This window comes from Pseudonaja textilis, chromosome 7 (assembly GCF_049901715.1).
Source record: "Pseudonaja textilis isolate UNSWEBS1 chromosome 7, rPseTex1.2, whole genome shotgun sequence".
In the NCBI taxonomy this organism is placed as follows: Eukaryota; Metazoa; Chordata; class Lepidosauria; order Squamata; family Elapidae; genus Pseudonaja; species Pseudonaja textilis.
The window spans coordinates 1,860,057-2,001,627 of record NC_141996.1 but is presented as its reverse complement, the minus strand read 5'-3'; the positions used below and the strand labels follow the sequence as shown (position 1 = coordinate 2,001,627).

Genomic DNA, 141,571 nt, shown 5'->3' with positions numbered 1-141,571 from the left:
AGACAGGGTCCCTTTTTGCTCCCTACTCTCTGGCAAGGCAGCCTCTGGGCCAGTGCAGAGTGCCCCGCAAGCCACGGGCCAATGCAGAGCACCCCGGGCCTCATTTTTTTATTCCTACCCCGCGGCAGCAGGACAACCTCTGGGCGCGTGCAGAGCGGTTCGCCGCCTCCCTCTCCCTGCAACGCAACCTCTGAGCGAGTGCAGAGCGCAGCGCGGACCTTTTTCACCGCCTCCCGTCCCTGCAACGCGGCCTCTGAGCGTGCAGAGCGCGCGACCCCTTCGCCGTCTCCCCTCCAGCAACACAACCTCTGGGCCAATGCAGAGCTCCCCTTTCCCAACGCCTTCCCCACCCGCAGCAACGCGGCCTCTGAGCGTATGCAGAGCGCAGCGCACCATCGCCGTTTCCCCCTCCAGCAACGCAACCTCTGGGCCGGTGCAGAGCGCAGCGCGGACCTTCTTCCATTCCTCCCCTCCCCTCTCCCTCCCCTCCAACTTGGCAAGGCAGCCTCTGGGCGTGTGCAGAGCGGCCCCTTTTCCCACCGCCTTCTCCCCCCCAGCAACGCAGCCTCTGAGCGCGTGCAGAGCGCAGCGCGGACCTTCTTCCATTCCTCCCCCTCCCCTCTCTCTCCCTCCCTCCAACTTGGCAAGGCAGCCTCTGGGCGTGTGCAGAGCAGCCCCTTTCCCACCGCCTCCCCCAGCAACGCAGCCTCTGAGCGCGTGCAGAGCGCAGCGCGGACCTTCTTCCATTCCTCCCCCTCCCCTCTCTCTCCTCCCTCCAACTTGGCAAGGCAGCCTCTGGGCGTGTGCAGAGCGCCCCCTTCGCCGTTTCCCCCTCCAGCAACGCAACCTCTGGGCCGGTGCAGAGCGCAGCGGACCTTCTTCCATCCCTCCCCCCCCCTCTCCCTCCCTCCAACTTGGCAAGGCAGCCTCTGGGCGTGTGCAGAACGCCCCTTCGCCGTCTCCCCTCCAGCAACGCAACCTCTGGGCCGGTGCAGAGCGCAGCGCGGACCTTCTTCCATTCCTCCCCCTCCCTCTCCCTCCCTCCAACTTGGCAAGGCAGCCTCTGGGCGTGTGCAGAACGCCCCCTTCGCCGTCTCCCCTCCAGCAACGCAACCTCTGGGCCGGTGCAGAGCGCAGCGCGGACCTTCTTCCATTCCTCCCCCGCTCCCCTCTCTCCCTCCTTCCAACTTGGCAAGGCAGCCTCTGGGCGTGTGCAGAGCGCCCCCCCTTCCTCCTCGCCCCCCCGCGCGCGCCACTCACAGGCTTGCACGAGATCCAAGAAGCGCGCCTTCTGCGCCCGGTCGCGCTGCTGCAGCTGCCGGACGACGTGGCGCTTCCAGGGACGGTGGCAGCACAACGAGCCTCCTTCGGCCATGGCCGGCCCTTGGCGCTGCCCGGAGGTCCGAGCGGGCCCGGGGCGGGGAAGAGGAGGAGGAGGAGGAGGAGGAGGAGGAGGTGGGGGGAGGAGAGAAGTCCCCGTGGCGTCATCGGGAGGGGCGGGGCCAGAACGGGGGAATCCCGGTGCTCCCCGTCGCCAACCTGGAGGGGGAGGAAGAAGGGAAGAAGGGAGGGAAAGGGAGAGGGAGGGAGAGAACGAGGGAGGGGAGGGGGAGAAGAGAGGGAGGGGGTGGGGGAGGGGGAGAAGGGAGGGGAGGGAAAGGGAGAGGGAGGGAGGAGAGAGAAGAGAGGAGGGAGAGAGCGAGAGAGGAGGAAGAGGGGGGATGAAGAGAGGGAGGGGGAGGAGGAAAGAGGGGGTGGGAAGAAGGGAGGGAAAGGGAGAGGGAGGGAGGAGAGAGAGAAGAGGGGAGGGAGAGAGGGAGAGGAGGAAGAGGGAGGGAGAGGAGGAAAGAGGGGAGGGAAGAAGAGAGGGAAAGGGAGAGGGAGGGAGGAGAGAGAAGAGGGAGGGAGAGGGAGAGGGAGAGGAGGGAGAGAGCGAGAGGAGGGAGGGGAGGGGGCAGGAGAGAAGAGAGTGGGGAGGGAAAAAGAGGGGGAAGGAAGGAGGGAGGGAGAATGAGGAGAAGGGAAGGAGGGAGAGGGAGAGGGAGGGAGGAGAGAGAGAAGAGGGAGAGGGAGAGAGGGGAGGGAGCGGGTGAAAGAGAGGAGGGAGAAGGGAGGGAGAGAAGAGGGGGGCGCACCTCTTTCCCGGCCTCTGCAGCTCGTGGCATGCTGGGGGGGGGCTGTAGGGGGCCTGTAGTAGCTACTCCACCCAACCGCGCTCAGCCCAGCCGGCCCACGAAGTGGGGGCAACGTTTGGGGAGAAGAGGGGTGGGGGGTGGGGGTGGGAAAGGCTGGGCGCTCTTTGGCCCCGCATCCCTGCACCTGCGGGCGAGCAGGGAGCCCCCGGTACCCGTTGGGTGTCTCTGCCCCGAGAGATTTCATGCCGCGCTGGTTGGCCCCAACGGATTCGGCGCCTTCTGATTTGCAAACTGTAGGGAAGGCCTCGATAGGAGGGCATCTCTCGAGCTCCGGGTTGAAACGGTGGGGTCCTTGGGGGGTCTCTCTCTCTCTCTCTGAGCTGGGTGGGTTTGTTGGAGGCGTTTCATGGCCCAGCTAGGGAATATCGTCAGTGCTAGAAGAGAATGGAGTTTGCAAGGGGAGGAGAAGGAGGAGGAGTTGGAGTACTATGGGCCTTTGGTGTGCTGTGGGTTTGGTGGTTTTCTTGCAGACATTGGATGACCCAACAAAATAACAAGTTATCTGTAGTAAAAGGGAGTGAGGTTTGCAGGGAGGAGGAGGGAGGAGGAAGAGAAGAAGGGAGGAGGGGAAGGGAGGAGGAGAAGAAGGGGGAGGAGGAGGAAAGAGGAGGAAGAGAAGAAGGGAAGAGGGGGAAGAAGGAGAAGAGGAGGAGGAGAAAGGGAGGAGGAGGAGAAGAAGAAGGGAGGAGGAGGAAAGAGGAGGAAGAGAAGAAGGGAGGAGGAGGGAGGAGGAAGAAGAGAAGGGAGGAGGAAGAGAAGAAGGGAGGAAGAGAAGGGGAGGAGAAGAAGGGGGAGGAGGAAGGAGGAGGAAGAGAAGAAGGAAGGAGGAGGGAGGAGGAAGAAGAGAAGGGAGGAGGAAGAGAAGAAGGGAGGAGGAGAAGGGAGGAGAAGAAGGGGAGGAGGAAGGGAGGAGAAGAGGAGGAGAAAGGGAGGAGGGAAGAAGAAGAAAGGGGAGGAGGAGGAAAGAGGAGGAAGAGAAGAAGGGAAGAGGGGGAAGAAGGAGAAGAGGAGGAGGAGAAAGGGAGGAGGAGGAGAAGAAGAAGGGGGAGGAGGAGGAAAGAGGAGGAAGAGAAGAAGGGAAGAGGGGGAAGAAGGAGGAGAAGAGGAGGAGAAAGGGAGGAGGAGGAAGAAGAAGAAGGGAGGAGGAGGAAAGGAGGAAGAGAAGAAGGGAAGAGGGGAAGAAGGAGGAGAAAGGGAGGAGAAAGGGAGGAGGAGGAGAAGAAGAAGGGAGGAGGAGGAAAGGAGGAAGAGAAGAAGGGAAGAGGGGGAAGAAGGAGGAGAAAGGGAGGAGAAAGGGAGGAGGAGGAGGAGAAGAAGGAGGAGGAGGAAGAGGAGGAAGAGAAGAAGGGAAGAGGGGGAAGAAGGAGAAGAGGAGGAGGAGAAAGGGAGGAGGAGGAGAAGAAGAAGGGGGAGGAGGAGGAAAGAGGAGGAAGAGAAGAAGGAAGAGGGGGAAGAAGGAGGAGAAGAGGAGGAGAAAGGGAGGAGGAGGAGAAGAAGAAGGGAGGAGGAGGAAAGGAGGAAGAGAAGAAGGGAAGAGGGGAAGAAGGAGGAGAAAGGGAGGAGAAAGGGAGGAGGAGGAGAAGAAGAAGGGAGGAGGAGGAAAGGAGGAAGAGAAGAAGGGAAGAGGGGGAAGAAGGAGGAGAAAGGGAGGAGAAAGGGAGGAGGAGGAGGAGAAGAAGGGGGAGGAGGAGGAAAGAGGAGGAAGAGAAGAAAGGAGGAAGGAGAAGAGGAGGAGAGGAGGAAGGAGAGGACAAGAAGAGGAGGAAGAAGAGTTGAGGAGGAGTAGAAGAAGAGGAAGAGGGAGAAAAGGAGGAGGAGGAGAAGAGAAGGAGGAAGAAGTGACCTCAGTAGTGATCTCTGAGCTTGGTTGTTTTCTTGGTTATTTCATGACCCAACTAGGTAGGTAATATCATCAGATAACAGGAGGTTTTATGGAGAGAAGTAAGAGGTGGAGGTAGAGGTGAACTATGGCATCCTTAGTGCTCTCTGAACTACGCTCTCTGTTTTTGCAGGTGTTTCATGACCCAACAAGGTAACATCATCAGTACTAGAAGATGGGGTGTGTGTGTGTGTGTGTAGAGGAGGAGGAGGAGGAGGAGCATTGTAGGACTCTGCTACTCTGTGAGCTGAGTGGTTTCCTTCCTTCGGGGGGGTGAGAAGGAGGACGAAGGATCTCACAAGACGGAGAAGAAACAAACTCCCTGGGGGCCTGAACGAAGGGACCCCCACTGTAGATGTGGCAGCCAAGACCCAAAACCAGGTTTGGGTCATTCCTGCTGGCGGTTTCCCTCCCTCCCTCCCCGGAACCGTTTGCAATCTGAACTCCACCTCCGGTCAGTCGGGATGGGGAAATGGTTTTAGCCAGTTCAGAAAATCAAAATAAAGCGGTCTTGTCAACAAAACGAGCAGGCCGTGGGAAGAGAGACACACATAAGTGCAACGCATGCCTGCTGTCCTGGTCTTAACGTTCCCTTTTATTCGTATCTATTTCACGTATTAATAATCCTGTTTAAGACGGCATCTGGGCAGAGGTGGAAATTTGATTCCGGGGGGAAAGAAAAAAGGAAAATTAATCGAGGCTTGCAGAAAAGAACTGAATGGAGACAGGAAGGAGATCGAAACGCGTTTTAAGCTGATGAATATAATACAGCAATGTTAGTTTGCCAGATGTTGTGAAACAGCAGCCCCCAAAATCTTAAACGATTAAACTACTAACTCTTATTTACCAATTGTTAGCTTGTCTTCTCTGAACTATATTAATAACAAAATAGCTAACAGAGAAAATTATATTATTATAGGAATCAACATCATTCTTGTATTATATGAATCAGCATTATTATAATATATTAATCAGCAATGTTATATTAATCAGCATTCAACTAGGAAGGATGTTATGTGTGTATATATGTGTGTGTGTGTGTGTGTGTGTGTGTGTTAAGATTTTTTCTCTTTCTTTAAAAGATACTATTGAATGTTTTTCTTTACTGTGGGTTTTTTTTAAAATTATTCTTTTGTCCTTTTTAAAAACACTTCGGTATTTGGTCTTTTAACCTTCTTTGGATAAACTCAATAATTCTGGGGGGAAAAAGAATTTTAAGCTCCTGCCTGCTAATCGTGCGGTGTTTTAAAGTAAACTGGGTAGGAACTGCCGGCTGCAGGAAATGAAAAGAAAAAGGCCAAAGGAAGGCCAAAGAGGTTGCAGGTATTCCTCAACTTACGACGACAACCGAGCCCAAAATTTATGTTGCTAAGTGAGGCATTTTAATGCTGTGATGATGCTACTTCGTTGGGTCATGGAACATCTGCTAAAAAGTGAGTTGGAAGTTGCCTTTTTTCTTTCCTTTCCGTCTTTTATATCATAGTTTTTCCCCCACACCTTTTTTCCTCCTGGATTTCTATCACTTTTTTTGAAATTGCCTTTTTTTATAATGTGGATAAAGTCATTTTAAAAAGCTTGAAACAAAACCAAAAAGAGACATTGGTGTAGCTTTGAGACCGAACGATGGAACGGCACGCCGTGAGCTGCTCGGTGAAATGCGAACACAAATGTCTCAGTGTAAGTAAGGTGGGTGGAAAACACCTCTGGTGTAAACTGAGGCCCCATCAGGTGAGTCACCTATTAGGACAGGCAGCCTCTTGTTGTGGCAGGTTCAAGGCCAGGAACACAAAAGAGGCAAAAGTGAAAGCTGTAATTTCGGTACGAAGTTCAAAAAAAACCGATGTTTGCTTTGGAGTCGGGTGTTTTCTTAATAAAAAAGCAAACCGGGCCAAAGATTGCAGAGAGAAGCACAGAATAAAGGTCTCTTGTGGAAGGGAATCTTAGCAAATCTTCTCGTGACCGCAGGCGACGGTCCTGGGTTTACGACCAGGGGTGCGATTCAAAATCCCAACAACCTGTTCTTTGCCCAGTTGCTGGGTGGGCGTGGCCATGTTGGGTGTGGCCTCACCAGAACTTCTGGGAGGGCTGTTTTTTGCCTCCCCCAGAGTCCGGAGGCTTCCCTCGGGCCTCTGGGAGGGCAAAAACAGCCTCTCCCAGGCTCCGGAAGCCGGAAACAGGCCCATTTCTGGACTCCTGGAACTTCCAAGAGGGCCGTTTTTGCCTTCCCCTGAGTCCAGAGTCTTCCCTCAGGTCTGTGGGAGGATGAAAACAGCCTCCTGGATTCCAGAGGCCCTCCGAAGCTGGAAACCGGCCCTTTCCAGACTTCCGGGAGGGTCGTTTTCGCCTCCCCAGATTCGGAGGCTTCCCTCGGGCCTCTGGGAGAGCGAAAGCAGCCTCTCCCAGGCTCCGGAAACCGGAAACAGGCCCATTTCTGGACTACTGGAACTTCCAAGAGGGCCGTTTTTGCCTCCCCGGAGTCCGGAGGCTTCCCTCGGGCTTCTGGGAGGGCAAAAACAGCCTCTCCCAGGCTCCGAAGCCGGAAACAGGCCCATTTCTGGACTCCTGGAACTTCCAGGAGGGCCGTTTTTGCCTTCCCCAGAGTCCAGAGGCTTCCTCAGGTCTCTGGGAGGTGAAAACAGCCTCCCCTGGATTCCGGAGACCCTCCGAAGCTGGAAACAGGCCCTTTTCCAGACTTCCGGAACTTCCGGGAGGGCCGTTTCACCTCCCCAGATTCGGAGGCTTCCTCGGGCCTCTGGGAGAGCGAAAGCAGCCTCTCCCAGGCTCCGAAAGCCGGAAACAGGCCCATTTCTGGACTACTGGAACTTCCAAGAGGGCCGCTTTTTGCCTCCCCCAGAGTCCGGAGGCTTCCCTCGGGCTTCTGGGAGGGCAAAAACAGCCTCTCCCAGGCTCCGGAAACCGGAAACAGGCCCATTTCTGGACTACTGGAACTTCCAAGAGGGCGGCTTTTTTGCCTCCCCCAGAGTCCGGAGGCTTCCCTCGGGCTTTGTTAGTGTTTGGGGATAAACCCCCTAGCAGAGTGTGCAGCAGCAGTCAAGCCAGGCAGCCAAATGAGAGTGAGGCTGGGCCCTAGAGTATACACACACTTGAGACAAAAACACTGTTTGTGGTTTAAATAGGTATTTAATTCATACAGAGATTAAGAATAGTCATTCAGTCCATATGTAAGTATCCAGTTTATCAATCCAGTTATCAAGTCTCTTTAAACAGTTAATACAATGTCTTTATCTGCTTGTATATCTTCTTCTTAAGATACCTTTCTCTCAAGTACTAACGCTGAATCCACAGCTCACCAGTAAACAGTCCTTGTATTCAGTTGAAATGGTATCTGGCACAGTAGCCTCCAAGGTAAGCAGATAGACGTTCCAACAACAGTAGACCTGGAACAGTAACCAGGTGCAGGCAGAAGCCAGTGACTCAAACAGTTGCATCCAGAAGCCGGGGCTATTACGTTTCCCCTCCTACCTATATGGCTGCCTGCAACCGCACCCACAATGACATTGCAGTTTCTTGTGCTTAAAGCTACATAGCACTTTAACCTAGGTTTACATATTTATTCAACCCAAACCAGTTGGAGTATCCATATACCCAACATTCTCCCCTTTTGGGTGACATAAATATGTAATGCCTTTACATTCTAAACCCATATTTTTTACAATTTTCTAGATGCTTAATAGCACCTTGGGCTTTAGTAAAATGATCAGCTACATTGTCCTCCGACATGCAGTATTCCAGCTGTATCAATTTACTCTGTACAGATTCTCTTACATTAAGATACCTCAAATCTGTATGTTTACTTCTCGTTTTAACTGCAATATTATTGGCCATTTTAATTGCTGCCTGATTATCTTCATGTACAACTACAGGGTAATTTACAGTTATACCCATATCTTTCAACATTTGTTTGTACATAATCAACTCAGTACAGAAAAATGATAAACAGGAGAATTCTGCCTCCATTGTAGACAAACTTATATGCTGTTGCCTTATAGACTTCCAACCTATTAATGTCTTACCCAGCATTATGGCTGTTCCTGAAGTCGACTTTCTTGTGTCTCTTTCTGATGCAAAACTAGCATCTGCATAAGCACTCAATATGAGATCACCTTCTGGTTCTAGATACAGTGCATGGTGTAATGTTCCTTTAAGATATCTTAAGATTCTTTTCAATGCTATCCAGTGACATTGAAGCGGGTCATTATTGTGTCGAGCCAGCTGATTAATACTAAAAGCAATATCTGGTCTTGACCAATTGCTAATATATGATAAGCTACCAATCAAGGATTGATACAGTTCCTTATCACATTTGGGACTTTGTGTATCCATTTTGCAAATATCCTGACTCATTGGAGTCTTTGCAGGCTTACAAAGTTCCATTTTATAATCCATTAGCAATTTAGATATCTTATCTTCCTGAGATATCTTAAACCCTTTCTGTGTTCTCACTATATTCAATCCTAGATATCTCTTTATGTCCCCTAATTGCTTGATTTTTACTTTCTTGGCTAATGATGATATTATTTCATTTGCTTCATCATTAGTCTTAGTTATCAGAGCAATATCATCAGTAAACAACAATAATAATGATATTTTCCCATTCTTTTCTCTCTTAAATAGACATGGGTCAGCTAAACCAGCTTTAAATCCTATATTGGTCAGTTCCTTCACAATATACTGGTTCCATTCATAGCCCGATTGTTTAAGACCATAAAGGCTCTTCTTTAATAACCAACAATCATTATCATTATTACTGTTTCCTTTAAATCCACTAGGCTTTTTCATATATACAGTATGTCTTAGTGGAGCATGCAAGTAAGCAGTTTCCACATCTAAATGGTTAACTATATAATGCTTGCTTGCTGCCCACACTAATGCTGCCCTTAAAGTTGCTGCTTTAAGACTAGGTGCAAATACTTCATCATAGTCTTTTACACTTTGTCTAAAGCCTTGGGCTACTAACCTTGCCTTATGGATTGCGTTTCCATCCTTATCTGTTTTTATTTTAAAAATCCACTTGCAGCCAATGGGTTTTTCATTACTAGGTAATCTCACGTTTTCATACACTTGCATATCCTTCAGAGACTTCAATTCTTTATTAATTGCTGCATACCACTTTTCTTTCTCTTTAGAAGGATACCTTTTAATCTCATCCACAGTAGATGGCACTCTATTTACCTGGCACACTGTGTTAGCCTGGTATCTATCAGGTGGTCTAGAAATACGTGTAGTCCTTCTGGGTATTACTGGGCTTCTTTGAGTAACAACCTGTTGCTCATCTTGTTGAGCTATTTCTTCCTTTAGGGGCTCTACTTCTTCCTGTACTTCTCTCTTTACTTCTTTCTTAAAGTTACAGGGATACTTGATGGGGTTTCTGTATGATTCAATAACCACTTCGTTATTGCTATCCTGCTCTAACTTATCCCATCCTATGTGCTCTTGAAATTGGGCATTGGCACTACATAACACTCTAGATGTGCCTTTCTCCCAAAATCTATATGCCCTATGGTTGGCTTGGTAACCAACGAAGAAAAATTGTTTAGCTCTATGTTGCCCTTTACGCCTGAGTTGTGTAGGGATATGCACCCATGCTGGTGCACCAAATGTGTGCAGGTAACTCAGATCAGGCTTCCTGCCATGCCACATGGTGAATGGTATTTCACCAGTGGTTGAGTTAACCACATTATTTAATAAATGATTAGCACACATTGTGGCCTCCCCCCACAAAGAATCAGGTAACCCAGAATCAGTTAACATAGTACGGGTCATCGCCTGCAATGTTTGGCCTCGCCTTTCAACATATGCATTGTGCTGTGGTCTGTATGGTGCAGATGTCTTATGAGCTATTCCAGCTGCCTTTAACCTAATCTGGAATTTGCTATTAACAAACTCCGTGCCATTATCTGTCACCAAGGTTATCAGTTGCCGTTTGCTTTTCTTTTCAGCAAACTTTAACCAGTTGAAGAAATGTTGATATGTTTCAGTTTTGCTTTTCATTAGGTAGCAAAACCCATATCTAGAGTAATGATCCATAATGTTCAGTATATATCGAGCACCCCCCATACTGGGTTTCTTTGGACCTATAATGTCTGCAAATACTACCTCTAAAGGTTCTTTAGTTTTAAAACCATTTAGCCTATTTGCAGGCAATATTTTACTCTTATCTTCACAACAGACATTACAACGCAAATACTTATCACAGGGTTTTAACCTTATACCTTCAGATAACTCTACTGTACGTTTTAGCTTTTTAAAATTTACATGCCCCAAACGCCTATGCAATAAATGGATACATTCATCATGAGGCTTGATATTATTAAATACAGTTTGTGCCTCCCCTTTCTTACTATCATGTAAGATATACAATGCTCCATTTAAAGCTGCAGTTACCTTTTTGTTATCCCTTTTCAGTGTGCACTTATTATTCTTAATATCACAATTGCCAAACATGGCCAGTTCTGAGGATTTCTTTGGCTTCTTTAAATTCTGACGTTTTCCTTTCCTGCAGAATCTTGCCAAATGTCCTCTGCCTCCACAATTAAAACACTTTTTAACTGTGTATGCCGTTGAAGATAACTTTTCTTCTTCCGGGTGCTTTCCTTTACACAGCTGGTATCTCTCAGGCTTTGAAGATAATTTCTCTTCCTTATGTTTATCTTCCCTCAGCTGTTCACGGTCACTCCTTCTCCTGGCTTCCTCTAATAGCCGGCCAGTTATCTCAGTTACTGATAAACTGTCTTTAGGCAATACCTCTAAGGCAGTCACAAAATCATCATAGCTTCGATCCAGAGAAGACAGTATAATGTATACTTGTTGCAACTCATTAAATATAAGCTCTTTTTCTTGCAGTTGTTGAAAAATGCTTTTCATACAGTTTAAATGAGTCAACATATCTCCATTTATCTCAAGATGTGTTCTAAACAGCTTCCGTGTAAGATTGATATGAGCTCCTACACTGTCTCGAATATAAATCCTTCTAAGATTCTGCCAGCATTCTGAAGCATTTTCCACTCCTCGGATATGAATGAGTTGCTGGTCAGACAGGGTGAGACCTATGATGCACAAAACCTGCTCATTCTTTCTTTCATAATCCTGTATCAGTTTATAATCCTCTTCATCATTAGGATTTAAGTTAGATACATCTGGTGGGTTTGTAATTATGTCCCACAAACCTTCTCTTCGTAGCAGTAAACTACACTTCATAGACCATGAAACATAGTTTGTTCCATCTAGTCTGGCTATCATGGACAGACTTGGCAAATTTACTTGTGCCATTGCTCTGCAGAAAAATAACTATTTAACAAACAGTTTGTCTTTACAGCAATGTGTAACTCTTGACCAAAACTCTCACTGGTATATCCTGGTTAGCTAGACTGTGCACACTGCTGGGCCCATAACCAATGTTAGTGTTTGGGGATAAACCCCCTAGCAGAGTGTGCAGCAGCAGTCAAGCCAGGCAGCCAAATGAGAGTGAGGCTGGGCCCTAGAGTATACACACACTTGAGACAAAAACACTGTTTGTGGTTTAAATAGGTATTTAATTCATACAGAGATTAAGAATAGTCATTCAGTCCATATGTAAGTATCCAGTTTATCAATCCAGTTATCAAGTCTCTTTAAACAGTTAATACAATGTCTTTATCTGCTTGTATATCTTCTTCTTAAGATACCTTTCTCTCAAGTACTAACGCTGAATCCACAGCTCACCAGTAAACAGTCCTTGTGTTCAGTTGAAATGGTATCTGGCACAGTAGCCTCCAAGGTAAGCAGATAGACGTTCCAACAACAGTAGACCTGGAACAGTAACCAGGTGCAGGCAGAAGCCAGTGACTCAAACAGTTGCATCCAGAAGCCGGGGCTATTACGTTTCCCCTCCTACCTATATTGCTGCCTGCAACCGCACCCACAATGACATTGCAGTTTCTTGTGCTTAAAGCTACATAGCACTTTAACCTAGGTTTACATATTTATTCAACCCAAACCAGTTGGAGTATCCATATACCCAACAGGCTTCTGGGAGGGCAAAAACAGCCTCTCCCAGGCTCCGGAAGCCGGAAACAGGCCCATTTCTGGACTCCTGGAACTTCCAGGAGGGCCGTTTTTTGCCTTCCCCAGAGTCCAGAGGCTTCCCTCAGGTCTCTGGGAGGGTGAAAACAGCCTCCCCTGGATTCCGGAGACCCTCCGAAGCTGGAAACAGGCCCTTTTCCAGACTTCCGGAACTTCCGGGAGGGCCGTTTTTTGCCTCCCCCAGAGTCCGGAGGCTTCCCTCGGGCCTCTGGGAGAGCGAAAGCAGCCTCTCCCAGGCTCCGGAAACCGGAAAACAGGCCCATTTCTGGACTACTGGAACTTCCAAGAGGGCCGTTTTTTGCCTCCCCCGGAGTCCGGAGGCTTCCCTCAGGCTTCTGGGAGGGCAAAAACAGCCTCTCCCAGGCTCTGGAAGCCGGAAACAGGCCCATTTCTGGACTCCTGGAACTTCCAGGAGGGCCGTTTTTGCCTTCCCCAGAGTCCAGAGGCTTCCCTCAGGTCTCTGGGAGGGTGAAACAGCCTCCCTGGATTCCGGAGACCCTCCGAAGCTGGAAACAGGCCCTTTTCCAGACTTCCGGAACTTCCGGGTGGGCCGTTTCGCCTCCCCAGATTCCGGAGGCTTCCCTCGGCCTCTGGGAGAGCGAAAGCAGCCTCTCCCAGGCTCCGGAAGCCGAAACAGGCCCATTTCTGGACTACTGGAACTTCCAAGAGGGCCGTTTTTGCCTTCCCCTGAGTCCAGAGGCTTCCTCAGGTCTCTGGTAGGGTGAAAACAGCCTCCCCTGGATTCCGGAGGCCCTCCGAAGCTGGAAACAGGCCCCTTTCCAGACTTCCGGAACTTCTGGGAGGGCTGTTTTTCACTTCCCTCACATTCCGGAGGCTTCCCTTGGGCCTCTGGGAGGGAAAAAATGGCCTCCCCTGGGCTCCAGAAGCCGGAAACAAGCCTGTTTCCAGACTTCCGGAATTTCTGGGAGGGCCATTTTTCACCTTCCCCAGAGTCCAGAGGCTTCCCTCAGGCCCAAGTGCAGGATCTGCGTGGAGGCTCTGGGAGGGCAAAACAGCCTCCCCCGGGCTCCAGAAGCTGGAAACAGGCCCATTTCTGGACTCCTGGAACTTCCAGGAGGGCCGTTTTGCCTTCCCCAGAGTCCAGAGGCTTCCTCAGGTCTCTGGGAGGGTGAAACAGCCTCCCTGGATTCCGGAGGCCCTCCGAAGCTGGAAACAGGCCCTTTCCAGACTTCCGGAACTTCTGGGAGGGCTGTTTTTCACTTCCCTCAGATTCGGAGGCTTCCCTTGGGCCTCTGGGAGGGCAAAAATGGCCTCCCCTGGGCTCCAGAAGCCGAAACAAGCCTGTTTCCAGACTTCCGGAATTTCCGGGAGGGCCATTTTCACCTTCCCCAGAGTCCGGAGGCTTCCCTCAGGCCCAAGTGCAGGATCTGCATGGAAGCTCTGGGAGGGCAAAAACAGCATTCCCCGGGCTCCAGAAGGCAGAAACAGGCCCATTTCTGGACTCCCGGAACTTCCAGGAGGGCCGTTTTTTGCCTTCCCCAGAGTCCAGAGGCTTCCCTCAGGTCTCTGGTAGGGTGAAAACAGCCTCCCTGGATTCCCGAGGCCCTCCGAAGCTGGAAACAGGCCCTTTCCAGACTTCCAGGAGGGCCGTTTTTCGCCTCCCCCAGATTCCGGAGGCTTCCTCGGGCCTCTGGGAGAGCAAAGCAGCCTCTCCCAGGCTCCGGAGCCGGAAACAGGCCCATTTCTGGACTACTGGAACTTCCAAGAGGGCCATTTTTTGCCTCCCCGGAGTCCGGAGGCTTCCCTCAGGTCTCTGGGAGGGTGAAAACAGCCTCCCTGGATTCCGGAGGCCCTCCGAAGCTGGAAACAGGCCCTTTTCCAGACTTCCGGAACTTCCGGGAGGGCCGTTTTCGCCTCCCCCAGATTCCGGAGGCTTCCCTCGGGCCTCTGGGAGGGCAAAAATGGCTTCCCCAGGCTCCAGAAACCGGAAACAGGCCTGTTTCCAGACTTCCGGAATTTCCGGGAGGGCCATTTTTCGCCTCCCTCAGATTCCGGAGGCTTCCCTTGGGCCTCTGGGAGGGCAAAAATGGCCTCCCCTGGGCTCCAGAAGCCGGAAACAAGCCTGTTTCCCGACTTCCAGAATTTCCGGGAGGGCCGTTTTTCGCCTTCCCCAGAGTCCAGAGGCTTCCCTCAGGCCCAAGTGCAGGGTCCACGCGGAGGCTCTGGAAGGGCAAAAACAGCCTCCCCCGGGCTCCGGAAGCCGGAAACAGGCCCATTTCTGGACTCCTGGAACTTTTGAGAGGGCTGTTTTTCACCCTCCTGGAGCCTCCGTGGGGACCCTGCACTTACTTGCATCCAAAATGGGCTACGTGGAGACTCCGGGGAGGGGTGGGGTAGGGTGGGAGATGCCAGCCGGTCAGTTCAACTACGGGTTCGGCAAATCAGATGTAATTTAATAACCAGTTCGCGCGAACCAGGCCAAACCGGCTGAATTATGACTGTTTATGACTGTTCATTTGGTGACTTTGCCTCTTCCACTGAGAAAAAGTGACTTATTAGGAAGCGGCTACAGGTAGTCCAGTTCCTTTAATGAACATTCTCAATTTAACAACGGCACAATGGGAAAAAGTAACTTACGGTTGTTTTTTGCACGTACGACGGCTGCAGCATCCGCAGGGCCGTGTGATTTAACATGTGGATGCTTGACAACAGACTCACATTGATGACGGTCGCCGTGTCCCAGAGTCACATGATTTGCGACCTTCTCACAGACCAAGGCAATGGGGAAAGCCAGACTCAGTTAACGACCGTGTTCCTCACTTAACAACGGCAGTGATTCATTTAAACATGTTTGCAAAGGAAGATCGTCAAATGGGGCAGTTCACTTAGCGGCTGCTTCACTTAGCAACAGAAATGTTGGGTTCAGTGGCGGTCATATGTCGAGGACTACCTAACTGAAATGTACGTTTAACCTGTATTGTTTTTCAGGGGTGGCAAACTCACAACCACAGAATGCTGGGAAAGCCATAAACTTTTATACCTGAATTACTTTCTAAAATTGATTTAACTGGGATGAACAGATCTGACTTGTGTTGTTAGAATAAATGAGTTGGAAGGGACCTTGTGGGTCATCTAGTCCAACCCCCTGCCCAAGCAGGAGACCCAACAGATAACAGTCCAGTCTCTTCTTGAAAGCTTCCAGGAGTGAAATTCCCATAACTTCTGTTCCATGGTTGATTGTTCTCACTGTTAGAAAAATTCTTCTTATTTCCAGGTTGAATCTCTCCTTGGTCAGTTCCCATCCATTGTTCCTTGTCTGGCCTTCAGATGCTTTTTAGAAGATAGCTTGACCCCATTCCTCCTCTCTGGGGCAGCCCCTCAAATATTGGAAGATGCTCTCCTGTCTCCCCTGGTCCTTCTCTTCCCTAGACTAGCCAGGCCCAGTTCCTGCAACTGTTCATCGTATGTTTTAGCCTCTGGTTGCTCTTCTATGCACTCTTCCCAGAGTCTCAACATCTTTTTTACATCATGGTGACCAAAACTGGATGCAGGATTCCAGGTGTGGCCTTATTAAGGCCTTGTAAAGTGGTATTAACACTGATCCTTGATTCTATCTCTCTGTTTATGTAGCCTCGAATTGCATTGGCCTTTTGGGCTGCTGCAGCGCACGGCCGGCTCCTATGGAAAGGATTATCCACTCGGACTCAAGCACAGGGCCCATTGGTTCTCTTAGCGCAACGCAGTCAATGCAGCCGGATGTTTCGCACTGGTGTTTTCTAGTTGTGCATATTTACAGCAAGACGGGAGGGGGAGAAATTCCCCCCCCCCGCTCAAATTAGCATACAATAATTACATGCCCAATAATTACAATCTGCATTCATGGTAAATGAGTTTGAAGCAGGCTTTTGTGATTTATGCTGCTAAATTTCCAATTAAGGTTCAGCTTGACATATGGATCCATCGCCCACGATAGAATGCGAAACAGAAGATAAGCGCCCAAAGACCCATTAAAAACTGTGATCCAAATGCAGCATATACAAGTTTTTGGCTCCTTTAGCTTCTGTTAATAAGAAAATAAATCTTGTGCAATGAAGAACCTGGGTACGGAAGAGGAACCGATCATAATATAATTTATCCTCAGACTACCTAGCATTTAAAACTTAAATTAAAAGTAAAACCAGGGCCTCGATCTAAGCTTGGAAACGGACTTAAAAAATAAAACACTGAAAAGTGTTTTCCTTATCCCAGCTAGTCAGAATAAAAATCCTTTTTCCAAAGTGTATTTTCAGGTTGCTTTGGACGGCAGTTTCAGATACCGTCCATACACAGGTAGTCCTTGATTTAGAATCATTCATTTAACGACTGTTCAAAGTTACGACGACACTGAAAAAAGTGGCTTACAACCGGTCGGTCCTCGCACTTGCAACCGTCGTAACATCCCTACGTTCACGTGATCGAAGTCCAGGTGCTTGGCAACAATGGTATGTACCGCCCTCGACTTATGATCACAAGTGACCCCCCAAAGTTGATGTTGTTAAGTGGGTTTTGCTCCATTTTACGAATTTTCCTTTCCACCACTGTTAAGTGAGTCACACGGTTGTTAAATGAATCCGGTTTTCCTCCTTGATTTTGCCTGTCGGAAGGGCAAAAGGGGACAGGATGCTGCAACCATCATAAATGTGAGTCATTGTGAAGAAATAACACACACTGCTCAAAACAATAAAGGGAACACGACAATAAGACCTCCTGGATCCGAATGAATGAAATATTCTTATTAAATACTTTGTTCATTACGTAGCTGAATGTGCTGGCAACAAAATCACACAAAAATTATCGATGGAAATCAAAGTCCACTTTTTTTCAGTGCCGTTGTTAACTTCAAACGGCCGCTAAATGAACCCTTGTCACTCGAGGACTCCCTGTATTTACAACGGTTGCAGCGTCATATGATCACCTTGTACGACCTTCCCAGCCGGTTTCTGATAAGCACAGCTGATGAGGGAGGAGAGAAAAGAAGGGAGTGGGAGGAAGGAAAGAAGGAAGGAAGGAGAACAGGGAAGGAAGGAAAGAAGGAAGGAGAGAAAAGAATGGAGGGATGAGAGAAAGGGGAGGAAGGGAGTCAGGGAGGGAGGAAAGAAGGAAGGAGAGAAAAGAATGGAGGGAGGGGAGAAAAGAGGGAGGGAGTCGGAGGGAGGGACAGAGGAAAGAAGGAAGGGGAAGGAAGGAAGAAGGGGAAGGAAGGAAAGAAGGAAGGAGAGAAAAGGGAGGGAGGGAGTGGGAGGAAGGAAAGAAGGAATGAAGGATGAAGGAAGGAGAACAGGGAAGGAAGGAAAGAAGGAGAGAAAAGAATGGAGGGATGAGAGAAAGGGGAGGAAGGGAGTCAGGGAGGGAGGAAAGAAGGAAGGAGAGAAAAGAATGGAGGGATGAGAGAAAAGGGAGGAAGGGAGTCAGGGAGGGAGGAAAGAAGGAAGGAGAGAAAAGAATGGAGGGAGGGGAGAAAAGAGGGAGGGAGTCGGAGGGAGGGACAGAGGAAAGAAGGAAGGGGAAGGAAGGAAGAAGGGGAAGGAAGGAAAGAAGGAAGGAGAGAAAAGGGAGGGAGGGAGTGGGAGGAAGGAAAGAAGGAATGAAGGATGAAGGAAGGAGAACAGGGAAGGAAGGAAAGAAGGAGAGAAAATGGAGGAGAGAAAGGGGAGGGAGGGAGTCAGGGAGGGAGGAAGGAAAGAAGGAAGGAGAGAAAAGAATGGAGGGGAGAAAAGAGGGAGGGAGTCAGGGAGGGACGGAGGAAAGAAGGAAGGAAGAACAGGGAAGGAAGGAAAGAAGGAGAGAAAAGAATGGAGGGAGGAGAGAAAGGGGAGGGAGGGAGTCGGAGGGAGGAAGGAAAGGAAGAAAGGGGGAAGGAAGGAGAGAAAAGAATGGAGGGAGGAGAGAAAAGGAGGGAGGGAGCAGGAGGAAGGAAGGAAAGGAAGGGAGAGAATAACCATTCCTAGGAGGCCTGTCAGGGACTTGCATAAGTCCACCATTGTGCCTACTGTCCGTGTCCTATTGTCCCCATTTATTTGTGCCTATTTCCTGTATTCCTACCCGTGTTTATACTTATACCTATTATCTTGTAAGCGATTGACGAATCAAATCAATCAATAAATAAATGGGGGAGAGAGAAATCTTTAAAACACGAGGATGCGATCTTGAGGAACACGTCCTGCAGAGGGCACACCAAGACAGCAAGTCGCTGCTTTATGACCAGGGTGAAATTCTCATTTTAACTCCTTGCTGGAAGAAAACTTGAACGAGGCCAAGTGGAAAAGCTAAAAGAGACCACGTTTTCCTCAAGAGTTCTGGGAGATGATTTCTGCTGGGCCAGGCGGACGTGCGACGAAATGAAATGCAAATAACGCTAAAAAAAGGGCCACTTTATTTGAAGACTGGAAGTGTCCAAGCCCAAAAAAACAGGAATATTTTACGCAAACGGCAGAAGAAATACTGCTAGGATTTTGTACTGTCGAGAAAGCGATGGCGAGATGTATCAACGTATTTTTCTTTTATAGATATATTGGTATGTATTTGAATGTGTTAATGTTCCATAAAGGTTTTTCTTTTTAATTAAAAAAAAAAAAGAACATGCCAAAGGAAAAAGAAGGGGTCGGATAGGACTCAACGGGCCTAGGTGGCAAAAGTGACGTCTAATCTGGATTTTCCGGCTCTGGAGGTGGACAGGGCACTTTTCAATTCCGTGCTTTTCACGTACGGGGTGCTTCTCTGATTTCCCGCCGCAACGGCAGTTCTGGATTTTTTGAGCCTCCCGGAAGAAGTGCTCCTCAAGCCGCTACGCGACCGCCTTACACCGGTCTTGGAGGATTTGCCCCTGAGGCCTCCCTAGAAGAAAAATAGAATCACTTTAAGCTAGAGGTGGGCAACTAGGGCAACTTGATGGCCCGTGGACTTCCACTCCCAGAATTCCTGAGCCAACTATGGCTCCTTTACAACCTATGGACTTCAACTCCCAGAATTCCTGAACCAAATATGGCCCTTTACAACCTATGAACTTCAACTCCCAGAATTCCTGAGCCAAATATGGCCTCTTTATGACCCGTGGACTTCAACTCCCAGAATTCCTGAGCCAAATATGGCCCCTTTATGACCCATGGACTTCCACTCCCAGAATTCTTGGGCCAAATATGGCCCCTTTATGACCCATGGACTTCCACTCCCAGAATTCTTGGGCCAAATATGGCCCGTTTACAACCTATGGACTTCCACTCCCAGAATTCCTGAGCCAACTATGGCTCCTTTACAACCTATGGACTTCCACTCCCAGAATTCTTGGGCCAAATATGGCACTTTTACAAACTATGGACTTCCACTCCCAGAATTCCTGAGCCAACTATGGCTCCTTTACAACCTATGGACTTCAACTCCCAGAATTCCTGAGACAAATATGGCCCCTTTATGACCCGTGGACTTCCACTCCCAGAATTCCTGAGCCAACTATGGCTCCTTTACAACCCATTGGACTTCTACTCCCAGAATTCCTGAGCCAACTATGGCTCCTTTATGATCCATGGACTTCCACTCCCAGAATTCCTGAGCCAAATATGGCCCCTTTATGACCCGTGGACTTCCACTCCCAGAATTCCTCAGCCAAATATGGCCCCTTTACAACCTATGGACTTCAACTCCCAGAATTCCTGAGCCAAATATGGCTGCTTTACAACCTATGGACTTCAACTTCCAGAATTCCTGAGCCAAATATGGCCCCTTTATGACCCATGGACTTCCACTCCCAGAATTCCTGAACCAAATATGGCCCCTTTATGACCCGTGGACTTCCACTCCCAGAATTCTTGGGCCAAATATGGCCCCTGTCAGGATTCTGGCAGTTACCCCAATTAAATCCTGAGTCTCGAGCCAAACTTTCATCGTCACCCTTGACCCTGGTTTCCCCCCATCTCTGGGTGTATCATAATTCATATTCTCCAATGGGACACCTCCATAGTCAAGACTCATCAATCATGCTCCCAGTTAGATATTTGCACAGCAGAAACTTCAGTCACCTAGCAACTATCTTTGAAAACATTTATGGAATGCAGTTTCGGTTTTCGAGCTGGTGCACTGCCCTTTCAAACCCGTTTCCCCCCCTCCCTTTCGGCTGGCGACTCTAAAATGACCATGGAAATAATTTATGAGTTGACAGCCCCTTTTACGGCCCTGTGGACTTCCACTCCCAGAATTCCTGAGCCAGCATTTCTACCGCCTTTTTAATTGAGATGAAATGCTAATATATATTGCAAGTCCATCTATGATATGCGGGAGGCAGCATAAGTAAATAAGTATTATTTCTGGGATGGTGGCAGGAGCCTCAATTGTGGCTATTATAAGTGAAGGACTATCTTGTGAGAATGTACAGGAAATCTTCCTTGTGACCACAAGGGAGCCCAGCATTTCTGGGAGACGCCGGTTAAGTGAGTTTCGCTCCATTTTACAACTGTTCTTGGCACAATCGTTGAGTGAATCGCTGCAGTTGTTAAATGAGCAACATGGTCGTTAAGTGAATCTGGATGTCCCCACTGACTCCGCTCGTCAGGCGGTCGCCAAAGGGGGAGCACGCACGTTGACCCCCCTGGGTATGCCGCGACCGTCGCAAATACGACTCCGTTGCCGAGCTTCTGAACTTTGATCACGCGACCAACCACAGGGAGGCCGCAACAGGCGTAAGCGTGAAAAACAATGGTGTCCCCCTTTTGTTCCAGTGCTGATATAACGGTCACTAAACGAACTGCTGTAATTCAAGAACTGCCTGCACAAGAGTTCTCCAGCGTTTGCCTTCAGAAAGGCTGGGCAACGGGTGTGTTTTGTGTGCGTGTGTGAATTAGGCGGTGAGCCCCCTCCTCCACAATAAGACGTTCGCACCCAGCTAATGCCAACATGGCCGCTCTTAATAAATCAATTTTTTTTTCACTCTTGAGAGATGCCGCTAGAGATTTATGATTTGAAAGGGGTGGATTGGTTGGACAGCCAGCTGACACTAAAATACGTCATTCATTAGCCCCCATGACCCTGGTCTTCCCCCCACTCCTGGATGTATATTCTCCAATGGGACACATCCCTAGCCAAGAGTCACCAATCATGCTCTCCAGTAATAATCTTGCGCACCAACAGCTTCGTCTGCCTAGCAGTTATCTGCAGCATTTAAGGAATGCACTGCTTTCCTCACTCCCTTTTCTGCTGGCAACTAAAAAGAGCAAAGGAGTATTATTTTAGTTTAGACACTTACTTTACTGGCCGATTTTTGGGGGCGTCGTTTGGGAATTGCCGCAATCCACTTAAAGCTGGAAAGGAAAGAGACGGTGTGAAGCTTTGGTGGATTCCAAGCAGGCGAGATGTGAAGGGACTGGAGGTTTTGTATTCAGCTGGTTCGAAGTGGTTCTGGCACACCGGTAGCAGACATTTTGACTGGTTCGGAGAACCCGGCAAATACCACCTCTGGCTGGCCCCTCCCCTTCCAGGAGTCCCGACGCACCCCGTTTTGGCTCCCAGGGGCCTGCAGGGAGGTTTACTAGCCGGACTCACTCACAACTTGCACGCCTGGGATTCGAACGCGGCCACCTCCAGCCACCACCTCCTCCTCCTCTATCCCTGCACTTTACTCACAAGGCGTCCACGTGACGTGCGATGAAAACTCCCCCTGCCAAGACGACCAGACCGGTCAGGGTGAAGAGACCTACAATGACGATGGTGGGCACTGGGGAATGAGAGAGAAAAGGACCCTGAACAGGGCTTGTGGCAGACAGACCATCCCGGGTTATTTGTTCAAAACCGTGGTTTGGGGCAGCCAACGGTTGGGGAAGTCTTCAGAGTGCGGGAAAGCAAACTGGGCAGCCCCTGCTGAGACCCTGCCCATGGAATCAGAATGGAATGGAGCTGGAAGGGACCTTGGAGGTCTTCTAGACCAACCCCAGGCTCAAGAAGGATACCATTTTAGATAAGTGACTGTCTTAAAAACATCTGGGATGACACCAGGAGATGGGGAGTTCTAGTCCCGCCTTAGGCATGAAAGTCAGTTGGGGGACTTTGGGCCAATCACCAGGAGATGGGGAGTTCAAGTCCTGCCTTAGGAATGAAAGCTGATTGGGTGACTTTGGGCCAATCACCAGGAGACGGTGAGTTCTAGTCCTGCCTTAGGCATGAAAGCTGATTGGGTGACTTTGGGCCAATCACCAGGAGACGGGAGTGAATCCTGCCTTAATGAAACCTTGGGTGACTTTGGGCCAATCACCAGGAGCGGTGAGTTCTAGTCCTGGGGCAATGAGACGGAGCTAGTCCGCCTCTTCAGCCAATCACCAGGAGACGGTGAGTTCTAGTCCTGCCTTAGGCATGAAAGCTGATTGGGTGACTGTGGGCCAATCACCAGGAGACGGTGAGTTCTAGTCCTGCCTTAGGCATGAAAGCTGATTGGGTGACTGTGGGCCAATCACCAGGAGACGGTGAGTTCTAGTCCCGCCTAGCCAGGCGGCTGGGTGATCTTCAGCCAATCCCCAGGAGACGGTGAGTTCTAATCCTGCCTTAGGCATGAAACCCAACCGATTTGAATGGGATGGGGGACAAAGAAAGAGACACTGCTTACACTGATAGGGTGGTGGGGGCCCACTGTCGATGCTCCCCCCAAACCCTGGTTCGGTGCACAAGGGAGGGGCCCATCCGTAAGAGCAATGGCAATTCCGGTTGCTGTTGCAGACCTGAAAATGGAACAAGGAGACGGCCAGGATTGGCGGGCGTCCAACGGTCACCTGGACAGACCCAGAAGGAAAAGCTTTGCGGTCCCATTTTCCACCCTTTGCCAGAACATGTCTGCTGGTTCAGGCTTGTGTGAGACACAATTGTTGTTTACATGAGAAAGGAAGGCAGTTGCTAAGACTTTGGTTTGGAGTGAGGGCGGTGTGAGGCTGGGCTGAAACTGCCCTGCTTAAAGATGGATGCAGGATGGAGACAAGCTAGGAATATCATTTAAAAGTCTGTGTCCTTGGCAACTTTTAAGACTTGTGGACTTCAACTCCCAGAATCCCGCAGCCAGCTATGTGCCCGAGGGGACGCTCGACCAGAGGAACCTCTGAGATAGGCTGGAGAAGGTCCCAGAAATTAGCGATGGCAGCCACACAATCACACAATCTCCTCCATCCTTTGATCCCCACGCTCTTGTGGCCGCCATTGTCAGGGGATTTTTGGGGGGGGAGGGGTGGAGGAGGAGGAGGAGACCCTTGGATATGGATGATACTCCAGTCTGCCACTTACTCCTCGGTGTCTACACATGGATGGATCGCAGTCGAAATCCAGCACCGCCACATCCACGCACGATCTGTTTAAGCACATCTAGAGAAGGAGAAACACTTTTTTTTTTTTTTTGCACCCAAAATCCAAATTCTTAAAACTTGCAAAATGTCTGTCGGGATTCCAGGCTGTTTTAGCTCCCAATCCCCTACCTCCCCTTTTTGCCTCCTGGGCCTCAGGGAAGCCTCCTGGGCAAAGCAGTAAGACAGGGAGGGGGATCCTGGAACAGCTGATCGTCGGAACCAGTAAGACAGGGAGGGGATCGTGGAACAGCCGGAACCAGTAGTCAGAACCAGTAAGAAAGGGAGGGGGATCCTGGAACAGCTGGTCGTCAGAACCAGTAAGACAGGGAGGGGGATCCTGGAACAGCTGATCATTGGAACCAGTAAGACAGGGATGGGGATCCTGGAACAGCCGATCGTCGGAACCAGTAAGACAGGGAGGGGGATCCTGGAACAGCTGATCGTCAGAACCAGTAAGACGGGGGGGATCCTGGAACAGCTGATCATCAGAACAGCTGATCGTCCGGAGGAGGGAAAAAAAGAAATATCTTAAGGAGTGACTGGGCAGGGGACAGTGCAGTCTGGGATGTCGGGCATATGTGTGCGATGTCGCGCATGCCTGATAAGGACTGATTGGGTGGAGAGGGGAAGGGGGCCAGCCAGGGGGCACGATTTTCTGGTTGTCCGAAATGCGCAGAATCATCACAACCCATCCTATAGAACTGGCTGGAAATGGTAGAATTCCCCCCTGCCCCGCCCAGCATCTCCAGTCCAATCAGCACCCAGCCCAGTTGCTAGGCGACCCTCAGTCTCCACCTTTTGGACACCTGCACCAACGTCCTTGGTTCCCAGAGGGAAAGAATTTTATTTTGGCTACGGCACCCTAGGCGGGGCGGGGCGGGGGCTTTTAAAAATTTTAGCAACCGGGTTCTCTTCCTGGTTGCTGGGTGGGCGTGGCCATGGTGGGCGTGGCCTAGTCGGCCTCCTGCATCATGGGGGGGCGTTTTCACCCTCCCTGGGCTCCGGTGGCTTTTTTGGGGCCTCCAGGAGGGTGAAAATGGCCTCCCCGGGCTCTGGAGGCCCTCTGATCCATTTCTGGCCTTCCGAAGCCTCTGGGAGACCCATATTTTGGCTTCCCTGACCCTCCAAACATGCCCTGTACTTACTTGGGATCCAGAATGGCCGCATGGAGACTTCTGGGAGGGGCAGGTGGGCAGGTGGGCAGGGCCACCCAAGGGTGGGATTTGCCAGTTCATCGAACTGTGCAGCTCCAGTGGCCTAGAGGTGGAGCTCTCACCTCACAATCAAGAGGGTGTGAGTTCGATCCTAGGCAGAGGCTTATCTTTCGAATAGGCTCTCCTGCATGGGCAGGGGTTGGACTAGATGGCCTCCAAGGTCCCTTCCAACTCTGTTATTCTATGAGTTTATGAAGCGATCATAAAATTAGCTACTGGTTCGCTAACAGTTCGCTTGAACCCGTAGCAGCCCAGCCCTGACCCCAGCTATCTCTACACCCCTCCTCTCCTTGGCTCCTTCACTCCAGGCTGTGTCAGCCCTGAAGGAATGAGAGAAGAAAGGAAGGAAGGAAGGAAGGAAGAAGAGAAACTTCCCATTAGAAAACTACAAAAGGGAAAACAGCCACAACGCAGCCAACTTCAGGGTTGACCCAAGAAATTTTGGAGATTTTTGATGACTCAGGACCAGGAAGGTGGTTTGGGCTCACCTTGTCGGGTCCGCAGGTGGTTCCATCTCGCGCGTCTCCCAGGTCATAGACATCCTCCCCCAGGTCAAATTCGGTCCCCCAACACACGATGTCCTCCACCGGAGTCTGGAGTACCTCTTGCCCCGTCGTGATGCTCGAGATTTTCCCCACGTTAATGCACTGCACTCGCCCACAGAGGACATCCCTAGTCGTAGAGTAAGACAGAAGAACCGAGTACTGTGTAGATCTTAAATCTGATTTTTTTTAAAAAAAATAGGTATAATATCGGGGAAAAAAATAAAATGAACAAAATCTATATTTAATATTGCATATTATCAGGATTCCAGCAGTTCCTCCCATTGAAATCCTCAGTCTCTAGCCAAACTTCCAAAACTTGAAAAGGATTTATTGGGAGTAAACATGCCAGCACTACCTGGGTGTAGCCGACTCTGAGACACACCATTCACTGTCACCCTTGACCCTGTTTTTTCCCCCACCCCCCCCACCCCTCCTGGGTCTATCATAATTCCTATTCTCCAATGGGACACATCCATAGCCCAGAATCATCTATCATGATCTCCAGTTAGAATTCTGCACAGCAGAAACTTCGATCACCTAGTTACTATCTTAGAAAACATTTATGGAATGCACTTTTGGTTTCCTAACTGCTGCACTGCTCCCTCCTCCCTGTCTGTTGGCAACTCTTAAAAAAAAAAAAAGACATATTTTATGCGTTGATACGTATATTAACAGCAGCAAGGATCGTATTTGCTCAGCATTGGGAAAAAAAAATGAAGAAATACTACTCGATGAAGATATAATTAAGCAGATATTGGACTGTGCAGAAATGGACAGACTTACATTGAAGATTAAACAGAAAGGAGGCGCAGAATACGACCAAAGATGGTATTTATTTTATCAATGGCTGGGAAGAATGGGTAAAGATTAGGAATATAATTTGTACTGTCAAGCAAACAAAAATAGCCCGGACAACACGGTGTTAATTAAGCACTAAATAAATGTAATAGTAGAAAATTAATAAAACTTTATTTTTTAAAAAAAAGAAACAAAAAGAACCGAAAACTGTGTAACTGGCCACTGTAATTTCACATTTTGCTGTACGGTTAGTCCTCGACTTACGACCACAATCGAGCTCTAAAGTTGATGGCGCTTAGTCGAAAACCTTGGTTAAATGAATTTTGCCCCGTTTTACCACACGTCTTGCCATGGTTGTTAAGTGGATCGCTGCCCTTGTTAAATTGGTAAGACAGTTGTTCACTTCTGTTCACGAAAAGATCGCAAAAGGGGATGTGATGACCCAAAGGGGCGTGGCACAAAGGCAACACAGTCAGATAATCACTAGGAGTCCCTTTCTTAGCTCCAACTTGGCCCCCAATGTCCTGGTTACCTTCTGGGCTGGAGAAAAACTCTCCCAGGAACAGCCTTGGGCTGCAGGGAATCAAGTCCAAAACGTGGTCAACACAAACTGTAACTTAAAGTCCAATCAAGGCAAAACGAGGTCATTAGTCCGGCAGGGCAGGAGCAAGAATTCCAGATGTGAAGGCACGGCAGTAACTCAACACAGTTAGGAGGATGCCAGGAACGCAGATAAGCAAAGTCAACACAAGATAAAATCACGTTTGCTCCCAGAAGATGCTGCACTCAGCTTGCATCTCTTTTAAAACTCTCATTCTCAGGTGTGGCTAATGAAGGGAATCAGGGCCCTTTCCTCCCCCGTAAGCCATGCAACCCTCGTTGGTCCCTTCTCCGTTCCTCCCTGCATGCCCAGGGATGAAGAGGCGGTGAGCCTGGGTCTTCCTCTGAATTCCCTCTCCCTTGTTCTACCTCTTCTCTGCTCTGCCCAACTGGACTTTGCCCTTCCCCAGTTCCCTCCGCAGCCAACGGAACCACACTCCTTCTCCCTGTCAGCTGCTCAGCCTCCCCCTCTGAGTCAGATTCTGACAGGGGCATGACAGGGGATCACGTGACCCTGGTGATGTGGCAATGGTCATTGGTCGCTTTTGTCCAGTGCCGTTGTAACTTGGAATGGTCCCTAAATGAAGTGTTGTAAGTTGAGGACTACCTGTTGCTTTCTAAGGCTGTGTCTTTAACTTGTTTTGCTAGAGTGAATAATAAAGCCAAAACTTATTTTATTCCCTCGAGTGGCCACTGTTTCTGAATCAGGGGTGGGATTCAAAATATCCCAGCCCACGATTCGCTGCCCAGTCGCTGGGTGGGTACGGCCATGGTGGGTGTGGCTGACTGGGACTTCCTGTTTCCCGTTTCCAGCGGGCCTCCAGAGCCCAAGGAAGGCTGTTTTTGCCCTCCCAAGGGTCCCGAGGCTTCCCTGGGCCTCTGGGAGGGCAAAACAGCCTCCCCGGCTCTGGAGGCCCACCGGAAGCTGGAAACAGGCCCATTTCTGGATTTCTAGAACTTCTGGGCGGGCGTTTTCCCCCTCCCAGAGCCTCTGTGCAGACCCTGCACTTACCTGCATTGCGTAGAGGCTCCTGGGAGGGGAGGGGCAAGGTGTCAACTAAAAAACAATACTCCTTTAGTCTTTTAGTTGCCAGCAGGAAGAGAAAGCAGTACATTCCTTAAATGCTTCGGATAATCGCTAGGTGGCCGAAGCTGTTGGCGCACAAGATTATTACTGGAGAGCAGGACGGATGACTTTTGGCTATGGATGTGTCCCATTGGAGAATATACATCCAGGGGGTGGGAGGGGGGGAAGACCAGGGTCCAGGGGGAAAGGAATGGTGTGTTTTAGTGTCGGCTGCACCCAGCTAACGCCGACATGGCCACTCCTAATAAATCAATGTTTTTCTACTCTGAGAGATGCGGCTAGAGACTTAGGATTGGAATGGGGGGGGGGGTGGATTTGTCGGAGCCCCGACACAGGATGGGCGGGGCCAGCAGGTTGGTTCAAATACCTGGTTCCGCAAGCTAGATGTAACTTGAACACCCGGTTCGTTCGAACCAGTCCAAACCGGTGATAATCCCACCCCTGCTCTAGATCCCAAATGACCCTCCGTTTTCGCCTGGCCCTTTGGCAAAACGGATTTGGTGGCGGTCGCAAACAGGGTTGCGCTCTGCTCTGTTTCAAACCACGGTGTGATGTTGGTCTCAGCACCGCTTGCGGGTTCACACACGTTCTCTGCCAGGCCCGAGCAAACCCCCGATGGGCAAGGAAGAAGCCGACATCCCAGAGAGCCCGCTTACTTCTCCAGGCACTTCTGAAAACCCGAGCCGTCCTTGCCACAGTTGCCAAAGCGGTCGCCGCGCATGTTCATCTCCTTGAAGCAGCTCAGAGGGGCTTCTTGGGCGTCTGGAAGGGGAAGCAGGCGCTTAAGGGAGGCACTGATGATGGTCGCTAGCTGGGTGGCAAAACGTCTGCAAGAAAAGCGCCAGGGACCTCCAAGTCCTCCTCCTCCTCCTCCTCCTCTCTTGCAAACCTTCCTCCCTTCTAGCACTGATGATGTTCCCTAGTTGGGTCAAAAAACGTCTGCGAGAAAACCACCCAGCTGAAAGAGCAGGAAGGACCCCAAAGTCCTACTCCTCCCCCTCCCCTCCCCCTCCTCCTCACAAATCCCACTCCTCTTTACCACTGATGATATTGCCTAGTTGGGTCATGAAATGTCTGCAAGGAAACCACCAAGCTCTGGGAGCATCAAGGACATGCAGTCCATCTCTTCCTCCTCCTCTTCCTCCTCCTCCTCCTCCTCCTCCTCCTCCTCCTCCTCCTCCTCCTCCTCCTCCTCATACCCCTCTCTCCCACTCCCTTCTAGCACTGATGATGTTCCCTAGTTGGGTCATGAAACATCTTCAAGAAAACAACGAAGCTCAGAGAGCACCAAGGACCCCAGTTTTTCCTCCTCCTCCTCCTCCTCCTCCTCCTCCTCCTTCCTTCCCCTCCTCCCTACAAACCCCACTCCTTTCTAGCACTGATGATGTTGCCTAGTTGGGTTATGAAACATCTTTAAGAAAACAACTAACATCATAGAGCACCAAGGATCCCATCCTCCTCCTCCTCCTCCTCCTCCTCCTCCTCCTCCTCCTCCTCCTCCTCCTCCTCCTCCTCCTCCTCCTCCTCCTCCTCCCTAAAAACCCCACTCCCTGATGTTGTTCCCTAGTTGGCTCATGAAATGTCTGCAAGGAAACCACCAAGTTCAGAGGACACCTAAGGATCCCACCGCCCTCCTCTTCCTCCTCCTCCTCCTCCACTCTGAAAACCCTGCTCCCTTCTAGCACGGAGGATGTCACTTGGTTGGGTCATGAAGCATATTAAAGGAAGCCACCCAGGACCCCATAGTCCTCCTCCTCCTCCTCTCCACAAACCCCACTCCCTTCCAGCACTGATGATGTTCCCTAGTCGGGTCATGAAACGTCTGCCAGGAAACCGCCAAGCTCAGAGAGCACCAAGGATGCCACATCTGAACCCTGAGCTCCAGATATTCTCTTCATCCCTGCTCCACCTGCCCAGAGCCCAAGGACAGGTGGGCCTTACCTGGCCCAAAGAGAGCTTTGCAGTGGGCCTGGAGATCCAGGCAAAGCCCCCGGAAGCAGTGGTTGTGGTGGCCGCAGGGCGTCCCGTCTTGCTTGTAGACGTCCGTCGGACAGTCGTAGGAAGTGCCGTTGCAGAACTCGGGGAGGTCGCACTCCGAAATGGCTTCCCGGCATTGGGTTCCGGTTTCGGAAAACTAGCAGAGCCAAGGATTCAGGCTTATTCCGGTTTGGACGGTGCTCAGAAGTTGGCAGCTCCACCAGAAGTGACACCCCACCCCGGGGCTGAAAACGTCCTGCTGTTCTTTGACTTTTCCAAAAGGATGGAAGGAAAAGAGGAGGGAGGGATGAAGGGATGAAGGGAGAAAGGGAGGGGGAGGAGAGAAGGGGAGGAAGAATTTGGGGGAAGGAAGGAAGGAAAGAAAATGGAAGGAGGAAAGAGATAATGAGAAAAGGAAGGAAGGAAAAAGAGGAGGGAGGGATGAAGGAAGAAAGGGAGAAAGGGAGGGGGAGGAGAGAAGGAGAGGAAGAATTTGGGAGGGAGGGAAGGAAGGAAGGAAGGAAGGAAAGAAGGAAGGAAGGAAGGAAGGAAGGAAGGAAGGAAGGAAGCAAGGAAAGAAAATGGAAGGAGGAAAGAGATAATGAAAAAGGAAGGAAGGAAGAGAGGAGGGAGGGAGGTTGGAAGTAAAGAGAGAAGGGGGATGGGGAGGAGGAAAGGAGAGGAAGAATTTGGGAAGGAAGGAGAAATGGAAGGAGGAAGGAGATAATGAGAAAAGGAAGGAAGGAAAAGAGGAGGGAGGGAGGATGGAAGGAAGGAGAATGGGAGGGAGGGGAGAAGGAAAGGAGAGGAAGGATTTGGGAAGGAAGGAAGGAGAGATGGAAGGAGGAAGGAGGTAATGAGAAAAAGAAGGAAGGAAAAGACAAGGGATGGAGGAAGGCAGGAGAAAGGGAGGGGGGAGGAGGGAAGGAGGAAGAATTTGGGAAGGAAGGAGGAGAGATGGAAGGAGGAAGGAGATAATGAAAACAAGAAAAGAAAGGAAAAAGGGAGGGATGAAGGAAGGCAGGAGAAAGGGAGGGGAGGAGGGAAGGAGAGGAAGAAGGGAAGGGAGGAAAAGAGGAGGGAGGGAGGAGAAAGGGAGGGGGAGGAGGGGAGGAGAGGAAGAATTTGGGAAGGAAGGAAAGAAATGGAAAGAGGAAGGAGATAATGAGACAAAGAAGGAAAGAAGGAAGGAGAAATGGAAGGAGGAAGGGGATAAGGAAGGAAGGAAGGAAGGAAGGAAGGAAGGAAGGAAGTGTTGCTTGGCTCTTACCTGACACTTCTCACAGCAGAGCCCGTAGAGGCAGTCGATGCCTTCTTTGAATTTGCACTCCTGGCAACACTCGTTCTTCCTGCACTCCTGCCACGAGAGAGGGAGGGCCGCCTGGTTCACCCCCATCCGTGCCCGAGGCCACCCCGAAAATCCCAGCCCCATCGACCCCCCCCGACATTAAAGGAATGGAAAACGTACAGCGGGTCCCTTGAGTTTCGGATATTTCTCATTCATGAGTACGATTTTGATGGCCGAGGAGCCCTCTTCCTGTTCAAAAAGAGAGAGAGAGAGAGAGAGAGCAGCGAGGGGCCCACTGCTTAAATATCCCCGTCACAGAGATGCAGCAGGCAGCCCTCGATTTACGACCACAAGGGAGCTCAAAGATTCTTCTGGCTGGGTGGGACATTTATTAAGGGAGTTTTGCCCCGTTTTATACCTTTTACTACCCAGGTGCTTCGCTATGAAACTCTGTGGTTGGGCTTAGTTTTTGGAGGGGAAAAAAAAGGAGGGAAAATTCTGCCTCTGCCTACCAGCATCCATCGGTATTCATCTGGCAAGCGTCCTGTCAGTGTGTGAGAGAGTTGAGGGCTGTTTGGAAACTGAAAGAGTATTTGCTGTGTGAGCAAGAAGGAGACAGCAAGGAGCCTGGGTGTGGCTTAGCTCAACTGTTCTGGACTAAAGCCGCTTGGGGCTCTGAAACAGAAACTGAACCTCTTCTCCTCTGCTTGTGTTTTGCCTTTGGAAGAGATTTCTTTTTTTTCAGGTGGGGAGAGGGAGTAGAACTCCTGAGCATCAGAGCGTGTTGATAGTAATAATAATATAGGAAATATTCTCAATGCTCTGAGGGTCATTTGGAAAAATCCTTTCTTAGTGAGCCCTGAGAAGCCAAGAGGAAGATATGAGGCAAATTTTAAGTTTGTAGGCTTTACGGTTCTGGAGATTTTGTGATGATGCGTGAGGGGCCTTTCGCAGATAGATAGATAGATAGATAGATAGATAGATAGATAGATAGATAGATAGATAGATAGATATAGGTAGGTATAGATATAGATAGATAGATAGATAGATAGATAGATAGATAGATAGATAGATAGATAGATGATAGATAGATAGATATAGAGAGAAAGAGGGATAGAGATAAATAGATAGATAGATAGATAGATAGATGATAGATAGATAGATGATAGATAGATAGGGATATATATATATATATATATATATATATATATAGAGAGAGAGAGAGAGAGAGAGAGAGAGAGAGAGAGAGAGAGAGAGAGAAGAGAGAGATAGGATAGATAGATAGATAGATAGATAGACAGAGAGAGGTAGGGATAGAGATAGATAGATAGATAGATAGATAGATAGATAGATAGATAGATAGATGATGGATAGATAGATAGATAGATAGATAGATAGATAGATACAGATAGAGATAGTGATAGAGATATAGACATAGACAGAAGTTAGATTGCCAGAGTTGTTGAGTGAATCACCGCCGGTATTAAGTCAGTAACCCGGTCATTAAGCAAATCCAGCTTCCCCCATTCAACTTGGCTGGTCAGAAGGTCGCCAAAGGGGATCATGTGATCCAGGGACGTTGTGACCGTCCTAATACGAGTCAGTTGCCAAGCCTCTGAATGTTGATCCCGTGACCCTGGGGAACGCTGCAACGGTCGCAAGTGTGCAAAACAGTCACAAGTCCCTTTTTCCAGGGCGGTTGTAACTTTGAACAGTCACTACATGAACGGTCGGTCGTAAGTTAATAAACTACCCGCGGAGCTCAGTTAGCAGCAAACTCGGAGAGTTTCGAGTCTCCTTCTGCTATGCCAAGAGCAACCAGGATTAAATCAACTTCAATAACCCCGGAAGTTACGAATGCTCGAACCCTGGAAGTTTTTATGGAGAGATTGGACAACCATTTGTCTGACGTGGTGGAGGGCAGGGGTGGGATTCGGACTGGTTCGGGCGAACAGGTTTCCTGCCTAAGCGGGGGGGCGGGGGTTGGACTAGAAGACCTCTAAGGTCCCTTCCAACTCTGTGATTCTGTGTTCTAAGAGCTGCGAATCTTAGGGAGGCCTTGTGAAATGATAAATCTTTAACAAACCAAGTAAAAAACACCCAGAGCGACATCTTTTGCATCAAGAAGCTATCTCATTTTCACAATATTGATGGACCAATAACTTACAGTGATGGTTTTAGGCTGCAGGTGGTTAGGAAATGAAAAACGATCACGAAATTTAGGCATCCGCTGTTTAGAAAAGAGAGAGAGAATTATGAAGATTTTGATGAATAGTTTATTATTATTATATTAGCATCATCTCTCACTCCTCTCTCTTTCTCTTTCTCTCTCTTTCTCTTTCTCTCTCTTTCTTTCCCTCCTCTTTCTCTTTCTGTCTCTCTCTCTTTCTCTCTCCTCTCTTTCCCTCTCTTCTCTCTCTCTTTCTGTCTCTCTTTCTGTCTCCTCTCTTTCTCCCTCTCTCTTTCTCTCTCTCTCTCTCTCTTTCTTTCCCTCCTCTCTCTTTCTCTCTCTTTCTCTCTCTTTTTTCCCTCCTCTTTCTCTTTCTGTCTCTCTTTCTGTCTCCCTCTCTTTCTCCCTCTCTTTTCTCTCTCTCTCCTCTCTTTCTTTCCCTCCTCTCTCTTTCTGTCTCTTTCTCTCTCTCCCTCCTCTTTCTCTTTCTGTCTCTCTCTCTTTCTCTCTCCTCTCTTTCCCTCTCTCTCTCTCTCTTTCTGTCTCTATTTCTGTCTCCCTCTCTTTCTCCCTCTCTTTTCTCTCTCTCTCCTGTTTCTTTCCCTCTCTCCTCTCTCTCTCTCTTCCTCCTCCTCTCTCTTCTCTCTCTCTGCTCTCTTTCTTTCCCTCTCCTCTCTCTCTCTTTCTCTCTCCTCTCTCTCTCTATCTTCCTCCTCCTCCCCCTCTCTCACAGACACATCAATATATTATCTAGCTATTAAATCCTGACTAGATACCGAACAATCTGGAACTTTACAACATTGCTTAGACTTTTTATAAAAGAGCTTTGGCATTTTTGTACAATTGTACCTCAAACATTATTTTGAAGTTAATTTTTCTTCTTGCAAGTTGTTAGTTTGTCAAACACAACAGATATCGTTCACTCTTCCTACCACGTCAAGTTTTATTTGACCTGCTTACGTGAAGTTGCCGCTGTTTTCCTCCTTGTTTCAGGAAGATGGCTTGGATCCAGGTTCCTTCGATGTCCTAAGAGAGGAAGAGAAACTCACTGTTTCCTAGTGATTGGCTCAAAAAAAACCCAGTTGGCTTTCATGCCTAAGGCGGGACTAGAACTCACCGTCTCCCGGTGATCAGCCCAAAGTCACCCAGCTTGGTTGGTGACCCCTGGTCTGGGTAATCATTCAGCTGATTTTGGGGGGAAGCACCCGCTTGGCCAGGTGAACTGGATCAGGGGTCACCAACCTTTTGGACCTCAGAGACAGCCAAACTCATCATTTTAAATCCCGTGGACCAGAGACCCTGGGAAAATCCCCCCAAAAAAGTCTGCAGGGAAATCCCCCACCCCATTTTTCCTACCGATCGATTGTTCTTTATTTGGGATTGCAGGATACCATCTCTAGCTCCATTCTCAGGGGGAGAGAGAGAGGAGAGACTTTGGGCTTCATGCAAGGAAAACAGCAGAAGCTGCAGAAGTCTTTCTTTCTCTCCCCCAAACTCCGCCAGAAATGAGTCTTTGCCGGTGCAGCCTCTTGGAGCAGGGACGCCTTGCAGGGTCCCAAAGATTCATTTCTGGCAGAGTTTGAAGGAGAGAAAGAAAGACTTTGGCTGCTTTCCTTGCGTGCAGCCAAAAGCAGAAGAAGAAAGAAGCGGAAAGAAGCAGTGGCCAGGCAAGGTGTGTGGGGTGAGTGGGGCAAGTTCCCCCCCTCCGCCCTTCCCCCCCCTCACTACCCCGTGTTGTTCGCGATGCAAGAGAACAAACCTTGCGTTCCCGCGGGCCATGTGGGCGGTGCAGCCTTGTGTTCCCGCGCAGCCTGGATTAATTGCTTTGGGGAGGACATTTCTCTGCGGACCATCAAAATTTTCCCACGGACCACCAGTGGTTTCTGGCCCGCCGGTTGGCGACCATTGGTCTGGATGTCTCACCTCTTCCACTCCACAGTCGCACTCTTCATCCTCGTCATCAATGACGCCGTTCCCACACTCCTTCATGCTAAAGATCTGGGCAGGTTTGTCAAGCAAACAGGTTTTCCCAGGTTTTTGGATCAGCTTCAAATATTCCAGGGTGCTGCAGTTACTCAGTCTGGAACAGTTCCTGTAAGACAATAAGAAATGACTATCCTGTGTGCTGTCATTTTATTTGTAGCTTATTTGTTGTGGTCACTTGTACCTTGCCTTCTATCCTATGCTCTGCTCTGCTATGCTATCCTATATCCCATCCCATTCTATATTCTGTCCATATTCTATTATTCTATTTTCCATATACTACTCTGTTTATTATTCTATATTCTATTCTATTCTATTCTATTCTATTCTATTCTATTCTATTCTATTCTATTCATCTATTCTATTCTTCTATATTCTATTCTACTCTATTATCCTATTCTCTCCTATACTCTCCTATTCTATTCTCTCTTATTCCATTCTATTCTATTTTATTCTACTCTACTCTATTCTATTCTATACTCTCCTATTCTATTCTATTCTATTCTATTCTATTCTATTCTATTCTATTCTATTCTATTCTATTCCATTCCCTTCCCTTCCCTTCCCTTCCATTCTATTCCATATTTGTATTCTATTCTATTCTTTGTTCTATTCTATTCTGTTCTATTCTACTCTACTCTACTCTATTCTATTCTATTCTCTCTCTATTCTATTCTATTCTACTCTACTCTATTCTATTCTATACTTTCCTATTCTATACTATACTATTCTATTCTATTCTATTCTATTCTATTCTATTCTATTCTATTCTATTCTATTCTACTCTATTCTATTCTATACTTTCCTATTCTATTCTATTCTATTCTATTCTATTCTATTCTATTCTATTCTATTCTATTCTATTCCATTCCCTTCCCTTCCATTCTATTCTATTCCATATTTCTATTCTATTCTATTCTATTCTATTCTATTCTATTCTATTCTATTCTATTCTTTCATTCTATTGTATTCTACTCTACTCTATTCTATTCTATACTCTTCTATTCTATTCTATTCTATTCTATTCTATTCTATTCTATTCTATTCTATTCTATTCTATTCTATTCTACCCTACCCTACCCTACCCTACCCTACCCTATTCGATTCCTATTCCTATTCCTATTCCTATTCCTATTCCTATTCCTATTCCTATTCCTCTTCTCTTCTCCTCTTCTCTTCTACTCTACTCTACTCTACTCTACTCTACTCTACTCTACTCTACTCTACTCTACTCTACTCTACTCTATTCTCTCCTATTCTAATCTATTCTCTCCTCTCCTCTCCACTCCTCTCCTCTTTTCTATTCTACTCTACTCTATTCCAAATTTCCCCTACCGGTTCTCCAGAACCAGACAGAAGTGGCTGAATACCACCTCTGATAATAATAAGACTTGGTTGATACCTAGGAGGCTGGCAGCAACCCATATCAACCATCAGCGCCAGTCAATGATATTTGTGATGTCTCTAAACGAATGGCCGTAAAGGGAGAACTACCTGTTTCATTTTATTCAATTTCATTTTAATATATGCTGATTAGATTTAGAGTAACAGAACTGTACCATCATTAAGTGGAGCCAGAGGTGGGATACAGCTGGTTCTGAACGGTTCTGGAGAACCGGTAGTGGAAAATTGGAGTAGTTCAGGGAACCGGCCAATCCCACCTCTGACCGGCCCCACCAACTCCATTCTCTTCTCTCTTCTCTGCCTCCCATTGAGTCCCAGCTGATCGGCTGGGTCTCTTTTGGTTGCCCTGCACAGGAGAATGGAGCTGGAAAGCAGGTTAGTGGGGTGGGGAGGGAATGAGGATTTTGCAGTATCCTTCCTCTGCCACGCCCACCAAGCCACACCCACAGAATGCCACGCCCACCAAGCCACACCCACAACTGATCGGCTGGGTCTTCTTTGGTTGCCCTGCACAGGAAAACGGAGTTGTAAAGCAGGTCAGTGGGGTGGGAAAGGAAGGAGGATTGTCAGCTGTTCGTCTGAGATGGACGGGGTGAACGAGAAGATATCAACTCACTCCTGTAGCTTTAGTGAAGTTTTTTAATTCGTCTTCCACACCACAACAACAGGTAACAGCGATCAAATTACGTTTAAAGTCAGCTCTGGGGTTTCGTTGCAACCCAGCGCTGTCTTTATACACGCTATGCTTTGGATAACGACATAATTACTACAACCACCTTCCGCCGGGCTTCACTGCCTAACATCCGGCATCCTTAGATTAAAGAAACGTGGTAACTGCTTGATGAGCCCTCATGTATTTCTTATAATTATTACAACATCACCCCCCTGACATCCAGCCACGAATTATTTACACCGCTCCTTGTCAGCAAGCCGATGTTAGTTTATTTGACAAATATTCATTCGGGCGTCCACGTGGCCACACGACACAAGAATATGGTTGTTATCACATCCAGTGTCAGCCTTCCAGATCTTTTCTACTTTTCTATGGCTTTCTACTGCTTTGCAACTTTGAGTAAGAGGGGGAGGAAGGGTTGCATCTCCTGGGAAGATAACCAGAGGTGTCACATTCTGGTTTTGTATAAATGAGGAGTCGGGACGTGGGCGGGAGAGTATAAATTCCTGCTCTTAACTTTCTATTTCCTCGCTTGGCTTTCTTTCCTTTGGGCAGCTGCGAAGTTTTATCAAAATATGTCAAGGTCAACGGACGGAGGCCTCATCACCACCTGAAGATGCCTGCACACGATCCTATTCAGAACTTTTAATTGGAAGAGTCTTTTGGACTTTGGGCGGTGTGTGGGAACAATTCCATCCCTTTGTATATGATGATCTGCGCGCCTAATTTCTCAGATTCAGAATTCACTTTGAATTTCAGTACAAGAAAAAAATTCGCTCTCGTCATTGGAGTCTGAATATTTCTTTCTTGGATTTTGAATGGAGCCCAGACTGACATTCCGGCTGTCTCGTCTCCGGTCCGTTCTTTTTTTTGGAGTCGTGACAGGGATTTTGCAGTGCCCACCATTTTCCTGCCATGCCCACCAAGCCACGCCCACCAAGCCACGCCCACAGAACCGCTAGTAAAAAAAAAAAACCAGAATTGAATCCCAACGCAGACTGGGGAAACCCACGGAAGCCCAAGAAAGAAAGGTGAAAAAAAAAATAACCCCAACAACGTCTAAGAAGTATGAGACGCCGGGGGGACAAACTTACGCCGGGCCCGAAGTCAGCATCAAACAGCTGCCAAACACGGTGCAGTTGCAGTCGCATTTTCTGGCTAAGTTCGCGGCTGCGTCGTCGTGCGTGAAGCCCAGGGAATGACCCAGCTGGTGGGCGAGGGTTTCAGCATCGAGTCGAGGGTTTTTACGTACCTATACGCCGCGAGACAAGAGTTTGGGGAGGCGAAGGCGTCGGTAAATACAGGCAGGCCTCGACTTACGACCCCAATGGAGCCCCACATTCCTGTCGCTCAGTGGGACCGTGAGTTTTGCCCCATTTTACGACTTTTCATGCCGCGGCGGTTCAGGGAATCGCGGCGGTTGCTAAGCGGGTCACACAGTCGCTAAGCAAATCTGGCTTCCCCCCCCTTGACGCTGCCCGTCAAAAGGGTCGCCAAAGGGGAATAGCGTGACCCTGGGATGCTGCGACCGTCGTATATATGAAACTCAGTGGCCAAGCGCCTGAATTTGGATCACTGGGGAGGCTGCAACGGTCGTAAGTGTGAAAAAGTCCTTTTTTTTCAGTTTCCGTTGTAACTTTGGTCGCTCAATAAACGATTGTAAGTCAAGGACTGCCTGTATAATTTAATTTAAAGGCCTGGAGACAAAGTTTATGAAGAAGGGTTGCAGGATTTGGGTTTAGAGAAAAGAAGGATAGGTAGTCCTCAAATTACGACCAAGTTGAAGTGGAGGTTTTCTGGAATGCTGACAGAAGGAAAGAAGGAAGGAAGGAAGGAAGGAAGGAAGGAAGGAAGGAAGGAAGGAAGGAGAGGGGAAGGAGGGAAGGAAGGAAAGGAAGGAAGGAAGGAAGGAAGGAAGGAGAGGGAGGAGGGAGAGAAGGAAGGAAGGAAGGAAGGAAGGAAGAAGAGAGAGAGGGAAGGAGGGAAGGAAGGTAGGTAGGGAAGGAAGGAAGGAAGGAAGGGAAGGAGGGAGGAAGGAGGGGAGGGAGAGGAAGGAAGGAAGGAAGGAAGGAAGGAGAAGGAAAGAAGGAAGGTAGGTGTCAGCTTTGGAAGCCATATTGATACCAGGCGCTTTCACCCTGCCATATTCTTGAGCCTGGGTAAGTGGGAGGGGGGAATGTCTTGGAGCCTACGTGGTTAGACATAATAGCATTCTTCTTCTAAGTCAAGGTCATATTATCTCTGCACCCGGGTGAGGGGAAGTCTGAAGTTGGGACAGATGGCGATTGGGGCATGTGATGTGATGATGGGGTGCAGGGGGTGGATTTGTCATTTTTACTTATTGCAAGGAAGCCCTGACTTTCAGTTTCGGGATTCCCCAAATGGGCCAAATTTGCAATCCAAAATAAAAAAAAAAACTTTTGAGAAGATGCCTGTCTCGGAGTTATTGGTTGGAGAGGAAGTTTCTTGCTACACTGACAGAACTGTTGTAAGTCGAGGACTATCTGGGTTCCAGTATTTGAGAAGTTGACACAAAGAGGAGGGGGTCACCTTATTTTCCAAAGCACCAGAAGGCATAATAATATACCATTCCAGACAAGGGGCTGTCCAGTCTCTTTTTAAACCCCCCCCCCAGTGTTGGAGCATCCACAACTTCTGGTGGCAAGTAGTTCCACTGGTTAATTGTCCTCCCTGTTAGGAAGTTTCTCCTTAGTTCCTAGGTTGCTTCTCTCCTCGGTGAGTTTCCACCCGTTGCTTCTTCTCCTGCCTCTTCAGGGGCTTTGGAGAATAGCTTGACTCCCTCTCTCTCTCTTCTTTGGAGCAGCCCCTCAAACACCGGAACACTGTTGTTAAATTCACACAACCCTGGGTTCATTTGAACTGCTCTGGCACCCGCATTAATGGACTCAGGTACAAATAGGTGCAAAAGGTATCGGAGATGGAGGAACCCTCACCTGGATGACGCTCACGGAGACGTGAGAGGGGTGACAAAATCGTTCTCCCCACGAAAGTCCAGGAAGATTCCCAGTCGCCCTAAAACATCACAGAAAGCAGGTTATTTTTTTTTTTTCGCCCAGGGAAAATATGAAGAAAGAAGTCGGCGGTCGCGGTGACTCCCCCCCCCGAATGTTTCCCCAGTTATCTCTCCAAGAAGATGAACCAGTTCCGGGCACATCTGGAAAGGAGTCGATCAATGGCTCCGAGCATCTGGCTGAGAGGGATTCGCCTGAAGCTGTTCTGTTTTCGGCTTCCCCCCCCAAAAAGCACTAAGCCAACTCTGCGTCCCGGCAAAACCTCTTTTCTTAAATGAATGAGAATTTTTGTCATTTGTCAACTAAAAAAAAATACTTCTTTCATCTTTTTAGTTGCCAGCGGAAAAGGAGTAGGGAAAAGCAGTGCATTCCTTAAATGCTTCAGATAATGGCTAGGCAGCCGAAGCTGTTGGTGCGCAAGATTATTACTGGAGAGCATGATGGATGACTCTTGGCTAGGGATGTGTCCCATTGGAGAATATACATCCAGGGGGTTGAGGGAAGACCAGGGTCAAGGGGGAAATGAATGATGTGTCTTAGCGTCAGCTGCACCCAGGTAACACCGACATGGTCATTCCTAATAAATCATTTTTTTTTTACTCTGAGAGATGTGGCTAGAGACTTGTGATTTGAATGGGGGTGGTTTTCTCGGAGCCCTGACAGCATTCGCATTCAGCCCATTAATGGCCTGGCAAACAGTCTTGCAAAGGTATAATTATTAGCTCAGCCTCAGACCTTATCGATGTTGGAAAGCTGCCCGGTAAATATTTCTACACACAGTGCTGACAAGGAAGGCCTTAGCACAGAGTCTCTAGGATGCACAGAGAGATCTTCACAATGACGGAACGAACAAATGAACGCATGGTTTCCTGCAATAGCCCCCTCCCCTTTTGCCCTTCTTTTAATCCTTATGGGAGGGGCCATTCACAGTCTCCCTGTGGCTTTACTCCCACGTCGACTCTTAGTTAGTAAAATTGCTCTTTTCCTTTGGCAGCTCTGCACATGTGCAGGCTAGGAACTGGCTCCAGCTACTCCTCTGCCGCACTGCTGTCCAACTGAAGGCAGCTGATGAGTGCCAGCCTGCCCTGGCGCCATCTCTGCCTCCGATGCAGAGGCCTCGTCCGAGGCTTCCTCAGCCTCCAGGGCTGGCCCAGGTTCTTCCTCAACCTCCTCACTACTGTCTGACTCTGCTTCCAGCTCCGTCAGCTGCTGGCGGGCCACAACAGAAGCCCAGCTGCAGCAGGACAACGCTGAGGCTTCAGGTTGGGGAAAGCTCGATGAGGAGGAGGAACTGCCTGCTGCACCTGATCCAATAACAACAGTCAGATTAATAGTGCATGACATGAGCCAGCAGCCAAAAAAGCGGGAGTTGAAGCCCGTCAGACTTAAAGTCGCCAAAGCGGGAGAACTCTGCACTAAACTATAGGTGTCTCTGTGTGTGTGTACACACATGGGACAACGCAGTGGTAGACATCAGAAAATCTATCTGTGGTGCCACCTTCCCATACATGACCGGGTTTTTTCCCCCTCTACTCTTTATCTTCTTACATCAATTTTATGGATATTGGTCTACTTCTATACAAAATGAAGAATGGGTCTCGGAGCACGAGCTGAGATTTTGTTTTTTTTTAAAGTCAGGAATTGGCTGGACATTATTATTATTATTTTTTGCTATCGATTCTAGGTTAGTTTCTTTCTTTGTTGCTCTTCTTAAACATACACACTTTCCCAAACCGTAAGATATTTCTACCCTGTGGGGGGAAGGACAGACAGAGTCCTGGACAGGTGTGAAGAAATGTTGGGCTATGCCCGTTGCAACAAATTCCCATTTGTCGCAGTTGCATTGTACACTTAGTCCTAGAGTTACGACCTTAATGGAACCCGCCTGTCACTGTCATCGCTTGCGATGGCGGCATAGTAATAACAATAAAATAAAATAATAAAAAGCAAACATAATAAAATAAAAACATGTGGCCATTGCGTTAGGGTTCTGGCAAATTAAATCATGACCCTCAGCCCAAGCTTTCAAAAGAATTCAAATGATTTATTAGGAGCAACGCGACGGCTTTTATCCTAAATGAAGCCAACTCTGGAATATGTCATTTACAGTCCCCCGTGACTCTGCTTCTCCTCTGGGTGTGTCATAAATCAGATTCTCCAATGAAGCACGTTGTGATGACCCAAGGTGGGATACAAAAGCAACGAAGTCACAAAAACGAGGTGAAGTCCCTTTAATTCCTTCAACTTGGCTTCAAAGGCCCAATTATCATTGACTGGAGAGAAAAAACTCCCCCGCAAACAGTTGCGAAAAGGAGGAAATGCCGTCCAAACTCAAAATACATATAAATTATAAATAGAAAAAAAAACAACGCAAACTACACTGAAGCAATTAAGGAGACCAGGCAGGATAAGGGCTTGAAGACGTCCACAGATTTTGAAATACACACACTGGGAAGGATGCAAGAACTTAGAAAAGAACGTATAAACTAGAATTATTTTACGCTTTGCTTCCAGCACTGGGCCATGTGCAGTTTGTCCTTTTAACAAGTCTTCCCAGCTGCAGCCCATGAAGGGGATCAGGGCTCCTTCCTTCCCCGCAGACCACACCATTCACGTTTTCCCCTTATCCTCTCCTCCCTGCGTGCCCTAGGATGAAGAGGGGATGGGCCTGGGTCTTCCTCTGAATGCCCAGCCGGACTGTGCCCTTCCCCAGCCTCCTCCACAACCTCTGGAACCACACTCCCACTCCCTGTTGGCTGTTCCACCTCTCCCTCGAGGTCAGATTCTAAGAGGGCCATGACACGTGTTCATGGGCTGGGTGTCATCAATCACACTCTCCAATGAAGGATTTTCCCAGGCAGAAGATCCGGTAGCCTAGGCTACAACCTTTGTAAGATAAGCGTGGAATGTACGTCTGGTTTTAACTGCCATACTGCTCCTTCAGATTTTCCCTACCACATTGTTTATGGCAACTTGAAAACAGGCAGAGGAATGTTTGACGAGCTGACACATTGCTAATCCTCAAATCCCCTCCTCCCCACCAGGTAACGCTCATTCAAGCCCACCTGGTCATTCCCCCACCCCCCAAGGGGAGAGAGGGGATGCTTACGTCATTAAACCCGCGTGGTCAAAATGCTCGCGGTGCCGAAGACTGTACCGGACGTACTTATAAAACACGTTCAAGTTTACAGACAGGTCGTAAGGATGGATGGTGATGTAATTTTTGTCCATCCAGATCTCCATACCGACCAGATAAACATGGAGGCCCAGCGGGAGGAAGATCTGAGGATAGGAAAAGAGATAACTGGGGGGGTGAGGGGGGGAAACCCGCATTATAAAGCTTTAGTAAGGCCACACCTGTCATGCTGCCTCCGGATTTGGTCACCACAAATTATAAAAAAAAATATTGACACTTTGGAAGAAGAGCTATGTTTTCCCAAAAATAAGACCCTGTCTTACACACACACACACACACACACACACACACACACACACACACATATATGGATCTTTGGTTATTCGGGTTTTCTCCCACGTAAGATTCAAAGTATCTAGGCAACGTTTCGATGAAGTCTCATCCATCATCTTCAGGCTTCTTTCTTCAGCTCTGTGCTTCTCAGAATAAACGAGATGACACTTCCCGCCTTCCAGCCATTTGGAAACCCGCCCTCATGAACAGACGAGTACCTAACATGAAGAATGACACCAGACTCACACCCATGACAGCCACAGAAGATGCCACCACCACATTTCCATGTAGAAAACAGACCCACACCCACTCAGAAGATGAGACACGACCACGGACCAGAAGCCGCACTGCAGCTGCATCACTACCCACTTCAAACCCTCCGAGCCATACATGAAGCAAACCGACACCCACTATGAAGATGCAGCACGACCACGAACTCAAGCCAAACAGCAAGATCACAGCTCACCAACTCAAATCCCCAGCAACTAAGACCAACCTGAGCACAACCAAGCCCCCACCTGAACAGAACATGCCTCCAGCCAATCAGAACACGGCCAACCCCCAACCAATCAGAACACAGCCAAACCCCTACCAATGAGAACACACCCCACCCCATCAGAACACAGCCAAGCCCCCACCCAATCAAGTCCCACCCCACTAGCAGTTAAAAGGAAGAAGCAGCTGCAATCTCACATCACTCTGAGAAGCACAGAGCCGAAGACACAAGCCTGAAGATGATGAATGAGACTTCATCGAAACGTTGCCTAGATACTTCGAATCTTACGCGGGAGAAAACCCGAACAACCAAAGATCCACACACACACACACACACACACACACACACATATATATATATATCCTCCAAAAAAGACACTAGGTCTTATTTTCGGAGGATGTCCTCCACTGACTCCACTGACCTGCACACGTTGTCCCTGGCCTCCTTTTCGCTGTCTGAGGCCTTCTGTGGCCAACAAGGCTTTCCTGAAGGCCTCTGTGGCTGATAAGAGACCTCAGGATCGATCCAGAGCTTTGTTCTCAGCTCCAGAGGCCTTCAGGAAAGCCTTGACAGCTGCAGAAGAAATGGGCCGGCAAGGCAGGTGTCGGGATGTGTGAGGCCTGGTTACACCTGCCCAAAGGTAAGGAGTAGGGCAGCTCCACCCACCCCCCATCCCCACCCTAGCTTAATTTTTACCCATCCATTCTGGAGTGGGGAGGGGATCTTAATTAGGGCTTATTTTGGGGGTACGGCTTATATTAGCAGCACGTGTAAAAATCAAGTAGGTCGTATTTTCAGGGAAACAGGGTAGGAGGCTTAAAGGCCTGGGGACAAAACCATACGAAGAACGGTCGCAGGAATTGAGAGTGGCCGGTCGCTTAACAACCGTGTAACTAACTTATCAACTGCAGGAATTCCCGTAACAACGGCTAGCAAGAAAAGTAATAAAATAGGGCAAAACTCACTGAACTACTGTCTCGCTGACCAAGAGAATTTCGGGGCTCCCTTGGGGTCATAACTTGAGGACTGCCTGTACTGATAGCGATAGGCAGCTTGGGTACTATCCCGAAACATCTGGAGCATCCCTTGAGCACCGTCGGCATTGACAAACTCCCCACCGGTCAATTGCAAAAGGGGAACCCCGGCGGGTGGCTTCGATTCTAAGGGCCGCCAAGCAACTACTCACTGTGTAAACATGGAGCATCATGTGAAAAACGACCGACACCAGAGTGGTTTCGTTGCCACGATAGAGGAGAAACTAGGAAGAACGAGAAGGAAAAGAACAGCCAGCTTTATGCCGAATATTTACATGGCGTCTTCGTGCTCTTCCCCGCAGGCCTAACTGCGTCAAAGAGTTAGTGAGAGGCGTGTGGTTAAAGCAGCTTTTAATAAAAAAAGAGATGATTACATCTCGGAGGGTGATGAGCGGCATTGGGAGAGGGTGGCTGTTTTAATCTTGTGCAGTGCCGACAGCCGCTTTTCTCAGTCTTCGCGGCTGGAAGATGGGTGGACTTCCATTCTCAGAATTCCCCAGCCAGCCTTGGGAAGGGAAGTCCACCCATCTTCAAGTTGCCATGGTTGGGAAATTCTAGCCTAACATTTTATTTTAATCTATCCTGATTAGTGTACGTTCATTTCAAAGTGAAAATAAAGTTATTCTTTCTTTTTTTCTTTCTTTTCTTCCCTCCTCCTTTCTTTCTTTCTATCTATCATCTATGTATCTATCTATTTCTATCCATCCATCTCATCTCTCTCTCTCTCTCTCTCTCTCTCATCTCTCTCTCATCTATCTATCATCTATCTATCTGTCTGTCTATCTATCTATCTATCTATCTATCTATCTATCTATCTATCTATCTATCTATCTCATATTTATCTCTCATATCTATATAAAATAATTATTCTTTCTTTTTTTCTTTCTATTATCTATCTATCTATCTATCTATCTATCTATCTATCTATCTATCCCTACCTGATATCCTATCTATCTATCTATCTATCTATCTATCTATCTATCTATCTATCTATCTATCTATCTATCTATCTATCTATCTATCTGTCTATCCCTACATATCTATCTATCTATCTATCTATCTATCTATCTATCTATCTATCTATCTATCTATCTATCTATCTATCTATCTAACTATCCCTACATATCTATCTATCTATCTATCTATCTATCTATCTATCTATCTATCTATATCCCTACTTCTCTCTTTCTATCTCTCTCTATCCCTACTTCTCTCTCTCTCTCTCTATCTCATATTTATCTCTCCTATCTATCTATATAAAATAATTATTCTTTCTTTTTTTCTATCTATCTATCTATCTATCTATCTATCTATCTATCTATCTATCTATCTATCTATCTATCTATCTATCTATCTATCTCTATCCATCAATTTCCTTTTGTTAGATATGGCCCAGTGTTCTAGTCGGTCAAGATCCATCTGGATCTTGAGCCGATCTTCTTGGGTGTTGGCTATTCCTGCCAGCTTAGTCTCATCTGCAAATTTGGTAGGTTCCCCTTCTCTTCCCTCATCATGTGATTCTGTAATTTCCAGTTCTATAAATTGCAATGATCAGTGACAAACTTACCATGCTTTTGTCAACAACGGCGTAATATTCTAGGTATCGGTTGCCCTTCCGGTTCAGGTCACCTTGCTGGAATCAAGCCAGTGGAAGTTGTTTAGGCAGGACTAATGGTTGTACTGGTAAGTATTGGGGTTTCCAAAATGACCCATAAATATGGGAGAGACGCCAAGGGTCACTGGGGGAGGAGCAGCCATTGGGACTTCATATCTGGATCGGATTTGGGGCGGATTTGTCATAACTACGAATGGTCGCTAAGTGACCGGTCCTAAGTTGGAGACAACTGGCAACCTAGAAGTGCTAAAGCAGTCGTTTTGGCTTTGCTAGCAGCAGTGGCTCTTCCGTCTCAAGGACCGGCCCATAGATTTCCACTGCTCTCCTCTCCTCTGCCTTCTGCGCATCAGGCACTGGGCCCGGCTGTTCCTCCTCTTCCTCATCAGCCTCCTCCAGACCTGGGGGTTGTTGACTCTCCATCTGAGGGCTGACGGATAGTTCAGGTGCTCTCCCTCCCTCCCTCCCTCCCTCTCTCTCCCTCTCTCAATCTCTCGTTTCATTCCCACTCGAAGCTCTCGTCCTGAGGACTGGCCCATAGATTTCCACTGCTCTCCTCTCCTCTGCCTTCTGCGCATCAGGCACTGGACCCGGATGTTCCTCCTCTTCCTCAACAGCCACCTCCGGCTGTTGACTCTCCATCTGAGAGCTGGCGGATGTCCCAGGCTCCACCTCTCTTTCTCTCTCTGCCAGCTCCATTCTCTCCTCCCCCTTGGAGTTCCCAGGTTGCCCTGATGCTGACCTTGACTCCCACGCCTCCTCCTCCTCCTCCTCCTCTGATTTGGCTGCTGGAGGGGCTGGTGGCTGACAGGCCACAACACCTTAGCAACTTGAAGAAGCTGGCTGGGGATGTCAGTTACCCCCATTTAAATCCTGAGTCTCGAGCCAAACTTCCAAAACTTCAAAAGGATTTATTGGGAGTTAACATGTCCGGCACTGCCTGGGTGCAGACAACTCTGAGACGCATCATTCACTGTCACCCTTGACCCTGGTTTTCCCTTCACCCCTCTGAGTGTATCGTAATTCATATCCTCCAATGGGACACCTCCATAGCCCAGAGTCATCCATCATGCTCTCCGGTTAGAATTTTGCATGCAGAAACTTCGGTCACCTAGAAACTATCTATGAAAACATTTATGGAATGCAAACTTTCGGTTTGCAAGCTGCTGAGTTGCTCCCCGTTCCCTTTCTGTTGGCAACTCTGAAAGACCAGAGAAATATTTTATGAGTTGACAGGGGAATTCTGGGAGTTGAAATCCACACACCTCTTCAAGTTGTCCAAGTTGAGCAACAATGCTACAAAGGGTGCATTATTTAAGCTTGGAAGGGCTGTCAGCAGTGACATTCTTAGAGTGAAAAACTTTGCATTCTACTCAACAAATCTCAGTTTTCCTCATGGGATTCGGAGGCAGAAAGGCCCACTTACCTGTCTGGTGGAAAGATCTGGATCTTCCTCAGTCCTCACCATTCTCGTTTCTCTACCTGGTCCATCGGCGCCATCTTGGGAGGTTTCTATGCAGGGTTTTCGGGCCTGTGGATCCCGTCGGTAAATCAAGTGTTGAAATGTGGAGGAATTTTCTACTGGCTGAATTTCGTAAGTTAATGTGCCACATTGTATATGTCCCCTGAAAGGAAGATTTAAGGACAATGATGGTCAACCCCACCAATCTCGGTCGTGGTGGGTTAAAGTTGAGGAAAACGATTACCAAAGTCCGCTGCAGGTAGACAGGATGACTTGAGAACCTGGGACTCCCTCCACGTGGCCACTGTAATAGCAATTGTCCTGGAAAGGCAAAAAACAACCACGTGTTCGGAAGAAGAAATTCAAATAGAAAGAATTGGCGGAGCCGAGAATATTTCCAAGACGAGATTCTTGCGTCTTTCTATTTGGAAGAATCAAATTTGTCCTATGCAATGGCGAGAGAAAATAGCTTCGGACTTTGGTCACATCTGACTCAGAGGTGGTATTCAGCCGGTTCAGACTGGTTCTGGAGAAGTGGTAGCAGAAATTTGGAGTAGTTCGGAGAAGCGGCCCACTTCTGACTGGCCCCGCCAACCCCATCTCTTCTCTGCCTCCCATCGAGTCCCAGCTGATCGGCTGGGTCTCCTTGGGTTGCCCTGCACGGGAGAACGGAGCTGGAAAGCAGGTTCGTGGAATGGGGAGGGATGGGGTTTTTGCAGAATCCTTCCCTGCCACGCCCACCAAGCCACGCCCACCAAGCCGTGCCATGCCACACCTGCCGTAACACCACACTACACCCACAGAACACCACGTCCACCAAGCCAAGGAGAACAGAGCTGGAAAGCAGGTTAGTGGGGTGGGGAGGGAAGGGGGATTTTGCAGTATCCTTCCCCTGCCATGCCCACCAAGCCACGTCCACCAAGCTACTCCATGCCACGCCCACCAAGCCACCAAGCCACGCCCACAGAACACCACACCCATCAAGCCGCACCCACAGCTGATCGGCTGGGTCTCCTTTGGTTGCCCTGCCCAGGAGAACGGAGCTGGAAAGCAGGTTAGCGGGGTGGGGAGCGATGGGGGATTTTGTAGAATCCTTCCCTGCCATGCCCACCAAGCCACGCCCACCAAGCCAAGCCACACCCACAGAACTGGTAGTAATAAAGTTTTGAATCCCGTCGCTGATCTGACTTATATAACCCGCAAACATCTGATTTGGGTTTGGCTAATCTAAAGAAAAGAAGGACCGGGGTGACATGATAGCAGCCTTCCGATATTTGAGGGGCTCCCACCAAGAAGAGGGGGTGGTTCAAGCTCTTCTCCAAAGGATGAAAACTCATCAAGGAGAGAAGCAACTCAGGAGAAAGTTTCCGCGTTGTGGTTCGCCAGCAGCCGGTGCAGACAGCAGCGGAATCGGAGAGCGGCGAGGAACGTGGACCAGTCCGGGAGTCTGAAAAGGACTCAGGTGAGGGTCCTGCATCCGATGCAGAGATGAGGCCAGGACTATCTGGGAGTTGCGTGCTGACTCGGGAGCCTCTGGAGTCTGGCAGCGCTGAGGCAGAGGACCCAGGGGACCCTGTTCCCAGTGTGTGTGTATGCGTGTGCGCGTGTGTGTGCATGTGTGCGCGCACAGCTGCTAGAAGGCAAGAGCATCTGAGACAAAAATGGAGACTCGGGAGTAAGGCTGGGAGGTGATTTCCCCTCCCATAAGGGATAAAAGTCAGGCCAAGGTGATGAAACCTTTGCAGGAAGCAAAGTCCTGTTCGGATTAAATCTTGAAGCTCTGTGTACTTCGGTTGGGTTTTTGTTTTTTTTTTTCTAGTTCATTGGACATTTCTGTTCTTGGCAGCACTTCACAGGACAGAAAAGTGGGTGCTTATCTCGAGGGACTGTTTGAGAATTCATTTACCGGCTGGGAATGAAAACAATTCCCATCGTTGCAATAAAACAAGACTTGTTTTTAAAATACGCATGTGCATAATTACGGTCTAGGAAGCCTTGGTCAGAACATCCCAGCAGAGAGAACAATTAACCAGTGTAACAGCTTGCCACCAGAAATTGTGGGTGCTCCATCGCTGGAGGTTTTTAAGAAGAGACTGGACAGCCATTTTGTCTGAAATGGTATAGGCTCTCTTGCTTGAGCAAGGGGCTGGACTAGAAGACCTCCAAAGTCCCTTCCAGCTGTATTCTGATTCTAGATTCTAGACTTGGACTTTGGAGATTAAAAAGACAAGAGTTGCTTTTTGGCTATGAGAAATACTATGGAATGATATGTTAATACCTGGTGTGTGTGTGTGTGTGTGTGTGTGTGTGTGTTTGTGTTCAGGATTCTGGTTGTGAAAGTCAAGGAAAAAGAAAACTAACGTTTTGATTGGAGCACGGAAATGTGCAAGAAGACTTACAACAGTTTGCTTGGGGACCATTCAAAGTTACAACGCCATCGAAAACAGTGACTTATTTTCACGCTTTACGACCGTTTCACGCAACATCCTCATGGTCACGTCATCGAAATTCAGAGGTTTGGTAATTTACCCATATTTATGACGGTGGCTGTGCCCCTGGGATCACGGGATCCCTTTACTTCTGAAAAGTAAAGTCCACGGGGAAAACCAAATTCACTTAAGAACCGTGTGACTAATTTTATCAGCTGCAGGATGCGCTTAACGGACATAGCAAGAAAAGTCGTAAAATGGGGCAAGATCACTGAATGAATTTCCCAGTTAGCAACATAAATTTGGGGCTCTGTTGTGGTTGTAAGCTGAGAACTGCTTGCACTGGACTTAGGGACCATAAAAGACCCCAATAGAATTATTATGTATTGTCATGCACAAAATTTACCTGGATATATGGATATTCTGCAACCAGCTCTCCCTTCCCATTGTAGGTATAAATCGGCATATTTTCCATGGCAAAGAATCTGAAAATGTTAAAAAAAGGAATTGAGCAGGTGATGGATCCCTTTATATGCAGCATATTACTGTTCTGACCCAGGCTTCATCCATCGTAATTCATCGCAAACTTATTTTAAAAGCAAAACCTATTTTATTGCAACGCTGGGAATTATTTTCATTCCCAGCCAGAACTAACGTTAAACAGTTCCCCAAGATAAGCACACACCTTTCAGCTCTGTGGAATGCAGCCAGAAACAGAAGTGTCCAATTAACTATAAAAGAAGCCAACCGAAGTACACAGAGCTTCAAGGAGGACTCGGAACTGACTGAACTACTTTGCTTCCTGCAAAGGTTTCATCTTCTTGGCCTGACTTTTATCCCTTATGGGAGGGGCAATCACCTCCCAGTCTTACTCCCGAGTCGCCCTTTTTGTCTCAGCTGCTCTTGCCTTCCAGCAGCTCTGTGCACACGCGCACTAGGAACAGGCTCCCCTGGGTCCTCTTCCTCGCTGCTGCCAGACTCCAAAGGTAGCACCCCACTCCCAGATGGTCCTGGCCTCATCTCTGCATCGGACGCAAGACCCTCGTTCGAGTCCTCCCCAGACTCCCGGACTGGTCCCCTTTCTTCCCCACTGTACGATTCCACTGCCATCTGTACCGGCTGCCGGCAAACCACAACAATTACATAACAAAGCAAGCTAAGTTGCAAGGAATATTGTTTTGGATGAGGGATGATTAAAAAAAAAATAATCCAAAATATTTAAAGGGAAACAAAGAGTAATCGCAGATGTGCAAAGTCTATTATACAAATATTTTAAGTAGCAATTACCAGTTGGAAAATGAAAAGATCTGGCTATCTCCACAGATATTTGTCATCTGGAAGTTGATAGATTGGTTGCATCACTTACTGTGAATTGGGGATGATTGGGGTTTTTTTTTAGGGTCGTTTGATTTAATTTTATTATTTTTCTGGTAACTGTTCTATGCTGCCTGGTGTCAGCGAATGAGACAGGCAGCCATCTTTTAAATAAATACAAGTAAATAAAATAAATTGCAAATGTGGTTGAAGAACCTGCTGGCTGTGTAGAATGTTCTTCTAAGAGCTTCTGGGTTTTCATACTCTGGGCTTCCTCGTGAGAGGATCTCTCTGGTAACAAAAGTCATAATGGATGGAAACCAACCAAGAAGAGAAGCAAGTTGGAATTAAGGAGGAATTCCCTAACAGTGAGGACAGTTAACCAGTAGAACTGCTTGACACCAGAAGTTGTGGCTGCTCCATCACTGGAGGTTCTCAAGAAGAGAGCGGACAATCCTTTGTCTGAAATGGTAGAGCATCTCCTGCCCAGAACAAGGGGGTTGGAATCAGCGGTGGGATCCGACAGGGTTAACTACCGGTTCGATGATTTACGAGGTTGGGTGATTTACGATGCGCTTCCCTGCACGCTGCGTGGGCGCGCCTGTAAATCGTCATCAGCGTGCTGCGTGCAGAGAAGCAGCCTTTGAAAAAGGACTTTTTAAACTGCAGCTGTGCCTCGCATGGCAGCTGAAGTGGAACAATCAGGAAATAAAAGGTCAGGTAAGAGCCCGGGCGGGCAGGCGGGCTAAAACAGCAGCAGACACAGAACCGGTTCTACATCTGCTGCTCTTCAGAGCTACCGGTTCTACAGAGGTGGACAGAACCAATAGAAACCCACCCCTGGTTGGAATAGAAGACCTATTCTAGGTATTGTCTTCATTACATTTTCATTTTCCACTCATGATTATTGGTGAGATTCTTTTTAAATGTTTGTTTTTATGTTTTTATGTCATAAACCACTGGGAGTTGCTCTTGTTAAATCTGGGAGGAGATCCACACAATCATTCAGTCAATCCACAAGATCCCTTAAAAGGTAGTGGCCACTTACTGTTGCTTCAGATGCACAATTCTGTATTGTCCTTCCATTTTAATCAGGTAACTCAAGTGCGCCTGAAGTTAGATGGAGAAAGTGCAGAATGGTTCATTAATGTTATAATTTGCATACTTGAAATACTGCCTTTTGATTGCTCCATCAATATTGCCTTTTGATCGGTCCGTCAATACTGCCTTTTGATTGATCCGTCTTATACATTTGAATACTTGTAATGCTGCCTTTTGATTGGTCTGTCTGACGGCGGGAAATTCAAGGAGCCGTCATTGGCCGCGAGCCACGAGCAGCCGCTATAAAAGAGGCTGCGGCGGCTCCACGGTTGTTCAGTTTTTGAAGAGACTAAATAAAGAACTGAAGTCACACTGGTCTCGAGTCGATCTTTCCCGCGACTTAACAATTAATATTTTGATCCTCCAGTTCTTTTTCGTGCCACTGCGAATATCGATTCAGGTTGATTCACATGTACCTCAGTGGTGGTATTCAGCCGGTTCACACTGGGTCGGCCGAACTGGTAGCAAGGATTTGGCGTGGGTTGCTGAACCGGTAGTAAGTTCTGGCTGGCCACGCCCCCAACCTGGTCGCTGGCTCGCTCACCCCACCTGCCTGATGCTGGCACCTTAGGGTATTTCTTTTTCCACCTCCCCTGCCGACAATCAGCTGTTCATAGGATCAACTGCGTTGGGATTCCACATTTTTTGCCTTCCTGAGCTCCAGGGGAGGCTTCGGAGAGTAAAAACGCCCATGTAGAGGCTCCAGAAGGCCCCAAAAATGGGTGGGGGGGTGGCTGCAAAAAAAAAAAGCCATGCCCTCCCAGGCACCTGGCCATGCCCACCTAACCATGCCCACCAAGCCGTGCCCACAGAACAGGTAGTAAAAAATTTTTTTGAATCCCACCACTGATATACATGTATACATACAGTGTGCAGTAGAATACAAGTTATAACTAAACAAGGGGAGCAAGTTCTCCAGAACTTACACGCACACACACACACACACATTCTAAAGTTGTACAGCATTGGCCACCCACTCACCTTGTGACAAGATAGGGAGCAAACTAACTAACTAACTAACTGACTGGCTGAACAACCAACCGAATGAATGAATGAATGAATGAATTAATTAATTAATTAATGCACAAATAAATAAATAAATAAATAAATAAATAAATAAATAAATAAATAAATAAATATAACCCATGGAATTTTAGACTAAAGAAATTTCCACGTTAAACGTTTGCACGGTCTCCATAGTGCCATTTTGGGCTCTAGTACAGCATTGGTTTTTTTATCCTTTTTATTATTTCCAACTTTTATTGGTTCTTCAGTATCGAGCAGGGTCTCCTGCTTGAGCAGGGGGTTGGACTAGAAGACCTCCAAGGTCCCAATTCTGTTATTCTATTCTATTCTATTCTATTCTATTCTATTCTATTCTATTCTATTCTATTCTTATTCTATTCCTAATTCTTATTTCTATTCTATTTCTGTTCTATTCTATTCTATTCTATTCTATTCTTATTCTATTCCTAATTCTTATTCTATTCTATTCTATTCTATTCTATTCTATTCTATTCTATTCTATTCTATTCTTATTCTATTCTATTCTTATTCTATTCCTAATTCTTATTCTATTCTATTCTATTCTATTCTATTCTATTCTATTCTATTCTATTCTACTCTATTCTATTCTATTCTATTCTTATTCTATTCTTATTCTATTCCTAATTCTTATTCTATTCTATTCTATTCTATTCTATTCTATTCTATTCTATTCTATTCTATTCTATTCTATTCTATTCTATTCTATTCTATTCTATTCCATTCCATTCCATTCCCTTCCATTCCACCCCACCCCATTCCATTCCATCCCATCCCATCCTATTCTATATAAAATAAAACAAAACAAAATCTTAATGACGACCTACACACGAATTTTCACTTAGATGTGCTCCAAAAGTTCTCAATCGCCCATTTTACTGCAAGTTTTGGATTTTGAGAAGTGGGGCCCTGCTCTGAAGAAACCAAATCCTGTCTATCCATCTTCTGACAGGAACGAAAGAGGATTGCTTTGCATCTTAGAGCAAAGCACAAACCATGGCTTATAAATCTTGGCGATAGCTATAAGGTCTTCCAAGAGCAATTAGAACAAAGAATGGCCCGCGAAGCTGGTTATCTTTGCAAACCTTCAGGGCGATTCATTTCTTGTTTTGGCTGAACATTGTGGCTTGACAACTAAGGATAACGGTTTATGTCCAATTCAGGGCAGAGAGGGGCGGCAAAGGATTTGAATCAAAACGAAACATACTTTGCTGTTGTAAAGAGAACTCGTTTCCAGCTGCAGGGGCTCTATGACTTCTGAGTAAAGATACGTTAAAGATGCGCGGACGAAATCTAGAAAGAAATTTAGAGTAAAGAGAATTAATATTTGCAGGATTTGCAATTGTGCATGGTTTTGATGGGGCTCTGAGGAGCAACTCACGGCTTGAGGCGTGGATGGGGTAAGAAAACCTTATCCCCATCCCATCCATCCATCCCTTAGTTCCGGTTTCAGTATAGTTTTTAAAACCTTAACCTGTGTAGTTCTAACGTTCGGATTAATTTTCTACTTAACAGAAGCCTTGTAGAATAACAGAGTTGGAAGGGACCTTGGAGATCTTCTAGTCCAACCCCCTCCTCGAATGGGAGACCTTACTCCATTCCGGACAAATGGTTGTACGGTCTCTATTTGAAAACCTTCCCTGATAGAACACCCAGAACTTCTTTGAGGTGGCCATTTCTGACCACCGCTCCTACCGCCTTCGGGAAAAGGGAGTTTGACCAGCTGAGGAGGAGAGATGCGGCTCTCCTCGACCCTGTTGGTGATCTCCCCCCTCTTCACCACCTCTACGGGGTGGCTTAGGCCCGAAGCCAGCTGGCTCGGGGCGCTCCAACGGCGAGCCCAGGCAGAAACCGTGCACGATCGCGGATTCCTGCCTGCCGCCGAAGCCCTGCAAACCGGAAGCCAACCAGAACACTTTCTGTACCACCCATGATCTGTTATCGTATTATCTATTATTGTTCCAGTCATTATCCCTGACAAGGATTCTCACGGTTGGAAATTCCTCCTTAATTCCAAGTTGCTTCTCTCCTTGATTAGTTTCCATCCGTTGCTTCTTCTCCTGCCCTTCAGGGGGCTTTGGAGAATAAGTTGACCCCTCCTCTTCTTTGGGGCAGCCCCTCAAACATTGGAAGACTCCTATCACGTCATTCCTAACGAGGCGCTAACTCATCTTAGAAACTCTACCTGTTCTACAAACCTTTCAAGCAGGGGTGGGGTTTCTACCGGTTCTGTCCACCTCTGTAGAACCGCTATATCTCTGAAGAACAGCAGACATAGAACCGGTTCTATGCCTGCTGACGTTTTTGCCCACCTACCCACCTGGGCTCTTACCTGACCTTTATTTCCTGATTTTTTTTCCCCAACTTCAGCTGCCATGGGAGGCACAGCTGCAGTTATAAAAGCAGGAAAAAGAAAGTCCTTTTTCAAAGGCTGCTTCCCTGCACGCAGCATGCCGATGACGATTTACAGGCGCGCTCACGCAGCGTGCAGGGAAGCACATCATAAATCCCAAACCTCATAAATCACCGAACTGATAGTTAACCTTTGTCGGATCCCACCCCTGCTTTCAAGGACTTATTCAACATAGAATCATAGGGTTGGAAAGATCTTAGAGGTCATCTAGTGTAGAGTTGTAATTGCAGGAATGTCTTTATCTTGGATGGCAAACCTCAGAGAAAAGAATCTTTCCAAGCAAATACAACTCAGGCAAACAAAGTTAGTCATCTAAAAGGAGGATTAGAAAGAGGAAGTAAACATATGTTGGACTTTGACTAGAGATCATTAATTGTGTTAGTTACTATGCTGAACAATAACGAAAGTCAAGCAGAAACCAAAGTTAACCAATGTTGGAGGATAACTAAAAAGGTGTATAAATGCAAGACTAGATTCCAATAAAGTCCATCATGAATCAGTTGATCATGATCAAACACCTCGACTGCCTCGTCATTACAACAATCTAGTCCACCCCCCTGCTCAAGCAGGAGGCCTCATACCATTCCAGACAAATGGCTGTCCAGTCTCTTCTTAAAAGCCTTCAGTGTTGGAGCACCCCCAACGTCTGGTGGCAAGTAGTTCCACTGGTTAATTGTCCTCACTGTTAGGGAATTCCTCTTTTAATTCCAGGTTGCTTCTCTCTTTGGTTCATTTCCATCCATTGCTACTTGTCCTGCCTTCTTTGGTGCTTTGGAGAATAGCTTGACCCCCTCCTCTTTGAGCCGGCCCCTCAAATATTGGAAGACTGCTAGGGTGTCAGTGAGGATTTACAGAAAGATGATATCACGCATGGACAAGTTAAAAATGTGATTATTAAAGAATGCATCCAAAGAATTGTAGAATAGAAGACGGCTATCCAGACACCCCTCATCCTTGCTTTAAATTACACCAGTCATGCCCAATGCCTGTTTTATAGGTAGCCCTCAACTTACAATCCTTTTTTTAGTGACCAAAGCTACAACGGCACCGGGAAAAGTGACTTAGGACCGTTTTTCACACTTAATGACCGTTGCGGCATCCTCATGATTACATGATCAAAAGTCGGACGCTTGGCAATGGACTCGCATTTAGGATGGTCCCGGGGTCACACGATCCCCTTTGACGACCTTCTGACAAGCCAAGTCCATGGGGGAAGCCGGATCCCCTTAACAACTGGGTTAATGACCGGGTCATTTCAACGACTCGCTTAACAACGGTGGCCAGAAAGGTCGTACAAAGGAGGCAAAACTCACTCGACAGCCTAAACGGTGGATGCCATCGGGGTTGTGAGGACTACAAGTACAATGGATTGGAGCATTTACACATATATCATCGACACGCGTCTGATTTGCACACACATGTGCAGCCTCCCCACCCCCGGGGAGTGTAAACTGGTATGGGAGGGGGTTCGTTTCTCCCACTCTTTGCACCCACCAGGACTGAGGAAGAGGAGGAGCAGCACCAAGACCTCGAAACGTGGAGCCCCCATTCTCCACCGGGAAAAGAGGTGTTCCCCCTCCGCCATTTTGCTGAGGCCCCTCCCTCCTCACGGTTCCAACTGTCACCTGTCCTGAAGCCCCGCCCCCTCAGCAGCCCAGGCACGAAGCCCCGCCTCCTCAGATTCCAAGTTTCAACGGCCACTCAGGACCAAACCTCTCCCCTTCTGGATCCGCCCTGCCGCTCTCCCATTGGCTACTTAACGTGGCTGCCTCTCAATGGAGGCCCCGCCTTTCTTTACGTTTTTGAGAAGCAGTCTCTGCCCCCACGGCCCGCATCCTTCATGCTCCACCCCTTCAGCTGCCACTCAAGTCCAAGCCCCACCTCTTCCCAGACTTCCAATGAAATCCGCATGTTATCTCCCAGTAGACAGGAAAGCAGGCAGAGCTGCAGAGCCTTCTGGGTAATTTTAGTTCACAGGTCCTGCCCTTCCTACCTCACAGGGTTGTTGTGAGGACAAAATTAGGAAAAATAGCCAGGGAGATGCCTTGAGCTCTGAAAGAGATATAACATTATAATAATAGCTCTTATAATATCTATCTATCTATCTGTCTGTCTGTCTGTCTATCTATCTATCTATCTATCTATCTATCTAATCTATTGATCTATATCTATCCCTACCCACCTTATCTACCTACCTACTTTATCTCTCTCTCTATCTATCTATCTATCTATCTGTCTGTCTGTCTGTCTGTCTGTCTGTCTGTCTGTCTATCTATCTATCTATCTATCTATCTATCTATCTATCTATCTAATCTATTGATCTATCTATCCCTACCCACCTTATCTACCTACCTACGTTATCTCTCTCTCTATCTATCTATCTATCTATCTATCTATCTATCTATCTATCTATCTATCTATCTATCTATCTATCTATCTTCTCTATCTCAGTTATCTATCCACTCTACCTCTTCATCACTATCATCCTCTCTTTCTGCTATACATCCAGTCTACCTCTTTATCTCTATTGTCCCCTCTCTCATCTATCTATCTATCTATCTATCTATCTATCTATCTATCTATCTATCTATCTATCTATCTATCTATCTATCTATCTATCTATTCATCTATCTGTCCATCCATCCATCTCCATCTCTATCCTTCTATCCCTCCCTCCCTGCCTCCATCTATCTATCTACTCTCTCTCTCTATACTCTCTCTTTCTCCTCTCTGTCTGTCTGTCTCTCTCTCTCATCTATCAATATAAATATGTTATAATAATAGGATAATTGGCATGGTGGGTATTATTATTATTATTATTTAAAACTCTGGCCATTAAAATGCATAGTGCAATTTCAAAAGCGTGCTAAGGAAGGTTGTATTTTTCAGAGAAATCAGCCAATGCTTTGATTCTTTGATACAGTTTTGCTGAAATTATATTTTCTATTTCTATTGCACGTTGTTGCAGAGTCGGTTCAGAATTAGGCAGTGCCTAAACTGAATAAACTACCTTAATTATAATTTAGCCCTAATTCCTAGGCATGGTTTGCGGATAAAACCGGAGAAGGGTTTTACTTACTTACTTATTCTATTTGCACAATGGCAAAATTTATTTGCTTACTTAATCAATTTGCATATTGCCCAAATTACTTGCTCGCTTATACCATTTGCATATTGCCAATTTATTTGCTTACCTCTTTTATTTGCATATTTCCAAATTTACTTACTCACTTATTTCATTTGCATATTGCCAGATCAATTGATCAGAAAAAGCCAGAACATAAATTTCACCAACATTAAATAAACTCAGGGAGTCATTAACTAGAGCAGCACACAAGTAATATACTACTAATAAATAAAAAAATGACAAAGAGCAAAATAGTTAATAGTATCTCTGGAAAGAAAGGTCAAAGGGCACGCCGAATCTTTGCTGATTGGCAGAAAACACACAGTCAGAAAATAAATAAATAAGCATTCTAGTAAAATTAATTAAAATCTCCACAGCAGGAATGTTTAAAATCAAAATTGTAAACAGAATACTAATAATAGATAACTCAACCAAAATACCAGTTGTGTAATAGTACTAGTGCAGTAGTAGTAATGCAATAGTATTATAATACTAAGACAATTGATAATAATATGGAAAGAAGGTAACAACTTAGAAAACTTTAACCTTAAGACTGTCTACTATTGACCTCACCTCTTTCCTAAGAGGTCTGTGGGGGCCTGCATAAGCGCACCAAGGTGCCTACCGTCCCTGTCCTGTTGTTTCTTTTATTTTTCTTGTATGTACCCATTTCATGTATTCATAACTATGTATATACTTATACCTATTATCTTGTAAGCAATTGACAAAAACAAACAAACAAACAATTAAAAGTAGTAGTAATAATAATGATGATATGGGAAAAAATAGATAACACACACAAATTGCAGGGCAACAATGGAACAGCGTGCTGTAATTAAACTGATTTTAAAAGCAACAATTTATTATAGTGTTTAATTGCCTATTCTAGGATAGTCGTTCTCACAAGAGGCATAAATTTCAACTCCCGAAATTCCCCAGCCAACATGCTGTCTGGGGAATTCTGGGAGTCGAAATCCACCCATCTTAAAGTATCTGGCTGAGGAATTCTGGGAGTTGAAGTCCACCTATACTATCTGGGGAATTCTGGGAATTGGAGTCCACCTATGCTGTCTGGGGAATTCTGGGAGTTGGAGTCCACCTATGCTATCTGGGGAATTCTGGGAGTTGAAGTTCACCTATGCTATCTGGGGAATTCTGGGAGTTGAGTCCACCCATGCTATCTGGGGAATTCTGGGAGTTGGAGTCCACCCATGCTGCCTGGGGAATTCTGGGAGTTGGAGTCCACCCATGCTGTCTGGGGAATTCTGGGAGTTGGAGTCTGCTGGGAAAAGGACTAAGGGCTCCCACCTACTCCAGGTGGAAGCTCCACCCCCTCTGCTGTAGCTCTGCCCATCGTGGTCCTTTGCCTGGCCTTCCTCTGCCTGTGGGCCGTTGCCCGGGGCAACCAAGCAGCAGCCAGAGGGATGAAGGCAACTGCCAGGCCACTGGCAGGAGCATCAGGGCCTCTGTGACCCCTCGATTAAGTGGGTTCAGAGCCCTCTGGGGCACCAGCCCTCCCCAAGACCCCCTGGGGTCTCTGGAGCAGCAGCTACTTCCCCCTCCAGGTGAACTCCCCCTCCCCAAAGGGCCTGCTGAGCCATTTCCTCAGGGTATACACACACACACACACATATATATATATATTTAGGACCTGCATAGCTTGGTCTTTTCAAGGACAGCATTTATTTTGTCTGTATTTTATTTTATCTGACTTGCTTTTGGAAAGCTGCCCATTAGATTTATTTCATTTCAGGATTGATTTCCTCGCTTCGGCTCTTGAATTTTCCTCTGTGAAAGCAAAGTTATAAACATAAAGAATGACAGCTTTATTATTTCTTTCAGGTTTTCCAACCCCTTTTTTTTTTTTTTTTTGAGGCCTAGCCTTTATTTTCTGGCAAGAAAACACTGCAGATGTAACGATGTAAACTCTGGGCCTTCTTTGACTTTTTTTTTTTTACACCCCTGTGAACAATCCACTAAGAGTGTCTCTGACCATGTGCAGAGTGCCTCCCCTTGTCAAAAAGCTGGCTCCACAAAGGCATCCTCATGCGATGGGGTATCTCTTGACATCCCCTCGCTTCATGAGGTTCCGCAAAGATGGTCTCCAAGGTGCCCTTTGTCTTTGCCCTTGCCTGGGGCTTTCTTTCTTTCTTTCTTTCTTTCTTTCTTTCTTTCTTTCTTTCTTTCTTTCTTTCTTTCTTTCTTTCTTTCTTTTTCTTTCTTTCTTCCTTCCTTCCTTCCTTTCTTTTTCCTTCCTTCCTTTCTTTTTCCTTCCTCCCTTCCTCTCCATTTTTCTTTCTTACTTTCTTTTTTCTCTCTTTTTCCTTCTTTCCTTCCTTCCTTCTTTTTGCTTCCTTCCTTCCTTCCTTTCTCTTCTTCCTCTTTCTTTCTTTCTTTCTTTCTTTCTTTCTTTCTTTCTTTCTTTCTTTCTTTCTTTCTTTTCTTTCTTTCTTTCTTTCTTTCTTTCTTTCTTTCTTTCTTGTTTTATTTAATTCAAATCCTGCCTTTATCCTTCCTTCCTTTCCTCTTCCTTTCTATCTTCCTTCCTTTCTTTTCCTTTGTGTTTTTCTCTCCTCTTCCTCCCCCCTTCCCTCCCTCCCTCCCTCCCTCTCTTGTTTTTATTTAATTTGAATCCTGCCTTTATTATTTTTCCAAGTCGCTCAAGGAGGTGAACTTTCCTCCTCGTATTTTCCCCAGAACAACAACAACGAGAGGTGCGCTGGGCTGAGCGAGAATGACAGGCCCAAAACCACCCAGCTAATGTGAATTTATTTACTCCTTCAGCTTGGCTTTCTCAAAACAGCGTTTGTCGATTCGCCCTCAACTCATTTTTTAAGTCTACAGAGGCCTTATATTTTATATACAGGTAGCCGCCCTCGACTTACGACCCCAACGGACCCCAAATTTCCATTGTTCAGCAAGATGGTTGTTAAGGGAATTTTGCCCCATTTTTTTGCCACAGTTATTAAGCAAATCATGCAGTTGTTAAGTTAGTCACATGGTCATTAAGCGAATCTGGCTTTCCCCACTGACTTTGCTTGTCAGACGGTCGCAAAAGGGAATCACTTGACCCCGGGACACTGCGACCGTTGTAAATACGAACCAGTTGCCAAGTGTCTGAATTTTGATCATGGGGATGTTGCAACGGGGGGACCATGGGGATGTTGCAACGGTTGTAAGTGTGAAAAATCCATCCTAAGTCACTTTTTTTCCACTGCCGTTGTAACGCTGGCCACTAAACGAACCGTTGTAAGTTGAGGACCCTCTTTGCAACTTCTTTATTCCTAGCGAACTTTTATAAATGTTGAGAAAATTGTATTTATGGTTTTGATTGTGATTATGGGTTTTCCCCCTTGTGTTTTCTTTTTCAAGGCCACTCTTGATCTTTCTTTCTCCTCTGAAGGAAGTGAAGACCCTGAATGGGAAAATCCAGACTTTTCCTGAGATTCCCTGGTTAATAGGGACTCGTTCTGCCCTGCAAGAAAAGAAAATAATTTCCTCACATCTCTTGAGCGGACCTCTTCCGTTCATCGGTGGTCTGGAGAAGTTGAAAATTATAAGACTGAGATGAGAGCAATGCTTGAAGTCCGGGGAAAAAAAGCCAGATGTATGCTTGTTAGTTGGAAGTGCCTCACTACCTAAACCCCAGATGTGAGTAGGGACAACGTTAAAAGCTACACAGAGCTCCTGATAGGTGAGTAACCTTCATTTTTTTTTCAGTCATTAGAAACAGTGAATGGCAATAAAGGAGAATATTTCGTCACTCGGGGTGGAAATGAGGGTTTTGTTTTCAGCTTGGTGGTTTTCTTGAGGACGTCTCAGGAGCCAAGTAGGGGACGTCATCAGTGTAAGAAGAGGGAGGAAAAAAGAGGGAGGAAAATGGAGGAAGGAGAAGGAAGAAAAGGAGATTGTGGGGTCGGTGTTCTCTCAGCTTGTGTTCTCGGAGACATTTCATGACTCAACTAGGGAATATCATCAGTGCTAGACGAGAAGGAGGAAGGAAAAAAAGAGGAAGGAGAAGGAAAAGAAGGAGGTGGAGAAGGAAGAGAAGGAAAAGGAGAGGATTGTGGGGTTAATAATAATAATAATAATAATAATAATAATAATAATAATAATAATAATACAGCAGCTGAGGGCGAAGGTTCATTCTCCAAGCTTGTGGTTTGCTTTCTGTTTTGTGACCAGGCTAGGCAACATGTTCAGCGGAATTTAAGGAATGTCTGCATCTATGGTCCATTGGTCTTGTGATGGATCAGGTGTGGGTCACATCAGGTGATCATGACTCTTGTGATGGGGAGGTTTATGTCAGGTGAGGGTCACTGAGGGACGGAGGGCTGGTTGGGAGGGGCATGTGTGGGTTGGTTGTGGGTCAATTGCCATCGCTGGTTGGCTGTGGGGTTGGTTTGGATTCCGAGGGGTTCGTAGGCTGGATGTAGGTTCGATGTGTCTCACAAACTTTCGGGCACCAGGGACCAGTTCCGTGGAGAGAGGTTTTTCCAGGGGGAAAAGTTGGAGGGTTGTGTGCTGCCTGCATCTCAGGGATGGGACTTGGTTTGTTTGTGCGGCCCAGTTTCTGGCATGCTGCAGACTGGGGCCAGCCCATGGATGGGGGTTTGGGGATCTCTGATATAATAAGCATATCAGCAACAAAATATAGACATTCAAAACTATTAAAACATCAAAGTCAGATTAATATATATTGGGATGACCCAAAGGGGGTGTGGCACAAAAACAACCCAGTCAGATAATCAGTAGGAGTCCCTTTATTAGCTCCAAATTTGCCCCCACTGTCCTGGTTACCTTCCGGGCTGGAGAAAAACTCTCCCAGGAACAGCCTTGGGCTGAAGGGAATCAAGTCCAAAACATGGTCAACAAAAACTGTAACTATAAATCCAAACAAGGCAAATGAGGTAATTAGTCCGGCAGGGCAGGAGCAACAATTCCAGATGTGAAGACAAGACAATAACATGGTTGGGAGGACGCCAGGAACACAGATATCCAAAGTCAACACAAGATAAAGTCACGTTTGCTCCCAGCAGCTGCCACTCTCAGCTTGCATCTCTTTTAAACTCCCTTCCCAGCTGTGCCTAATGAAGGGAATCAGGGCCCTTTCCTCCCCCGAAAGGCATGGAACCCACGTTGCTCCCTTCTCCGTTCCTCCCTGCATGCCCTAGGATGAAGAGAGGGTGGGCCTGGCTCTTCCTCTGAACTCCCTCTCCCTTGTTCTATCTCTCCCCTGCTCTGCCCAGCCAGACTTTGCCCTTCCCCAGTTGCCACACTCCCTTCTCCCTGTCAGCTGTTCGTCTTCCTCCTTGGATTCAGACTCCGACAGGGGCATGACATGTATAATCAATTCTTCCAAGAACACAATAACTTTAGGAAGGTGCAAAAATACGTTTTAATGAAGAATTCTTCTCGGTGCTTCTCCAATAATGAAAGGCTCGGTCCATTTCTTTCCTAAACCCAAGAATTCCAGTAAGTCCAACATATTATTCTTGGCTGACTATTTTGATTGTCACAAAGGTGCCGTCTATCAGGAACCAAACTAAAATGGCCATCTCCATAGCAAATAGTAATTAACTATTTTTGTCTCTCGAGTCAGTCTGTCCAGTTCAGCTTGTATTCAGTTAATAATTCAAGCCGTGCATTGAATCACGAGTCCAGTCCAGGAATTGATGCTTCTGAGGGTATTTCCACCCTTAAATGTTGTCTTTAGTTCTCATTTAGTTCTCTGGAGGCTAAACCACATGACGAACAGTTGCAGGAATTGTCTGCTTTAATGAAGAGAAGGACCAAGCCAGGGGACTGACATGATAGCAGTCTTCCAATATTTGAGGGGCTGCCACAAAGAAGAGGAGTGGATTAATGTATTCTCCAAAGCACCTGAAGGCTGGAGAAGAAGCAACGGATGGAAACCAACCAAGAAGAGAAGGAACCTAGAAATAAGGAGAAGTCTTCTGATAGCAAGAACAATTGGAATGATTTCCCTCCAGAAGTTGTCGGTGCTTCAACCCTGCAGGTTTTCAAGAAGAGATTAGACAACCATTGATGTCAACTGGTATAGGGTCTCTTGTTTGAGCAAGGGGTTGGACTAGAAGACCTCCAAGGTCCCTATGATTCTTTGGATGCATTCTTTATTAATCACTTTTTAAAATTTGTCCGTGCTTGACTTTTTTCTAACTGCAATGCCCAGATTCTTACAGGATTTTTATCCTGACGGCTCTGTCTTCAATTTTAGGCTTATTATCAAATATAAAACAATTCTTTTCGATTCACAAATAATATCTGGCTGAAATTATGATTCCCTATCAGGCAAATACAGCACCGCAGGCACAAAAAACAGCAACGAAGTCCTGGAGTGAATGTAATTTGGTCTGCAGAAATAGAATTTAAATTAAAGGGCTCCACTAATAGAAAACCCACATTAATTAAAATATCTCCTTGGACCTCACTTGGTCTAAACGGAGTCTCTCTTTTTGCATGGAGAAGACCTTTGAGGATGCCAGCTGTCTCACTGCCCTCTTGATGTCCCTGTTCCTCAGGGTGTCAATGAGAGGGTTGACCACAGGAGTTAAAATGGCAAAGGTCATGTCGCTCAGAATGTGGATTTCGTTGAGCATCTTGATGCGGTAGGCGAGAAAGGCCAGAGCAATGGAGAAATAGTACGTGATGACCGCCACCAGATGGGAAAAGCAAGTGGAGAAGGTCCTCCTGTGGCCTTCCTTGGACTTGATCTGCAAGACCGAGACCGTGATGCAGGCGTAGGAGATGACCACAAGCAGCAGCGGACTGAAGGCGACGGTCATAGAAATGGTAAAACCCAGAAAAGTCTGGAACATGGTGTAGGTGTTTTGGCAAGCAGCCTGGACCGCCACCAAGTGGTCGCAGAAGCAGCGGTTGACCTTGGGTGTCTTGCCGAAGGTCAGCTGAGATGACTGGACGACCGGTTGGATGGGGACCAGCAGTGCAGAGAACCAAGCTCCCGCAACCAGCCGTAGCTTCTTCTGCTTGGTCCTTCGGGCGGCATAGTGCAAGGGGTGGCAGACATCACCACCAGGAGAGAAGTCTCTGTCACTACCAGCCCGTGAAAGAAATACATCCGCAAGAAGCATCCCTTAGAGCAGGGGTCCCCAACCACCGGTCCCCGGACCGATACTGGTCCGTGGATTTTTTTTTTTACCGGGCCGCAAAGCTTGGGCGCCGCCATCTTGTTTCGACGGCGCTTCCGGGTTTTCGGTTGCTTCCGGATTTTCGGTTGGAAAGCGGCGTTTGGGTGCTCGTGCCTTAGTTTTGTCGAAGAGGGGGTGGCAGCTTCGAACGAAGAGCCGTCCCAACGGTGGTGGAGTCTCGTGTTACTCAGGTACCGGTCCGTGGAAGAATAAATAATCGTGAAACCGGTCCCTGGTTCAAAAAAAGGGTTGGGGGCCACTGCCTTAGAGGAGACTGACTTGGCCTTGATCAAGAACAGGGCCAGCATTCGGGGGATAGGGATGGTGGTCAGCAGGATGCCCAGGATGGAAAGATTGGTCAGGAAGAAGGACGTGGGCTTGTGGAGTTTGGGGTCGGTGGCCACGGCCACGATGACGGTGACATTGCTAGAAAGGATGATAGAAGATAGAAGATGAGGAGGATGAAAAAGAGGGAGAACTGGTGGTCCTGAAGGCTGGGGAAGGCGACAAGCCAGAAGGATGCGACTGAACCACCCGTGAAGTTGCAAGTCTCCATTTTGTGAAAGGCTGAAGAGGGGCGGGCGGTTTCTAGTAAATGAAAAAGGAGACGTGATGACCCCAAGGGTCGCGGCACAAAGGCAACACAGTCACATAAGTAAGAAAAGTCCCTTTAATACCTCCAACTTTGCCCCCAATGCCCAGTTCCCTTCGGCTGGAGAAATTTTTTTCTCTCCCAGGAACAGCCTTTGAGTGGAGAAAATTCAGTCCGAAAACAAAGCGCATATGAACTGTAAATAAAAATCCGCACAAACCACGCTGTGGCAATTAACTGGACAGGGCAGGAGAAGGAGAAGGAATTGCAGGCTTCAAAGGCCGACAAAACACACGCTGTTGGGAAGAGGCCAGGAACCCAGATAAGCCTCGACAAAACAAGATAATACATGATTGGCTCCCAGCAAGCTGCTGCGTGCAAACTCCCTTTTTATACACTTGTGTTCCCAGCTGCAGCCAATGAAGGGAATCAGGGCCCTTTCCTCCCCCGTAAGCCAGGCAACCCACATTGCTCCCTTCTTCGTTCCTCCCTGTGTGCCCTAGGACGAAGAGGGGTGGGCTCGGATCGTCCTCTGAACTCCCTCTCCCTGGTTCTCCCTCTCCCCTGCTCAGCCCAGCCAGACTTTGCCCTTCCCCAGTTTCCTCCACAGCCAAAGGAGCCACACTCCCTCTCCCTGTCAGCTGCTCGGCCTCCCCCTCCGACTCAGATTCCAACAGGGGCATCCCAGGAGAGGAGTGTGTCAGCTTTGCCCGTGATAAATACACCTGCAAAGTCCTTCTCGTCATTGGGCTGCTTGAGTTTATTCTCATTTGTCATCATCTTAATGATCACACTCTTCTCCAGAATCTTGAGGCAGCTTGCAACAGCCACAGGACACCTTTTTGGGGGGCATCTCTCAAATGACTTGGCTACGCTAGATGTCCTGGGACGCACGTGCGTTCCTGTCTATTTTTTAAAACAGAATAACAGAGTCGCAAGGGACCTTGGAGGTCTTCTAGTCCAACCCGCTGGTCAAGCAGGAAACCCAAGACCATTCCAGACCGATGGGTGTCCATCCAGCCTCTTCTGAAAAACCTCCAGGGGGAAGGAAGAAAGGAAGGAGGGAAGGAAGGAAGGAAGGAAGGAGGGAGGGAGGGAGGGAGGGAGGGAGGGAGGAAGGAAGGAAGGAAGGAAGGAAGGAAGGAGGGAGGGAGAGGGAGGGAGGAAGGAAGGAAGGAAGGAAGGAAGGAGGGAGGGAGGGAGGGAGGGAGGGAGGGAGGAAGGAAGGAAGGAAGGAAGGAGGAGGGAGGGAGGGAGGGAGGGGAGGAAGGAAGGAAGGAAGGAAAGAAGGAAGGAAGGAGGGAGGGAGGGAGGGAGGGAGGAAGGAAGGAAGGAAGGAAGGAGGGAGGGAGGGAGGGAGGAAGGAAGGAAGGAGGAGGGAGGAGGGAGGGAGGAGGGAGGGAGGGAGGGAGGGAGGGAGGAAGGAAGGAGGGAGGGAGGGAGGGAGGGAGGGAGGAAGGAAGGAAGGAGGGAGGGAGGGAGGGAGGGAGGAAGGAAGGAAGGAAGGAGGGAGGGAGGGAGGGAGGGAGGGAGGAGGAAGGAAGGGAGGGAGGGAGGGAGGGAGGGAGGGAGGGAGGAAGGAAGGAAGGAAGGAAGGAAGGAAGGAAGAATAACAGAGTTGGAAGGGCCCTTGGAGGTCATCTAGATCAATCCCCTTCTCGAGCAGGAAGCCTTCTACCATTTCAGACCGATAGCTCTCCAAATGTCCTCTTGAAAACTTCCAGGGATGGAACGCCCACAATTTCTGGAGGCACACCGTCCCGCTGATCAATCGTTTCCACTGTCATGAAATGTCTCTTTACTTCTAGCTCGATTCTCTCCTTTGATCCATTGCTTCTTTTTAAATGTTTATTTATTAAGAACCTTTATAGGGCCGCCCAACTCCCTCACGATGAGCACACAAATAAAGCGCCACCACCAAACTCAATGAACTCCCGATCTCCTGGTGACGACAATCCAACCAACCATTGGATGGGCTCTGTGTGTCCCCATGGGGTCTCCAGGCCCATTGGCCACCTCTTCAGGGCCTTGAGAAAGCATGTCAAAGTGAGGCCCGCTCTCTGCTGGGAGGTTGTTCCATCAGGAGGGAGCCATCCTGAAGAAGGCCCTTCTTCTGGATCCCACCAGATGGACCTCTTTAAGAGAGGGAAGCCCTAACATCCCCTGGCTCTCTGCTCTGGTGGGTTTAGGTGGATGTAACTGGGTGGGGGTGGTGGAAACTGGTCCTTCAGGTAACCTGGTCTTAAGCCGAGCACTAGTAAAACACGCAGGTTGTTGGTGCAGCAGTATAGACATAAATGCACTGAGTGTCAACTTGTAAAGCGTTCTCAGCCTACTCTCGAGTCGCCATATAAGCAGAATGGGAAACTGATGGAGCAGCCTGGCAGCTACCTAACCAGAAGCACATTCCACACATAACTTCCCCCAGGTTGTATCCCAGGCTACCGGGGACCAACCGGAGAGGTGTCATTTCTACAGCCTGGGAAAGGGCTCCGTTGGAGAATGTGATTTATGACGCGTCCTGGGTTTGTGTGTGGAAACAGGGTCATAGGTGGGCTGTAAATTATGTCAGGCAGCGCTGACTTCATTTGGGTGCCCGCTGACATGTTGCTCCTAATAAATAACTGGATTTCTTTGGAAACTTGGCTCGAGGCTCATGGTTTAATTATTAGAGCATCCATCGGAACCCTGACGCTGAGTTTGAGCAAAAAGTTCCATTGGGGGAAAGATAGATTTTTTTTTTTCTGACAGGTTTATTTATGCATTAATATCTATTGAAATCAAATAAAGGCTGCCCTTCGTACTTATGGATAGGAGACTCAAATGTAGAAAGCATAAAAATGAAATACAGGAGAATTATTATAAGAATTATTATATATTTTGTTATTATGTAGTACTTATATATGTATTCTCTCTCTCTCTCTCTCTCTCTCTCTCTCTCCCTCCCTCCCTCCCTCCCTCCTTTCTTTCTCTTTCTTTCCTTCCTTCCTTCCTTCCTTCCTTCCTTCCTTCCTTCCTTCCTTCCTTCTTTCTTTCTTTCTTTCTTTCTTTCTTTCTTTCTTTCTTTCTTTCTTTCTTTCTTTCTTTCTTTCTCTCTCTCTCTTTTAATTAACATAAATCAACAATTTTAATTGCTTTTATATTCACCTGCTTATAAGCTGTCCAGAGTTGCCTTATTGGCCAGATGTGTGGCATATAAAAATCTAATAAATAAATAAATAAGTACACATCTCTATTTTAGGTTTATGTTTCGGGGCAAGATATTCCAAGAATTATGGTCACGGGAGCGGTGGATTCTTGTTCATTTTAAATTAGTTAACCTTGGGCATGCACGTGTAGAAAAATAGTTACACAAGCATGCAAATAATAAAATAATAAATAAAATAAAAAAGTGTGCGTCCAATCACACTTGGCTAATAAAGTATTCTGTTCTGTCCTGTTCTATTTTCTATTCTGCATTTATTTATATAGCTTCGTAGCCAAGTGACTCTAATATGAATGCATGGGGGAAAATGGTCACTATTCCTGATCTCCTGATAGTTTATTTCCCTCAAGCTTCTTCCTGCAAGTCATTTTGTTCCAGCGTTGCACAGGAAAAGGAGAGAGAGAGCGAGAGAGAATGTAAATTGTTATGCAGGGGCCATCAGCTGAAACGAAGACAGGCTAAAATACTATTTGTGCAGTTTGGCTGCAACCGAACCAACTCCCACGAGACTGAGCCTCCACGCAGGGGGGGATATATTTGAAGATATGGATGGGTTTTATTTTAACAAGGTTTTTGAGCAAGGAAAACAAAACAAAACTAAACTAAAAAAAACTCTGCTTCCTCTCATCTAGAGAACTGAGGGAAAAATAATTTTCCCCAGAGCCATGGGCAGCGTATGAATCAAATGTTCAGGTAATTCCTTGGTTACTTTAGCTCAGATAACAGAGTTGGAAGGGACCTTGTAGGTCATCTAGTCCAATCCCCCACCCAAACAGGAGACCCTACACCATTTCTGACAGATGGGAGTCCAGTCTCTTCTTGAAAGCCTCCAGGGATGAAGGTCCCACAACTTCTGAAGGCAACTTCTGTTCCATGGGTTGATTGTTCTCCCTGTCAGAAAGTTTCTCCTTATTTCCAGGCTGAATCTCTGCTTGTTCAATTCCCATCCATTATTCCTTGTCTGGCTTACAGGCCCTTTAGAAAATAGCTTGACCCCCCTCCTCCTCCTCCTCCTCTCTGGGGCAGCCCCTCCCTCAAATATTGGAAGGCTGCTCTCCTGTCTCCCCTGGTCCTTCTCTTCACCGGATTAGCCAGGCCCAGTTCCTGTAACAATGGCATGCGGTTGCAAATCGTTTTCCCCTGTACATGTTCTCCATATCAAATTAACCTTGGGGCAGGGGGAACGTACTGCCAAGGCTATATTACATCCCTCCTTTCCTTTCCTCCAACTTTGCCCCCAATGCCCCGTTACCTTCGGCTGGAGAAAAAAAATTTCTCCCAAGAACAGTCTTTAAGTGGAGGAAATTCAGTCTGAAAACAAGGTACATACAAACTGTAAATAAAAATCCACACAAACCACGCTGCAGCAATTAACTGGACAGGGCAGGAGAAGAAATTGCAGGCTTCAAAGGCCAACAAAACACACGCTGTTGGGAAGACGCCAGGAACCCAGATAAGCCTCGACAATAAAAGATAATTCACGATTTGCTCCCAGCAAGTTGCTATGCACAGCCTCCCTTTTTTAACACTGTGTTCCCAGCTGCAGCCAAAGAAGGGAATCAAGGCCCTTTCCTCCCCCGTAAGCCATGCAACCCACATTTCTCCCTTCTCCAGCCCATCCCAGCTTGGATCTTCCTCTGAACTCACCCTCCCTTGCTCTGCCTCTCCCCTGCTTTGCCCAGCCCTTCCCCAGTCTCTTCCACAGCCAACAGAGCCACACTCCCACTCCCTGTCAGCTGTTTGGCTTCCTACCCCGAATCAGATTCCGACGGAGGCATGACACTAGGTAACATCATCAGTGGTGGATGGGAGTGGGGTTTGTGTGGAGGGGGAGGATGGGGAGGGGGAGGAGGAGGAGGAGGAGGAGGAGGAGGAGGAGGAGGAGGAGGAAGACATGACAATCTGAACTTGATTGTTTTCTTGCAGAATTATATATTACCTAACCAAGTAATATGATCAGGAGTAGGGTTTGCTGAGATGAGGAGGAGGAGGAGGAGGAGGAGGAGGAGGAAGAAGAGGAGGAGGAGGAAGACTGTGGTACTGTGGTCTCTGGTACTGTCTGAGCTTGGTGGTTTTCTTGCAGATGTTTCATGATCCAACTAGGTAACATTATCAGCACTAGAAGGGGGTGGGTTTTGCTCTGATATGATATGATATACTAGTGGCTTGCCCTGTCAGTGTTGTGGTTTTCTCCTTGGTAATTGTTAGGAATATGAGTCACCTAACAGCTATTTGGGTTAGAAGTATGTAAACCAGGTAAACATTTTAAAACTGGAACTTTAAGAAAACGCAAAACTGTAATTAGGTGTAGTTTCTCAAACGGCCATAAGATGGAGCCAGAAACCTGGGTTGTCTTAGTCTTAGTCTCAGAAGAGAGTGTGTCTGAGTGAGTATCTCTGTTTCCTTCTGTTGGAAAGTATTGCCGTTGCTCCATTTCTTCTAATTGACTGATATTACTGGATTTAATCTAAGTCTGTTACTGAACTGTTTTTTGACACTGGAATTTGATATGTGGATTATACCTGGATCGAAAACTGACTGATTTAACTTGTGAATGACTTTGGACTGCTTATTTTGGACTTTGCTTAAACCTTTCTGGAAGTAAAAACCTACATTTACTGTACAGTGTATCTGTGTGCTCTGTGTGTGTATTATTCAAACACTTCTCTCAAATACGTCTCCCTGTATGCTCTCATTCTCCTAATGGGGAATTACCTCAACAATAATGCTTTGCTTAGGGTATTGCTTTCTGCTTGGTTGTGTGCCTGACACCACAAGAAGAGAATATTTATAGCTCAGGGTTGAATTGTGCAGTTATTGCTGCTCTCTGAGCTGGGTCATTTCTTGCAGATGTTTCATGACCCAGCTAGGTAGTATCAGCAGTGCTAGAAGCAAATGGGGTTTGTTTAGAGGAGGAGGAGGAGGAGGAGGAGGAGGAGGAAGTAGAAGAGTAGAACTGTGGGGTCCTTGGTGCTCTCTGAGCTTGGTGGTTTTCTTGCAGACCTTTCATGACCCAACTAGGTAACATTATCAGCGCTAGAAAGGAGGCGGATTTATGGAGGATGGAGGAGGAAGAAAAGGAGAAGGAGGAGAACACTGGAGTCCTTGGTGCTCTCTAAGCTTGGTTGTTTTCTTGCAGATATTTCATGACAAAACTAGGTAACAGCATCAGTGCTAGAAGGAAGTGGGAGAGGAGGAGGAGGAGGAGGAGGAGGAGAATGACTGTGGCGTTCTTGGTGTTCTCTGAGCTTCTTTTCTTGCAGACCTTTGCATGACCCAACTAAGTAGCATCATCAGTGCTGTGGATGGAGTTAAATTCTGTTCCCAGAAGGTTCTGCTTTGAATTCAATCTTCCTGGGGGCGGGGGGAATACCTTCTTTTTGGGTGGCTTTGCAGTACGCTAATCTCTTCCCGTTAACCCGTTATGTCTGTTGGGCAAACAGGCCCATGGATCATCCTTGACCAATTTTTTTTGGTGCACTTTGCAATTGAGTCCCCGCCTCAACCCTTGCTGGGGAGAAAAAATTCCACCCTCTTGACCAACCAAGGCTCAAGCTTCCTTCGCATTGCTGGAAAGTTTGACCTCCCCATAATTAACTTTGCTAACCTCGCTGTCTTCTTGGCTCCAATGGGATTTCTCAACTCCTCCACGTAGAAAGTCAGAATCACGCTCCCCTGTTTCCAACCACTTACAGCAAATAAACAGTAACCTGTTGATCCCTGGGGATTAATTAGGGCTGCAACGTTGTGGGGCAAAACCCAGGGACCCCTTGCAAATTGCCTCCCCAATTTTGCCTCCCAAGGCGGCCAGCCAAACTCACCGAAGCAAATGAGCTTCGGAAATAAATTGCAATTATGCAATGTTTTGAAAAAAAAAAGAAGAAATGATTGCTTTCTTAAGGCAGACGCAGATAGCACCGTCTCTCTCTCTAGGGGGTCAAAGTTATCCCAAGGAACAGAAAAGAAAATGCTTCGTGGTTTGTTTGTTTTTTTCCTTATTTTAAATATTCATAGCCAATTTTTCCCCTTCTTTTGTTTTTATTTATTTATTCATTTTGTCAAGCATGTATTAGATACCATGTGTAAGTATAAACATGACTATGAATACATGAAATGGATAGGAATAAAAATTAGGACAGGAACGGTAGGCACGCTGGTGTGCCTATGCACACCCCCTACAGACCTCTTAGGAAAGGGGTGAGGTCAACAGTGTAAGGTTAAAGTTTTTGGGGTTTGGGGAAGAAACCACAGAGTCAGGTAGTGTCATGGCCCTGTTAGAATCTGACCTCGAGGGAGAGGTGGAACAGCCGACAGGGAGTGGGAGTGTGGCTCCGGAGGTTGTGGAGGAAATTGGGGAAGGGCACAGGCCGGCTGGGCATTCAGAGGAAGACCCAGGCCCATCCCCTCTTCATCCTAGGGCATGCAGGGAGGAGTGGATAAGGGAGAAACATGAATGGCATGGTCTATGGGGGAGGAAAGGGCCCTGATCCCCTTCATGGGCTGCAGCTGGGAGGACTGTTTAAAAGGACAAACTGCGCATGGCCCAGTGCTGGAAGCAAAGCGTGAAATAATTCTAGTTCTGTCAGTTCTTATCTGAGTTCTGGCGTCCTTCCCAGTGTGTGTGTATTTCGATATCTGTGGACGTCTTCAAGCCCTTATCCTGCCTGGTCTCCTTAATTGCTTTAGTGTGGTTTGTGTTGTTTTTTCTATTTATAATTTATAGGTATTTTGAGTTTGGATGGGATTTCTTCCTTTTCGCAACTGTTTGTGGGAGTGTTTTTTTTTCAGTCAATGATAATTGGAGCTTTGAAGTCAAGCTGAAGAAATTAAAAGGACTTCACCTGTTTTTGCGACTTTGTTGATTTTGTATCCCACCCTGGGTCATCACAGGTAGAGTATTCCAGGCATTGACCACTCTGTTGCTGAAGTCGTATTTCCTGCAATCAAGTTTGGTGCGGTTTACTCTGAGTTTGTATCTACCGTGTGCTCCTGTAATGTTGTGGTTGAAGCTGAAGTAGTCATTGATGGGTAGGACATTGCAATGGATAATTTTATGTACTACACTTAGGTCGGACCGCAGGCGGTGTAGTTCTAGGTTGTCTAGCCTAAAATTTCAAGTCTGGTGGCATAAGGTCTTCTGCAACGAGTAGAGGAGTGGAGGACTCCTTTTGTGAAATATTTCCGGACTTTCTCAACTGCATTAATATCCAATATTTAGTGCGGGTTCCAAACAGATGAGCTGTATTCTTAACGGATATCCCCAAAATATTTTTAGGAGATCTTGTTCCAAACCTTTGGAACGTAGTTAGGAAGATGTGAAATGGGAGAAGAAGCACCATAGGGGGTCTCCAAACATGGTCACTTAAAAATATGTGGATGTCAACTCCCAGAATTCCTCAGCCAGCCATGCCGGGGAATTCTGGGAGTTGAAGTCCACAACTCGTAAAATGGCCCCATTTGAAGACCCCTCTGCTCTAATCGACACTATTCTGCTCATAAGTAGTTGCTATGGAAGCCTACTTACAAATCTAGTGCTACAGTGATTAAATTAGTAGACCAGCAAAATACTGTGGACATAATATATTTAGATTTCAGCAAGGCATTCGATAAAGTAGACCACAACCTACTTCTTAGTAAGCTAGAAAAAGGAGGAATAGATAGCACCACCACCAGATGGACTGGCAACTGGCTGGCAAACCGTACTCAACGAGTAGTCCATAAGGGGTGTAAGTCTACATGGAGGGAAGTAAGCAGTGGGGTGCCACATGGTTCCATCTTAGGCCCAGCACTCGTCAATATCTTCATTCACGACTTAGATGAGGGAATAGAAGGGGAACTTACCAAATTTGCAGATGATACTAAGCTGGCAGGAATAGCCAACACCCAAGAAGACAGGCTCAAGATCCAGATGGATCTCGACAGACTACAACACTGGGCCATATGTAACAAAAGGAAATTCAATGTAGAGAAAAGTAAAGTCCTACACTTAGGCAAGAAAAACCAAAAGGACCCATATAGACTGGGTGAAACCAGGCTCAATAGCAGGAACTGGGAGGGGGATCTCGGAGTCTTGGTGGACAACCAGCTAAAAAGGAGCCAGCCGTGTGCAGCAGCAGCCAAAAAAGCCAATGCAATCCTAGGTTGCATTAACAGAGGGATGCAATCAAGATCAAGGGAAGTACTAATACCACTCTGTAAAGCCTTAGTAAGGCCTCACCTAGAGTACTGCATCCAGTTTTGGTCACCATATTATTATAAAAAAGATGTTGAGACTCTAGAAAAAGTGCAGAGAAGAGCAACCAGGACGATTAGGGGACTGGAGGCGAAAACATGCGATGGACGGTTACAGGAACTGGGACTGGCTAGTCTAGGGAGGAGAAGGGACTAGGGGAGACAGGATAGCAGCCTTCCAATATTTGAGGGGCTGCCCCAGGGAGGAGGAAGGGGGTCAAACTATTTTCTAAAGCTCCTGTAGGCCAGAGAAGGAATAATGGATAGAAACTGACCAAGGAGAAATTCAACCTGGAAACAAGGAGAAACTTTCTGACAGGGAGAACAATCAACCCATGGAACAGAAGTTGCCTTCAGAAGTTGTGGGAGTGCCATCAGTTGAGACTTTCAAGGAGAGACTGGACTGCCCTCTGTCAGAAACGGTGTAGGATATCGCGCTTGGGCGGGGGGTTGGACTAGATGACCTACAAGGTCCGTTCCAACTCTGATTATCTGTATCTGTACATAAAACCCTGCATGGCATAGGGCCTTCTTACTTGGGGTGGGGGGGAACTGTCTGTCTCCCATAGATTCTATGGCATGGCACCATTGGCACAGTCCTTTTCTTTCAATTAAACTGTTGTGGGGTCCTTGGTGGTCTCTGAGCTTGGCTGTTTCCTTGCAGACATTTCACACCCCAACTAGGTAACATAATCAGTGACGGGAGTGGGGTTTGCAGACAGGAGGGGGAGGAGGATTGTGGGGTCCTTGGGGCTCTCCTCCTCCTCCTCTTCCTCCTCCCCCCCACCACAAACCCCATTGTCAGGGCTCCAACATATCCCCCTCATCCAAAGCGAAAGCCTCTTGCTGCATCTCAGAGAAAGTAAATTGGTTTATTAGAAGCTGCCATGTTGGTGCGTGGCTGGGTGCAGCCGATACTAAATCCCATCCTCCATTTCCCCCTTGACCCTGGTCTTCCCCCCACCCGCTGGATGTGACTCCTCCAATGGGACACCTCCGTCTCCAAGAGTCGCCATCCATCATGCTCTCCAATAACCTTTCTTATGCTCCGACAACTTTGGGCTGCTGAGGTGATTATCTAGGCATTTCAAGAATGCCTTGTTTTCTCCCCCGCTCCCTTTTTCTGGCAGCTACAAAGACCAAAGGAGTATCTTTTTAGTTGACACCCATCCCCTTCTAGTACTGATCATGTAACCTAGTTGGGTCATGAAACGTCTGCAAGAAAGCCACCAAGCTGAGAGATCACCAAGGACCCCTCAGTCGTCGTCCTCCTCCTCCTCCTCCTCCTCCTCCTCCTCCTCCTCCTCCTCCTCCTCCTCCTCCTCTCTGCAAACCCCATTCCCTTCTACCATTGATATGTAACCTAGCTGGAGAGCACCAAGGATGCAATGTCTCCTCCAAAAACAACCCCATTCCTTTTTTTTTATATTGATCCTTTAACCTAGCTGGGCATGGCCCACAGCCAGAGAGCACCAAAGACCCCACAGTCCTCCTCCACCGCCTCTTCCTCTCTGCAAATCCCCCTCCCTTCCAGCACTGATGATACTACCTAGTTGGGTCCTGAAACATCTGCCAGGAAACCACCAAGCTCAGAGAGCCCCAAGGACCCCACAGTTCCACCCTGAGCTACAAATATTCTACTATTTGTAGCTATTATATTTTGAGAGCTGCTAGGAAGGGGTTGCCTTGATTCTCTTCCTCCCAACCAAATTAGCTGTCTTTTGGTCCTCTGCCCCTCCCACTTGTGTGCATCCAAGCTAAGTTCCATCCCCGGTTTAAAAAAAAGAATGCCTTTATCCTGGGAAAATAAAGTCATCTTTCCAAAATTTTAGAAGGCGCAGCCGTATCTCAGTGGTGGGATTCTACCAGTTCGCACCTATTCGCTAGAACCAGTTGTTAACCTTCTAAGCAGTTCGGAGAACCGGTTGTTAGAAGAAATTACAGGGCTAATCCTGTAAGGAAGGCAGAAAGGAAACATTCTGGTGTTGCTGACAGAAACTGCCTCTCTGTTAACCCTTATTACAGTCTTGGAAGGACTAGACTTCCTGTCTCAGGAACCTCTCTGGAGTTCTTTTCCCCTCCTTTGCTGGTACTTTGCTTGTGTGGAGTGACCCTTCAAAGTTACAATGGCCCTGAAAAAAGTGACATGACCATTTTTCACACTTACGACTGTTGCAGCATCCCCACAGTCACGAGAAGCCAGGCGAGGAGATGCGTGCCTCAATATGTGAGTGATGTTGAGTTGGCCACGCCCAGCCAGTCACATGACCACCAAGCCACGCCCACCAACTAAGCCCCGCCCACAGAACCGGTTGTTAAAAAAATTGGATCCCACCCATGCCGTATCTTCCAATTTCGGCTGAGCCTTTTTTTTTCACGGTTTCCTGGAAACGTTTTTTCTAAACCAGACGAGAGATGCCTGATGCAGAAGCAAGCAGTCGAATATGTTGCCTGAATTATACACGTACAACTTTCCACCTGGAGTTCATAAAAATTACACCGGACACCTTAATGGCCCAAATAGATCTCTATTCTCAGCAGGCCGTCAAAATTAATTCAGAGAGAGGCAGGTGGAGGCTCCCTGCAAGAGATTTAGGGCTTGAAAGTCAGGAACAGGCAGAAGTAACCACTAACGTGACGAGGAACTGCGGCTTCATCTCCGGAGTTTAGCAGGAACCATCCTGGGAGCTAATTTTCCATGCAAGGCTCCATCCTAAAACATGCAGGGATTAGTTTGGCAGTTGGGTCTCCAGAGAGTTGGACTCCGGCTCTTGGGGTTTGCTTTGAGAGCGGGAGGGCAGCGAGATAAACGGCTCCACGGGGCACTTCATCAGAAGGAGAGAGAGAGAACTGTGGGATAATAAACAACAAATAACAAGGGTTATTAGTAGTCATGCTAATTGTTCATACTGCTGGCAAAATAACTTTTCTGAGAGATTGTTAACTGCTGGGGACGCTGGTCTTAAACTTTCATATGCAAGAGAATACAAGTATCTGAGACAGATAGAAGATGGATGGATGGATGGATGGATGGATGATAGATAGATAGATAGATAGATAGATAGATAGATAGATAGATAGATAGATAGATAGATAGATAGATAGATAGATAGAGAGATGATAGATAGATAGATAGATAGATAGATAGATAGATAGATAGATAGATAGATAGATAGATAGATAGATAGATAGATAGATAGATAGATGATAGATAGGTATAGTTAGATGATAGATTGATGATAGATGATAGATAGATAGATAGATAGATAGATAGATAGATAGATAGATAGATAGATAGACAGACAGAGATGATAGATAGATAGAGGAAGATAGATAGATAGATAGATAGATAGATAGATAGATAGATAGATAGATAGATAGATAGATAGATAGATAGATAGATAGATAGATAGATAGATAGATAGATAGATAAATGATAGACAGACAGACAGATCGATAGATAGATAGATGATAGAAAGACAGACAGAGATGATAGATAGATAGATAGATAGATAGAGGAAGATAGATAGATAGATGATAGAAGATAGATAGGTAGGTAGGTAGGTAGGTAGGTAGGTAGGTAGATAGATAGATAGATAGATGATAGAAAGACAGACAGAGATGATAGATAGATAGAGGAAGATAGATAGATAGATAGATAGATAGATAGATAGATGATAGATAGATAGGTAGGTAGGTAGGTAGATAGATTGATAGATAGACAGATACATACATAGATAGATAGATAGAGTAGATAGATAGATAGATAGATAGATAGATAGATAGAAGATAGATAGATAGATAGATAGATAGATAGATAGATAGATAGATAGATAGATAGATAGATAGATAGGTAGATAGAAGGAAATAGATGGATATAGATGGAAGGAAAGGGGAAATAGATGGAAGGAAAAGGGAGAGAGAGCGGAAGGCAGGCAGGAAGGAAAGAAGAGGGGAGAGAGGGAGAAGAGATGGGCGGGCAGGCAGGCAGGAAGAAATTGGCGATTCTTTATTGTAAAGAATGAAAGTCAGTGTATCTCATCCATAAAATGATTACCGTCAAGAAAGTTCCTCCAATAATACCCCTTGTCCTGCTTTATTTGTTAAACGGAGGAGGGGATAGAAATGTAGCTTCAAATGGGATAAAATTGGATAGAACCAGACCTGCCACTGCAGTTTTACCCAATTGTAAGAAGAAGCCAAAAGAAAATTGGTTTTCGTTGCATCGAATGAGTTAGTTTTCCAAGTAAGACAGAACTGAATGTCAGAAAATAGGACAATTAAAAACGATGATGGCAGAAGGGCCTTCCTTGTGGGTCTGAGTAATTTTCACAACTTCTGAAGGCAACTTCTGTTCCACGGGTTGATTGTTCTCCCTGTCAGAAAGTTTCTCCCTATTTCCAGGTTGAATCTCTCCTTGATCAGTTCCCATCCATTATTCCTTGTCTGGCCTTTGGCTGTCTTGGAGAATAACTTGACCCTCTCCTCTCTGGGCAGCCCCTTAAATGTTGGGAGATGCTCTCCTGTCTCCCCTGGTCCTTCTCTTCCCTAGACTAGCCAGGCCCAGTTCCTGCAACCGTCCATCGTAGGTTTTAGCCTCCAGTCCCCTCATCATCCTGGTTGCTCTTCTCTGCACTTTTTCTAGAGTCTCAACCTCTTTTTAATAGTGTGGTGACCAAAACTGGATGCAGGACTCTAGGTGAGGCCTTACTCTTAAGGCTTTATAGAGTGGTATTAGTACTTCCCTTGATCTCGATTGTATCCCTCTATTAATGCAGTTTAGGATTGCATTGGCTTTTTTGGCGGCGGCTGCATGCGGCTGGCTCCTATTTAAGTGGTCTTCCACTAAGACTCTGAGATCCCTCCAAGATCACAGCAGAGACCCAAAGATCAGCTGGCAGGTGGGATGTGTGCGCACATGCATGGCACAGCTGAGCTGGGGCGACGGCTCGTGTGCCCACAGAGAGGGCTGTCTGTGCCACTTCTGGCACATGTGCCACAGGTTCACCATCACAGATCTATGGAAATCCTCACCCATCCAGGTCGTGGTTGTCCCAAAGATGCTTCTTCAAACTCAGGGACCACTAAGTGTGCCGCAGTTCAACACTGAGTTACAAGGAAAGAATAGAATTCTTTATTGGCCAGGTGTGATTAGACACACAAGGAATTTGTCTTGGTGCAGAAGCTCTCAATGTACATAAAAGAAAAGACACATTCGTCAAGAGTCAAGAATCATCAGGTGTAACCCTTAATGATATTCATAGGGTACAACAAGAATAGAAAGAATAGAATAGAATAGAATTCTTTTATTGGCCAAGTGTGATTGGACACACAAGGAATTTGTCTTGGTGCAGAAGCTCTCAATGTACATAAAAAGAAAAGATACATTCATCAAGAGTCAAGAATCATCAGGTTCAACACTTAATGATAGTCATAGGGTACAAATAAGCAATCAAATCATACTAGGAAACAGTCCATATAAATCGTAAGGATACAAGCGACAAAATTACAGTCATACAGTCACAAGTGGGAGGGGTTGGACGATAAGGAGTGAGGAGAAGATTAATAGTAATAGTAGTGCAGACTTTGTAAAGAGTTGGACAGTGTTGAGGGAATTATTTGTTTAGCAGAGTGATGGCGTTCAGGAAAAAACTGTCCTTGTATCTAGTTATTCTGGTGTGCAGGACTCTATAGCGTCATTTTGAGGGTAGGAGTTGAAACAGTTTATGTCCGGGATGTGAGGGGTCTGTAAATATTTTCACAGCCCTCTTTTGGACTCGTGCAGGATACAGGTCCTCCATGGAAGGCAGGTGGGTAGCCATTGTTTTTTCTGCTGTCCTAATTATCCTCTGGAGTCTATGTCTTTCCTGTTGGGTTGCAGAACCAAACCAAACAGTGATAGAAGTGCAGATGACAGACTCCAACCTTCCTCTGTAGAACTGGATCAGCAACTCCTTGGGCAGTTTGACCTTCCTGAGTTGGCGCAGAAAGAACCTTCTTTGTTGTGCTTTTTTGGTGATGTTTTTTGATGTTGGGTGTCCATTTTTGGTTCTTGCGATATGATGGAACCTAGAAATTTGAAGGCCTCCACTGTTGATACGGTGTTGTCTAGTATTGTAAGCAGTGGTAGTATGGGAGGGTTTCTCCTAAAGTCTACCAGGACACTTTACAAAAGGTCTCTCCATCTCCCTTTTCCCTCGTTGGGACAGCTTGTCCCCCTGGCGAATGATGCCAACCCTAGGCAATGTCTAACGTTTTGATGGATGGATTCGGCGCCGTCAATTCATTTCCCCCTCTCAACCGCCGCCTCTCTTTTCTCTACAAATTGCTTTGCATTCGGTTCAGAGCACCGGTTTCAAGCTATTTGAAAGAGGGAGGTGGGCGGGGGGGAGATTGCCCCTCCTGCCTGGATTAATTTAACGCTGTTCAGATTTAATCGGCAGATTGACTGCCTGGCGACGCGTGCTTTGGGCCCTTTTCGTACAGTTTTCTTTGGTTCTTTTTTCTTCAGTTCTTCCCTTTGCTCCCTTTAGCAATGACTCGTTCCCATTGTATTTTCCCTCCTTTTGTTAGAGCCCCGCCTTTGACCGTCGCCGGGCAATTTTCTTTCCCCTCACAAATTGCATTCAGAGAGCGGCTGCTTCCCCGTAAAATTCCTTTTCATTCGCTTTCTTTTTCCGATGAGTTTCTGAGGTTCTGTTCTCGCAGACGTTCTTGAGCTAAGTTTAAAGCTGCGCTTAATTCCTTCTGAGGGAGGTTTAATAATCTCTTCATATTCAGGAGTCAGCCTGTTAGGAAGGAAACTTGGGGGCTGAATTAGGAAACTATCAAGGCCCCGTCCCAGTGGTGGTATACAGCCGGTTTGCACCGGTTCGCGTGAACCGGTAGCAAAGATTTGGCATGGGTCCCCAAACCGATAGTAAGTTCTGGCTGGCCATGCCCCCGACCTGGTCGCCCGCTCACCGCTGGCTCGCTTGCCCCGCCCACCTGACGTTCACCCATTAAGGTCTTTCTTTCTTAGCCATGCCCAGTTCCTGCAACCATTCTTCGTATGTTCTAGCCTCCAGTTCCCTAATCTTCTTGGTTGCTCTTCTCTGCACTCTTCCTAAAATCTCAAGGTTGTTCTGTTTATCTGCCTCTCCCCTTCTTTCATCTTTTAAAAATCCCATGCTAGACATTCAGATGAGAGCTTAGTTGGATTTAACATGAAAAATGGCCAGGATAAAAGACGCCTCTGTCCCCAAAGCAATCTTTGAAATGGCGAAGAGCTTCTTTGCAAGAAAACAAAGAAAACCTTTAAAAGAGAAGTTTGTCGCAAGAAATAGTTGGTTTTCTGCCAACGCTTTTGTCTACGCAGAAAAAGGATGAAAAAACACCAATGCGTTTCTCAATTTACGGATACTTCTGCGGAGGAAACGAAATGTGGGCCTAATTAAATTTGGGCATGTCCGGATAATTTTGCAACCATGAACTGCAAGGAGTTCAAACAAAATAGAGGATTTTAGAGGTGGAAAAACCTGTTCTGACCAAGCACGCGTATTTACCCTTGAGGGCCCACTCCCCCCAAAATAGCAGGTGATCTCAGGATAAAATCTAAATCTTACTTTGCTTTATTTCATTTAAATGAAGTTGAATAAACTTCCTCTCCGGGTACATATTGAATAATTATAAATCCCCCTTTCTGCCCTATTAAAAATTGCAATTTGGCTGCAAATCTTTCAGGGTGATGTCTATTCCCTCGATGGGCTCAGGATGAAACAAAGATATATCCCTTGGAAGAGAATCACTGGAGCTCAAGGCTGAACTGCAGGGTCTCCGGTGCTCTCTGAGCCTGGTGGTTTTCTGGCAGACATTTCATGACCTAACTAGGTTATATCATCAGCGCTAGAAGGGGATGGAGTTTGTGGAGAAGAGGAAGAGGAGGAGGAGACAGAAAACTGTGGGGTCCTTAGTGTTCTCTGAGCTTGTTGGTTTTCCTGCAGATGTTTCATGACCCAACTAGGCAATTTCATCAGTGCTAGAAGGGGATGGGGTTTGTCGGAAAGAGGAAGAGGAGGAGGAAGAGGAAGAGGAGGAGGGGGAAGAAGGAGGAGGACAACGACGATGATTGAGGTGTCCTGGATGCTCTCTGAGCTGGGTGGTTTTCTTGGAGACGTTTCATGACCCAACAAGGGAACATCAGCAGTGCTAGAAGCGGGTGGCATTTGTGGAGGATAAAATGACGAGGAGAAGGAGGAGAAAATGTAGGGTCCTTGGTCCTCTCTGAGCTTGTGGTTTTCCTACAGATATTTCATTACCCTACTAGGTAATATCATCATTGCTAGAAAGGAGTGTGGTGTGCAGAGTGGAGGAGAAGGAGGAGGAGGAGGAGGAGGAGGAGGAGGAGGAGGAGGAGGAGGAGGAGGAGGAGGAGGAGGAGGAGGAGACAGAAAAATGTGGGGTCCTTGCTGTTCTCTGGGCTTGTTGGTTTTCCTGCAGATGTTTCATGACCCAACTAGGTAATGTCATCAGTGCTGGACCAGGATGTAGTTATGGAGGATGAGATGAGGAGGAGGAGGAGGAGGAGGAGGAGGAGGAGGAGGAAGATGCAAAATTAGACAAATACTGATCGCAATGAGCTGATGCTGCAAAATGAAACCTACCAGGAATGAAACCTCCAGACCATTTTTTTTTAAAAAAAATTCCTCTTGAGACCCAACATCAGACTAAGGGAAAAAAAAAAAAACCAGTTTGCATACCGAAGCATCAATGCATAATAGAAGAGCATTTACTACACCGCATTAATATTAAATAATGTCGAGAGGAACGTCTCCCAGCGGCAGGCAGGAACGATGGTGCTCGCCGGCTAACAAATGGTTTCACTGAAAGCCTGCAATATTTCTACTGCAAACAATGCCGAACGCCTGGGCTCTCGTTCATCCAGATGTCACCCGACCCAGTTGGCCGAGCCTGCGGCAGCCCAGAGGAAAAGAGGAAGACACTGTTTGGTTGGTGGGGTGGGGTGGGGTACAGCACCTGGAGGGCTATTTGGGATCTCCCAGATCTGTCTGGCCCGGTTGGGAAAGTGTTGACTTTGGACGCATCGTCGCGGTTTGAAGGAGAGGCCTCCAAACTTAGCATGGTTAAGACTGGTGGACTTCAACTCCCAGAATCCCCCGCGCGGAAATATGCCTGTCTCGAATAGTTTTGTGGGGTCCTTGGCGCTCTCTGAGCTTGGTTGTTTCATGACCCGACTAGGTAACATCGTCAGTGCTGGGAGGGGAAGGCGTTTTGGCTCTCTGTTTATATAGAAGTGGCTTGCTTGCAAAGATTAAATGCCACACTCCCTTCTGGCACTGAGGATGTTACTTAGTTGGGTCAGGAAATGTTTGCCAGAGAACAACCAAATTCAAAAGGGCGCCAAGGACTTCACAGTCCTCCTCGTCCTTCTCCTCCCGCCTCCAGAAAACCCGCTCTTTTCTATCACTGATAATGTTCCCTGGTTGGATCCTGAAATCTCTGCATGAAAACAAACTAATCTCAGAGATCACCAAGGATCCCTCCGTTCAACCCTGAGCTGCGAATATTTTTTATTGGTTTCTAATAGTTTTGAATTGTATCTCCTAAATTTCCTAAACCTGAAAAGAGAAGCAAACAAGGGGGGTGATTTTTTTTTTTTTTTTAGTGAATCAGCAAGAGAATCTCTGGTGGGAATTCGTACAATTTGATTTGTGAAAAAAAGGATGGGGGTGGAAGGACCTTGGGAATGTTTGCAACTTCTATTTTATTTCCCTTGTTTGTGTCCTTATCTGCTGAAATCATCTCTGAAGAAGATGTGAACAGTAAGGCAATGTGTAAAATAAAATGAAATTACAACAAGCCTGTGCTTGATCGCGCCCACAGGAAAATCCATCACCCCTCTTAGTAATTGATCACACTGTTGAATTGTTTTTCCAACATTCCGTCAGCATCAGTTTTCTTGTGGCTTAAATCCATTATCTCATGTCCTTTATAATCATCTTCTCCTTCTCCTTCCTCTTCCCCTTCTTATCTATCTATCTGCCTGCCTGCCTGCCTGCCTGTCTATCTGTCTGTCTGTCTGTCTGTCTGTCTGTCTATCTATCTATCTATCTATCTATCTATCTATCTATCTATCTATCTATCTATCTATCTATCTATCTATCTATCTATCTATCTATCTGTCTATGTGTCTGTCTGTCTATCTATCTATCTACCCACCTACCTATCTACCTACCTACCCATCCATCCATCTACCTACCTACCTACCTACCTACCTACCTACTTACTTACTTACCTACCTACCTACCTATCCATCCATCCACCCACTCACCTACCTACCTATCCATCCATCCACCCACTCACCTACCTACCTATCCATCCATCCACCCACTCACCTACCTACCTATCCATCCATCCATCCATCCATCCATCAATCCATCCATCCATCCATCTACCCATCTCTCTCTCTCTCTCTCTCTCTCTCTCTCTCTCTCTCTCTCTCTCTCTCTCTCTATCTATCTATCTATCTATCTACTTCTTCTACTTATATTTTATTATTTCCTTGTGCAATTTGAACCAAACTTGGTACACAGATGACTTACCCTCTGGAAACCAATACTGTGGGGGTAAGACATTAACACCCCTCAGGGTGTGTGTGTGCCTTAAAATGGCTTCTGCCATGGTAAAGGCTTCAGAGGGTTCCCTTTTGTGGAGGAATAGAAGAATTGAGCGAGAGACAGTACAACAGCACGAGTCCCGACAACAGGATTTTCCTGTCTTAATACAGGATTGGGATAAATAAATACCCGGGCAATGCTGGGTTATCGGCTAGTGAACAATAGAAGACAAGTCTTGGCTTTCTTTTGAGTGATATAATTTCCCCTTGGACTTCTCTCTTCAAGGCATGACATTCCCAATTTCTATTTTTCAATCTCCTGATGGTTGGAAAATTCACATCAGCATATTCCCACTCAAATACCTCTATCCAGATCAGAGCAAGTTACCTAACCATTCAATACAGTTAGTAAAAATATACCTTGTTTTTTATATAATAAATGTTAGCATCCAAAACAGCTAACTGTCAAAACCAGCAAAAAAAGCCAGACAAAAACAGAGAGGGAAAGGGAGGGAGACAGAAACAGAGAGAGAGAAAAGAAGAGGAAGGAGGAGGAGGAGGAGGAAGGGAGAGAGGGAAGAAGGGAGGGAGGAAGGAAAGAAAGAGGAGAAAGAGAAGGAAAGAGAAAGGAAAATAAGAGAGAGAAAATAAGAAAGAGAAGGCAAAAAAGGACAAAATGAGAGTGGCACAGAAGGAAAAAAGAGAAAGAGCAAGAGGGGAGAGAAAGAAAGGAGAAAGAGATAGGGAGAAAGAGAGAAAGGAGAAAGTGACAAAGGAAAGAAAGAAAGAGGAAGAGAAAGAAAGAGAGAGAACAATAGGAAGAGAGAGTAGGAACGAGAGAGAAAGAGAACAAAAGAAAGAGGGGGAGAGAGAATTAGTAAGAATCCACAAGAGAGTTTAAGATTCACAATGAGTATTATCTCTGTATCAAAAGGTGCAGAAATTTCCATAACTTCTGGAAACCATCTTGTAGCTGCCGTAATTGGCATGGACAGTCCCTGGGAAATTTAATTCTGTTACTTTCAGGCCATTTATCTCTGATAACAAGCTCCTTCTTCTGGGAAATATTGTGCAGTTATTAGCTCTCCTGCTTTATTTTCATTTCTGGCTTTCCTAAGTGCTTCCTCCATTTCTGCACCCAATTTATTCCTAAGAAATGTTGAGGACTAGAGCAGGGGTCTCCAACCTTGGCAACTTTAAGACTGTGGACTTCAACTCCCAGAATTCCTCAGCCAGCTTTGCTGGTTGAGGAATTCTGGGAGTTGAAGTCCACAGGGATGAGGGGAACGCCATTTTGGCGCTCTCTCCATCAGTGAGTTTCACCGAGAATGTTTTTTGAGCCTGCTATTTATCTCGGTAATTGTTGGGCCGCCCAACGTACATTTCACACCCTCACTACTCAGATTGTGAGGCTTGTCAAAGCTTTTCTGCAATCACTACACAGACACCATATGTCTCTCATCATGCATTGAAAAAAACTCCCCTCAGCTCAACCTTTTGGACCTCAGGGACCACCAAACTCATCCTTTTAAATCCCATGGACCAGAGATCCTGGGAAAATCCCCCCCAAAAGTCTGCAGGGAAATCCCCCACCCCGTTTTCCTACCAATCGATTGTTCTTTATTTGGGATCGCGGGATACCGTCTCCAGCTCCGTTCTCAGGGGGAGAGAGAAAGACAGAGAAAGACTTTTGGCTTCATGCAAGGAAAACAGCAGAAGCCGGCGAAGTCTTTCTTTCTCTCCCCCAAACTCTGCCAGAAAGGAGTCTTTGTGAGCCTCTTGGAGCAGGAGGCCTTGCAGGGTCCCAAAGACTCATTTCTGGCGGAGTTTGGAGGAGAGAAAGAAAGACTTCTGCTGCTTTCCTTGCATGAAGCCAAAAGCAGAAGAAGAAAGAAGCGGAAAGAAGCAGCCCAGTGGCCAGGCCAGATGTGTGGAGCAAGCGGGGCAAGTCCCTCCCTCCTCCCTTTCCCCCCTCCCCTCAATACCTCGTGTTGTTCGCAATGCAAGCGACGCAAGCCTTGTGTTCCCACGGGCCATGTGGGCAGCGCAGCCTTGTGTTCCCGCGCAGCCTGGATTAATTGCTTTGGGGGGGGGGAGGACATTTCTCTGCGGACCATCAAAATTTTCTCATGGACCACCAGTGGTCCATGGCCCACAGGTTGGCAACCACTGGACTAGATGACCTCCAAGGTCCTTTCCAACTCTTGTTATTCCCTTTTTGTTAGTCTCAAATGAACAGGGCCTTGTGGTCGATACTCAACACGATGAATTGTGCCCAGAAGTGAGCTCCCATTACCCTTTCTCCTTATTACAATTCGATAGCTTTTCGCGGTTTGGCCTCTGGAAAGATATGGCTGTAGCTCAAGTGGCACCGAGGAAGAAGCCGCAGTATTGCTTCTCAAGATTCCCCTACAAGATCTAAGACTGATGCTCCATTCTGGAAGGGGAGCCAAGTAGTTACAGCCAAGTAGTTTGCGTACAGATGAGCCAGGATAATTAAGCGTGGCTGACAACATTCATTCCCTCCCATCTCCCCCCCCTTTTTTTTAATTAGCTCCATGTGAGTAATTTGTTGATGTTTGCACAGTCAGTTTAATTACAATAACACATTTGGAGTTTGCATGGAGGATTCACACGCTGCGGGGCAGTCCCGGGTAGCTCTTTCAAACAGTATCTGCGGGCACCTATTCATTAGGACGGCTTTGTCAATTTATTTATTTACTTATTTTGTTCCAAAAATTGCAAGCAGCTGAAGGGGTCACTGCCTCCCAATTCATTCTTTTTCTCCTTTGTCTCCTTAGCGAAGGACATGATATGCATTGATATTATATATCTACATATCTATATCTATATCTATATCTCTCTCGTATCTCTTTCTCTCTCTGTATGTGTATCCCTATCTCATCTCTCTCTCTCTCTTTTTCTCTCTCTCTATATATATATCTCTATATCTCTATCTCTATATCTACCTATCTACCTACCTACCATCCATCCATCCATCCATCCATCTCTCTCTCTCTCTCTCTCTCTCTCTGTCTATCTATCTATCTATCTATCTATCTATCTATCTATCTATCTATCTATCTATCTATCTATCTATCTATCTATCTATCTTCAGCTTTGTTCGGGTATTTTCCCACGTCATTATAGTTGTGCTTTTAAAGTTGTAGCGACATTTTGGCAGAATCTCATCTGCCATCATCAGGCTTCATCATCATCAGGACACACAGACGAACCCAATACACAAGCTTGATGATGGCAGATGAGATTCTGCCGAAACATCGCTACAACTTTAAAAGCACAACTATTAAGACGTAGGAAAATACCCAAACAAAGCTGAATACCATATATATAAATACCCACGAAACCTTAAGAAAACACACACACACAAACACACACATCATATCATCATATCATATCATATCTATTTACCTCTCTGTGTCTCTGTCTCTCTTTCTATCTGTCTCTCTTTCTCTCTCTCTCTCTCTCTCTTGTATCTATCTATCTATCTATCTATCTATCTATCTATCTATCTATCTTATCTATCTATCTATCTTAGATCTATCTTAGATCTAGATCTAGATAAATCGAGAGGTAACAGCTGTTACGCAAAAGATTGCATCCAGATTAAATTGCAATTTAGGGTGCGGAATGATTTAAAATGTCAGCAGAAAATCAGAGCACCAACGTTCTAGTTGAAAATTACCCCGTATTCCGCATTACTGGTAGTCCTCAACTTACCACCACAACTGACCCTAACATTTCTGTTGCTAAGGGAGACATTTCTTTTTTTCAATGTTTGTTAAGTGAATCACGGCAGTTGTTAAGTGAGGAACACGATTGTCAAGCTGTTTTTCAGCCTATTTGTCCTTTGTATTATTCTCCTGTACCGTCTGCCAGATGGTAATAGTTAAAAAAAAAAAAAAAAAAAAAAAACAGAGTGCCCAGGATGAGTTGGATCTTTGAGAATATTTTGAACTTTCTTAAGGCAGCGGGAGCTATAAAACTCTTCCAAAGAGGGGAGAGGGCAACCCAGGATCCTCTGGACAATGATGTTAACCTTCTAGAGCACCGTCCTATCTGCCCTTGTGCAATTTGCAAACCCTACACAGGTGCAGTAAGTTAAAATGCTCTCTATGGTGCAGTGGTAGAAGGTCACCAGCAGTTTTTTAATCCAGTTGTTGTTTCCTGAGAAGTCTCAGGTAGTCTAATCTCTGCTGGGCCCTTTTGACCAAAGGCTGCAAATGTGAGCCCCCCCAGGTCAGATCCTCTTTTATGGCAACCCCCAGAAACTTAAAACTGGCCACTTGCTCCCTTCGGTCTCCCTTGATCAGCAAGGGCTGGAGGTCTGATCTCTTCCTTCTATATAGTCCACCACGGAGGAGAAAGCATGTCACAGCCACAACCCATTATACAGAAGCCGAGTAAAAGCTATTTTGCAAGTCTCAGCTGGCACCCAACAGCTCGGGGCGCTTGGAGTGGTGCCTCCTGCTCGTTTTTATTTCTCCCCCCAGGCCATGGGGAAAAAGAAAAAGAAAAGAGTGGAATTCTGTTCTGCTCGTCTTGACAGCTTCCAGCTTGACGTCCCAAATGCGCTCTAAATCGCATTAGCCTCTCCGTCTCTCCATTCCGGGGAGAAAATAGAATTACAGGGGTGAGAAGGGGAAGGAAGCATTCATGTTTTAAATGGGCCTCTGTCAACAGCAGCTTTCAGGCTTGGGGTGAAATCTAGGAACAGCTTCAGGAAATTCCAGGCAGCGTAGGAGACACGATGACTTAAATCCTGGAATCCTTAGGGCCGGAAGGGACCTTGGAGGTCCTCTAGTCTGACCCCTTCCTCAAGCAGGAGACCCGATCCCATTCTGGACAAACGGCTGTCCAATCTCTCCTTCAAATCCTCGAGTGGTGGAAGATTATAACCCACTGCTTCATTAACAGAAGAACAGAATTGGAAGGGGCCTTGGAGGTCCTCTAGTCTGACCCCTTCCTCAAGCAGGAGACCCGATCCCATTCTGGACAAATGGCTGCGCAATCTCCTCTTAAAAGCCTCCAGGGATGGAGCCCCTGCAACTTCTGGTGGCCAGCAGTTCCCCTGGTTAATTGTCCTCACTCTTAGGAAGTTTCTCCTTAATTCCAGGTTGCTTCTCTCCTTGGTTAGTAGTGTCCATATGTCGCTTCTTGTCCTGCCTTCTGGTGCTTTGGAGAAGAGGTGGATCCCTTCATCTCTCCCCTTTTTATTTCATGTATTTATTTTATTTATATATTTGATTTGTCAATCGCTTACAAGATGATAGGTATAAGTATAAACACGGGTAGGAATACAGGAAATAGGTACGAATAAACGGGGACAATAGGACAGGGACGGTAGGCACGATGGTGCACTTATGCACGCCCCCTTACAAACCTCTTAGGAATGGGGTGAGGTCAATCGTGGCTAGTTTGAGGTTAAAGAGTGGGTAGGGTTAGAGGATGTAACAACAGAGTCAGGCAGTGCATTCCAGGCACTGACCACTCGGTTGCTGAAGTTGTACTTTCTGCAGTCGAGTTTGGAGCGGTTTCCATTGAGTTTGTATCTGTGGTGTTGCTCTTCTACTGATATTGGAAAACTGCTATCGTGTCACCTCCTCTAGTCCTTCTCTTCCAGAGATCAGGTTTCCCCAGTTCTTGCAACCTCTAGAGTTATGTTTGCACAACAATGGAAAAATGAAGATCTCTCTCCCTACAGGCGAAAATGTAATTTTAAAAAAATATTAGAATGTGCAGAAATGGATAGATTAACATTCAAAATTAAGGAGAAGGAAGAAACCGAATACTTTTTTATAACGTGGGATTTGTTTTATCAACGGCTAACTGGCAGAAACAGAAGTTAGAAATTTAAAAGAGCAAGAGAATGATTACTTACACAGAAGATTGACTAAAATGGACAAGCAAATACTATTATTATTATGTGATTAGCATTAGTGTTATGAATATTATCGTTATTATTATTATGGTTACTATTTCTCAGAATCATCTGTACCCAGACAACACAACGGTTATGTAGACATGGAATTTTTACGTTTAATATTTTAAAAAATGTTTTTTAAAGAAATGTTGGGTGTAACTGTGGCGAGGTAAGTCGAGGTCCATCCGTATTCGTTGCCCAGCAGATATACCCCATCTCAAACTGCCCGTCGAAGTAAACCAGCTGGAATCCTCTGAGCCTTAACCAGCCTGATTTTCTTTTCTGCAGGAACACAGATCGGATGTGAGAAAATGGAAGGTAATAGCCCAGGTCCGCTTGGAAGATTTTACTGCTCAAATCCATTTTACACAGTCAAAGTAAGTAACACGTTCAGCCCCTGCTACGTTATCCCAAGTGGCTCCAAAGAGGAAAAGCAATTTAACCATTTTTATCCCTTCTTTGGCTCACGGTACATGTACTGTGTTTCCCCAAAATAAGACCCTGTCATTCATATATATATATATATATATATATATATATATATATATATATATATATATATATATATATATATATATATTCTTAAGTTTTCATGGGTACTTACATGCATGGAATTCGGCTTTGCTCGGGTATTTTCCCACGTCATTGTAGTTGTGCTTTTAAAGTTGTTCTATCTATCTATCTATCTATCTATCTATCTATCTATCTACGATAGATAGATAGATAGATAGATAGATATAGATATAGATATAGATATAGATATAGATATAGATATAGATATAGATATAGATCTTTGGTTATTTGGGTTTTCGCCCGCGTAAAATTGGAAGTATCTAGGCGTCGTTTCGATGAAGTCTCATTCATCATCTTCAGGCTTGTGTCTTCGGCTCTGTGCTTCTCAGAGTGATGTGAGCTTGCAGCTGCTTCTTCCTTTTAACTGCCAGTGGGGGTGTGACTTGATTGGGTGGGGGCTTGGCTGTGTTCTGAGAGAGAGAGATCTAATCTAACTCCTCTCTCTCCCTCCCCCCCTCTCTCTCTCCCTCCCTCTCTCTCTCCCCCCTCTCCCCTCCTCCCTCCCTCTCTCTCTCTCTCTCTCTCTCTCTCTCTCCTTCCCTCTCTCTCTCCCTCCCTCTCTCCCTCCCTCCCTCCCTCTCTCTCTCCTCCCTCCTCTCTCTCTCTCTCTCTCTCTCTCTCACACACACACACACACAGAGGCAGGGGTGGTGTGCATTCTTTTTCCAACTTTGGCTCACTTGTGGTCGTAAGTTGAGGACTGCCTGTGTTTAAAGCAACTCACAATTTGGAGAGGCATCGAAAGAGATGGGTAAAAAAAAAAAATACAGGGGAAAAAAAGTAGAACTCATTTGGAAAGGATATTTTCTTGAAGCCTTTCAAAGTTTGGCTTTTCCTGTGTAGAATTTTTGCCTTCTGATGTTAAAATGCTGAGGGTTTTTGTCATTTGTTGGTTAGAAAATAAGATTTTTTTTTTCTGGAGTGCTTTGCTAAGTGTGGTTGTTCTTTAAAAAAAAAAAAAAAGTGAGCCAACTCTGAGATAGGATTTCTCTTCTTTGAGTTCTTTTTAGAGGAGAAGTTTTAAGAGACGTTAATAGACTTGTGAAGGATTGTAAAGAAATTGTCCTTGAGTATAAGCACAAAGAACATATTTCTGTCATTACTGTCACTACATCTTATCCTAACTGTGATTTGTTGTTTCACCTATCTATCATCTATAGATCCATCTATCCACCCCTGTTATTTATATGCAGCCACAATCAAAACCTTTGCTCGGCAGCCCTAAAATCATCACACAAGGCAGCTAAACCCAAGTAAAAATACAGCCAAACAAATCAAAGAAGCTGCAGCTATCATCTTAATCGCGGAATGGCACCCAACGACACACAAAAGCTTCGGCTTTCAAAGGCATTGAAGGATAACTACACAGAAGAAAATATTTGTAGTTCGGGGTTGAGCCAGGAAGGGGTGGGGTAGGGGTTGTCCTTGGTGCTTTTTGAGCTGGGTGGTTTTCTTGCAGACGTTTCGTGACCCAAGTAGGAAACATCAGCAGGACGAGGAGGGAATGGGGAGGAGGAGAAGGAGGAGGAGGAGGAGGAGGAGGAGGAGGAGGAGGAGGAGGAGGAGGACAATGATGACTTTGGGGGCCTTGGTGCTCTCTCAGCTGGTGGTTTACTTGCAGACGTTTCGTGACCCAAGTAGGAAACATCAGCAGGACGAGAAGGGAATGGGGAAGAGGAGGAGGAGGAGGAGGAGGAGGAGGAGGAGGAGGAGGAGGAGGGGAGGAGGAGGAGGAGGAGGAGGAGGAGGAGGACAATGATGACTTTGGGGGCCTTGGTGCTCTCTCAGCTGGGTGGTTTACTTGCAGACATTTTTTGACCCAACTAGGGAACATCATCAATGCTAGAAGGGAATGGGGTTTGCAGGGATAAGGACGGGAGGAGGAAGAGGAGGAGGAGGAGGAGGAGGAGGAGGAGGAGGAGGAGGAGAGACAGAGAAGGAGGTTCTTGGTGCTCAGAAATCTTGGTGATTTTCTTGAGAGATATTTCATTACCCAGCTAGGTAACTTCATCAGTGCTAGAAGAGGATGAAGGAGGAGGAGGAGGAGGAGGAGGAGGAGGAGGAGGAGGAGGAAGAGGAGGAGGAAGAGGAGGAGGGAGGAGGAGAGACAGAGAAGGAGGTTCTTGGTGCTCAGAAATCTTGGTGATTTTCTTGAGAGATATTTCATTACCCAGCTAGGTAACTTCATCAGTGCTAGAAGAGGATGAAGGAGGAGGAGGAGGACTGTGAGGTCTTTTTCTTGGAGTTGCTTAATTACCAAACTAGGTAATATCATCAGTGCTACCTAGTACTGTTACAGCCCTCTACAAAACTGATGATGTTCCCTAGTTTGGTCATGAAACGTCTGCAAGAAAAAAAACAACCCCAAGCTCCAAAAGCACCAAGCACCCCATAAAATCTCCCCCCGGTCTCCGAGTTGTCATGCCCTCCCTGTTGTGGGACGGCGAAGACGAAAGGGGACCAGTCTGGGAGTCTGGAGAGGGCTCGGACGAGGGTCCTGCGTGCGATGCCGAGATGGGGCCAGGACCCTCTGGGAGTGGGGTGCTGACTGGAGACTCCGGAGTCTGGCAGCAGCGCGGAAGAAGAACGAGGGGAGCCTGTTCTCAGTGCGCACATGCGCAGAGCTGCTCGAAGTCGAGAGCAGCTGAGACAAAAGGGGCGACTTGGGAGAAAGGCTGGGAGGTGATTGCCCCTCCCATAAGGGATAAAAGTCAGGCCAAGATGACGAAACCTTTGCAGGAAGCAAAGTAGTTCAGGAATCTCCGAGTCCTTCATGGAGCTCTGTACTCTGGTCATTTTTTTTTCTAGGTTTTTGGGTTGCTTAATTGGACTTCTGTTTCTTGGCAGCGTTCTGCAGCCCTGAAAAGCACGCTCTCCTCTGGAGGAACCGCGTCGAATGAGTTTTGGCTGGGAATGCAAGCAATTCCCAGCATCGCGTTAAAAAAAAGGTTTTAACGTTCAATTCAGTTTGACAAAGCCCTGGGTCAGAACCGTCCCTCTCAAAGAGGCCTAAGGCCCAAACAGCGCCTACCTCCGTCGGCGGCGGCCAAGCGCCTGAATTTTGATCTTGTGGCCTTGGTCACGCTGCGGCGGCCGCAAGTGGGAAAAACAGTTTATGATTCCACCCCCCCTTTTTTTCTTTCAGCGCCGTTGTAACTTCAAACCGTCGCTAAGCAAACGGTTGTACGTTGGGAACTACCTGTTTGTGCAATGGGTGCGTTTTATCGGACGGTCCAAGAAAAGGCAGGTCCAGGTGAGGTTCTGACGTTTCCTCGCTTATTCCCCGCAGTTCTTCGTTCTATGCCACGGGTTCCTCCAGCTCTCGCAACTGATGACATCCGGCTACATGAAAAGTTCAATCTCCACCATCGAGAGGCGCTTTGGTCTGTCCAGCCAGACGTCCGGCATGGTGGCCTCCTTCCACGAGGTACCTTCTCTATTGCTTCTCTCCGCTATGCCGGGCCTCTAATGCGCGACCGCAGCAATATCGCTGCCGTCAGCTCCTAGTAAAGTGCTATCCCTACTATTACTTGCTACTATCAACTTGCACAAACGCGAACCTTTTGAATCTTAGAATCTGGAGTGGCCACAGAAGGGGGGCCGTTTGTAACTCAGGGGTGAACGGTGGGGTCCTTGGAGGTTGGTTGTTTTCTTTGCAGATGTTTTCACAACCCAGCTAGGGAACATCGTCAGTGCTAGAAGGGAGTGTGGAAAGGAGGAGGAGGAGGCGGGGGGGAGGAGCAGCAGAGGTGGGATTCAGCTGGTTCAGAATGGTTCTGGAGAACCGGTAGCGGAAATTTGGAGTAGTTCGGAGAACCGGCCAATCCCACCTCTGACCGGCCCCGCCAACCCCACCTCTTCTCTGCCTCCCATCGAGTCCCAGCTGATTGGCTGGGTCTTCTTTGGTTGCCCCCGCGCAGGAGAATGGAGCTGGAAAGCAGGTTAGTGGGGTGGGGAGGGAAGGGGGATTTTGCACTATCCTTCCCCTGCCACTCTCACCAAGCCATGCCCACCAAGCTACTCCATGCCACGCCCACCAAGCCACCAAGCCACACCCACAAAACACTACACCCATCAAGCCACGCCCACAGCCGATCGGCTGGGTCTCCTTTGGTTGCCCCACACAGGAGAACGGAGCTGGAAAGCAGGTTAGTGGGGTGGGGAAGGAAGGGGGATTTTGCAGTATATCCTTCCCCTGCCACGCCCACCAAGCCACGCCCACCAAGCCACACCACACCCACCAAAGCACGCTCACAGAACTGCTAGTAAAAAATTTTTGTATCCCACCACTGAGGAGCAGGGACAGGAGGAAGAGGAGGAGGAGGAGGAAGAGTGTGGGGCCCTTGGGGCTCTCCGAGCATGGGGGTTTTCTTTCAGACGTTTCATAACCCAACTAGGTAACATCATCAGTGCTAGAAGGGAGTGGGGTTTGGGGAGGAGGATCTAAAACCAAGGTGGCTGCATTCACGGGGCCGCGGCTCCTGTCCATTTCCCCCGGACCAGATGGATCGAATTCTCCCCAGATAGCGTCAGAGGAAGGGGCCTCTGCCAACTCCCGCGCAGTGAATCGAAGGTAGGGAGAACAATGTTAGCGGTGACCCTGCAGATATTCCTCTGGCCCCCCTTTTCTTAATATCACTTTCACTGTAATAAAAAGCAATTTATCATGGCTTTACAGATTTTCCATAAAAGTGGTTTGGGTTTTTTTTAATGAAAGAATTGCCAGTTCTATTTTTTTTTTCCTTTCATAATAAGAAATTATTTTGTCCACGGTGTTTAATGTATTGATCTATTGTCCCCACAGGAATATTCTGGAACATGGTATACACATTTTTGTGAATCTAATTCTATAGGATCTACTCATTAAAATAATATCAAATAATTGGATACCGAGTGAAGAAAAAACAACCCTTTTTCTAAGCAGTGATAACCATGCCAAGCATTTCTTTTTAGTGCAAACTACGAATTGATTCAGCGGTTGGTTATTTATTAAATTTGCATGCCACCCACCTCACTGTCGAGTGACCGATGTTTTATTCACGATTTCATGATGTGTGTGTATGTGTGTTTTAAATGATTTAATGATTTGGTGATTTTGACAATTGGATGTTTTGATGATTTAATGAATGGGATGCTTTGATGGTTTTTTTTACATTTGGATGATTTTTGCGATTTGATTTTTTGATGATTGAATGAGTTTTATGATTTAAGGATTTTGAGGATTTAAGGATTTAATGAGTTTTATGATTTAATGATTTTGAGGATTTAAGGATTTAATGAGTTTGATGATTTAAGGATTTTGAGGATTTAAGGATTTAATGAGTTTTATGATTTTGATAGTTGATGATTTAATGAGTTATGATTTAACAATTTGGATGATTGAATGAGTTTGATATTTGATGACTGTTAAAATTTATTTATATATTTACTTTCTGATTTAATGAGTTTGATGATTTAATGAATGTGATAATTTGATGATATATTTACTTGTTTTATATATTTACTTTCTGATTTAATGAGTTTGATGATTTAATGAATGTGATAATTTGATGACTTTTACCATGTTATGAGTTTTACAGTTTTCCTGATTTGATGATTTCATGAGTTCTCTGACTTAATACAGGGCAGAAGCAGAGAACCTGTCTATCTGGTGTTCACAGAACAATCTGTCCCTGAATGTCCATAAAACCAAAGAACTGATTATGGACTTCAGGAAACATGGACAGGACCACGCCCCACTCATCAGTGGAAACTGTCCCTACGATCAGATTCCTTGGCATCCATATATCAGCTGATATCTCCTGGTCCTCTAACACCAAGGCCATAGTGAAGAAGGCTCAGCAACGGCTGCACTTCCTGCGGGTTCTCAGGAAGAACAACCTGGATAAGAAGCTGTTGCTGGCTTTCTATAAAACCTCTGTGGAGAGGACTCTGATATACTGTCTAGGTGTGTGGTATGCAGGCTCCACAGCTGAGGACAGGAAAACGGTACAGAGGGTGATAAACACGGCTCAAAAGATCATTGGTGGCCCTCTGCCCTCCCTGGAAGACTTAGCCAGGTCCCGCTGCCAAAGCAGAATCAAGGCCATCCTAGAAGACCCCTCACACCCTGGCAACTATCTTTTTGACCTGCTACCGTCTGGACGGCGCTTTAGGTCAATAAAATCGCACACCACTAGACTGACAAATAGTTTCTTTCCCTGGGCCATCCGAACCGCAAATAAACATGACATCACTACCTTATTAAAAGATGTGACATCTCAATACCCCAGTCAGATGTATAATAACATATTACAGTACAATTCATCTCTTGTGCATTATACTCGGCTAAGCGTTACAGTCAGTGATGGATGTATACTTTGTGTATATTCGTAGATATTGTACTCTCAAATTGCAAATGGAGACGTGGGTACTCTATTTTTCTTATCTTCATTTTTAAGTGCTTTGGTTTTATTGGATCCACAGTTTCGTTGTACTTGTCCAATGACAATAAAGTTCTTCTAATTCTAATGATTGAAAACATGATTTGTTTTGTTTCGTTTCTCCCAAAAACATGAGCATAGTTGTAGTTTGACCTGACTGGCTGTCTTTCACAAGGATCTAGTTTCTTCAGCCTTCTTAAAGATCTTCCCAACTTTTCTTTCATCCACCAGATTGGAAACACGGTGCTCATCATCTTTGTGAGTTATTTTGGCAGCCGAGTCCACAGGCCACGGGTCATTGGCTGCGGTGCCATCCTCGTTTCCGTGGCTGGATTGGTCATTTCCCTTCCACACTTTGTCTCACCGCCTTACGAATACGATCAATCCAGTTTTGGTAAGGACTTTCTAGAAATTTCTATAGAGATTCTCAGCCCTCCAGGTGACGGTTGTTCCAAAGGTGCTTTTCCAAAAGGCAACTGGGCTTTCTTTGTTTTGTTTTTTTTCTTTTGAAGACACTTCGCTTCTCATCCCAAAAGCTTCTTTAGTTCTGCCTGGATGGTAGAGAATGGAAGGATTTATATTTCTTGCAGTCATCTGGTTGTTGGTACTCTTTCTGAGAATTATTGAGGCCACTAGGACAGTGGGAGCTAACCTTTTGGGACTCCTGTGCCCAAAACTGCATGCACTCACTCATGTGCCAGCACCCAGAAGGCAATGCACACGGCCCCCCCACGCTCCTGCACATGCACACATGATCCTCCCCACTGACCTCTTATCTGTACTGCGCATGTGTGCACCTCCCAGCTGATTTTTGCTTTTTTTTTTCAGCCTCCCAGAGGCTCAAGGGAAGCCTCTGCAGCCTTTGGAGGCCAAAAAAATGGACCCATTTCATCACTTCCGGTATTTCCGGAAATACAAGAAGTGATAAAACGGGCCTGTTTTTCAGCCTACAAAGGCGGCAGAGGCTTTTCTCGAGCCTCCAGGAGGCCAAAAAAAAGCCCCCAAATCAGCTGGGAAACACACACATGCGCAGTGAGGTAAGTTTGCCTGCGGCTTGCATGCCCGCGCACAAATGTCTCTGCATGACCACCTGTGGCATGCGTGTCATAGGTTCGCCATCACAGCACTAGGAGGTTAAATCTCTGCCCTCAGAGTCACCTGACTAGTGCAAATGGGTGTGGAACCTTCTTGGAGCTGTTAAAAGGACGGTGTTGTAGACAGGAGAAAGGGTTGTCGTGTCTGTCGAGACAGGACTGTCCAGTCTTAATGCAGAGATGGCCACTTGGATCCCTCCTTCAAACCAGAGGTCCTCACTGTCCAGAACGTGGACTTTGCTGTCCTCAGGAGCATGGGTTTTGTCTTTCATATGCAGATGGACTCCGGAATCTCATCCTGATGGGTTTGTTCCCCTAAGTTGTGCCAGGCGTTTGTGAAGTGGTTGCTTTGTTTCCCCAATACACTGCGTTGTACTGCATTTATCACATGGCTCGGTTTGTGTCTGGAGGTTTTATCCCTGGGGTGGACAGTTTCTCTCTTAGTGTATTCTTGGGTTTGAAGTGTGCATGCCGGTGGTGGTATGCTACCGGTTCGGCCCGGTTCAACTGAACCGGTAGCAAAAATTCCTACCAGTTGAGAGGAGGGGGAAAAAGCCTCTCCAATGATCAACTGAGAGGTGAAAGAAGAGAAAAGGGCAGCTGATCGGCACTGCAGGCCTCCGCTGGCATGGGGAAAGCTGTGTGTGTGTACGTTAGGTTCACGCACGATCCCCAAACCAGTAGTGGAAGAGGTAAGATCCCACTGCTGGTGCATGCGTGTTGTGTTGGTTGAAAATCCTCCTGAGCTTTTCCGATGTTCCTGAAATCCTCAGAAAGAGCGCTAACGACCAGATGACTACAAGGAATGTAAAATTAAATCCTTCCATCCTCCACCATTCAGTCAGAACTGAAGAAGCTTCTTGGATGAGAGGAGAAAAGGAAAAACAAAGTCCAGTTGCCTTCTGGAAAAAGCACCTTTGGGATAACTTTCTATAAATGTTCTTCTTCACGGGATCCGCTTTTTCAAGTTTTAAATTTGGAACTATGGGACAATCCGTTGATTTCCAGCTCTCCAAAAATGACAAATGACTAAGCCATTCTTTGTCTTCCTGTAAAGCCACGCTCTATAATTATGTCCCTGATTTATTATATTTCTTATATAACAGAAGACATTATGTAAGATATTATAATTTTATTGATTGAGTCAATGCCTAATTCTTTGCCTCCTTCTTGGAGAGCCACTCAAGAGTCGTTGGAAATAGGGTGGCCTAAAAACCAAAATAAGAAACAAATTAAAAAATAAACATTTCTAAGCTTTTGTATTTTTTGAGGCGGAGAAAAATATGGTTTAGGGGCAGCGTGCCATCTCCAGCATCCCTTCTATAGATCCCAAATTGCTTGGATTGATTGAAAGTGACGTGTGGCCCTTATTGATGCTTGAACTAAACCTAAAAGAAACAACTAACTCAGATCAGATGTCAGAGAGAGCGGGTGAAGATGGCTGCTCCCTAACAGGTCCCCGAATCTATGTTTTCTGGGGCAAATAATCTGCTTCAATTTGGTTTAGCTGGTGGCAGATTCGGACAGTGAGAAGGTTGGGGAGGAACCTGGGCCAGTCCTGGAGTCTGGGGAAGGCTCTGACGAGGGCTCTGTGTCGGAGGCAGAGATGGGGTCAGGGCCGTCTGACAGTTATCAGCTGAATCGGAGATCAGTGGGGAAGAAGAACAGCTGGAGCCTGTTCCCTGTGTGCGCATGCACAGAGCTGCCAGAGGAAGGGAAAAATTAAGGAACAAGGGTCGATTTGGGAGTAAAGGCTCCGGTGGATGGGGAATGGCCCCTCCCATTGGGAATAAAAGAGGAGCGAAAGGGGAGTGGGGTTTGCAGGAGACAATTCAATTCATTAGGGTGAAGCTCTGTTCCTGACTCCTTGCCAGATATTGTCTGCTACAGCGTGGCATTTGGAAGGTATCAGCCTGGCAGCTCTCCAAGCCTGATAAAGGCCTGTAATTGTGAACTCTCTTGAAAGACTTGTTGGCCGGGATTTTGCTGGAGAGGAATTCACTGTAAACTAAATAAAAAGGTGTTGTTGTTTTTTTTAATCGGAACGAGGAGTCGGCTTCATGCTTTAGGGGAAAGCCGAGGTCGGAACAAATTGTGAGAATGGACTACCCGACCCTCTGGCTTTCTCTCCCCAGGTTCCCCCAGTAACAGCACGGACATCTGCCTCCCTCACCGGAAGGGGCTCATGACCGACGTCTGCACCGGAAGCCAGAGAGAGAGCAATGTCGTCCTGATTCTGCTCCTCTTCGGGCAAACCTTGCTGGGCCTTGGTGGGGTGCCCATCCAGCCCTTTGGCATCTCCTACATCGATGACTTCGCCAGCCCAACCAACTCCCCTCTCTATATAGGTGGGCGCCTGCGTACCACGACTCACCCAAACCCACCAGGGAGTCCGGATCATACCGGGATTACGTCAAGTTTGGGGGGGGGTTAGAATGTCGCCCCAATCGTGGATAACGGAGGGAGGGCTTTTTCGGAAGGGGCTGTTGGGGGAAGCTTTGTGCGCGCGTGCGTGCGCGCACACACACAGACACACACACACACCATTTCATGGAGGCAGTTCTTATCAACTTCACTGAATGGTATCATCAGCAGGATTTTCTTGCCCTATTTTTTTTTTATATATATTGGTATAAGGTCTCCTTCCAGAGCAGGGGGCTGGACTAGAAGACCTCTAAGGTCTATTCTATTCTACTATATTCTATTCTATTTTCTATATTCATCTATTCCATTCTATTCTATTCTGTTCTATTTTCTATTCCATTCCATTCTATATTCTCTTCTCTTCTCTTCTCTTCTCTTCTCTTCTCTTCTCTTCTCTTCTCTTCTCTTCTATTCCTATTCTATTCTATTCTTCATTCTATTCTATTCTATTTTCTATATTCATCTATTCCATTCCATTCTATTCTATTCTGTTCTATTTTCTATTCCATTCCATTCTATATTCTCTTCTCTTCTCTTCTTTCTCTTCTCTTCTCTTCTCTTCTCTTCTCTTCTTTCTATTCTATTCTATTCTATTCTTCATTCTATTCTATTCTATTTTCTATATTCATCTATTCTATTCATTTATTCTATTCTTTCTTATTCTATTCTTTCCTATTCTATTTTCTATAATCATCTATTCTATTCTATTCTATTCTATTCTGTTCTATTCTATTCTATTCTATTCTTCATTCTATTCTATTCTATTTTCTATATTCATCTATTCCATTCTATTCTATTCTGTTCTATTTTCTATTCCATTCCATTCTATTCTATTCTATTCTATATTCTATAATCATCTATTCTATTCTATTCTATTTTCTATATTCATCTATTCTTCAATTGCATTCTGTTTTGTTCTATTCTATTCTATTCTATTCTATTCTATTCTATTCTATTCTATTCTATTCTATTCTTCATTCTATTCTATTCTATTCTATTCTATTCTATTCTATTTTCTATATTCATCTATTCTATTCATTTATTCTATTCTTTCTTGTTCTATTCTTTCCTATTCTATTTTCTATAATCATCTATTCTATTCTATTCTATTCTATTCTATTCTATTCTATTCTTCATTCTATTCTATTCTATTTTCTATATTCATCTATTCTTCAATTGTATTCTGTTTTGTTCTATTCTATTCTATTCTATTCTATTCTATTCTATTCTATTCTATTCTATTCTATTCTATTCTATTCCATTCCATTCCATTCTATTCTATTCTATTCTTCTCATTCCTTCCATTCTGTTCTTTCTTATTCTATTCTATTCCATTCCATTCCATTCTTCCTGTTTGTCTCACATTTTCTGTTCTTTCAAAAAAAAAATCCTCTTTTTTTCCCTCTTCTGCCCAGGGATTATTTTTGCTGCAACCGCACTCGGTCCGGCCATCGCCTTCATCTTGGGATCGTTTATGCTTCGTTTGTATGTCGACATTGACAAAGTTTCTTCAGGTGTGTTGACAAACCTTCTACCCACCTGGGCCTATTTCTGAGAAAATAAATCCGGTATGTCCATCTTCTTTGAGGGTGATGACGGTGGTGATGTCCTGATGGTGGTAATGACGTTTTATTACCAAACTAGGTAACACCATCAGTGCTAGAAGAGAGTGGGGTTTCTGGAGAGGAGGAGGAGGAGGACTGTGGGGTCTTTGGCGCTGTGTACTGTGGTAATCCCAAAGATGCTTTTCCAAAAGGCAACCGGACTTTCCTGGGATTGTTGTTTTTTTTTCCTTAAAGGAGTTTCGCTCCTCAACTGAGAAGCTTCCTCACTTCTTCAGTCCAGAATTGAAAAAGCTTCTTGGATGAGAAGCAAAATATCCTATAAGGTGGAAAAAAAAAACCCCAAGAAAGTCCAATTGCCTTTTGGAAAAACACCTTTGGGATTGCCACATATCATAACGCCGGGGAAACTGAGGCAGCCCTTCTGATCTCCAGCCCAGCGCCACCATAGTTTAACCGGTGATTTCAAATGAGCTTAGTCCTGTTCTGATCTAGGCTTCTTCAGAAAGCATAAAACACAACCTTAGTTTCGGCAAAACCCATTTTTTATTTCCATGGCTGTGAATTACATTCATTCCCAGCCTGCCAGACTTCACAAACAGTATTCCAGGGGAATGTTGATAAACACCCACCTTATCGCACTTGGAATGCGGCCAGAGAACTATTGGCCAATACACAGGACAAGGCCAGACTCAGCACAAAGTCAAACAGAATTTTTCAAAGCTTAAACTGACTAGACGAACTAGTTGCTTCCTGCAAAAGCTCATGTCCCGTTCGCTCCTCTTTTATGGGAGGAGCCAATCATCTCCAAGGTGGGGCCTTATTCCTGAGTCGTCTCTGCTTTCTCAATTGTTCTTGTCTTCTGGTAGCCCTGTGCATGCGCAGGCTGGGAACCGGCTCCAGAAGTTCCCCCGCCTCACTGCTGTCCGAACCCGAAGGCAGCTGATGACTGCTAGCCTGCCCTGGCCCCATCTCTGCCTCTGATGAAGAGCCCTTGTCCGAGCCTTCCTCGGCCTCCAGACCTGGGCCAGGTTCCTCCCCCACCTCCTCACGACTGTCCGACTCTGCGGCCGACTCCGTCAGCCGCCACAAGTTCCTCTCTCCTCTGGTTATGTTTCAGCGGAAGTCCTCATCACTAACAAGGATCCACGATGGGTTGGGGCTTGGTGGCTTGGCTTCATTTTTACCGCCAGCATGGTGGCCATCGCTTCGATCCCTTATTTTTTCTTCCCGAGAGAAATGCCGAAAGAGGTAAGAACTCACCGGACCACCTCAAAGCAGGAAGGAGAGCTGCCCCCTTAAGGGAATGCTCCATGGGAAATGTAGTTCATGCCTCTTGGGAGATGTAGTTCATGTCACGTGATCACATCCGTAATCCTGATTGGCCGCTGAATTGATGTCTGGTTGAGAAGGGGGAGTTTTGGGGGGCGTTCTTACCTGGACCCCAGCATCGTGCTAGAGTCTTCCTTTGCTATAACGCTATGGGATGAAGGTAACCACCTTTTTACACTATGGAGGCGACTGTTGAGGTAAAGATCGGACGTTAGATGAATCTCAACATAATTGTGAGTTATGAGGATGCCTAATATAACCCAATAAAATTAACTTTGCATGGAAGCCTTTGTAGCGTTGGGCTGCTTGTCTCTATTCAGCCAGAAGACGGGAGACTTGAAAGTGAAAAGATGGTTAAGTGAAATGATGGTTACCTTCATCCCATAGCGATATGCCAAAGGAAGACTCCAGCTCTCGTTCCTAAATTAACTATATACTGTATAACCAGCACAATGATTCTCAAGTGAATCCGGCTTCCCCGTTGACTTTGCTTGTCGCAAAAGTGGCTCACCTGGATGAATGGCTGCAGAAGTTGATGGAATTGGCCAAAATGGCAAAACCTTCATGGTTCTTCTTCTTCTTCTTCTACTTATCCTTCCTCACTTCTCGGACCCCTTTTCCTCCCCACGGCTTTTCCATTTACTGTTTCATTTTGTATTTTACCATATTTCACTACTCAGTAAAAGTGTAAAACTTGACACCTGACACCCCCCCACGGGGAGCTGTATCCGTCATAAATGCGAGTCGGTTTGCCCAACGTCTGAATTTTGATCTGATAAACATATGGGGAGGCTGCAATGGAGGTAAGTGTGGAAAATGGCCATAAGTCACTTTTTTTTTCAGTGCCGTCGTAACTTCAAACGGGCACTAAATGAATGGTTGTAAGTTGAGGACTACCTGTGCATAGAAAGCCAGCCCAGCACATTCACAAACGTGTATTGTGCACAGGCACACGCATTGGAGTTCTCTCTATCTCTGGCCTTCCCTGTCTTCCCCAAAAACGGGCAGCAGGCTGACAGCAGCAGCCATATTTCACCCAAGGGCAGAGGGTCAATTGCCCAGGTGAGGAACAAGGTAAGATGTTTCTCTGCCGTAAATTGCTGATTGCTGTTTGTTCAAGCCTGTCTCAAAGTACTTGCATGTATACCCTGTTTCCCTGAAAATACGACCTACCCTGAAAGTAAGTCCTAGCTTGATTTTTACACGTGTGCCCAATATAAGCCCTACCTCCCAAAAATAAGACCTAATTAAGATCCGCCCACTCCAGAGTGGACAGGTAAAAATTAAACTAGGGTGGGGATGGGTGTGTATGAAGCTGCCCTACTACTTACCTTTGGACAGTTGCAGCCAGGCCTTGCACATCCTGACACCTGCCTTGCTGGCCCATTTCTTCTGCAGCCGGCAAGGCTGGCCAGGCTTTCCTGAAGGCCTCTGGAGCTGAGAACAAAGCTCAGGATCGATCCAGAGGTCTGTTATATCGGCTGCAGAGGCCTTCAGGAAAGCCTTGCCGGCTGCAGAAGAAGAAGTTCCTTAAGGCCTCTGTGAGCAAAAAGGAGGCCGGGGGACGACTCACACAAGTGAGGTTAGTCAGGAGTTTCCCCCGAAAATAAGACCTGGTGCCTTTTTTGGTGGCCCCAAAAATATAAGACAGGGTCTTCTTTTCGGGGAAACACAATATCTGTTTGGGGGGATAAAACCACTCTATGTAAATACAAACCTACTTACTGTATTTGCTCCTGACTTGTCACACCTGGTCCCATTGTGAGGCCTTGGACAAGGTTTGATTTCCTACCTGGCTTGGCTTCAAACCTTTTCGAGAGAGCTCCCGCGTTCGGTGTCATCATTCATCTGCTGTTCTCGATAGGACCTTGGATAGGAACGAACCTCTGCAGAGTGATGGCAGCCCTGTCCAGAACTTTTTGTGATTAATTCTGCATCCACAATCACATCCATCATCCCTCTCTCTATCTTTCTGCTTGGATGTCTCTGTGTTCTCTCTGGCTCCAGTCCTTCCTCTCTCAGGTTTATCATTTATTCTGTGCTCATCTCCCGTTTCTGTCGTGAACTTAATACACGACATTACAACCTAGCTTTTAACTAACCTTTATCGCTGATCAAAGAGGTGGAGATTATATATATATATATATATATATATATATATATATATATATATATATGTTTTCTGAGGTTCTCAGGTATTTATATGTGGATCTTTGGTTGTACGCGGGAGAAAACCCGAACAACCAAAGATCCATATATATATATATATATATAGGCTCCGATTCCCGAGCCTGTGCTGTCAGAGGAAGAGGACTCGGAAGATGAGGAGGAGGAACTGGGAATGCCTTCCTCCCCAGGACCTTCCTCTCTGGCAATGCCTTCCTCCCTGATAATGCCTGAGGTTTCATCAGACAGCCGAGAGGAACAGCCTGAGATTAATCAGGAGGAAGGCATATCGGAGCAGCCCCTGACAGGGAGTCAAGAGGAAGAATGTTGGCTTGATCCTAAGCAGCGTCGTAGGGAGAAACGTGAGCGGCAACGTAGGAGGCGTGGGAGGGTCAGAGAGTGAGCTGAGCCATTGAGCCACACCTCACAGGGGATAAAAGTGGGTGTGTTGTCGGCTGGAACTTTGTACGGGACAAAGTTTGATCTTACTTCAGGTTTTCTTTGTGAATGATTCTTGTGGTCTGCCTTGTAATTTTCTGGAAGTAGCTTTTTACTTGTTATCAGTTCGGATAACGTCCTTGGCAGGCAGAGCGTGTTGGAATGCCAAGGACGTTATCAATTCCGAAGAATTAACTCTGTGAAGTCCGAGCCAGCCTGCCTGCCTGTGTTTGTGTGAGTTTGTACTCTTTCATCTTTTGGGAAAAGAAGAAAGGTGAGACAGAACATTTTTTGTCCCGTACCTGACTTAAACCATCTTTTACCTAAGATGGACCACCAGCAACAGTTTCAACAACAGCTGCAAGATGAAAATCAAACTCTACAACAGCAAGTGGCTCAATTAACAGCCCAACTTGCTTTGCTGCAGGCTCATGCAGCTCCTCCTCCCCCTCCCCGTCGGAAATGCCCGGTGGCTGTGCCGGATAAGTTTTCTGGGCAGCCTGAGATGTTCCCGGCTTTCACGGGACAGTGCCAGTTATTTATGGCTATGGAGGTTTGTGATAAGCCTCCTTTCCGGCTTGGCCTCTAGATGGGCCACACCTTTGTTGCTCAAGAACAGCCCATTATTAACTAATTACCAGGGTTTTTGGCAACACATGCGCCACATGTATGAAGACCCCATATGAGTGCAGACGGCAGCCAGGCGCCTTAAGGACCTTCGCCAAGGCAGGCGCCCCCTGCAAGAGTTTATTTCTGAATTTCGGCTTTTGTGCCTGGACTCCAACTGGAATGACGCAGCGTTAATGGACGCCTTCCAGGATGGCCTGTTAGATGAGCTGCAGGACAAGTTAGTTCGAGTGGAACCAGCCTCGACGCTCTGGTGGTGCAATGCTTGCGCATCGACGCACGTCTCCAATGGTGAAAGAACCGTTGTACCATCCAGGAGCAGCCATCTACACCTGTACCACAGCGTCCTGTGCTAACACACCCCGGGTCACCTAATGTGTCGTGGCAATGGCCGAGGAGCCAATGGAGTTAGGAGCGGTCAGACCTCGCCTGACGGCCCAGGAGAGAACGCAGTGATGCCAAGGAGGTTGGTGCTTGTATTGGTGGGGGGAGGACATTTCGCTATTTCTTGTCCTCTAAAGCAAAGTGGGGCGCTCAAGCCTGTGCCTGAATCTCGGCGTGATCAGTCGGGAAACGGGGCAGGCTCGACCTGGGGGGAAACCCTCGGCTGGGCACATATCAAACACCCACCTGAATTAGCGGAGGTTGACTCTGGGCCCCCTCGGCATCTAATTTTGGACACTTGATCTTCAAGGGGCCTATAACCTGGTGTGGATGTGGGAGGGGGACGAATGGAAGACAGCATTTGGCACCCGATACGCCCATTTTGAGTACATTGTGATTCTGTTTGGGTTGACCAACGCCCCCGCAATCTTCCAGCACCTGATGAGTGACGTGTTTTTGGATATGTTAGATCGGTTTGTGGTGGTGTACTTGAACGATATTCTGATCTATTCTGGGTCCAGGGACTGCCACCTTCGACACGTTCGTCTGGTCTTGCAACGCCTTCGGGAGCACCAACTTTATGCGAAGCTGGAGAAATGTTTCTTCTTCCAGACTTCCATTGAGTTCCTTGGGTACATCATCTCTCCCAAAGGTATCGCCATGGACCTGCGTAAGGTGGAGGCCTTATGTAGTCGGGAACCCCCTCATGGCGTGAAGGACGTTCAATGCCTATTGGGGTTCGCTAACTATTACCGGACCTTCATCCCAGGTTTTGCCAAGCTGACAGGTCCAATAACCCAGCTCCTTTGAAAGAAGGTCCCGTTCCAGTGGGCCCCCTCACAGCAACAGGCTTTTGGGGCCCTCAAGAATGCCTTCATCGCAGAACCCGTCCTGAGGCATCCTGATCCGCATCGTCCTTTTGTGGTGGAGATGGATGCGTCCAACATGGCTATTGGGGCAGTGCTGTTGCAAGCCCCGGTGGATAGCGTCACTCTTTTTCCCTGCACTTATTATTCCTGGAAACTCACTCCTCCTGAACGTAATTACACCATCTGGGAAAAAGAGTTGCTGGCTATCAAGGCTGCATTTGAGGCTTGGCGACATCACCTCGAGGAGCCCCAACACAAGGTGGAGGTCCGGACGGACCATCAGAATTTAGACCATTTGTCAATGGTGAGAAAGTTGAACCAGCGGCAGATCCGGTGGTCGTTGGTTTTTGCCCAGTTCAATTTTTCTGTGACCTATATCCCCAGTGGTCACAATCAGAGGGCGGATGCCCTGTCCTGCAAACCTGAGTATCTTTGCCCCAAGGACCCCCTTCCTCTACAGACAGTGCTGCCAGTAGAATCCTTGGCCGCAGTTCAGAAACCGGTGGACTTGCGGACTCAGGTGCAAGAGGCGCAGCGCCTAGATGCTTGGTTGCAGCAGAGGATAGGGAGATTGGACCCGAATCCCCATGGACTTTGGAGGAGGGCTTACTCAAGCATCGGGGCTGGTTGTACGTACCCTCGGGGCAGCTTTGAGCCCTTATTATGACTCAGCGTCACGACAAGCCTGCAGCCGGCCATTTTGGGTTTTTTAAGACCCTTCAACTTGTAATGTGGACTTTTTGGTGGTCTCAAGTATGGCATGATGTCCATGCCTATGTCATGTCCTGTGTATCGTGCAGGCAAGCAAAAGCCGTGATGGGTGCACCTCCTGGTCTCCTCCAACCTCTGCCGACTCCAGAAAGACCATGGGGAGCGATTTCCATGGACTTCTTGACTCATTTACCATCATCCTCGGGATTTACGGCTGTGCTTGTGGTGGTCGACATGTTGACAAAAATGGCCCACTTCATTCCGTGTCATAAATTGCCATCAGCCTGTACAACTGCCCGTTTGTTCTTGCAGCATGTTTTTCGTCTCCGTGGTCTGCCAGACAGGGTAGTTTCTGACCGCGGTGTACAATTTACAGCCCAATTTTGGGAAAGCCTGATGACCGCGTTACAGGTGCAGGTGTGCTTGTCGTCGGCACACCATCCAGAAACTGATGGTGGGATGGAGAAGGTCATTGGCATTCTCAAGCAATATTTGCGTTGTTTTGTAAACCACCGGCAGAACAACTGGGTCGATTATCTCCCTCTGGCGGAGTTTGCATTCAACAACTCCCAGTACACCTCCACCCAAATGACACCATTTTATGTTAATGTGGGGTACCATCCGCGGTTCTTTCCGTTGACACTCTTAGATTCCCTTGTTACCGAGACTCAGGAATTCCTTTCGGAACTACACTCAGTTCAGCAGTTAGTTTGGCAGCAACTGATACGGGCCAAGGAAGATTACAAGCGGTTCACAGATCGCTCTCGACGGGCAACGTCTCCACTGGCTGTAGGAGACCGTGTGTGGTTGTCCACAAAACATCTTCAGCTCGACCGCCTGATAAAGAAGCTGGACCATCGGTTCTTCGGCCCATTTCCCATCGAGGCGGTCATCAACCCCGTAGCCTATCGACTGACTCTACCGCGCTCCATGCGAATTCATCCAGTCTTCCACCGTTCCCTTTTGGTCCCCGACGCCCCTTCGTGTGATCTCCGACATCCCGCAGCTGAGGAACGTTTTCATTTTTGTATGCTTGGGACTGGGGTCCTTCTATCTCCGCTCGATGATGTAATTTTCTCTGCTCCTTTCTAGCGGCTGCTCAGCATCTCTAGACACGCTGAAATCTTCTAAAACGGTTTATCGTAAATTGCATCTCTCCTCTTTTATTTTTAGAGCATTTGCAAACCATTTCGGAACATCACGAGAGCCTCTTCTATACGAATCCGGCCGATGCCTTTCCGTAAAACTCCTGGCTGGCTTCCTATCTCTCGCTTCTCATTAACAGGCAGAGATAGCCTTTTGCCTTCTATAGTCTCTTATTCTAAAAGCCCCATAATAAGTTTTCTCTTTTTTTTAAAAAAATGGTGGTTTCGGAGAAGCTCCTTGGATGTGAAACGAAAGAGGAAAAGAAAACCAAGAAAATTCAGCTGCCTTTTTTGGGGGGGGAAGGCAACTTTGGCAAACATTGGCAAAACTAACAAAGGTGGTGTGGGAAGTCACACACGCTCTCCTAAAGAATGACATATTTTGAGGAATATTTTAAAAAGGGGAAGAATATTATACTTCCCAAAGAGAGAAATGGAGAAATGAAGCAGGTATTAAAGAAAGATTTTGCCAGCCTATTCCAAAACCAGACTGAGGAGGCCCTTTTTTTAGAAATGCAGATTTGGTCACCCATTCAAGACAGGGATATTTTGAAACAAAAGCAGAATACTAGGATTAGCCCTCACCTGAGATCCAAACCAGAACAAAGCCATTAAGCCACAATAGGAATGATTGCATCGTCCTCAAAGCAATCCAAAGTTCAACCAAATGTAGCTCAGACAAACACCTAGGATTTGTGCTTTGCCTATAAGCCAGCCGTGACCCTTACATGGCCCCATGGGAGTCTGACAACAGCCCATAGAATGCACGTTCTTGCACAGGAACAGGAAGCTCAAGTGCAAAGCCCAAGAGAAGGTATACAACCCCTTCTCAACTCCATTTGGTCAGCTATTACCAGAACCATGGGTTTGGTGATTCCGCTTTACCGTGAAATCCTCTCTCCGATCAGCCTCCATGTTTCCAGCGTCTTCTTCTCCTGGCTTGAAACTGAACCAGATGGATATTTCTTCCCACCGAGGAATACAAATTAGATAAACCAATAACTACGTGGGAACAGTAGAAAGGTTGAGGGTCAAAAGGGGGAAATAAGAAGCGGCAATATCAGAGTCATTTTGATATAAGCAGTCCTTGGCTTACATCTGTTCATTTAGCGACCACTCAAAGTTACAATGGCACTGAAGAAAGGGACTCAGGACCGTGTTTCACACACAACCTTTTCAGCATCCCCCTGGTCACGTGATAAATATTCACACCCTTAGCAACCGAATCATACCGTGTTTCCCCCAAAATAAGACCCCGTCATATATTTTTTCCATCAAAAAAAGACACCAGCTCTTATTTTGGGGGGATGTCATGCGAAGACGAACCTCATTTGCACGCGTCACCCCCCCGGCCTCCTTGTCACTGTCCGAGGCCTTCAGGAACTTCTCCTGCAGCCGGCAAGGCTACCCTGAAGGCCTCTGTAGCCAATAACAGAGCTTTGGATCGATCCAGAACTTCGTCCTCGGCTCCAGAGGCCTTCAGGAAAGCCTGGCCAGCCTTGCTGGTGGCAGAAGAAGTGGGCTGGCAGGGGTGTGTGAGGCCTGGTTACACCTGCCCAAAGGTAAGTAGTAGGGCAGCTCCTCCCACCCTGTCCCCAACCTCGCTTAATTTTTACCCACTCACTCTGGAGTGGGAGGCATCTTAATTAGGACATATTTTGGGGGTAGGGCTTATATTGGGCACACGTGTAAAAATCAAGCTAGGGCTTACTTTCAGGGTAGGTCGTATTTTCGGGAAAACAGGGTAGTTTATGACAGTTCCAGCATCCCGGGTCACGTGGTCCCCTTTTGCGACCTGACCAGCGAAGTCAAGGGGGAAGGCCAGATTCGCTGAATGAGCACGCAACTAACTTAACTGCTGCAGTGATTCGCCTAACAACCGTGGCAAGCAAGTTTGTAAAACAGGGCAAAACTCACTTAACACCTGTCTCACTTAGCAAAGGGAAATTTTAGGTCCAGCTGTGGTCACAAGTCGAGGATTATCTGTAGTCAATGGAATAAATGGAATTATCTTCAGAAACCCAGGTCCATAGGCTGGGATCTTGTGGCAGGGAGTACTTCTGACTTTGGGGAAGCGCCTTGTAGAACCCTTGCCTAGGGACTAAGTCTCCTAGAAGTGGCCTGGTCCTTTTCCCTTTTGAATTTTCTACTTCCTTCCCTCCCAAGGATGAGGCCAGACGGAAGAACATTGCGGACATGAGCAAGGAAGAAGTCGCCGAGCAGCTTAAGAATAAAACCACGGAGGAGGAAGGCCTCACCCTCATGCAATTCATTAAAAGTAAGTCTTTGGCGTCAAGAGTATATTCATGAACTGGTAACAAAGTCAGCCAATGAGAGCTGAATTGAGGGCTGAGAGAACCTGGGCGTGGTTCATCTCTGTGATCAGCTCTAAAGTGAAAGAGAAACTAACTTTTCCTTGCTCGCCTGATGAACTCAAGTGAAACTGACGTCTGTTTCTGAGCTCCCGAGTTGCTGTTCTGCTCTGAACCTGTAACCTGTTGGAGAAATCTACAACTGGTATTGTAAAATTTACTTTGTGTGTTTATAAAGAAGTCAAATGAAGTCTCAGCCATCTGCGTTTACTTTTGTAGCACTGAATTTACACTGCGGTACTCTGAACATTTGGCCCAGGTGGTCAACTCACCTGGCAGGTTTCTTCATCGGTCATTGATCTGGGTGGGCCTCACCAAATAATCCTCATTCGCCCCGGGGTAGACAGGGACAATGCGCCACACAGCCCATTCTCTGCAGCTAACTCACCATGGCCAATTATTTGAAGCCCAGGGATGGGTTTCAAATAATTTAGCAACCGGTTCTCTACCCGGTTGCTGGGTGGGCAGGGTCATGGTGGGCGTGGCCTAGTTCAGCCTCCTGCGCTACCCTGGGAGCAAAAACAGGCCGCAAGGGTGACTCCTGGGAGAGGTGAGGCGGGGTGGGCGGGGCAAGCCAGTCGCCGGAACTCCCAGTTTGCTGCACCAAATGTAAAATTAACACCCGGTTCGCCCAAACCGGTGTGAACCGGTAGCAACCCAAGCCCCTGAACTCACCACAGCCAACATGCTGATATTGTGAAGGTCCTTTCTTAGTCTTTTCTCATCTGCTTTTTTTTTTCCTCCTTAAGTTTATTTTCTTTCATTCTCTAAGTCACTTTTGGTCTTGGAAGTTTTGTTTCTCGAGTTAAAATAATAATAATAGTAAAAAAAAAAGGCCAAATAGATAAAATCCTGATAAAGAACGAACACTGGGTTCCTCTCGCGGAGATTTCCCAGAACATAATTTGAACACCCGTATATCTTTTCCAATCGATAGATTAAACCTTAACCTCCCATTTCTCTCTGGCTTTCTGGACACAGGACAGCAGCACAGTTCCACGCTGACCAAGGTTATGGATCTTCCTTTATTTATGTATAATTCATGCTCTTTTCCAGTGTGAATTATATATATCCCTATATTTGGCTCCCAGGCTCATTAACGCCCCTGACACGTTAATTCCACCGTCCTAAATGAATGCCCGAAGCTTCCATTTTTCAAAGATACAGATTTTAAACAGAGGAAAGGGCCCAAGATAAATTGCCCTAATGAAAAAGAACAGGGAAAATTGCAGGAGGGACGAAATTTAGGAGGTCTCTTATCCGTATTAGAAGAGGACAGTTTGATTTAAAGTTCTTCAGTTGCCACGAGGCAGAAAACCTATATTTATGGACCTTGGTTCTTCCAAATGTATAAAGAGAGAGAGAGAGAGAGAGAGAGAGAGAGAGAGATATAGGACTCTTTTGTGTTAACACATTGCCTCGGAGTATTGATTGCAAATACAGCTTGCTCCAAAGTGAGAAATTTAAGATTCCTCCCTTCCTATTCTTGGGATACGGAGTTAGGAATAACTGCTGTTTTGGCACAAAGTCAGTAGTTAATTTTTCCTAGAGGCCAATGGTGTTTTGGTGGTGTGCTGCCCACTAGGCATGCTCTTCTATCCTGTTAACAGAAGAACCGAGGTGGAAGGGACCCTGGAGGTCTTCTAGTCCAACCCCTGCCCAAGCAGGAGAAGATAGAATAGAATAGAATAGAAAATAGAATAGAATAGAATAGAATAGAATAGAATAGAATAGAATAGAATATAGAAGAGAAGAGAAGAGAAGAGAAGAGAAGACTAGAAGAGAAGAGAAGAGAAGAGAATTCTTTATTGGCCAAGTGTGATCGAACATACAAAGGAATTTGTCTTGGTGCAAATGCTCTCATTGCACATAGAAGAAAAGGTACATTTGTCAAGAGTCAAGAATCATCAGGTGCAACACCTAATAATAGTCACAGGGTACAATAAGCAGTCAAATCATACTAGGAAACAGTCCATATAAATCGTAAGGATACAAGCGACAGAGTCACAGTCATACAGTTACAAGTGGGAGGGGATGGGCAATAAGGAAGGATGAGAAGATTAAAAGTAATAATAATGCAGACTTTGTAAACAGTTGGACAGTGTTGAGGGAGTTAGTGGTTTAGCAGAGTGATGGCGTTCGGGGGAGAAAAAACTGTCCTTGTATCTAGTTGTTCTGGTGTGCAGGGCTCTATAGTGTCGTTTGGAGGGTAGGAGTTGAAACAGTTTATGTCTGGGAGGTGAGGGGTCTGTAGATATTTCCACAACCCTCTTTTTGACTCTTGCAGTATACAGGTCCTCCATGGAAGGCAGGTTGGTAGCCATTGTTCTTTTCTGCCATCCTAATTACCCTCTGGAGTCCGTGTCTGTCCTGCTAGGTTGCAGAACCGAACTAGACAGTCATAGAGGTGCAGATGGCAGACTCAATAATTCAGTTTATTAACTATACCATATCAGACAAATGCTTGTCCAATCCCTTCTTAAAAACCTCCAGTGTTGGAGCTTCCACAACTTCTGGAGGCGAGCAGTTCCACTGGTTAATTGTCCTCTCTCTCAGCAAGTTTCTCCTTAGTTCTAGGTTGCTTCTCTCCTGGATGAGTTTCCATCCGTTGCTTCTCCTCCTGCCTTCAGGGGCTTTGGTAAATAAATGGACTCCCTCTTCTTTGGGGCAGCTTCTCAAAAAGTAGACTAGATTCTTTTCACTAGACTAAGACATGCCCGGTTCCTGCAACCGTTCGTTGTATGTTTTAGCCTCCGGTCCCCTAATCATCATGGCTGCTCTTCTCTGCACTTTTTCCAGAGTCTCTACATTTTTATTGTGGTGACCCAAATGCCAAGAATTACCTGTAGCACAGACTTCCTTGCAGGGGGGAGCGGGGGGGTGTCACTTTTTCCACTTTTAGCTGAAACCGACTTTCAGCTGTGACTTTCGGTCTCTCGAGGAAGACCCAGACAAGTAATTAGGATATTTCAGCTCCTCTTGCTAATATCTCTCTGGAGTGTTTGTAAATCGTAGCCCTGGACAGTCTTCGAGGCATAACCACAGCAATCAGCTACCCTTGACATGATGTTGCCTTAACTTCCACGGCACTGATAGTTGTAATTATGGAAACTTTCTCAGTACTCTTATATCTAAGTGTATTCCCCGCTGTAGTATTATCTTTCTCTACTACCCCTTCTTATTGGTGTAATTATTAGGATGATGATTATTACTCTGCTGTTTTCCATGCACACTGAGATCTTCTGCACTAGAGACAAAGTCCTTGGGCGTCTAATCGCACTTGGCGATTAGTAAAATATTCTAATTCTTATTCTTCTTTTCTAATTCATTCTAATTCCAAATCCAATTCCAATTCTAATTTTAATTCTAATTCCAATTCTAATAATTCTAATTCTAATAATGATAATTCCAATTCCAATTTTGATTCCGATTCATTCTAATTCTGATTCCAATTCCGATTCTTTCTCAAGAATTACAGAAAAGCAAATGTACATTTCACGACTTTCCATTCAACAAAAAAAGTCGACGGAGGAAGCCAGATTCACTCAACGACCGTTTAATGATTCCTTGAACAACTTCACTGATCCACTCAGTGACCCTGAGGATCAACCCCGAAAACTCCATCCATTCAGTTTGCAACTCACTCAACCACTGCCTTGCTTAACAACAGAAAACGCTGCTCCCCAGGGCAGTCGTAAGTCGGGGACTGCCTGTATACGAATATATAAGGACCGTCCGGAGATGTTGAACCTGTCAGGAATCCTGCCAGATCTTGAATGCCCTTGATTTGGGAACAAGCAATTTTTCTGCAGGAGAGATGTGAGCAAAGATAAGGCAGGGGAACACAATTAAATTCCCTTCGTTCAAGCCCAGGCCTACAAAACTTGGAAGTTAATTGTCTGAACATTCCCAGCAACGGAAAAAAAAAAGGGAAAGTAGATTTCTTTGCCCATTTTTCTCCAGATTTCACTTACACGTTTTTTTAAAAAAGTATTGCTCGCGATCTAATCTAGATTTAACTTCCAGGTTCTGAACGTTGCTCGATTGTCCACGCCAGGTTTATAAAGCCTCCCTGTACCGGAAGCACTTAAAATATCTGAAAAATGATTAAAATTTGATAACTGCAGGGTGTAGAAGAGAGAGCAGTACAGAAATTTTTTTCCCCTCTGGAGGGAGCAGTGAGAGGGGGAGAACCAAGTTTCCTCCCCTATCCAGGTTGCCTCAGGATAGATTTAATCTCAGGCTGATCAGATTCTACCAAATTCGCTCGCTTCCAAAGACAATCCTTCCTCACCCAGGGATGGGATTCAGCCGGTTTGAGCCGGTTTGAGCAACCTGGTTATTCCATTGACATCCGGTTCACCAAACTGGTAGTTGAACCGACTGGCTGTTAGCTGTGCTTTCTGCAGGATGTTTCGGCAGTTCCAAGGAGGCTCCACAACCATTTGCACCACTCAGGTGACCCTGAGAGGACACAGGTAAACCTCCAAGTGGCCTCAACGGCCCTCTAAGAGGATGCAAATGACCAGCCGTCTGCAAGGAGTATCAATCCTTCCCTTCCCCACCGTCCAGTCAGAGCCGAAGAAACTTCTTGGATGAGAAGAGAAATGTCTTCAAAGAATAACCAGAAAGTCCAGTTGCCTCCTGAAAAAGCACCTTTATCTCCTAAGTATTTCTGGAGTTTCCTTTTTCCTTCTAGAAATAATTGTAACAGGACACCCGCTAACCACTTCCTTTCAACACAACGTAACTGCCACGGCTGGTCGCATTTTTAAAAGTCTAGGACAGACACGTCATGCCTGCAATTTTAAAAATGCAAGTAGTCCTCAACTTTATGACCACAATCGAGACCAACATTTTTGTTGCTAAGCGAGAGAGTTCTTCAGTGAGCTTTGCCCCATTTTTTCTTGCCCCGATTGTTAAACAAATCACTGCTGTTATTAAGTCAGGAACATGGTCGTTAAGTGAATAAGGCTCCACCCTGACTGTGCTTGTCGGAAGGTCGCGAAAGAGGATCATGTGATCCCGGGACATACGACAGTCCTAAGTCCATGCCAGTTGCCAAGCCTCTGAATTTCAATCAGGTGGCCGCGGGGATGCTGCAACGGTCGTAAGTGTGAAAAACCGGTCATAAGTCAACTTTTTTCAGCGCCGTTGTCACTTTGAACCAGTGTTAAATGAACAGTCACTTAACAACGGCGTGACTAACTTCACCACTGCCACAATTCGCTTACCAATTGTGGCAAGAAAGGTTGAGACACGGGGAGCAAATCCCGCTTAGCAAACGTTTCGCTTCACGACAAAAATATCGGGCTCGATTGTGGTTGTAAGCCAAGGACTACCTGTCAACTCGTCATGCATTCCTATGCCTGTTTTCAAGTTGCCATAAACAAGGGGGGAAGGGAAGGAAATCTGAAGGAGCCGTGTGGCCGTTTAAAACCAGAAGTACATTTCAACACGGTTGTATGTGGAAAATATATACTGTACATTGTCAGTTACACCTGAGAAGATGAAGGACAGAAGGGAATCCATGTTTTTGAACTATGAAATGAGCATCGGACAGTTATATAACTACGTTTAATAAACATGTATTGTTTTGTAACTTGTTACGTTCTAAAGTAAATGTCAGGTTTTTGGTTGGAACATGCGGGTTGTATTTTTGGGCATAAAGATATGAGAAGGAGATCCTGAGTCATTCTGACCTGAGTGGAACTGGTTAATGATCCACGGTGTTTTGATGGACATGACAGGAAGAAGCCATGAGAACAAGGGTAGTTTCCAAAGATAAGGAAACAGGTGCTACGCAACAATAATATCGGTGTGGCGTAGGGAGATATACGTAGCTTGTATAAATTGTCAACCTAGGAAAGGGGCAGAGACTGTATATTTGAGCTTGTATATAAACCCCAGTCCTCCTGGGGAAAATGTCTTCTGACATGAGTAGAATTCCCTTCTGCAAAAGCTTAATAATAAAACTCTTCCACATTGTTCACTGTCTCTGGCTGTGTTTTGTGATTATTATCACAAACACTTATCTTACAAAGATTGTAGCTAAGCTACCGGATCTTCTGCCCGGGAAAAATCCTTCATTGGAGAATCTGATTTATGACACACCCAGGGGGGAGGGGGGGAAAACAAGGTCGCAGGGGACTATAAATTACATATGCCAGTGTTGGCTTCATACAGGTTAATGCCGGACATGTTACTCCTAATAAATATTTTGGTTTCTTTTGAAGCTTAGGCCGAGGCTCATGATTTAATTAGGGCGATCGCCAGAATTCTGACACTACCTATCTTTGTGGTTAATCTATCTATCTATCTATCTATCTATCTATCTATCTATCTATCTATCTATCTATCTCTCTTGCTCTTCTTTTTCCCCTTTGTTTCTTGCAGTGTTTCCGGTGGTCCTGCTAAGAAATCTGAAGAATCCGATTTTCGTCATGGTGGTTTTGGCGATGGTTAACCTTTCAGCCATGATTGCTGGTTTATCCACTTTCCTGGCTAAATTCCTGGAGCAGCAATTTACTCTCTCCGCATCGGTGGCCAACATGATCCTAGGTAAGGGCCAGGTGTCTAAGGAGATTCTCAATCATCCAGGTCATGGTTGTCCCAAAAGGGGCTTCTTGAAAAAAACACCTTTGGGACTAGATAAGGGCTACCAAAGGGACGCGGTGGCTCAGTGGCTAAGACACTGAGCTTGTTGATCAGAAAAGTTCAGCAGTTCAGCAGTTCGAATCCCTAGTGCCGTGTCGCAGAGTGAGCTCCCGTTCCTTGTCCCAGCTTCTGCCAGCTTGGAAAATAAAGTGACCAGCTCTTCTTTGGGGCACTCCTAAACATTCACTTTGTGCTTTCTCTCTCTCTCTCTCTCTCTCTCTCTCTCTCTCTCTATGACCCGCAGGAGCCGTCAACATCCCAGGAGCCATGCTGGGCATCATTCTTGGTGGTGTCATCATAAAGAGCTGCAATTTCTCTCTCCAGCAGGCGACTATCCTGTGCATCATCAGTATGGCCTTTTGTGCCCTCTTCGATGTCCCCCTACTCTTCCTGGGGTGTCCCACCCAGATGATCGCAGGGCTGGATTACTCCGGAAGGTAATGCAAGCTCGGGTGCGGTCTCGCATCGGGGTTGTACAGGCAGTCCTTGTCTTACGGCCACAACTGAGACCCGGATTTTGGTCACTGAGCAAGGCCATTGTCATTAAGTACAGGTTCCCTTCAAGAAGTGAGGGGAGCCGAATGTCAACCCGTAAAATATTTCTATGGTCTTTTTTGAGTTGCCAACAAAAAAAGGGAGGGGGCAGCAGTGCAGCTGCTTGCAAACCAAAACTGCATTCCATAAATAATAGTTTTTCAAAGATAGTAACTAGGTGACCGAAGTTTCTGCCTGGCAAAATTCTAAATGGAGAACTTGATTGATGACTCTGGGCTATGGATATGTCGAATTTCGATACACCCAAGGGTTTGTGGGGAAAACCAGGGTCAAGGGTGACAATGAATGATGTATCTCAGAGTCGGCTGCACCCAGGCAGTGCCGGACATGTTTGCTCCCAATAAATCCTTTTGAAATTTTGGAAGTTTGGCTCGAGACTCAGGATTTAAATGGGGGGAACTGCTGGAGCCCTGACACGAGCCACCTATATTTCCATGATTGTTTAGAGGTACGTAAATCGAACCTATGTCAGTCAAGGACTACCCGTATTTAGATCAGCGGGAGGGAAGGATGACCCTTTTATGACTCGTGGACTCCAACAGTTCTGACCCAAACCCTTTTCCAATAAAACAAACACGAACCAAAGGGAACAGAAACCTTTTAATGAGTCTTACGAATCCTCAGTTAAAGGGCTGCTGCAAACTAATTAACTTTGATAAGCACGAGCCTCGCCAAAACTGTGTGAGGCTGCCAAGAATAACAGATAAGAAATAGTTTACAACACCAGAGTCTTCAAATGCCAACTGTAATGTCCACAAGGTTGAGTTTCAAAACGTTTTTGCTTCCTGCAAAGAATGTCTGCTTCACAGCTGGCTTTTATCGTCTTGAAGGAGGAGCCATTCCCTTGCAGCCTTACTCCCGAGTCACCTGTGATGTTGCAGCTGCTCTTTCCTCCGAGCAATCCTGCGCACAAACGCATTTGGCACAGGCTCCTCGGGAACCTCCTCATTGCTGCTGCCAGCCCCCACAATCTCTGAAGGCAGCAGTCCACACCCTGATGGTCCTGGCCCCTCACCTGAGTCCTCGCTCTCCTTAGCCATCCGCACCTGCTGCCAGCTAACCACAACATTGACTTGGTCGCTTGCAACAATTTGCAGATTAAATCAGCTGATACAGTCAATAAATGAAATTTTTCTTTTTAAGATAATGAGCGGAGGTAATAAAATCCACCTCTTGCCATACATTGGCACTCAAAAACGTAGCTCACATTAGGTGATATATGTTGGTATTCATTGCTGGAATATATTTTTGTGTAACAACTACAGAAGTTTTCAGCCAGTAGATGGCAGTGTTTACACGTTTGGCTCTATGGTATATACTCTATGCTCTTTTGTTCTAAGTAGAGTTTCCTGTTTCTTGTTAACAGTAAAATGGTTGAGCAGTAAAGCACATGGTGACTGTGCTCTTTGTTTGCTCTGTGGTGCTATATATAAACAGAATTTCTAACTATATATGTATATATATATTTTCTCCCTTCATAGTTCTGGACCTTGGCAGCTGATTACAACTTGCAACCTTAAGTGCAATTGTTCACTTTCCTTTTTCAACCCGGTTTGCGGGCAGGACCGCATGGAATACATCTCCCCTTGCTTTGCGGGCTGCACCAAACTCAACATCAATCCCATCACCAAGGCCATTGTGGTGTGTAGAAGTTTTCTTCCTACTTTCAGGTTGGAAAGAGGAGACTAAAAAGGAATGCACCTTTGTTGCATTTACGTTTACGTTTATTTACATACTAGCTGGATACCCGTGCTTCGCTACGAAATTATGTCGTTGGGCTTAGTTTTGGGGGAGGAAAATGGGTGTGTGTGTGGAATTCTGCCTCTGCCTACCAGCATCCACGGGTATTCATCTGGCTAGCGTCCTGTCAGTGTGCAACAGAGTGGAGGGCTGCTTGGAAACTGAAAGAGTGTTTGCTGTGTGAGCAAGGAGGAGACAGCAAGGAGCCTGGCCGTAGCTTAGCTTAAATGTTCTGTACTAAAGCTGCTTGGTGCTCTGAAACTAAAACTGAAACTAAAACTGAAACTGAAACTAAAACTGAAACTGAAACTTGTCTTCTCTGCTTGTATTTTGCATTTGGAAGAGATTTCTTTTTTTCAGGTGGGGAGGGGGAGTAGAACTCCTTAGCATCAGAGCATAATAATAATAATAATAATAATAATAATAATAATAATAATAATGGCAATGATAATAATATAGGAAATACTCTAATGCTCTGAGGGTCCTTTGGAAAAATCCTTTCTTAGTGAGCCCTGAGAAGCCGAGAGGAAGATACGTGCCAAATTTCAAGTTTGTAAGCTTTACGGTTCTGGAGATTTTGTGATGATGCGTGAGGGGTATTTCGCTTTTATATATATAGAGAGAGATTGCATTTCATTTTGGGGGGGAAACCTTCTGCAGTCATTGTGCCAAGAGTTTGTACATTCCAACAACCCTCTGACTCTCAACCCCCAAATGATCATTTTGACTGAAGAGGTTACTTGGATGAATAACAAAACGTCTCGGTTTTCACAAACTTCGGTCCGGTTGTCATGATTTAACCTTTTTTAAAGATATTTTTGGCCTGGAGGATTGAATCTTCATTTACATATTAAAAACAAAAGGACCGGTGGTGGGATTCAAATTTTTTTTTACTACTGGTTCTGTGGGGGCGTGGCTTGGTGGGCGTGGCAGGGGAAGGATATACTGCAAAATCCCCTTTCCCTCCCCACCCCGCTGACCTGCTTTCCAGCTCCATTCTCCCTGGCAGGGCAACCAAAGGAGACCCAGCCGATCAGCTGTGGGCGTGGCTTGGTGGGTGTGGTGTTCTGTGGGTGTGGCTCGGTGGGCGGGGCTTGGTGGACGAGGCAGAGGAAGGATATACTGCAAAATCCCCTTTCCCTCCCCTCCCCACTGACCTGCTTTCCAGCTCTGTTCTCCCTGGCAGGGCAACCAAAGCCGATCAGCTGGGACTCGATGGGAGGCAGAGAAGAGATGGGGTTGGCGGGGCCACTCAGAGGTGGGATTCTGAACTACTCCAAATTTCCGCTACCGGTTCTCCAGAACCGGTCAGAACCTGCTGAATCCCCACCTCTGGACCGGAAGGCAGTTATCAGTAGGTGGAGACAGAATAATTGTCTTCTGGTACTTGGGTCGGTTGTCACGGCAAAGAAAGGGGTCGATTTATTCTTCTGAAGCATCCAAGAAACAATGGAGGGAAACTCAACAAGGAGAGAAGCAAGCTGGAATGAAGGAGAAACGTCATAACAGGGAGGACAATTAACCAGTGGAACTGCTGGCCACTAGAAATCGTGGACACTCCATCACTGGAGGTTTTTAAGAGGAGGTTGGACAGTCAGTTGTCTGAAATGATATTATAGGGTAAAGCAAGGTGTCCCTCCTTGGGAACTTTAAGACTGATGGATTTGTGGACAAGGCTGGCTGGGGGGAATTCTGGAAAGTCCACAAGTCTTAAAGGTGCCAAGGACACGCCTTGTCTATGGTCTCCTGCTTGAGCCGGGGTTGGACTATCACACCTCCAAGGTCCCTCCTGTTCTTCTGTACATTCCCTGATTCTTTCCTGACCTTCTTCTTCTCCTTCTCCGTTCAGAATTACACCGAATGCAACTGCATCCTCGTCAACGGAGCCATCGGCTACGCTAAGCCCGGCCACTGCAGCTCTTCCTGCGGCCACTTCCTGATGCCCTTCGTTCTGATCGCGGCCATATCCGGATTCTTAGGCAGCCTCTCCCACACGCCGGCCTTTGTGCTGGTTCTCAGGTAGCTGAAGAAGCCCAGCAACGGGGGGCACCTTGGTTCGTTTCGTTATTTGTGACCTGCCTCGATGATCTTTACCAATGATTCAAATAATTCAGAGGCAGTGGACCTACCCAATGTGCCTTCTTCCTTGTTTTTTCCCACAACAACAGTCCTGGGAGGTAGATTGGACTGAGAGAGTGAGGGACTGGCCCAAAGTCACCCAGCCGGGTTTCATGGTCTAAGGCAGGACTAGAACTCCCTGTCTCCTGGTGATTGGCCCAAAGTCACCCAGTTGGCTTTCATGCCTAAGGCGGGACTAGAACTCCCCATCTCCTGGTGATTGGCCCAAAGTCACCCAGCTGTCTTTCATGCCTAAGGCAGGACTAGAACTCACTGTCTCCTAGTGATTGGTCTAAAGTCCCCCAGTTGGCTTTCATGCCTAAGGTGGGACTAGAACTCACCGTCTCCTGGTGATTGGTCCAAAGTCACCCAGCTGGGTTTCATGCCTAAGGCGGGACTAGAACTCCCCGTCTCCTGGTGATTGGCCCAAAGTCCCCCAGCTGGCTTTCATGCCTAGGCGGGACTAGAACTCCCGTCTCCTGGTGATTGGCCCAAAGTCACCCAGTTGGCTTTCATGCCTAAGGCGGGACTAGAACTCACCATCTCCTGGTGATTGGCCCAAAGTCCCCCAATTGGCTTTCATGCCTAAGGCGGGACTAGAACTCACCGTCACCTGGTGATTGGCCCAAAGCCACCCAGCTGGGTTTCATGAGCTAAGGCGGACTGACTCCCCGTCTCCTGGTGATTGCCTGAAAGTCCCCCAGCTGGCTTTCATGGTTAAAGCAAGACTAGAACTCAGCACATTTTGGGGATTGGCCCGAAGTCACCTAAGGCCCAAAGTCAAGACTCAAATTCATAGGCCATGGGGGGGGTGGGGGGGCATTGGCATCATGGTCTCTCACTCGTTGAGAAACTGAAAGAGTCATCCTTGTGGACAACAGTCCCCAAAGGGCCACCAAGTTCTTCCCAGACAGCCCCGAGAAGGTGAATACCTGGCAAAGATCAGAGGCAGGAAATTTGGGGGCTCCCCGTTGCACATACATGGTCTCCCTTCTGGCAAGGAGGTATCCCCCAAAGTTTTGACTTGGCAGAAAGCAAGAAGAACGGATGGATGTCTCTGGCGATTCTCAGTCGTTCAGCTCCTCATTGTGCTTCTTCAACAAGCAACTGGACTGTATTTTTCCTGGAAGAAAGAGAAGAGGAGGAGGAGGAGGAGGAAGGGGAGAAGAAGAAGAAGAAGAAGAAGAAGAAGAAGAAGAAGAAGAAGAAGAAGAAGAAGAAGAAGAAGAAGAAGAAGAAGAAGAAGAAGAAGAAGAAGAAGAAGAAGAAGAAGAAGAAGAAGAAGAAGAAGAAGAAAGAGAATGAGAGGAGGAGGAGGAGGAGGGAGGAGGAGGAGGAGGAGGGAGGAGGAGGAGGAGAGGAGGAGGAGGAGAGGAGGGAGGAGGAGAGAGGAGGAGGAATAAGGAAGAGAATTAGAGAAGGGAAGAAGAAGAAGAAAAGAGAGAAGAAGAAGAGAAGGAGGAAGAAGTAGAAGAAGAAGAGGAAGAAGAATTAGAGGAGGAAGAAGAAGAATTAGAAATTAGAGAAGTAGAAGAAGAAGAAGGAGAGAAGAAGAAGAAGAAAGAAGAAAAGAAGAAGAGGAAGAAGAAGAAGAAGAAGAAGAAGGAAGAAGAAAATTAGAAGAAAGAAGAAGAGAAGAAGGAAGAAGAATTAGAAGAAAGAAGAAGAGTAAGTAGAATTAGAGAAGGGGGAGGAGGAGGAAGAGGAGGAGGAGGAGGAGGAGTAAGGACGAGAAGAGGAGAAGAGAAAAGAGAGATAGAAGAGAAGGAGGAAGAAGAAGTAGAGGAAGTAGAATTAGAGGAGGAGGAAGAAGAATTAGAGGAAGAAGAAGAAGAAGGAGGAGGAGGAGGAGGAGGCAGGAGAATTAGAAGAATTAGAGTAAGTAGAATTAGAGGAGGAGGAGGAGGAGGAGGAAGAGGAAGAAGAAGAAGAAAAAGGAGAAGGAATAATTTCACTTCATATCCAAGAAGCTTCATCCATTGAGGATGAACCATCCAGTCAGAACTGATGAAGCTTCTTGGATGTGAAGCAAAACCTCTTTTTCTTCTTCCTGGAGTAAAAAAACAAAAACCAGTCCGGTTGTCTTTTGAAAGAGCCCCTGTGAGACACGAGCCCCCCACCGTTCACCTGCAGAGAAGCCATGGCGAAGTGCCTAAATCTGTCGGGGACCCTCAAATCCGCATCCCCAGAGAGCCACCGTAGGTCCGTTCCCCCCCCCCGCCAAGTGCCTATTGATCCCCAACTAATTTTTTTTTTCCTTCGGGGGTTTTAGGAGCGTCAAGAAACAAGACAAATCCTTCGCCCTGGGCTTGCAGTTTCTGCTCTTGAGGCTTCTCGGTGAGTCAACTTGCAAGGCCCCTTCCGCTGGGGATTCTGGGGCAGGGCTGGGCTTCAACAATTTTGGCAACTGGTGGCTGGGTGGGTGTGGCCATGGTGGGCGTGGCCTACCTGAACCACGATGGGCGGGGGGGGGGAGGGCATTTTCGCCTTTCCCTGGCTCCGGAGGCTTTCCTAGAGCCCCTGGGAGGGGGAACTCATTCTGTCTCCGGCCTCTGGGAAGCCTGTTTTCCTTTCCCTTCTTTTCTTTTCTTCCCTTCTCTTCCTCTTTCTTTCCCTTCCCTTTATTCCCTTCTCTTTCTCCTTCCTTTCCTTCCTTTCCTTCCTCTCCTTTCCTTTCCTTTCCTTTCCTTTCCTTTCCTTCCTTTCCTTTCCTTTCCTTTTCTTTTCCTTCCTTTCCCTTCTTCCTTTCCCTTCCTTCCTTTCCTTTCCCTTCTCCTTTCTCCCTTCCCTTCCTTTTCCTTTCTTTCCTTTCTTCCTTTCCTCCTTCTTCCTTTCCTTCCTTTCTTCCTTCCCTTCCTTCCTTTCCTTCCTTCCTTCCTTCCTTCTTCTTTCCTTCTTTCCTTTCCTTTTCCTTTTCCTTTCCTTTTTCCTTTCCTTTCCTTTCCTTTCCTTTCCTTTCCTTCCTTCCTTTCCTTTCCTTCCTTCCTTCCTTCCTTCCCTTTCCTTTCCTTTCTTTCCTTTCCTTTCCTTTCCTTTCCTTTCTTTCCTTTCCTTTCCTTCCTTTCCTTTCCTTTCCTTTCCTTTCCTTTCCTTTCCTTTCCTTCTTCCTTTCCCTTCCTTTTCCTTTCCTTTCCTTTCCTTTCCTTTCCTTCCTTCCCTTCCTTTTTTTCCTTTCCTTTCTTTCCTTTCCTTTCTTTCCCTTCCCTTCCTTCCTTCCTTCCCTTCCCTTTCCCTTTCCTTTCCTTCCTTCCTTCTCCTTTTCCTTTCCTTTCCTTTCCTTTCCTTTCCTTTCCTTTCCTTTCCTTTCCTTTCCTTCCTTTCCTTCCCTTCCCTTTTCCTTCCCTTCCCTTCCCCTTTCCTTTCCCTTTCCTTTCCTTTCCTTTCTTTTCCTTTCCTTTCCTTTCCTTTCCCTTTCCTTTCCTTTCCTTTCCCATGTCCTTCCCTTCCTTCCTTTCCTTTCCTTTCCTTTCCTTTCCCTTTCCTTTCCTTCCCTTCCCTTCCTTCCTTCCTTCCTTCCTTCCTTCCTTTCCCTTTCCTTTCCTTTCCTTTCCTTTCCTTTCCTTCCCTTTCCTTCCCCCTTCCTTTCCTTCCTTTCCTTCCCTTTCCTTTCCTTTCCTTTCCTTTCCTTTCCTTTCCTTTCCTTTCCTTTCCTTTCCTTCCTTCCCTTCCTTCCTTCCTTTCCTTTCCTTTCCTTTCCTTTCCCTTTCCTTTCCTTCCCCTTCCCTTCCCTTCCCTTCCCTTCCTTCCCTTTCCTTTCCTTTCCTTTCCTTCCTTCCTTCCCTTTCCTTCCTTCCTTCCTTTCCTTTCCTTTCCTTTTCCTTTCCTTTCCTTCCCTTTCCTTCCCTTCCTTCCTTCCTTCCTTCCCTTCCTTCCTTCCCTTCCTTCCTCCTTCCTTCCCTTCCTTCCTTTCCTTCCTTTCCCTTCTTCCTTCCCTCCCCTCCTGGGATGGGAAATCAGGACGGGTTGGACTCCCCGGCTGAGTGGATCCAGCCGCCTGCAGCTTCAGCACCTGGGACAGTTCAGGGCTGGGAGGGGCTGGGCGCAAAGGCAAACGGACTCCGGGGGCCTTTTTCCCCAGAGCGGAACTTAACATTTTAGGGACCGGGGCAGGACACGAAGGGGAGGAGGAGGAGGAGGAGGAGGAGGAGGAGGAGGAGGAGGAGGAGGAGGAAATCACATGCCCACCTTTCACAGGTTCAAGGCAGCACCTGAACTCTACAGGTAGTCCTTGACTTACAACCGCAACGGAGCCCCAAATTTCTGTCACTAAGCAAGACATTTGTCAAATGAGTTTTTGGCCCGTTTTATGCTCTTCCTTGCCACCGTTGTTAAGCGAATCACTGCCATTCTTAGGATAGCAACACCATCGTTAAGCAAATCCGGCTTCCCCCATGGACCTCGCTGGTCGAAGGGTCACAAACGGGGATCACGTGACCCCTGGGACCCTGCGATCACCCTAACTAGGAGCCCTTTGTCAAGTATCTGCATGTAATTCACGGGACCCTGGGGAGGCTGCAACAGTTGTAAGTGTGAAAAACGGTCATATGTCGCTCTTTTTTTCCAGTGCTACTGTAACTTTGAACGGTCACTAAATGAACTGTCATAAGCCAAGGACCGCATACACTGTCTATATCCCCTTTGCTTCTTTCTCAGCCTGGTTGCCGGCGCCCGTGGTCTATGGCAGCGCCATCGACACAACCTGCCTCCTGTGGCAATATAAGTGCAAAAAGAGAGCCGGCTGTCGATACTACGACCACACAGCCTTCCGCCGGAGGTGAGTCCTCTCCCTTGGCCCAAACTTTTCCTTCTTTTAATAACTGGATGTCAGTTGGCCCTGCCAGGACTAAGGCGGTAAGCAGCAGGCAAAGGATCTTGGTTTGTGTCAGCGGTGGGATTCTACCGGTTCAGCCCAGTTGAGACGAACTGGTAGTTTAAAAAAAAAATGCTACTGTTCAGCTGAACCAGTAGTAAAAAAAAAAACAGCTACCAGTTTGCCCGAACCGCAGTGGTGGGATTCAGCCGGTTCTCACCGGTTGAACAGAACTGGTTGTTAACTTTCTGAGCAGTTTGGTGATCTGGTTATTGGAAAAAATTGTCAGGGCAGAGAATCGGTTGTTAAATTATTTGAATCCCACCACTGCTGAACCAATAATTCCTTTCCTTTCCTCCTGCTGATCAGCTGTTCCAATGATCAATTGTTCTGGGATCCCCCTTCCTCTCTTACTGATTCACCCACAAGGCTTCCCTGAGGCCCAGGAGGCCCCCCAAAACCCGGAGCGCACGGGGGCTGAAGCCACGCCTACCCAGTTGCACGGCTGTGCCCCACTTAGCCACTCCCACTTAGCCACGCCTGCAGAAGTGGTAGTAAACCTATTTGCATCCCGGCCCCGGTTTGTGCGTAGGGGAAAGTGGCAGGACCTGGGGGGTTTGGAATCAAAAGAGGCAACAGCCTAGAATTTCTACACAAATAAACATAGTCGCAAGCAAAGTACGACCACACCTGGAGTCCTGCATCCAGTTTTGGTCACCACACTATAAAAAAGATGTTGAGAGTCTTAGAAAAAGTGCAGAGAAGAGCAACCAGGAGGATGAGGGGACTGAAGGCTAAAACATACGATGAACAGTTGCAGAAACTGGGCCTGGCTAGTCTAGGGAAGAGAAAGACCAGGGGAGACTGTTGGCTTTTTTGGCTACTGTTTCAAGCAGCCAAAAAAGCCAATGCAATCCTAAATTGCATTAACAGAGGGATACAATCCAGATCGAGGGAGGTACTAATACAACACTGTAAAGGCTTTGTAAGGCCACACCTAGAGTCCTGCATCCAGTTTTGGTCACCACATTATTAAAAAAAGATGTTGAGACTCTTAGAAAAAGTACAGAGAAGAGCAACCAAAATTATGAGGGGACTGGAGACTAAAACCTACGATGAACGGTAGTAGGAACTGGGCCTGGCTAGTCTAGGGAAGAGAAGGACCATGGTGTCGTGCTTGGGTGGTGGGGTTAGACTAGATGACCTACAAGGTTTCTTCCAACTATTAATCTGGATCTATCTAAGATGATCAAAGGCCTGGAAATTAAAACATATGATGAACGGTTGCAGGAACTGGGCCTGGCTAGTCCAGGGAAGGGAAGGACCAGGGGAGGCAGGAGAGCAGCCTTCCAATATATGAGGGAGGGGCTTCCCCAGAGAGGAGGAGGCGGTCAAGCAATTTCCAAGCCACCCAAAGGCCAGACAGGGAATAATGGATGGAAACTGATCCAGGAGAGATTTTTCAACCTGGAAATAAGGAGAAATTTTCTGACAGGGAGAACAATCCACCCATAGAACAGAAGTTGCTGTCAGAAGTTGTGGGAGCTTCATCCCTGGAGGCTTTCAAGAAGAGACTGGACTGCCCTCTGTCAGAAATGGTGTAGGGTCTCCCGTTTGGTTGGGGGGTTAGACTGGATGACCTACAAGGTCCCTTCCAACTCTGTGAATCTGTATCTGTATCTGATTCCAATTCAAACAAATAATCACAGCTGCCAGATTCAATTCACCCACCTTCAAACCGAGTTGAAAGTTTCAGTCTGGCACAATCCAGAGAAACATACAGGCAGTCCTTGACTTAGAACCATTCGTTTAGTGACTGTTTAAGTTAAGCAGCAGTCACAAAAAATTTTTTTATTGTCTTTCTAATCTTTTTAGTTTCTAACCTCTGTTTCTGTTAGTTAGCCATTGGTAAAACAAGTTCCCATGTTTAAAAAGTATTCTCTTTCTTCCTTTTCTTTTAAGTGTTAATCTACCCATCTCGACACATTCTAATATTTTTATAACACTTCCCTCTGTGGGGGTCTCTTCATTTTTCCATTGTTGTGCAAACACAATTCTTGCTGCCATTAACACAATGTAAAATTAAGTACGTATCCCCTTTATTATGCTGTTCTGCATAACGATACACCTCACAAGAATATTTCTGGTTTCAAATCTATATGTTGCTTTGTCATTTTTCTCTAGCCAAATATGTCTTTTAGTCCAGTATTTTATTTTATTTTATTTTTTTTGCCTTTGGGCCCGTCCACCCCATTGGATAAATTTTCAAACATTTTGATGGATAATTGAGGAATTTAGAGAGAGGGTTTACAAAAAAAACACCCTGGAGGAAAAATAGATACAAAATCGGATTTTCCCAAGGAAGAATTGGCGAAGGCATGCAATGACCGCATGCAGTAATTAATAGAGGAGGAGGATTGGAAAACATTTTTTTTCTTTGCGTTCTTTAGTTCTTTGCCTGCACAAAAATGCTTCTCTCCCCCTCTATGAATGTTTAAAATAAAACCCAGGGAGAAATGAAATTTGCCCTTCTTAAGACGGGACGTTAGGCCTCTTGTTAACCGCGACATCCCCAACGGAGCTTTTTTGAACAGAAAAGCATTTTCTGTTTTTCGCCCTTCCCCAGGTTTGTGGGCATCCAGCTTTTATTCGAAATCAGCTGTTTCCTGTCCTTCTGCGTGGTCTACATCCTCCTCATTCGAAAGGAGGACGAAGAGGAGGGAGGGGAAGAAAAACGGGGCTTCCCCAGAATCCGCCAAGTAATCATATCCTGGACATTATTGGGGGCGGGTGGGGGTGTCAGCCTTCTGCGTTTCGCTCGGCCGAAGGAATGGAAATGAGATCGCTTGGCGTGAACTGGAATGAAACTAGGACGGAGACGAGGATTTCCTTGCGCTGAGATTCAGTTTGGACCTCTTCTATATTTTCTATATATATTTTTTTCTTCCTTTTCTTCCTTTTTTCTTTCCCTTTCTTTCTTTCTTTCTTTCTTTCTTTCTTTCTTGCTTGCTAGTTTTCCTTCCTTCCTTGTTCTTCTTTTCCTTCCTTCCTTCCTTCCTTCCTTCCTTCCTTCCTTCCTTCCTTCCTTCCTTCCTTCCTTCCTTCCTTGTCCTTCTTCCCTTCCTTCCCTGTTCTTCCTTCCTGTTCTTCTTTTCCTTCCTTTCTTCCTTCCTTCCTTCCTTCCTTCCTTCCTTCCTTCCTTCCTTCCTTCCTTCCTTCCTTGTCCTTCTTCCCTTCCTTCCATGTTCTTCCTTCCCTGTTCTTCCTTCCTTCCTTCCTTCCTTCCTTCCTTCCTTCCTTCCTTCCTTCCTTCCTTCCTTCCTTCCTTGTCCTTCTTCCCTTCCTTCCTTCCCTGTTCTTCCTTCCTGTTCTTTCCTTCCTTCCTTCCTTCCTTCCTTCCTTCCTTCCTTCCTTCCTTCCTTCCTTCCTTCCTTCCTTCCTTCCTTCCATCCATCCATCCATCCATCCATCCATCCTCCCTCCCTTTTCTTTCGTACATGTGACTGGATGTTCCTAGCCCATCTGCCATTTGCTGAAGGGCAAAATAGAAATAAAATATGTAATTTGACTGTCTGGTGAGCTGCATCGTCCAACTTATCGTAGCCGCTGGAAACCCTGGAATTGGGGGGGTGCGGGGAGGAAGCCTCTGTGGAGAACGCTCCCTTCCAATAGGATCCATTGTTCTTTGTCGCTGGGAATGAGGGGCGTTGAGTGGGATGGAGGAACCCACCTCTTCCAAACTCATCCATTCCTTCAATTTGAGGCCTGTGGGCTGCCGGCCACGCCCTGCACAAGCTTAAAAGCATCCTCTCTGGGGCCGCTCGGTTTCCTTGGTCGTGCCCCAAACTCCATCCAGAATCCTCCAGGAGCGCAGAGAAGCCGCTCACCTCCTAGGTTGACCCTCCTGGGCCAACACTCGCCCTGCCAAGCGCCCTGACTTGGAGCCTGCTCACCTGCTCAGGTGGTCCTTGGACAGCCCACTGGATTCTCCAGGAGCCTGGGGGAAGGTTACCTGACACAGGTGAAGAAACAGGACTGGAGGAACCGGATATAGGTAGCGCAGGGTTGAGGCTGTAGGGGCCTCGGTGCGCTCTGAGCTTGGTGGTTTGCTTACAGATGTTTCATAATCCAATTGGGTAACATCATCAGGTGCTGGAAGGGAGGGGGGCTTGCACGGAGTTGGAGGAGGAGGGGGAGGAGGAGGAGGAGGGAGGAGGAGGAGGTCGATGACCACCACTGTGGGGGTCCTTGGTGCTTTCTGAGCTTGGCGGTTTTCTTGCAGACGCCTCATGGCCCAACTAGGGAACATCATCAGTGCTAGAAGGTAGTGGGGTTTACAGAGAGGAAAGGAGGAGGAGGGGAGGAGGAGGAGGAGGAGGAGGAGGAGGAGGAGGAGGAGGAGGAGGAGGAGGAGGAGGAGGAGGAGGAGGAGGAGGAGGAGGAGGAGGAGGAGGAAGACTGTGGGGTTCTTGGTGCTCTTGAGCTTAGTGGTTTTCTTGCAGACGTCTCATGGCCCAAGTAGGGAACATCATCAGTGCTAGAAGGTAGTAGGGTTTATGGAGAGGAGAGGAGGAGGAGGAGGAGGAAGAGGAGGAAGACTGTGGGGTCCTTGGTGCTCTCTGAGCTTGGTGGTTTTCTTGCAGACGTCTCATAGCCCAACTAGGGAACATCATCAGTGCTAGAAGGTAGTGGGTTTACAGAGAGGAAAGGAGGAGGAGGGAGGAGGAGGAGGAGGAGGAGGAGGAGGAGGAGGAGGAGGAGGAGGAGGAGGAGGAGGAGGAGGAGGAGGAGGAGGAAGACTGTGGGGTTCTTGGTGCTCTTTGAGCTTAGTGGTTTTCTTGCAGACGCCTCATGGCCCAAGTAGGGAACATCATCAGTGCTAGAAGGTAGTAGGGTTTATGGAGAGGAGAGGAGGAGGAGGAGGAGGAAGAGGAGGAAGACTGTGGGGTCCTTGGTGCTCTCTGAGCTTGGTGGTTTTCTTGCAGACGCCTCATGGCCCAACTAGGGAACATCATCAGTGCTAGAAGGTAGTGGGGTTTACAGAGAGGAAAGGAGGAGGAGGGGAGGAGGAGGAGGAGGAGGAGGAGGAGGAGGAGGAGGAGGAGGAGGAGGAGGAAGACTGTGGGGTTCTTGGTGCTCTTTGAGCTTAGTGGTTTTCTTGCAGACGTCTCATGGCCCAAGTAGGGAACATCATCAGTGCTAGAAGGTAGTAGGGTTTATGGAGAGGAGAGGAGGAGGAGGAGGAGGAGGAGGAAGACTGTGGGGTCCTTGGTGCTCTCTGAGCTTGGTGGTTTTCTTGCAGACGTCTCATAGCCCAACTAGGGAACATCATCAGTGCTGGAAGGGTGGGGGGCTTGAAGGGAGGAGGAAGAGGAGGAGAACGGTGGGGTACTTGGTGCTCTGTGTCATTTTCTTGCAGACATTTCACAATCCCACTAGGGAACATCATCAGTGCTAGAATGGAGTGGGGTTTGCCAGGAGAAGGGTAGGAGGAGGACTGTGTGGTCCTTAGTACTCTCTGAGCTTGGTGGTTTTCTTGGAGACGTTTCATTACCCAGCTACCTAACATCATCAGAGTTAATGCATGTGGAATTTGCTCCTGACTAGCAGAACACCCATAAGCAGGGATGACATTCCTCAGTTGGGCCATGAAACGTCTACAAGACGTCCACCCATCTCAGAGAGCACCAAGGCCCCCACAGTCTTCCTCCTCTTCCTCTTCCTCTTCTTCTTCCTCCTCCTCCTCCTCCTCTCTTGCAAACCTTCCTCCCTTCTAGCCCTGATGAGGTTCCCTAGTTGGGTCATGAAACGTCTGCAAGAAAACCACCCAGCTCAGAGGGCACCAGGGACCCCACAGTCTTCCTCCTCTTCCTCTTCCTCTTCTTCCTCCTCCTCCTCCTCCTCTCTTGCAAACCTTCCTCCCTTCTAGCCCTGATGAGGTTCCCTAGTTGGGTCATGAAACGTCTGCAAGAAAACCACCCAGCTCAGAGGGCACCAAGGACCCCACAGTCTTCCTCCTCTTCCTCTTCCTCTTCTTCTTCCTCCTCCTCCTCCTCCTCTCTTGCAAACCTTCCTCCCTTCTAGCCCTGATGAGGTTCCCTAGTTGGGTCATGAAACGTCTGCAAGAAAACCACCCAGCTCAGAGGGCACCAAGGACCCCACAGTCTTCCTCCTCTTCCTCTTCCTCTTCTTCTTCCTCCTCCTCCTCCTCTCTTGCAAACCTTCCTCCCTTCTAGCCCTGATGAGGTTCCCTAGTTGGGTCATGAAACGTCTGCAAGAAAACCAGCTCAGAGGGCACCGAGGACTTCACCGTTCAACCCTGAACTGCAAATACTCCCTTCAGTTAATGGCAGCAGGGGGTTTTTTTGTGTTGTTTTTGTTGTTCTGGCCGTTGCCTGAATATCTGCAGCGATTCCGCTGTCATTTCTTCCTCGGCTGCCTCTTTATGAGGAGGAGCAGCTGCCGCCATCTTGGAAATGGTCCAGCTATCGTCTGCGGAATCCGGCAATAAACTGCCAGGGCAGCTTCACCAAATTGGCAAAAGGTGATCCTGGACCAGATCTGGAATCTTTCTCTTGTGTTAGACTTCCGGAAGAAGAGAGAGGAACCCGCCCCGCTTGACATCGGAGGGGGACTGTGTGGAGCGAGTTTCCTGCTTTAAATTCCTGGGAGTCCACCTCAGCGAAGATCTCTCGCCTCCAAAAGCAACACAACCCAGGTGGCCACAAAAGGCCCAACGGAGACTCCATTTCCTCCGGGTCTTGAGAAAGAATCAAGCGGAACCACGACAGATGAGCTCCTTTTACCGGTCCACCGTCCACATGACGGTGTGGTGCGCTGGCTTGACAGCCGTGGGTAGAAAGACACTCCAGAGGGTGGTGAGCACGTCACGAAACGTCGTGGGCTGTTCCCTGATACCACTAGATGACCTCGCTGGGGCTCGCTACCTTAGAAGAGGGAGGAAATTCATGAGGGACGACTCAAACCCTGGTCAGCCCTTCTTCGCTCGCCTACCATCGGGAAGGAGATAGAGAAGCAGAACCAACCGCGCCCACAGGCTGAAGAATAATTTCTACCCGGGGACTGTCAGACTCCTGGACGTAAAATAACTTTATGTCAACATAGTAGGGTAGACTTGTGGTGTGATGACCCAAAGGGGCATGGCACAAAAGCAACAAAGTCACCAAATTAAAGTCCCTTTAATTCTTCCAACTTGACCTCCAATGTCCAGTTATCATCGGTTGGAGAAAAAAAAAACTCTCCCAAGAACCGTTTTTAAAGGAAAGAAATTCAGTCCAAACCCAAAAGTACATCTAAATTATAAATAAAAACCAGCACAAACCAATTTTGCTGCAGCACTGAACGAGACAGGGCAGGATAAGGAATTGCAGACTTCAAAAGATAACGAAACACACAGAGTTGGGAGGGCGTCAAAACTTAGATAAGACCTGACAAACCAGAATAATTTCAGGCTTTGCTTCCAGCAAGGTGCTGTGCGCAAACACCCTTTAAATCCTGTTTTCCCAGCTGCAGCTATTGAAGGGAATCAGGGCCCTTTCCTCCCCCATAACCCACGTTGCTCCCTTCTCCTTTCCTCCCTGCGTGCCCTAGGATGAAGAGGGGATGGGGACCTGGATCTTCCCTCTAAATGCCCAGCCAGACTTTGCCCTTCCCCGGTTTCCTCCCCAGCCACCAGAGCCGCACTCCCACTCCCTGTGTCGGCTGTTCCATCTCCCGCTTGGAATCAGCATCCAACAGGTACATGACACGCAGGGCTGGCGCATAATGCAACAAGGTCACCTCGTGTAATAAGATTGGGACTGGGTTAGGGGCTTTCTGTCCTCACTGTGAGCTGTGTTGGGGTGTGCGTGTGTGTGTGTGTGTGTGCGTGCACGAAGAGAGGCTCAGACAACCTCATTGCAGACATGTTGTACTCTGACAATAAAGGTAAGAATAATTGTCGTTCAGCCCTGGGCAATGGGCAATCGTGTGACGCTTTAACGCAGAGGAATCAGATGCCTACATCAACCTTGCCAATTGCAATTTATTTATTAATTGAATAAAGGTTTTATTCATTTTCAATAAACAAACATACACAAACAAAGCACAAAACATGAAAACATAAAACTTCTTTTTGGAAAGCAGCTTAGTCCCGGGTTACATCTTTTTTGTCGTATCGGCCGATACGATCACAAAAGACGTGAGGCAGTGACTGGTTTTAGCTCTTTTTATTCAGGTTTTAAAATCTGCCACCGGCTGGGTATGCAGCGGCTTATATTGAACTGGTGCCAGGCGCCGCGGCCAATGACAGCCGTTTGAATCGCCCGCGATCGGCTCAGCCAATCGCGGTTGCTTCAGAACAGCCAATCAGTGCTGCGCGCTCGACCAATCCGGTTGCTGTGCGCTTGTCCAATCAGGGTTGCAGGATTCCAAGAATGCTAATGTCCATACAGAACATTTTTGTACAGACATAAATCAAATTCATGCTCACTTTATCTACCATTTCATATCTTATTTGCAGTTTATTTATTTTTTATTTATTTTATTTGGTTTGTCGATCGCTTACAAGATAATAGGCATAAGTAAAAACACGGTTATGAATACATGGATACCTCTAAGAAAAATAAAAGATACGAATTTGCAACTTGCTGGCCTTCGATGAATCCAAGCTACACTGGGGTGGGAAACGGATAATTGACAATTCAATCAGAAATAACGGAGAGAGGGTTCGGTTCTGCCCTCTGACTATTATATTCAGAATATTAAATAGAAGGGAATCTTTGTAGCTGAGGGTCGAACTGCAGGTTCTTTCCATTCTTTTAGTCTAAGGAAGAGAAGGACTAGGGGTGACTTGATAGCAGCCTTCCAGTATTTGAGGGGCTGCCCCAAAGAAGAGAGAGGGGTCAAGCTCTTCTCCAAAGCCCCTGAAGAAACAACGGATGGAAGCTAACCCAGGAGAGAAGCAACCTGGAATTAAGGAGAAACTTCCTAAAGGTGAGGACAATTAACCAGTGGAACTGCTGGCCACCAGAAATCATGGACGCTCCAAGACTGGAGGTTTTTAAGAAGAGATTGGAAAGCCATTTGTCTGAAGTGGTATATAGGGTCTTCTACTTGGGCAAAGGGATGGTCTAGAAGATCTCCCAGGTCCCTTCCAGCTCTATTCTCTTCTATTCCAGTCAAACAGGGGATGACTAAGAGAATTGGAGACAATGACCAAATGGACCCATTCTTTTAACTTCTGCCTCTCCCAGAAACCTTTTGGTGTGGTTCACCGGCAGCAGGTGTAGATGGCTGAGGCCTCGGAGAGCGAGGACTCGGATGAGGGGCCTCCATGAGGATGCAGGGATGGGGCCAGGACCATCAGGGAGTGGAGTGCGGCCTTTGGAGACGGTGGAGGCTGGCAGCAGTGAGGAAGAGGCCCCCGAGGAGCCTGTGCCCAGGGTGCGTGTGCGCAGGGCTGCTCGAAGGAAAGAGCAGCTGCAGCAGCACAGGCGGCTCAGGAGTAAGGCTGCAAGGTAATGGCCCCTCCTTTAAGGGATAAAAGCCAGCCTGAGAGACCGGAGTTCTTTGCAGGAAGCAAAGACGTTTTTGCACTCAAGCTTTGTGGACGTTCGGATTCTCTTAGTTTGTGTTTGGAATATTTCTTGGCAACTTTATCTGGTGTTCTTGGCAGCCTTGCCCCACCTTGGCAAGGCTCATTCTTACAAGAGACAATGAGTTGGAAACAGCCTTTGAACCGGGAAGGAACGGAATTTGTAAAGAATCATGAAAAGGTTTTGCTGTTATCTCCATTTCGGGTTGGTTTTTCCTTGGAACCAGGTTTGGGTCAAAACACCTTTGCGCTTCCTCCTTCCAGCTGGTTCCTGCAAAGGAAGAGACAAGGATGGGCGGGGGGGGGGGGAAATATCTTTAAATGCGTGAAGAATTTATATCTCCGCTGCAGGAAAGCAGCATCTGCAGCAGTGAGAGCGAAGGATCTGAGCTGTGGCGTTTGGAGAGATCAGAGAAATAAAAATTTGCCTGCAGGCAAAGGAGTTTTAGCAAACCTTACCAAGAATTCAGCCCAGATGTCCTTTGGC

At 46.8% G+C, this 141,571-nt stretch overlaps 5 protein-coding genes across 7 annotated transcripts in view; 1 reads left to right on the top strand and 4 right to left on the bottom strand.

Annotated features, from left to right (window-relative positions):
• The window catches only part of ATG16L2 (autophagy related 16 like 2), a 36,338-nt gene extending 34,505 nt beyond the window's left edge, over window positions 1–1,833 (bottom strand). The window contains exon 1 of one of the 3 annotated variants that reach the window (XM_087937809.1): window positions 1,261–1,833. In XM_087937809.1, coding sequence (XP_087793935.1) covers window positions 1,261–1,375 — 115 coding nt within the window. In that variant the 5' untranslated portion in view covers window positions 1,376–1,833. The remainder of the gene's footprint in view (window positions 1–1,260) is intronic. The other 2 variants (XM_087937810.1, XM_087937811.1) reach the window with 2 other exon arrangements.
• A 16,680-nt stretch (window positions 1,834–18,513) lies between these two features.
• On the bottom strand, window positions 18,514–35,235 carry LOC113451256 (disintegrin and metalloproteinase domain-containing protein 30-like). The gene is made up of 13 exons (XM_087937820.1): window positions 35,065–35,235; window positions 34,102–34,167; window positions 33,139–33,201; window positions 31,152–31,220; window positions 30,954–31,040; window positions 29,648–29,840; window positions 28,363–28,468; window positions 25,165–25,348; window positions 23,404–23,481; window positions 22,739–22,850; window positions 21,766–21,856; window positions 21,389–21,443; window positions 18,514–18,990 (listed from the first exon to the last, which is right to left on the bottom strand). The coding sequence occupies exons 1-13, from the start codon at window positions 35,128–35,130 to the stop codon at window positions 18,778–18,780; spliced, it is 1,383 nt and encodes a 460-aa protein (XP_087793946.1). The 5' UTR covers window positions 35,131–35,235; the 3' UTR covers window positions 18,514–18,777.
• A 3,056-nt stretch (window positions 35,236–38,291) lies between these two features.
• On the bottom strand, window positions 38,292–58,192 carry LOC148125217 (disintegrin and metalloproteinase domain-containing protein 9-like). Its single transcript, XM_087937857.1, has 11 exons — window positions 58,102–58,192; window positions 55,402–55,487; window positions 53,098–53,159; window positions 51,142–51,220; window positions 48,551–48,627; window positions 48,271–48,469; window positions 46,800–46,865; window positions 45,385–45,456; window positions 43,343–43,515; window positions 40,156–40,234; window positions 38,292–38,453 (listed from the first exon to the last, which is right to left on the bottom strand). Exons 1-11 carry the CDS (start codon window positions 58,190–58,192, stop codon window positions 38,292–38,294), a joined length of 1,146 nt encoding a protein of 381 aa, XP_087793983.1.
• Window positions 58,193–63,233: 5,041 nt separating this feature from the next.
• On the bottom strand, window positions 63,234–72,478 carry OR2AT4 (olfactory receptor family 2 subfamily AT member 4). Its single transcript, XM_087937856.1, is given in 5 exon segments — window positions 63,234–63,272; window positions 66,187–66,779; window positions 66,782–66,848; window positions 67,179–67,329; window positions 72,453–72,478. Coding segments are annotated over 5 exon segments (876 nt in total).
• Window positions 72,479–76,436: 3,958 nt separating this feature from the next.
• Window positions 76,437–134,401, top strand: SLCO2B1 (solute carrier organic anion transporter family member 2B1). The gene is made up of 15 exons (XM_087937855.1): window positions 76,437–76,446; window positions 93,779–93,867; window positions 97,353–97,490; window positions 100,717–100,879; window positions 103,715–103,927; window positions 105,419–105,517; window positions 106,686–106,816; window positions 115,404–115,515; window positions 122,006–122,170; window positions 122,511–122,703; window positions 124,303–124,462; window positions 126,411–126,580; window positions 128,952–129,016; window positions 131,333–131,453; window positions 134,116–134,401. Exons 1-15 carry the CDS (start codon window positions 76,437–76,439, stop codon window positions 134,327–134,329), a joined length of 2,043 nt encoding a protein of 680 aa, XP_087793981.1. The 3' UTR covers window positions 134,330–134,401.
• Window positions 134,402–141,571: the final 7,170 nt, after the last annotated feature.

Coding starts and splice junctions, on each gene's coding strand:
- LOC113451256 (XM_087937820.1), bottom strand. CDS start 35,130: ATGAAGGAGTGTGGGAACGGCGTCATTGATGACGAGGATGAAGAGTGC. Junction 21,857..22,738: donor GCCCCCACCACCCTATCAGT/GTAAGCAGTGTC, acceptor CTCATTCCCCAG/TGCCCACCATCGTCATTGTA. Junction 21,444..21,765: donor GCACGTCACGTGGACGCCTT/GTGAGTAAAGTG, acceptor TTTCCTTTCCAG/CTTTAAGTGGATTGCGGCAA.
- SLCO2B1 (XM_087937855.1), top strand. Junction 97,491..100,716: donor TGGTGGCCTCCTTCCACGAG/GTACCTTCTCTA, acceptor TTCATCCACCAG/ATTGGAAACACGGTGCTCAT. Junction 105,518..106,685: donor CATTGACAAAGTTTCTTCAG/GTGTGTTGACAA, acceptor GTTATGTTTCAG/CGGAAGTCCTCATCACTAAC.
- LOC148125217 (XM_087937857.1), bottom strand. CDS start 58,192: ATGGCGGAGGGGGAACACCTCTTTTCCCGGTGGAGAATGGGGGCTCCA. Junction 48,628..51,141: donor CAGAATATCCATATATCCAG/GTAAATTTTGTG, acceptor TTGCCTTTCCAG/GACAATTGCTATTACAGTGG. Junction 40,235..43,342: donor GACCACGCGGGTTTAATGAC/GTAAGCATCCCC, acceptor GTGATGTTTTAG/GGCGACTGGGAATCTTCCTG.